Raw genomic sequence first — 114,556 nt, 5'->3', positions numbered from 1 at the left:
GGGCTCCACCCTCATGACCTAATCACCTGCCAAAGGCCCCACTTCCAAACAACATCGCTTTGGGATTGCGGCTTCAACATACGAGTTTGAGGGGACACGGCCCATTGCACCGTGGTTTCGAACAGCGAGCGCTGAGGGGACGCGGACAGGGCGAGGCGGGGTTTTGCTACACCGACCAGCACTGCCTGCGCGTCCGCTGCAGGTGAGGTGTGGTGCCAGACCTGGGGGTAGAAGAAACACAAACCGTCTAGTGGGGGCAGTGGCTGTATGAGCAGATGAGGTGGACACTAACGCAGAGGCCTGGCTCAGACGCCACGGGAGGCAGACCACACTGAGGGCAGCGAGGAGCTTCGCAGGGCCGGGGACGTGAGCCACCTCTTGACAGCCGCATGAAGTTCAGGGTCATGTGCGCGTGGTCAGCCGCTCACAGCGTCTCTGCCTCACGTGGCGGCTGCCTTCTGTGAGGCTGGACGGCTGGGATACTTGCTCCCCCAGGCATTCAGCAAAGGGGGCTGGACTCAGGCAGCCCCACATCCCAGGGTAACACCTTTGGTGCCAGGTGGGGAGGGACAGCAGCCCAGTGGCCCTGGTGACCAGTCAGAGGGTCCTGGCATTGGAAGTGGTCGGAGAGGCCCCTGGCCCTGCCTCCTTACCCAAGTCGTGTCTGGCTAGCTCCTTGCTTTTAAGACCACGCGAGTGGGGAGTGTGCCCACGCTTTGTCACCTGTGCCAGTGATTAAGGAGCAGACCATCCCTTCCTTGTGCCCACTTCTTCATGCCTGGCCTCAGGGAATATCCTTATGACCTGCTCTGTTTACACAGTAGCTTACAGATTAAGAAGCAAAGTGACATACACGCTCATGATCGGTTCTTACAGCCACTCCGTAAGGCAGCTAAGAAGTTATTAGCTTTGGGAAACCAAGGTTTCCCAAATGCCAACGGATGGGCCCGAGGTGACGTAGCCAGGACGTGGTAGGTCCAGGAGGCACACCCGGGTCCTTGTCCCATGTGTCTCCCTCGTTTTAGAGCCCCCCAGAGGCCCAAGGGCCGTCACGAGGGTGGGAGGGGCTAAACAGGCCATTCTCTCCCTCTGGTCTCTGGTCCGGCCTCAGCATTTCCCAGATGGCTTGAGACCATATTGTGTGCTGCCCATGTGCTGCTCTAAATAACACGAGCACGCAGTGAAAAAGGCCTCTTTTCTCTCCGTATTGAGAAGAAAACCGCTGTAGGCTGTACCTTTTGGCCCTTCTTTTGCTCGAATACCCTCTTTAACCAAGAGAAAGCAGGCCTCAGATTTGGCCTTCGGAAAGCAAGGGAACTGAGTTAGAATGAATAGTACTGTTTTGTTTTTCTTGTATTTATTATACGGCTGCCTTCTGTTTACAGCAAGTCATAGCTGTTTTTCAAGGTGGTAGTGAGATACAGTTTGCTTTTGAAATAAATTTCTTTAAATAAGAAGAGTGAACCTGTTGAAAGAAAAACATCGTGTAAATAATTGTCTAAGTGGGGACCTCCCTGGTGGCATAGTGGTTAAGAGTCCGCCTGCCAATGCAGGGGACACGGGTTCGAGCCCTGGCCCGGGAAGATCCCACATGCTGCGGAGCAACTAAGCCTGCGCACCGCAATGAAGAGTAGCCCCCGCTCGCTGCAACTAGACAAAGCCCGTGCACAGCGCCAAAGACCCAACGCAGCCAAAGATAAATAAGTACAATAAATAAATTTATTTTAAAAAAATTGTCTAATGGCCCTCACATATGGTAAAGACCTGGTGGTGGCACAGGAGTGACTGAAGTTTAGGAAATACTCGTATCCAATAGAGATTAAACGTCTTCATTATTCATAACAATAAAACAGCTACTACTGGGTATCGGTTATATGCCAGGGACTTTAAATTTGTTATTTCTAATCTTTATAAAAACCCTATGAAGTAGTTATTTTTTAAAATAATCTTTTACTTTTCATTTTTTAATTTATTTTATTTTTTGGCTGCATTGGGTCTTTGTTGCTGAGCGTGGGCTTTTTCTAGTTGCAGCAAGTGGGAGCTACTCTTCGTTGCAGTGCGCAGGCTTCTCATTGTGGTGGCTTCTCTTGTTGCAGAGCATGGGCTCTAGGCACGCGGGCTTCAGTAGTTGTGGCGTGTGGGCTCAGCAGTTGTGGAGCGTGGGCTCTAGAGTGCGTGCAGGCTCAGTAGTTGTGGCACACAGGCTTCATTGCTCCGCAGCATGTGGGATCTTCCCAGACCAGGGATTGAACCCATGTTCCTTGCATTGGCAGGTGGATTCTTAACCACTGGACCACCAGGGAAGTCCTAGACTTTGTTTTCTTTTTTTAACTTTCACTATCCCATTCATTTAGTGACAGTACTGACTTAAAGACATGTTATATGACATTTCAGCAACACTGCTTTTTTGACACCCTTATCTTCCGTGGAACATTTTTGTACAGATCCATTAACAGGTTATCTCTGTCTTTGATGAACGGTATCTAACATTTTTGTGCACTCATCTTCCTCAGCTGTGATCTTAGAACTCTTCACAGCAGACAGTCCAAGACCCTGGCTTGGAAGGACGTTTCACTGGGGCTCAGCTCAGCCCTCGGAGGCAGTTTGCGGGCACAGCCCTGACGCCCACCTGCTCCTGAGCCTCCTCCCCTGGAGGATGAGGGTCGCTCAAGGAAAGCCTGCCCGGCTGGAGCCACAGAATCCCGCCACTTTATAAACAGCCTCGTTCCTAATCTACCTCCCTGCTCCTTTCTGAGCCAGCGACCCAGTCCACTGGCTGGAAGATTCTGTCCAGAACTGTGCAGACGGGTCTCCATGCCGATGCACCAGGAAAAGTGAGGACAGAATCACAAGCTGCCTCAAAAGGGGAGAAGAGAAGAACTCTCACGCAGTTGCTTCAATTCAAACCAGCTGTGAGTGACTAAAATGCCCAGTTTATCCCGAGGTATACGTGGGTCCACTCACATTTGGCTCTAGGCCCTAACTGCAGTCCACTTCTCCCACCACTAGATGGCAATCCCGTTTTTTAAAATTAATTAATTAATTTATGTATTTATTTTTGGCTGCGTTGGGTCTTCGCTGCTGCGCTGCTGCGTGCGGGCCTTCTTTAATTGCGTCCAGCGGGGGCTGCTCTTCGTTGCGGTGTGCGGGCTTCTCATTGCAGTGGCTTCTCGTTGCAGAGCACAGGCTCCAGGTGTGCAGGCTTCAGTAGTTGTGGCACGCAGGCTCAGTAGTTGTGGTACACGGGCTTAGTTGCTCCGCGGTATGTGGGATCTTCCCGGACCAGGGCTCGAACCCGTGTCCCCTGCATTGGCAGGCGGGTTCTTAACCACTGTGCCACCAGGGAAGCCCAGCAATCGTCTTGTTTTTTTTTTTTGGTTTTGTTTTTGTTTTTGCGGTACGCGGGCCTCTCACTGTTGTGGCCTCTCCCGTTGCGGAGCACAGGCTCTGGACACGCAGGCTCAGCAGTCATGGCTCACGGGCCTAGCCGCTCCATGGCATGTGGGATCTTCCCGGATTGGGGCACGAACCTGTGTCCCCTGCATCGGCAGGCGGACTCCCAACCACTGCGCCACCAGGGAAGCCCGTCGGCAATCGTGTTTTAAAGCAGATTTTATTCAAGCAATAACACTGTTGAAGTTAAAAAGTAAAAAATAACTGTTTTCACCCCATTATGTTGGAATAAGTCTTAAACCCTTTTGTGAGTGAAGATGAGGGAAAGCAGGACGTTTCAGCAGCCACTGGTGGGCGCGTGAGCTGACATCGCAGTTGTTGGGGGACTGGGCAGTGATGCTCACGCCCTGCACATCCCGGGACCCGGCAGACATGGCAGGTCTCACCCTTGATAAGGACGAGGATGGCCAACATGTACTGTGTTCCTGCTGTGTGCCAGGCACGAAGCCTCATTTAATCCTCACAACTCTAAGAAGTACTATTATTTCCTCTCAGTTTACAAATGAGGAAGTCAGCCGCAGAAAGGTCAGGTAACTCGCCCAAGGTCACAGAGCTCGCAAGTGGCAGAGCCACAATCCACTACTGCTTCCCCTGCGCTGCACACGGCTCGTGTTCCAGGAAACAGGTACACCTGGGGGTGCTCACTGAAGCACTGTCTGCAGCAGAGAAACACTGTCGGTCTAACAGCCCACGGGCGAGACCGTAAAGCACAAGGGGACGAGGCAGGGCGCTCGGGAGCTGTGCGCTAGATTTAGTGGTGGTCAACCTGGATGATCTCAGAGACTGATGTTGAGACACAGCAGTAAAAACCAAACACAGAAATTAGAACTGTGTTATTCATGACGACCAGCACAGGTATAAGTAGTAAGACTATAAAAGGATACGCTCGAAATAGCGCACCCCGTTTATGATGGTGTTTGTCTCAGGGGAGAGGCAAGTGGGATTAGGGAAAACGGCTTTTATCTGTAGTGTCTATTATCTTTTTTCTCTCTTCCTCCCTCCCTCTTGAGCAAAAAGGAAAAAACTCAAACCCTACTCTAACTCAGAAAAGCATTTTATGATTGATCTTCACAAGCACGTTTCTTTTTTAAAATATTTATTTGGCTGCGCCGCGTCTTAACTGCGCCATGCAGGATCTTAGTTGCGGCATGCAGGATCTTAGTTGTGGCATGCAGGATCTTAGTTAAGGCATGTGGGATCTAGTTCCTCGACCAGGGATTTAACCCGGGCCCCCTGCACTGGGAGCGTGGAGTCTTACTCACTGGACCGCAGGGAAGTCCCCACGAACGCAATTCTTACACCTGACAGCTGTGACTGTCAAGGCAACAGGTGAGCCTTTGCTCAGGCAGGGTATCTCCCCAGAGATTCCCCCAGGCTCCCTCCTGGGGTGTAAATAGCTCGAGTTCAGCAGGTTAGACCTCCAGCCACAGCACATCTTTGTTAACCTGGAAAAGAAGGATGGAGGGAAAGGAAGGGAGCCCGGGAGAGTCAGTTCTGCCTTTTACTTAGTAATTGGTTTGCTTTAAGACAGTGCTTCTCTTTAGGACACCAGCTCCAAACAACTGAGGTGTTTCTTTAAACATAAAAGTTCCAACTGTTCCCTTGCTTCGCTTTTTGTGTGTAGGAGGAGGGTAGGGTAGGTTACAATCAAATGTTTAATTGCTCAGGTGGAAAGGTCAGTGATTAAAACAAATTTCCCCCCTCCAAGTTCTTCTAAAGCTGTAGGCAAATTGGTTACCTAGAAACACAATGACTTATGACTAACCGGCCTCCGGTATTGACCAGGGTCAACACATATGAAACCATAGGTCATTCGTTGACAGGTTTCCCTAGAACTCTGAAAGGTTTATAGAGGTTAATGTTCCAAGATTAACGGGGGCTAATGGCTCTGAGCAAGAAGCCAGGTCTGAGGGGAAAAAAATCGAAAACTGGTTTTTAGTGCCAGCATGGAGCTTTTGCCAGCTGCCAAATGCATTAATAAGAATGTGTAGGGAATTCCCTGGTGGTCCAGTGGTTAGGACTTTGCACTTTCACTGCCGGGGCCTGGGTTCAATCCCTAGTTGGGGAACTAAGATCCCACAAGCCACACAGCCGGGGCGTGGAGGGGGCGGGGAAGAAGTGTAGAATTGCAGAGGAAAGGTGGAATAGCTTGGCGTGCAGATTAGCTTTGACTCTAACGGATTGGGATTGCCTCAAAGCTCAGGACGGTACGGCTCTGTTCTGCACTTCTGTGAGGAGGCCTCCTCAGAAGAGCAATCTCTACTTCCTTTCACAAATACTTTAATTATCCTGTTGCAAATCCTGTTTCCCTTCCCTGGAGTTTAACATGCCACATCGCTTAAGGGAACAAGTGGTTCCAAACATTAGGAACACCCACGGTAGTTCTGGAAGAGCTGTGACTCCGTGAGAAACTTCCTCTTCTGCCGTAGTAGTGAGACAAGCTGTTTTCAGTTGACCTTCCCGGCTCAGGGGACTGAGAGCCTCCTTCACTGGTGAGCCTGAGGCGTGTGGCGGATGCAGGGAGGAACCAGTGCAGTTCCGGGGCCCTTAACTGTTTTCACTCTCACCACGCCTTCCCGGTTGGACTGAGGGTCTTTCATAGAACAATTCGCACCACCTCAGCTTGGGAGACTTGGGACAGAGTAACAGGTCCAAGGTGTGTTTATCTTAAGCCGAGAGAACCTGCTGGGTCTGGGCTCCCCAACTCTATGGTGAGGCTTGGTGGAGCAGTGGCCACACCTGCTGGGACAACTCCGAATGCTCTCACTTGGTTTCTGACTTTGGAAATTACAGGCTATAGGAATATACGCTGCTTGTAAAATATGTGACGTGTGTGGAGTCAACACCAGGTCTCCCTCAATCCTCCCCCCTCCTACCCGAAGCTTACTTTCCGTGTGAGGTGACCATGGTCAAGGGCACCTCCTTCGTGTGTGCATGTACATACAACACGCCCGAGAGGTACTGGGTCAATGGTAAAATTCTGAATTTAGAAACAAAATCTAAACAATTCCAGGTTTGTGAAATCACTCTATAAATGCACAAATTTAAATAAAAAGCAAAACCAAAAGCCTCATTCCTTAATCACATCTTGTATTTTATTTCTTATAATTAATGGCTAATGAAGGAAAAAAGTGTTTGTAGCACCCTACTATTTTAAGACAGCAACTGTAACTTAAATGCTAATCTACTCCATAGAACAGGGAGCCTTCCCCCAGGGCTGTAGTGGGCGTTTATTAAGTCTCCCGAACCCAGGGGCAACTAGTCAGTTTTATTACTTATCAAACATAGGAAAAAATTACATGTTATTATTGTTTCCCATAGCTGGAAAATTCCACAAACAATACATTTTCTCCACGTACACAATCCCTTGACTCAAACCAGAAGCTAGCTACCAAAATACCTACAATTACGATTCTCAGACTAGAGCCTGGCTGCTTCTGAGGGTTATTTGGTGGGATGCCAAGGGGCATTGCCCACGATAAGGTGAGTGTGCTCCATCTGTCCAGAGAGCAATGTCTACTTGAGGCTAAGGAATCATGTTTATTTTTCAAAAATGTCAAATGGAAGCTTTTTCCCCCAAATGAAATACAGGGAACCACATACATAAAACAAGTTTTAGGAGCCGGCACTGGCAGCAGTACTTGGCTGATAGGAATTCTCACTGCACACATACCCTAGGGGTGCGCACAGCCCTCCCCCCCGGCGTACCCAGGGGAAATGCTCGGCACACCAAGCCTCACCGCCCTGAATCTCTCAGTTCAAAGACTGGGCGCCCTGCCTGGGACACAGAAAGGTCTATGGGGGTCCAAGAGCCACCAACACTGTGCCAGTGTTGCTTGCCTTTTTTTCGGGTAAATGCTAGTCAGAGGTAGCAGAGCTGGTCTTTTATGTGCTTAAGTCCAGCTCTTTAAATTTAACTTTTCTGGCTTTGCCTTTTTGGTTGCAATAAATTTCAACAAATTACTAGTTCTGCTTGTGTTACTGCAGCTCTCAGACCCTGTGGCACCTCGTTCCAGATCACAGGAAACAGAGATACATGTTCCCAAACTTTGAGAAAGCTCTGAACGTTCCCACACAGCTTCCTGCCCTTTAATCTAGTTTCTGAATATTCTGGTTCTTTTCCTTCTTTGTATATTCTTCTAGTCGAAGAAGCCACTTTGCCCAGTACTGGGAGCAGAGCTCTGCGTCCATGAAATGTGGGTGGGCAGGGGACCCGTCTTTGTAGGCAACCACGATCAAGCCGCACTGAACCTAGGAAGGAACACAGGGCAATTCCAGCATCTCCACAGTAGCAACAGAGTTGAGGTCCATTTCCTTCTTACTCCAGGGCACACTCAGAACAGAACAATCTACAGTAACAGCTCCTAACTCAATTTCTAAGGCGGGTTGATGAAAGACTGGCCCAGGATACACAAGAACACAAAGATGACAGTTAAGATGCTAAAGAATGGACTGTGATCGTTAAAGATTAACAACAACAAAAAGCCCAGGAAGAGGGGGAAAGTACTTTCTGAAGTGGTAGAAGGACAGCAACAGAGTAAGAAGTGGGTTACAAACAGAATAAAACCCTAAGGAGGGAAGGAGCTATAACCCAGCATCGAGCAAAGCTTTAAGTAAGCGGAGGCTCCGCGTCCTGACCTGAAAGCTGTAGTTGATGTCATGGTTTATGGCACCAACATACGCCACGACTTGCAGCGGGTTGTCAAATGTATTTTGGATGAAAGGCTTTCGCTTCTCTGATGTCTTCCAATCAATCACACACAGCTTGCCCCTAAAGAGAAACCAAAGGAAGCCCTTGAAGGTAATAGTGCACACTAAAACGCTATTAGGCTAAGCCTCTTCTTACACATAGTTTGGTACTTGTCACCCAATGACTGTTGCTTCTATTCCCCACATTCCAAGAAGTCGGCTCTCCTGAGCTTTACTTAGGGTTGAAGAGGTGTGACGTTCTCTTTCCTCTGAGCCCCTCATTCAGGTCAGCCACGAGGTATGATGGAAGATGCTTCCTAAGTGCACCCATGGGAGCTGCAGGTGTGGGCCCAGGTGCGAGTGCTGGGAAACAACTCCTCCACCACAAGCTTCTAAACTTTCTAGATGTTCCTTTGGACCTCCATGGTTTAACAGTTGACAAGGGAATTGAAACTATTATTATCTTAGTTGATTTGGCTTCAAACGTCTATCAGAATGAACCACAACAGACAAGTAGCAAAGTCCCCATCGTAAAGGACTAAGCATCGTGGTACCTCAGAAACCAAAGCTGGAGTTCAAATCCATCAACACTTAACTGGCACCAACTATATGCAGAAATATAAATAAGAAGACCTGGTCCCTGTCCTAAAAGTTTACACACAGGGTAGGGATATTACTATTAGGGATATTGGGAAAATAGAAAAATTCCTGCCACTTTTTTTAAGTTAAATAACCAGTACATCCCCCACCCCCACCCCATCCCGGTGGACTTTTACACTTGCCAAGCACAGATGTCAAAAGGGCCGCAGGGTGGGTGCACTGAGAATTCTCAAAGGGCTCTATCTGCTCACTTCAGCTTCAAAACCAGCAGTGTAGAGGGAGATCTGCACAGAGCTACCTTCCTGTCACCGTAGCACTAGATTACAACTTATGCAAAGTATTTATAAAATCTATAAAGTCTAGAATAGCACCGTCTAAAGAAATAAAATGCGAGCTACACACATTATTTAAAATTTTCTAGTAGCTACATCCAAAAAGAAAAAAAAAAGATGAAATTTTAATATTTTATTTACCCCAACGTATCCAAAATATCATTTCAATATATAGTTAATATTAAAAAGTTATTAATGAGATATTTTACATTCTCTTTTGTACAAAGTCATTGAAATCTAGTTTGTATATTTACAGCATACCTCTGTTTGGACTGGCCACAGTCACGTGCTTAATGATGGCCTTTTATGGCTAAAGGCTACTCTACTGGACGGTGCAGGTATAGAGGTAACATGTCATCTTTATAACTGTTTTCTATTGCTGTAGAGCTTGACAATCTATGCAAATGAAGAGAGGGCCCCAGCATCCCCAGGGCACTACCATTCCCAGTTCTCTCTCTTGAAAAAAATCAAAACACCCTACAGTAAAGACTTCTGCCACGTACCACTGTTTCTAGCAATGTACTATAACTTGTAGAACTTAATAACATGGAAAAAAACTTAGTAGTATAAACCCAAATTAAAATTGTAATGAGACAGTCCACAAATAGCTCTTTAACAAATAAAAAGAGCTAATTTATTTTGCTCAGCCTAATTTATCTTGAAATGCAGGCTGAAATGACAAAACAGTGTTAAAACGCATGTTCCCTGTGGCCCCACAATTTCCCTTTTAGGTCTGTACCATAGAGCAACGGTTTGCTATCCTGGGTGCAAGTGACACATGCCTGGAAAATTTAAGAAGTATTCACGCCCAGGCCTACTTCAGATCAACGGAATTTATCCAAACCTCACATATCATTCACCAAAACAAACAAACCAACGAACCCGTGCGCCTGCCAAGAGAAACTCACGACAGAATAGGAGGAGACACGGTCATTGCTGTAGTTTGTAACTGAAAAACTAGAATAACCTGAGTGCTCCCAACAGGGAACTGGATATGGTTCATTCATACCCAACAGCAGTTAAAAAGAGAATAGGATCAAGAGAGAATAGGATCAAAATAATGTTGCTAACATTTACTGAGTAGATAGTGTGCATTTTAAGTACCGTACAGGGAATGTCTCATTTAACGTCTATAACAAACCTATGAGGTAGGTACTATTATTTGCCCTATTTTACAGATAAACAAATTGAGGTACAGAGAAGCCAAAGCCAAGTAAGTAGCCCAGGGTTAAGAAGAAAAGCCAGAAACCAAACTCAGGCAGCCTGTCTCCAGAGCCCAGTAACTTTTTTTTTTTTTTTTTGCGGTACGCGAGCCTCTCACTGCTGTGGCCTCTCCTGTCGCGGAGCACAGGCTCCGGACGCGCAGGCCCAGCGACCACGGCTCACGGGCCCAGCCGCTCCGCGGCATGTGGGATCTTCCCGGACCATGTGGGATCTTCCCGGACCGGGGCACGAACCCGTGTCCCCTGCATTGGCAGGCAGACTCCCAACCGCTACGCCACCGGGGAAGCCCGAGCCCAGTAACTTTTAACTAGAGTTCCAAGGGTTTCACTCACAGATTTTCCCCTTATCCTGTTGTATCGCTCATACGCTTTTTTCTTTCCTTTTTTTTTTTTTGGGAATAGGGGTATCTGCAGGTTATATCTACCCTTGAAATCAGGAGTAAGTGGTGAAAACAGGAACAAAGCAGCAATTTAAAAGCCACGGGAAGCTTTATTAAGCTCAGAGTTCCTATCCATGTCAAACACGGCCTGGAAGCCAGGCAAAGAGTTGACTTTCAGGGCCAACAGATCAAGGTGCTATTTTTAGGGAAACAGGAAAGAAAATGCAGGAATCAAATTGGATCTCACGGCTGGTACTTTGCTAGGGGTGGGTGGGGGGAGGGGAGGGGAACATGCTGGAAAAAAGGCCATCCTAGGGATACTGGAAAGTTGTACCTTTTCTCCACGAAACACTTTGACTTCGGAATGTAGATTTACAAGGATGAGATGGCTCTTACCTGATGTGACTTTACAGAGGCCACACCTTGAAGCAGGAATTAAAAGGAAAAACTAGCATTGGAAGGGAACCATGTGTCCCACCCAGAATGAATTCACCTCCACACTTGATGTAAAAAATTGAATACTTACTGATAATCAGCTACACAGTCCAGCAGACCTACATACTTCAGGGTCTCATGTCTAACAGCGCTTTCCAGAGCCTGCACTCCACTGACATCTCTCAGAACATGCTGGATACTTTGGATGTAGCCGGATTTGAGAAGATTTTCATCAGGCTCTTTTAAGTTCCCCTGGGGTGACAGTATGCTTTCCAAGGCTTCATGAAACTGTTTCCCTTGTAAAAACATGTCTGAAAAGAAAATCAGGGGAAAAGGAAAACAACAGCAATAACAAAAAAACCCCCAAACAAAGCTAATACTAACGAACAGATACTCTATAAAACTCTCAACAATCAAATTAAAAATTACATGAGTTACCTTTAAGTGACAACCCCTAAGACACCATATTTCAGCCTCTTGTGAAATACACTAAGAATGCACTTTGAAAAAAAAGGGACTAGTAGAGCTTAGAATAATAAAATAGATTAAAACGAAGTATTTCTAGTAGCATTAGGTCAAAGCTAGAATTGAAGATCTGGGCTTACAGGACCACACCTAGTGAATTCACACAGAATTTAAGTGTGAATTTAAGTGTCCGTTTAATTTAGGTAACCAGTAAGTTAACTAGCTGTGATAAATATTAGGGAACTGTGCTTGTTTACAGTTCTTTTTACAACCAAATCTTAATTATGAACATAGGTGAAGGCATCCTTTTACCAACAGGCTTAGTGACTGGCAAAGAGTGAAAATCAAGGTACACACAAATTAATGTTGTGGGATTTGGGGCAGAGAGGAGGAAAATATATGACATTTTTCTCCTGCACTTTCTTTTAGGGCAAGAACAGCCTACGACAGTGGCTCTGTCCTGAATTTTTTTTCCTCGTACACTTTTTTTTTTTTGGCCTCCATGTAGCATGTGGGTTCTTGGTTCCCTGACCAGCGATCAAACCCGTGCCCCTTGCAATGGAAGTGTGGAGTCTTAACCACTGGACCACCAGGGAAGTCCCTTCTCATACACTTTTAAGAAAAGAGGACACAAACATATTCAACAAATGCAAGAAACACTACATATTCACTTGACTTTTGATAAGGGAAGGAGAGAAAGAAAGAAAAAGAGAGTATTGCTGTGCTAAGCAGTGGCCTTGGCGCTTTCAAACTGTTAACTTTCAAACACAACAACCTGGCAAGATAAGATCATCACCCCCCATTTTAATGAAGAAGGCCTAGGCAGTGCTGTTAATTTGCCTCAAAGCAAAATGCTGGCCTGGGGCCTGGCACCAGAGCCTAAGGTCATTCTGGTCCCTGACACAGCAGAGTGAGAGATGAAAAATCAGGAAGATACACACAGAAACAGAGCAGGAAATATACATGCTTGGAGACAGACCCACAGAAAATGAGGAAAACCATCTCATCTAATGAGGTAATGTCAAACCATATTACCTTTGTCAAGTATTTTTTACAAAGATTTTGAAAGGTCAGTTCTACCATTGGCAAAAAGTGGAATTGCTTCAGGGAAATTACTTGGAAAGTGAAGTGAAATTCAACTGAGGAAATAAGTTATTCTACTCCAAATTTACTTGGCTTAATTGGACTTATTAGCACATAAAAGGCCTACAAATTTAAGCCTTATGGAATTAAAACCTAGGGAAAAGAAGAGCAGTATTTATCTACAGACTAGTTTTACTGAAGCAGAACACAAACATATTAAAAACATGAAGGAAAAAAATTTGTTTATCAACAGCCAAGCAAATAGACAACTCATTCCCCACTGCAGTCTTAATCCCAGGGAGGTCTTCATATTTAAGGGGCAACAAACATGGGATCTGGGTTACAGAATCCCTTAGGATTGTAAAGCTGAGAACGTTAAACGTGATTAAACTTGTGAAAATAAATCTTAAAAGATTCAAGAGTTATCACAGATAGCATCAAGTCAGAGTAATTCACTCAATTAAAGGAATAAAAGTGAAATGTTTTCAGGTCCCAGTAAATAAAACGTATTAAAAAAAAAAACACATGAGTTTCCTATATTCTGACTGACAGCGTGGATATTTTAGAATTTAAAGTCAGTGTAGGACTTCCCTGGTGGCGCAGTGGTTAAGAATTCGCCTGCCAACGCAGGGAACATAGGTTCGAGCCCTGGCCGGGGAAGATCCCACATGCTGTGGAGCAACGAAGCCCGTGCGCCACAACTACTGAGCCTTTGCTCTAGAGCCCTCAAGCCACAACTACTGAGCCCACGTGCTACAACTACTGAAGCCTGTGTGCCTAGAGCCCGTGATTCACAACAAGAGAAGCCACTGCAATGAGAAGCCCGCGCACCGCAATGAAGAGTAGCCCCCGCACACCGCAACTAGAGAAAGCCCGCGCGCAGCAATGAAGACCCAACGCAGCCAAAAGTAAATAAAATAAATTTATATAAAAATAAAAGGCAATTAGCTCCTGCATATAGTCCTTGCCCCAGGGAGCCAAGGAATTTACATGGGGCTCCGGCCTTGACCATTTTTGCCATGTCCAAGTGCCACCTAAATACTTAATATTTTTTCTTTAAAACACGTGACCACAGGTTTAATGTGTTATGCATACACACAGGTTTTTTCTAAGATGCCTCAAAATAAGTGCATTGCTCTTAAATTAAAAATTAAAGTTCTTGTGTACCACGAGGGGTACATGTACTGCTCTCTGGGAAGCATGGCCTAAGGAATGCTCAGTGTAAAACTTAGCTTCAACAACTATAATCCTGATGGGGGACCAGCTAATTCTCCTGTACCATTGGTCTTTTCTTTCATCTTGCTTTTGAATGGAATCTATTTTAAGAAAGCTATTCTCTTCACTTGTCTAAGAAGTTAGTGAGTTAGGAGTTGAAGGCTGAAGTTTATCAATTCAGTTCCTAATGAAGAACATCCGATAATCTCAATTTACTAAGACCTAAATACAGATCACATGTTCTGGCTTTTTGCCCATCTTTAAATTTATGAGTCAGTCTCTGCTGATAAGCAGAGCAAGGGGGTATTTACTAGATTCTGAACAGAATGCCTAGTAAACAACTAGAATTCCATTATGAAGCGATTGTCCCATAATCAAACGAAACAGGCAATTCTAATACTTAAGTTTGTAGCTTATAAAATAAATGAATTTCATACATCTTTAGTCAAAGTACTTGATCTCTGTGCTTCAATTTTATCTGTGAAATGGGGATAATAGTATCTGTGCTTCATAGAGTTGTCATGAGGATTAAATGAGTTAATATATAAAAAATGCTGTTAATACTAATTATCATTTGAAAGTAGTTCCTCACTAGTTAACGTTAGAAAAAGAACAACTCATCCTTTTGACACTGGTGCTCTGTATTCTGGAAAACATGATAACCATACAGAATCAGGATTAAGAAAATTACTTGAAGTATATTCTGCAAAGCCATCCTCTCCCAGTTCCAGAATCATCCGACGTTTCCACCTCTCCAAACAGGAAATCTGTTCTGAGGTCATGGTCTGCTGAAGGATTCGGGTCACACTTGGTATCGTATTCCTTTGCAAAGGGATTTTCAAAGGAATTGTAGGATCATTTGTTGCATTTGGTTTTCCGCTTTTCTCTGGATTGAAGAGAGGACACCAGTTTCGTGGAACTCCTGCTTCTTCTTGCTTTGGGGCCTTACACTTCCTCACAGGTCCGTAGAGTAAAGCATCTTCCTCAAACAAAGACTGTGGCGCCTGAGCATGGCCTCTGAATGACAAGACAGACCTTACTAAATCAGAGTACTTTTCTTGGTCCACTTCTTCGTAAGGGTTCACTTTTTTCTTCCGGCCACACAAATAAGAGGAAGTGGAGAAGACCACACGGGGGGCTGGTTCTACAGAAAACCCCTTTGAACTTTTAAGCTGCCTGCAGATGGTCTGAAATACCTTCATCTTCATATTTTTTTCACTTCCCTCTAGTCTACTTGTAATGTCGAGGACCTTTTTAATTTTCGCTTTCCTATCAAAGAGAAAAGTGGTGTTAGATATCAAATGTGTTAAATATTTGAACCATCAAAGCGAAAGCTGCAACAGTATGATATTGCACATTAAAATTGTATTCGGTACGCTTTTTCGACATGTTTAACAGAGGAAAACAAACCTAACTCCATACTGAATCTATTACTTTAGCTCTAACCTTTGTGCCCTGTTGCAGGGGGCTTAGTCTTTTCGGCTCTGCACCTTTTGGAAAAGTACGTTGCCTATAGCCTGAAATACACAGGAGAACCCATTCTCAAGGCTCTGACCTTTAAAGGTATTAACACTTTTCCAATCATATAGAGATTAAAAAGTTGCAGAACAGAAAATAACGATCTTGTTGCAGGTATATAGGAACACTGTGACCAGACCTGCGTGGACAGCTGTAAGAACAAAGGATTCTGGCACCAAGAAGTGGGCAACAAGCAGCCACACCCCCTCCCCTTTTAGTATAAAAGAAGCCTTAACTCTAACTGGGGAAGATAGTTCTTTGGGACATAAGTCCACCATCTTCTCTGGCTGCTGGCTTTCTGAATAAGGTCTCTATACTTTACCCTAACAGCTCATCTGTTAATTTATTGGCTTGTCCTGCAGCCGAGCTTGGACTCAGTAATACTCGGACAAAACTATTTCTAAAGGACCGGCACCTGTTAAACGTGAACTAGACAGCTTGGGGCCACATGTCCCCAGCTATGGAGCCATGTGCCGGCCACGAAGGTAGGCGTGTGTGAGACAAAGAAACACAGGACGCTCGAGGAGCGGCGACAGTTAACAGTGCCTCCACTCATCCCTAAACACCAGATTCTCTGCTACGTATCCTGCGTGGAGAGTTCTCATCTAACCCCTCACACCCTCCAAGGTGGGCACCACTGCGACCCGGCCCGCTCAAGACGCGGCACCCGCGCTCCTGAAGGGTCCCCATTGACCTGCCGGCTAGAGGCCATCGGCAAGGCCCACCGCCCAATCTCCGCTCCGGCGGAGGCGCAGCCCCAGCGGGGACAGGACGGCGGCGGCCCCTCGGGCGGGCGTCAGAGTTAGGGAGGGCCGGCAGGGGAGGTACCTCGGAAGCCGGCGCGCTCTGCTAGCTCCAGGGCGCGACAATCCCGCGAGCAGGTACTTTCGTCAGTCCCGCGCTTTGCTCCAGACTTAGGCCCCGCCCCAGGCACGGCGGCCCCAGCATACACTGCGGTGCTCACGCCCCACCCCTAGCCCCTCGTGCATCTCAGTGGACACTCGAGCGATCCGTGTGGAGACCCTCCCCGCACGCAGAAGCGCGGGCGCCTCCAAATCTCACCTTCTCTCTCTCTCACGAGATTTCGTTTACGTCAGAGCTCGTCGCCATCTTGGACTCTGACTGAATAATAAATTCCGTCCCTCCAAGAGCGCGCAGCCTTTCTTGAGAAGCGCCTCGTTGGGAGAGTGTCAGGGGCACCGCGTCCCCGTGGCGGCCGGTGGTCGGCGGCTTCTGCGTGGCTCGGAGCGAGGGTAGGCCCCGCGTAGCTTCTTTGCCCGGCTCCAAGATGGACGGCAGCGGGGACGGGGGAGGCCGCCCTGGGGGAGCACGTGGGGCGCCGCTCGCCTTTCCTGGGGCTGCTGGGACGGTGGAGGAGTCGCGAGGCCTCCCGCCGCCGTCGGGCAGAGAGGCTGGCGGAGGCGGGGCCGCGGCCGCCCTCGAGACGAGCCCTGGCGGCGGCGGCGGCCCAGCCTCTTCTCTCCTCGCACAGCCAGGCGGCCACGCTCGAGGCCCGCGTCGCCATGGCCGCGGTTCCCGAGTTGCTGCAGCAGCAGGAGGAGGACCGCAGCAAGGTGAGGCCCTGGCCGCCCTCGGCCCCCGGGCCGGGAGGCCCCGGCGGTCACCCAGACTCCCACGCTCTTTGCCCTGGTTCCCGGGAGGGGCTCGCGGGGCAGGGGCCGGAGACGCGGGAGCGCGCGCTCGGCGTGGAAAGTTGCTAAAACTTCTCGGGGGAGACCGCGCGGTGCACGCGTGACCCGCTTTGCAGCAAACGACGGAGCTCGAAACCGCACCCCAGCCGCTCCAAAATACTGGGGAGATTCAGTCCAGTCAGGTATCGAGAGTGTCTCTTGCAACTTCATAAGCGCTCAGTGCGCCGCTCCGGGAGGGAGTGCTGTCATTTTTAGGAGGTGCTCAAATAGTTGAACTTAAGTTTCGCTCTTAAGATTTGCGTGTTGATGTAAGGTACCCCCATGCCGCTTGGATCTTGAGGTCTAAAAGGTGACTAATGCAATTTATGTCACCATAACCAATTGAAAATTGAGGTAAGCCTCCACGTTGATTCGTCCTTTACTTATAAGTTAGTTTGAAATATACAGGGGTTGGTATGAGCCGCAACGTTTTGTGCAGAATCGTCAACAGAAACGTTTTTCTAACAGAAAATCAAAATAACTAATCTAGAAATTCGAGGCGCTCTGACATTTAAGTAACGTGGAAGGCATCTCTTAAGAAATCAAAGGCATTTTTGATCCACAGCTCTTTGGAGAGAGCTTTTCATCTAGTGGTGCCAAAGGTCGCACACGGCTGCGGGATTGTTCAGCAAGGGGGTCACTGCTGTATTAGTTACTGAAATGAAGCGTGAGGATAGGGTCTTGGTTGGGGTATTTTTATTTCAAAGTGGAAAGAAGTAATTTTTTTTCCTTCCCTAAAGCCGGAAGTGGGAACTTGAGAACCATTCTTTCTAGAACATTCCAAAGGTAGTTTTCTCTCTAGACGTTTAGATGGCTGAATAGAAATTTGGGTAGATGGATTCCCCCCCCCCCCCCATCCCCTACCTTCCATCTTCTTTCTTGGTCCAGAATTTATTTTAGACAGCTGTTTAAAACTTCAACCGACCTTCCTATTTGTTAGTATAGTATACCTGTGGTTGGTTTTTAAAATAACTTCCCCACCATTCTGATCCTTGAGCAAAAGAGGATTCTGAAGGCTGTTTCCTGCCTCCTGGTTTTAGTGACTACAGGAAAGGATTATATAGAATTTTCTTCCTGGTTTTCTTTTAATTGCAGAAATAAGGAAATAGTAAACTTAATAAAATATTACTGTAACACGTGGCTTCATTTTACTTCCTGGTATCCGATACTAGTCCTGGCATGTGGATCAAGTCTAGATGATTTTTACTGTTCACCAAAGGGGAGTTTGGGACAAGAGTGGAATAACAGGAGGGCAAATCTTGGGCAAACTGTTCTCTTGCTGTAATTCAACTTTGTTAGTTAACAAATATTTTACGTTTTTGCTGAAAATGTAAGTTTAAACTTTATGATTGCTTTGGAATTTCCATGAGGATAGGGGTTCTTGAGGTTTAGACCTGCTAATAAGGCAGGGAACATAATTAATTCTTGAGGATTTTGAGTGCTCCTGCAGAACTTTTGGCTAGTTCAGCAAAACAGGAGTACTGGCCTATATCCGGTAGCCTGGCACTTCCATTTAGTCATATCCTTTTGAGCTGAAGGTGTTGATTTGTCTCCTTTCCCAGAAAGCAGTTGCATGATTAATTTGTTCTTTTGTTTGTTTGTTTGTTTGTTTTTTTTGCGGTACGCGGGCCTCTCACCGTTGCGGCCTCTCCCGTTGCGGAGCACAGGCTCCGGACGCGCAGGCTCAGCGGCCATGGCTCACGGGCCCAGCCGCTCCGCGGCACGTGGGATCTTCCCGGACCGGGGCACGAACCCGTGTCCCCTGCATTGGCAGGCGGACTCCCAACCACTGCGCCACCAGGGAAACCCGATTAATTTGTTCTTTAACTAGTCCTCTACTGATGGGAAAGATGGTGTTCTGGTCTTTAAAATTTAGAAAAGTAAGGTTTTGCTAAGTCGAGCCCCTGAGAAATTTAACTGAACCTTTAACACCATTAGGCCGCATCTTCACGATAAAGAAACTGGTGTAGTGCAGTCCCCGCCCTGCCTCGCGCACTGGCTGCATCAACATTCTAAGGTGTCTGGAGTTTTTAAAGGTTGGGGGGAGAAATGGAGATTATGCAGAACCTTGTTCCCATAAGATATTTACCCAGGCTTCCTGTTTGCCAAAAGGTCCTTTAAACAGTGGGCAGCGCGTTTAGGCTCCCACTCACAGACTCAGTGTATGTCTATTGTGATGAGTCTTGGTCCTGTTAGTCTTGCCAACCTACGGCAAATGGAGTGCGAGTCCTGATTGTCTCCTGGGATTTTTATTATTCTTAACTTGTTAGTGGACTGAAGCAAATGATCACACAGGAGAATCTGTAAGGGCCCTCCCCAGCCTAGTGCTGTTACTTTCACCTTAACTTTCACTAGTTGGTTACATGGGCTTTGGGTAGACAGTGTTTCCTTCCCAGAGCCAGTCATTAATGTTTTACATTTATGCTGCTGCTCTGGTTTGCAGATTGTTAACTGGTGTGGAAGTTGTCTCTAGGGACACCACTCTCCACCAGCTTAGATGAAGAGTGTTAAAATTTATGTTAGTATAGGAACAGTCCTGAATTTTCACCAATACTGCAGCAAGTCCAGAGTAACTGATTCTTGTGGACTGAAGTTTTGTACTATGTTTATGGCTTGACTTCTTAAATTCGGGAAGTGTGGCTTCTCAAAGCTGCCCAAGCCTTAGTTCTGGATCAGTAACTTGCAGACAGTGTCTTAAGATCCCCATTTGTGAATACTACTATAGCAGGTCATGATCTGCCCACTTTTTTTTTTTTTTTTTTTTTTTTTTTGGGCTGTAGGAAGAAATGGCTTAGGGCAACTATGAGAGAATTTTCTGGATTCTGAGATCCAAATTCTCATTTGCTATGAGACGTAGTAAGTGACTAACATCTAATGTAGAGCTTCAGTTTAAACCAGGGTTTCTTAACCTGAGCATTACCGATTGACATTCTGGGCTTGATAATTTTTTGTTGTGGGGAATTGTCCTTCCTGCATATTGTAGCAGTATTCCTGGCCTTTATTGGGTGCCTGTAGCTCTCTTCCCTTCATCAGTGACAGTCAAAAATAAATGCAGACACTGTCAAATGTCCCTTGGTTGAGAATCACCAATTTAAACTTTCTAAAATGGTGTGATATGGGTGGGTCAGATCGTTGACTATCTTTGGTAGAATTAGCCTTCCCCCCAGTATTGAGGAGCCTTACCAAAAAATGGTAAAGGGTTCTGGGCAGTTGAGAGTTACAAACTCTGCTGTGTTTACCATGTTGGAGTTCACTGCCCCCTTTGGACAGTGGAAACCTGAGGCTGGGATGCCACAGTACTCACAAAGCATTGTGGTGCAGAATTGAAGATCACTGAGAAATGTGCTACAGGGTGGAACTTGGTTTAAAAATCCTGCTTTTTTGCTCTGTTGTCCTGATTGCTTGAGGATATTAGGATGTACTTCTGTAGGTCAGTAGTACCACTGGCCAGTGGTGAAAGGCACATATAGTGAAGTTAGGTTGTATTTAGGGAAACAACCTTTTAATGAACCCAGTTATTCAGAGAAAAGTATTTTTGTGCTTTATAAGTTCTGCCTTTTATTTTTGAAATAGCGAAGGGATAGTGGGAAATCTTGTCTTGCATGAATAGCAAATTTGTTTTTTACAGGTTCAAATTGAGAAGGTTCTCTACATCTTTACATGAGAAACTAGCTCCCCCCCCAAAAGAAAAAAAAAGATACTTCACCTCCAACACCTGTATATTTTCTGATTGGCCATTGAGTTAACTCTTAAGAAGAGAGATTTCCCCCTAAAAGGGGGATATGGAATTTCTCAACTGTTTCATACCCCAAAGGCAAACCGTAAATACACAGGGAGGAGTGAAGTTGTAGTTTGAGGTTCAGGAGAGACTGAACTTTAGTTTAGAGATTGGGTTCTTGGCTTGACTCCCCCGCTTCCTTTTAGAAATTTGGTGTAACTTTTTCAGGCACTGCTATATGGTCTGGATAGAAAAGTGTAGTTTTCTCAAAATAGTTGCTTATGTTAATCTGTGGTATGCGTTTTCTGCCAGAAGAGTTTATGGTTTACTTGTTTTTGAGGGGCAGGTCCCTAAGCCTTTGGGTCTAGTTAGTGTAAATGGTGAGGAGCACAAATGCAAATGTCACCAGCCTTAAGGCTTTCACCTGATCTTTAATGAAGAGCAGTACAAAGCTTACATGTTGTGCTAGTGGGGACCAGGTATCTGGTGAGGGATGAAGGGCTGAAATATTTATATCTGAAAGATCTGCGAAATGTGTGGTGCCTCTGACTAGCGTACAAGGAGTCCCACCAGGAAGCAGGCAAGCTTTTCTTCTCTCCACGCTGCCATTTGTATCTTTAACTCATGACACAAGCTCAAGCTCAGCTCCATCCACGTTGCTGAATCATCCTTGTTGGTGAAGGTAAATTTTATTCTCAAATCTTTTTCTATTTCATCTTGGGTTGATCATAAAGTAAGACTGTTTTGTAGTAAGGAGCCATGGACTTGATAGACCAGGAACTTTTGGAAGGGAGACTTGATGAAATCTAGTAGTAGGTGAAGGGCTTTAGCTTTGAATGGAGGAAATTAGTTTTTTGTCTGTGGCAGCTTCTTCCTCTGTAGCAGTGGTATGTTGATTCCCAATAGAATTTCTGTGCTAGATCATTATAGATCATGTGGTTAAGCGTTTCACTTTGTGAACTCCTGAAAATAATCCAGGTATCTTGCAATTAGATGGATTGTAATTAGATGAATTTCACAATGAATTTTATTTTAGCCAATAATTCAACTTAATTTCTTTCTGGTTCCACGTTGGGATTCCACTGGCTCGTGGGCTTGCAGCCTTGTGAAATGATGATTCAGTTTATCCATTCGCTGAGTGCGCTGCACTGACCTTCTTCGAAGCCTGGATTTCTGTTCTAGGAGCTCTGGGCTGCGTAGCCTCCAAATGCCCTGCAGTCTGCAGTGTTCTACTGTGGACAGCTTGTGTGTTGGTGGACTACCGGTAAGAATGGTTGGTGTCAGCAGGGATGGGTCCCTGTGGGTCTCATCTCACCAAGATGAGTGGTGGAAATCTGATCACTTGCTGCAGCTCTTTATCTAGTTGTTAAGCTTGTGGCTAGTTTCCATAACTATTATCTATGTTAGTAGACTGAGATCTAGAAGTCTTTGGTTCTGTTGTCCTTGAGGACTATGATATGATACTGGCAGGCCTGAATTATAGGAAGGGGGGAGCCAGTGGTGGGGGGGGAGATGAACACATACCTGTAAAAGCAGCTCATGTATTGCACAGTCAGTTCAATTGTTTTTCATGCACCAGTGCCTCAGGGATAAGTGGGATAGAACACAGACAAGTTTTGGTTACCTTCAGGGTGGGAGAAAATAGTGAGAAATAATTCAGTATCATTACAGTATTTGAGCCATAAGGAGGGGTTCGGAGAAAGATACAGTATGAGAATTTCTTACAGAGCACTTCCTTCCTGTGAGCTGAAACAGTAACAAAGTAATATATGTTTCGTAAGTATGTATCATGTGAGTCAGTTTTCAGAAATTACTGCAAATCCAGTGTGTCTGCCGCAGAGCATTTTTGGTTTTATTTCCTCACTAGTGAGTATTGGATTAGGCAAGGTATCCGTACCTGTCTAGCTGAAATATGGCCTGGTTGTTTCTTGCCTGTTCTGACTCCATGCTGTTTACAGACCATTCAAAGATTATTTGTCATATTGGCCCTCTCCCTGGTAGGGGTCTTTTACCTTAGCCATTGGGTGAAGGGAAAGCAAAGCAGAATCCTTAGGAGAGAAACAGTTTGAAGGAGAGGCACACTGATGTAGCATGTGCTGGTTAAGTACATTTCTGCTTCGGTACTGGAGAATGGAAAGTCATTTCAGTGTATACATGCAGGCTTTTCTTCTATCTGCAGTAGTTTCCTTGCAACATTCAAATTAAGATGGAAATATAGGGGCTGGCATATTCAATTTCTTGCATGTATACAAAACTGGTTAGACTTAAGTGGCTATTCAACTAGACGCCATTCTAGCAGATCAGAGTGACTGCGGAGATGATTTCTTCCCATTGTGTTTGTCATTTGGCTATATGGCAGTAATGTAAACTGGAGTCTGCAGCTGCCATAACATTTTTTATACTTTACGTATCTTCTTCTGTGGCTTCTGAATTTCTGAATCTGGCTTTCTGTGTCGTCCAGCCACAGAGGTGCTCTTTGCCATCTGTGTGCCACTTAACCTTTTGAAGAGGAGGCTTTGCAATGGCGTTAAATTAAAGTTGTGTACCAAAGTGAGTCATAAGTGAGATCTGGACCAAAAGTGGTCCTTAGCAGCTCAGAGCTTTGCAGATCTGTCCTGTGGCCAGTGTCAGGTGCCCCAGCTGGGAGGCTGATGAACAAGTGAGGGAATGCACAGGGATTGATTTAGTTTTTCTCCTTTTCAGCTCTCTTACCAAGCCTTCAGATTTCTTAAAACAGTTAAAATTTTGTTTTCTAAATGAAGCGATGCTTGTTTACCCCCTTTTCTTCTCACAAAGATCACTGTAATCCTTACTGTAAGGATTAGTCTGATAAGGAAGTATATTGGGGACTGAAACTCCATCTAAAAGTTGGAGTATGTGATGTAGTGGTTTCTGTGGAAATCTACAAAAGAAAGTCTGTTTTAAAACAACATTGTGCATTGGAGAATAAATGTGTTTTAAATTTGATTCTCACCAGTGACCTAAGGGAATGGGAAAGGGAAAGTTAACGTGCCTAAGGTTAGACTCTGTTCTGAAGCCTGCCTCTCCTGCCTGCCTCTCCCCGCTGCTTTAAACAGCTGTCCCAGTCGTTTTGACACCTGTGGCCCAGGTCAGACAGTGTTGGCCAACAGGGCTAAGGCAGCACTCTGGGCACTTACTTAGGCTAGGGGGCAGAGATGGTGAGTGGGCGAAAGTGTATGGAGGCGTGTCACTCACTCGCTGTACCCTCCACCCTGTTGATTATTTAGCAAGTACTGTGCCGTGGGGCTATGGAGTGTTGGTTCTGTTGACCAAGCAGAAAAAGGAATGCTGAGCTTTTAATCACAGTTGATGCTTCCGGAGTGAGGAGACAGTGCTGACTTAGAAGGTATAAACGTTTCACAACTTTTTACTCCTTGGTGATTTATGGGCTTCATTATCTGGAGGGTTATCTTGCTACAATACAAGAAAGTTCCTTTGACTTGTGAATAGGGATCATTTGAGTTGGTGATGGTCTGCATACTCAGAATTTTGCCACCATCCTTTTTCAGACAATTCTTTGAGGCCCAAATGCAGACTTTTTCGTGTTATCTGTTGTGGATTTCTTTTTTTTTTTTTTAATTGTTTTGTTTTCGTGGTGGGGTGGGAGTGTTTATCATGTCAGGTGGTGGGATTGTTGAGTCCCTTCCTAGGGTGGTATATTTAGGCAAAAGTGATTACTGCTGGAGAAGCTGGGTGCTTGGCATCTTGTTATAGTGCACAGTCTTTCCAAACCTCTAGTGGTTTTTGTTATTTTGTGTTCTCATCACACTCTTAGACTAAAAAACAAAATATCTTTGCTGACAAGAAGATAGTAACACAGTGAATAACCTGGGCTGTTACTTCTGTATGGTTGGAGGTGTGGGAAAGAGGTGACATCTGATGTTCGCTGGTGAAGTCCATTGCTGCTTTGACTGGTGCTTCAATGAGCCCCGTTTACTAGATTACATTCCCCTTGGGTCTTCTAACCCTAATTCCCAAGGCAGTCCTTGTGGTGCTCGCAGGCTCACTGGGCTGGGAGTGAGCTAAAATGGAATTGACGGTATGTTCAGAAATTGAGAGACTGCTGGAAACCAGGATTTGTGACCTCGTTGGGAAATGGAATCTCAGGAAACATGGCTGTTGTTGCTGAACTCAGGGAAATGCACCTTAGACACGGTCCCTGGGCCGGCCCCATCTTTCCACCAGTAACCTGACCTACTTTATTCGTGTACTGACTCTTGACGCGTACAAACATGAGATCAGTGGGCGCGTACAAACATGAGATCAGTGGGGTGGCCAGTATTCTCTGCAGTCAAATTTAGTGTATATTTTGAGGTCTTTTTGAATGCTGCATTTGCCCAGTGGTAAATTATCAGAAGGAAGGAAGCTTTTATCAGAAATATGTCAGAGAGTCACAGCTGTGATAAAATGAAGTATCCCTGACCTTGAAGCTTTATCTTTCTTTGCAGAGATTTCATAAATGGACATGTGAAAATTAAGCCAAACAAGCAAATATTTCATAGGAGTCATCACGAGTTCACTTGGAAGATGTATTTAGGTTGATATGTAAGGAACTGTTAAGTATATTGTGATCTTAAAATACTTGATGTTAAAAATCAAGTTCTGGTGGCAAGAACGTGAGCCTTAGTTCTTAGAGGAAAGCCATTGTTCTAAGGGCTCACTCTGGTTTTTGCAATTAAAATTTTTTTCTTGGTCACAGTGCTGAAGGAAAAAGGGAAGTACTGACAGTTTCTGAGATACTACAAAGGAGAGAGAAGTAATCCATGTGTTCTTGGAGAATATGTTTAATCTTTTCATACCTAATAGAACCAGTTTTTCTATTTTCAGAAGTTCATCAGTCTTTGGTCTTTTTATTTTGAAGTAAGGAATTCTTACTTCAAAGGGAAATTTAAAGGGAAATACTCAGGATTCCCTGTTCTCTCATCCTCTTAACTCCAGTCTTCACTTGGCATTTTCCTTAATAGTCTAGAGGGTTCTGGCAACTTTAGCACTAGTTTACAGTTGGGGGCTGGGGGAAGGATGAGATGTTTAATCCCTGCAATCTCTTATTTGTGTCAGGCCTTCAGATCCACTGTCAGCTTGTCTGTCTTAAGAATGAAAGAAATTATCATATTTTAGACTCAGTTGGAAAGCTTTTTTTTTAAGCAAGACCATTTTAACCACTTTTTCCTAACAGTCCACTTCTTCCAAGAATTCTTTTTAAACACTCAAAACTGGAGTTGGATATTATTTTCCTCTGAGTTTCCAACTAACAAAAATCATTTACTTTTGTTTCCTGGGCAGTGCTCACACTTCTTCCTTATGTGTAATCGCAGTAGAATTCTGATAATTAAGGCCTTTGTTGGTTTTTACAATTCACTTCTTGTGTCTAGATTTCGCATCTCCTTGCAGTCCCTGAATATCAATAGGTCCACTCTTGAGTGGGTTTTTATCTCTCCACGCAAGATCCCATACCACCTGACTGTTCTCTGTACTTCCAAGTTTTCCCAGCCTCTAACTTTCAGATATACGTACAGTCTGTTAACGCCTCTTGAATATTCTTGTAATTTGGGCATTTATGTAAGAAGTTCAAGATTTCGTTTTATCCAGTTGAAGCCTTCTTATTCTTAGTACAGTTCTTCAATTATTTGGTTAAATGTATTTTTCACGTACACATAAAGTATGTAATGTACATGATATTAGAATTATATAGTTGCTTTGTTTAGATTACAGGAATTCACTGGACCCACCCATGCATTTAAGAGCAGGTTTCCCCACAGTTTCAAATACTATCTCAACTTTGTTCTAAAATAGAACAATAGAAGTCTTGTATAGACTGCTTTTTAATTACTAGCTCCCCATTTTTGGAAGGATACTTTTTAGGACTAAAATGAACTTGAGACTAATAGCCAAAAAATGTATTTCAGCTGAGATCTGTGTCAGTGGACCTGAATGTTGATCCCTCGCTTCAGATTGACATACCTGATGCACTCAGTGAGAGGGATAAAGTCAAATTTACGGTGCACACCAAGGTAAGTGACAGAATGACTTCAGTAATAAAAACAGTGCCAGGTTGCAGCCTTGTTATTCACAGTGGGTGTGAGAAGAGACCTAGTGACCTGAGTGCAGTGTGGCACTCCTGCTAAGTGAGGCCCCTCCCTCCACTTGCTCCTAGTAAGCATCAGATGAGTGCTCTTCTTACAGCATTTTCTACTGTGGTGGAGCCCTGGGGCTGTGGGGTTTGCTGGTGTTTAGTGTGGCTTGTGCTCTGCTCCGTGGGGAAGCAAACCAGGCAGAGCGACAGAGCTGGAGCCACCTGCCACAGAACTCCACCTTTGTAATTTGCGTGCGTGGGAAGTGCTTGCTTTTCCCATATTTACTAAGTTCTTGGCCGTCACCCCACCTATTATGATTCAGAAGAGGTTTTTTTCTTCCAGATTTTTAAAAAAATTTACTTTGAAGTATAACTGATTTATAATGTTGTTAATTTTTCTCCAGATTTTTCATTTGACAAAAGCAATATGCCAATCTGTGAAAAATATAGAAAGTTTAATTCCTTGGGATCTTTTCAGGAACATTTTTAGCCTCCTTTCTCCTTCCATACTAGTTAAAATATATTGAGTGCTTGTCTTATGCCAGGCACTTTTGTAAAGGGTTTACATGGGCTTAATTTTCTCTTTCTAACAATCTTATGGTATTCTGTTATCCCCATCTTACAGGTGAGGAACTGAGGTACAGGTTTAAATGAAGTAAATGGCTGAGGCACAATTTGAGTCAGGAAGTTTGAAGCTAGAGCTCTTGGTTTATGCCATCTCCAGCATAATATTGGTAATATGTTGTCTATGAGGTCCTCTCCCATGAGGTTTTCTCTGTGTACCTTAGTGGCTTGGTGGTATTAACATACCTGTCACTCAGGCAGCGTGAGGCCTACGTGATTATATCTGTTTGAGTTGACCTGAAAGGTGGAGTTTTGTGACTAGAATTCCGTAAAGAATGTGTTGAATCTTAGCTTTGTTCTTTATTGGATCTCATTAAAAAACTGGATGTTCTATTATGCAGAATTTTCCCATAGTGCACTGCATGAAACCCAAGCCACTTTATCTGAAAATAGTAGTTAACAGTCACTTCTTTTTTCTTTACAGACCACGCTGCCCACGTTTCAGAGCCCAGAGTTTTCTGTTACAAGGCAACATGAAGACTTTGTGTGGCTACATGACACTCTTATTGAAACTACAGACTACGCTGGGCTTATTGTAAGTACATTTTGGGTAATCAGATAATTACTGAAGCCAATTTCTTCTACCTTGCTGTTCATTTTGTTTTGAGAGACTTTTACCCACTTTTATTTATAATAGATTGTGAAAATAGTCTGATTTCATTTGTCAACTAGAGTATGTGTTAGCTATTACTGGTAAAATCTAAAGTATGTGAAAATAGCGTTTTAGCTGTAAGATGAAGCATAGTCTTATATTCTGTACAATAAAAGAGAGTAAGCAGTTTCATGGTGTAAAGTCTTGTCTACCTTTGGGTTTAGCATTTCTCTGGCATTTCCTTTCAGCCATCAAGTGGAATTGATCTCTGCTGGTGGTAGTGTGTGCTGGGTTTCTCAGGTGTGTTCTGCTGAAGGCGTAAAGGGGGCAGTTGTCTTTGTGCTTGGCCCTTGAGAGTTAATGCGTGGCTCTGGGAAGAGACTTAGCTGATTTTATTTATTTTTATTTTTTGGCTGCACTGTGCAGCTCGCAGGATCTTAGTTCCCCAACCAGGGATTGAACCCGCGCCCTCGGCAGTGAAAGCGCAGAGTCCTAACCGCTGGACTGCCAGGGAAGTCCCTTAGCCGATTTTAAAGGAGAGAGAAACATGGCTTTTCCTGCCAGGCCAGCTGAAGAATCTGGCCAAATAGTTAAACAAAATCAGTACTGAAGCTTATGTTTAAGAATGTCCACACAAAATTAGAATCTTTTATCCTCTGGAATAAATTCCTTTATAAATTCAGAGATTATTATCTTCATCGTACTTCATTGGCTTCATTTTAGCATTGATTATAATATATAAATTAAACTGACAATTGAAGCAGGATAAACTGTCATACCTACCAACTGTCCAATGATTAACCGAACAAATGATTGCAGTCAAAGTGAGTGCCCATTGTAGGGGACACTTCTTTTAAATGGCCGAAAGGAATAAGGTTAAGAGAAAAGTGCAAGTTGATTTTCAGGCAGCCCCACTGGGCTCCCTGCCTCCTGTGCACAGGCACTGAGTTGCACATATCGGGGGCAAGAACCCTCACGAGTTACTGCCTTGACTGCAGATTCCGCCCGCGCCTGCAAAGCCTGACTTCGACGGCCCTCGAGAGAAGATGCAGAAACTGGGAGAGGGTGAAGGGTCTATGACCAAAGAAGAATTTGCCAAGATGAAGCAAGAGCTGGAAGCGTAAGTGCATTTTCTTGATGGGGGCTCTACCCTTTGAGAATAAAAGTGGTGATGTGTGCAGAAGCGAGAATCTGACAGCTAATTTCAGTTAATTAGTTACCTGGCTATTGTCTTCTCAAACCACATTTTGCAGAGTGTGGGTGAAGGGGCCTGGTCTTTGTACTTTAGACATTGATTCCCTGGGGACTGCTGACGCTGAGTAGATGGTGGTTCTATCTGTAGACCATGCTTGTCATGGAGTGTTGGTCTGGCATAAAGTGAAGAACTAAACGTTTGTCTTTATATATAAACAAGTCTTCAGGCTGTGATAATGTACAAAACTTTCTTCCCTGAAGTTTGTTTACTGGAAGTATGGTTGAAACTAGATGGCAGTGAGTGCTGCTACAAAGAAGCATTCTAAGAATAGCCACAGCTATGGCTCTTTTAATCTGGTTGTAATTCTTTCAAAGAAAAATGGATTCTTTATTCTGTATCATAGTTGGAGGTTTGCATACAGTTTCTTATGACGCCCTCCTTGCACTTCTTTCTATTGGCTCCCTCCCTTCTTCGGGGTCCATCTCAGCGAGTCTCTTCAGCATGCTGCCACAGGCCCATTAGCCTGGTACCCCGTGGACAGCTCTGAGGATAGAGCGCTGAACACAACAGACAAGTGCCTACTGTTGGGAAGTTTAGAGTCATCTCTAGTGTGTAGATTAAGATGAAGCCACTTAGTAGTTTCTGATGGTTCCAGGCTTTGTTAGACTCACTGCTGTGTACATGGCTGCAAAATTAAAGGGTTTTCATGGTTATAAAGAAGCCAGTGTTTTGTGCTTAAGTACATGTGGGTTTGGGCTTCACAGATGTACCCTATCAACTCTGGTTATATCGCTTCCCCTTTCGGTGGCTGTTCCACAGATTCCAAAACGAGAACTGCCTTATTACCTAGTTGGATGCTACATTATACCAAGCTGCTTTGGGTCCAGTTGAGGTGTTCTGCATGGCTGCAGGAGCAGCACAGTGAGGTCCCAGGGAGCAGTGTTGGGTGGTCAGCTGAGCTGAGGCCTTGTGCGCTTCTCTTCCAGTGAGTATCTCGCGGTCTTCAAGAAGACTGTGTCTTCCCATGAAGTCTTTCTTCAGCGGCTCTCCTCTCACCCTGTTCTCAGTAAAGATCGCAACTTTCACATTTTCCTGGAATATGATCAAGATGTAAGGCATTTTTATTCCATTTCCATGATCCAGTTAAAATGTACAAAGAATATACTTGATATATTTTCTGAAAAATTGACTTTCAAGGTTGAGTTTCTTATCAACACAACAGAAACCTTTCTTAGATGCTCCTTCCCTTGCCTACCTCCCCCAGGGCAATAGATCCAATGTGTAAGGCATTTTTATAAAATGTTGCATGTAAATATTTTGACCTTTTTCCCCTCAGTTAAGCTTGGGATTATTCAAAATAATTTAAGTTGATCCACATTTGTTTTATTCATTGAAAGAGAGACATATGCTTGCTTTTTTACAAAAATACGTTACATTTCTTGCTGTTTAATATGTATGAGGCAAGCCCTGACCTAGACATTTCCTCAGGTCTTCTAACCAGTGAATAATCAGCATAACAGCACAGTAATTCTATCAAGAATTTAAAGGCACTAAGACTTGATATTGATACCTAGATAGTTTTTCACAATATCTCCTAAGTCACACTTTTAGAATTACAACGTGTGCTTAGATTTAGCTGTTTATTTGATATTTTAGATCTGTTGTTAACGATAGAATTAGAGGTATCTTAAGTGTATACTTATACTAGTAAACAGTTACTTGGAATGTGTTCAGGACTTGATGGGAAATATATGTACCGTTAACTGTTTTGGATTTCTCCTTAGCTAAGTGTTAGGCGGAAAAATACCAAAGAGATGTTTGGTGGCTTTTTCAAAAGTGTGGTGAAAAGTGCTGATGAAGTTCTTTTTTCAGGAGTTAAGGTAAGTGGCCTTTAGCTATTTGAGAAAATTCTTCTCTTTGTGTGAATAGGTGACCTTTTGTTTCTTCAGAATAGATATTTGTGAAACAAATGGTATTAGCTTCTCAAAAATGTAAATAATTTTTTTCAAATTTGGTTATTTTTATCTACTCATTGAATTTTCACTTATTTTCCAAAAATACTCTGTTCTTTCCCAGGAGAAGGGATAAGAACCTTTCCACACTTAAATCTTCATTTTCTCCTTTTCTGTAAGGAGAGGTTACTCAGTTATTTTTTTAAAAAAATAAGCTACAAGACCAGTATTTCATGCTATTCTCCAGAATTGCACTGCCCCCTGGTAGCCCCAGCCTCAGGTGGCAGTAGAGCACTTGACAGATGCAGTTGGCTGGTGTAATGAAGGAACTGAATTTTATGTTTTGTTTACATGCTGGATTTCAAGGACTTGATAGGGAGAAGGAACCATAAAATATGGGTTTTACCTGTTTCTTTTTATAATGTGGTTACTACAAAAGTTTTAAGCGGCACGTGTAGCTCACATGTTTCTATTGGACAGTGCTGTTCTAGAACATCAAATAAATGTACAAGTTTCTCACTAGCCTTGTAGGTGTGGTTTATTTCTTCACTCCTCAGCGCCCCTCCCTTCTACCATAACAGTTACTGTCTGGTGTCTGACTTTGCCACTTCAGGGCTTGAGTAGGGAGCCCAGGGTGTAGGTGCTGAGAAAGACAGGGCGTTGTCAGAAATGTGGAAGCTCTGGGGCTGTCTCTGGCACAGCTGAAGGTGTGCTGTCCCCACGCATTGCGGGGGCGTTTGGCATCCCTGGTCAGTGCCCACCAGATGCCAGCATTGCCTCCCAGTCTGGAACCGAACACATTTGGCAGGTGCAGGTATCCGAGGCGAGGGAGCCACCCACTGGGCGGAACCACTGCTCTAGCGGAATTGCTGGAGGTTAGAGAAGATGCTGAGTTTTACTGGGCTGTGCTAAATGGCTCTTCAAAGTGGTTCTCTCTGTTCACATTTCCTGCTAGCATTTCGCTTTTCCTAATCCCAGGTATAAAAAGTGCATTTCAAAAAAAAATTATTTTTATTTCCCTAGTCTTTAGAGGTTAAACTTCTTATGCATAAGCTTATTTCTTTAGTGTTTTTTTCTAATATAAAATACATATTTGTAAGAAGTTTTGCTTCTTAGACCTCTTTTTTCCTTCCCTTTAGGAAGTAGATGACTTCTTTGAGCAAGAGAAGCATTTCCTCAGTAACTATTACGATAGGATCAAGGGTTCCTGTGCAAAGGCTGACAGAATGACCAGCGCTCACAAAAGTAAATACTTTCGCCCATTAGCCCCTTAGTCTGCTAATGTGCCAGCTCTGCTCACATAAAACGGCTATCCTTGTTCCTGCAGATGTAGCAGACGATTACATCCACACCGCAGCCTGCTTGCATAGCCTGGCTTTAGAAGAGCCCACGGTCATCAAAAAGTAAGTTTTTGTTGGAAAACATTTTCTCTAATCCCCTAATTGAAAGCTGTTGGGTGGTAAAATGGGTAATGACTACACAGGTTCAGTTCCGCTCTTGAGCCAAGCCCATCTCGGGTGGACCATAGTCTCCAGCACTCACTTTATACTATACACCCTCTGAACATAAAAACTTGTAAGACGTTTGTAGGGGACTCAGGGCACTTCTGTACCAAACGTGATAGTTGTTGTCAAAGCCTTTATTTCTGTCAAACTTACATGTGTCTGTTGTTGATTCTTTTGATTTTGGAATTGTCTTTGAGAGAAGTTTGCTTTGTGTTTTCTGGCAAATGGTGCTTGCGCTTTACTAGGTAATGCCCTGGGCTGACTTGAAGAGATTTGGTTAAGGTAGCCATAAGGGTGAAGTAATGACCCCAGTCTGATTTTGAGCATTTTTTTATATTAATTTTTCACAGTTTCTTCATTCTAGTTATTTCTGGTGTGAGATGGTATAGTTGGCCCCTTCCATGTCTGTGGGTTCTGCATCTACAGCTTCAAACAATTGCAGATCGAAAATACTTGTTTTTAAATTCCAGAAAGTTCCGAAAAGCAAAACTTGAATTTGCTGTGCATCAGCGACTATTTGCATAGCATTTATGGTGTACTTACAACTATTTACATAGTATTTACATTTTATGCGTGATAAGGAATCTAGAGATGATTTAACATATACAGGAGTGTGTATGTGCATTATATGCAAATACACCATATAGATAAGGGACTTGATCAACTGTGGATTTTAAGCTCTGTGCAGGGTGGGCACTGTATCCTGGAACCATCCCTCACTGTTACTGTCAAATGACTGTGTTCTACTTACACCTAGGCTTGGTCTAGGGGGCGTTAGTATTTCAGACTTGAAAATGGGAGTCAGGCTGATGACAGAACCAAGACAAACTAGTAGCGTATTTATGGCTTAGAACCTGACCTTGACTAACACAAGTTTAACAGCGGATAAAAACTTGGGGACACAGGTTCTGCACAGCAAGGTGGCTGAGTGGCAGCAAGAGAGACCAATGCCGGTGAGTGCAGCACTGGAAATGTGCTCGATTTCGTAACCATCTTCTCTGCTAGTTTGGGCCACTTGTGATGAAAGCATTGCTTTGATAAGTTAATTCTAAAGCGCCACAGACTAGGACTCCTGAATTTGCCCATTCATGTCTTAGAGCATTGATAAGCATATTTCATACATGATTTAAGACCGTAAGCCAAAATCGTGTATATTTGCAGGTACCTATTGAAGGCGGCTGAGCTATTTGAAAAACTTAGGGTAAGGATTTTTATGTTGGTCTTCAAGGTATGTGTTTTATAATCTGTAGATTTCTGCTTAGATGATGGTGGCCTTTGATTTCTTAACAGAAAGTAGAGAGTCGAGTCTCCTCAGATGAAGACTTAAAGCTGACAGAGCTCCTCCGATACTACATGCTCAACATAGAGGCTGCTAAGGTGAGGGAGTTCTCCCAGAAGAGGTCTGATGATACCGATGTATTCTCTTTGTTAAAAATGAAAGAAGATGGGAATTTGTCAGGATTGTTCATGTAAGTGATGTCAGCCTAAATAAAGAAGTAAACTGAGGCAAGCTCGAGTTTCTTCAGGAGTAGGAGAGGAGTTGCATGCAGTGTGGGAAACACTGTAGCAAGCCACAGGAGAGTCCATTGAGGGTGTGGGGTGGGATGTATTTTGGGGCAAGGAGTGCAAAGAGGAAGAGTCTTTGGCAGTAAGATGGTTGGCGTGAGGGAGCTGGTCCCCAGCAGTAAGCTCATTGGCTGGTGTTCACTGGTCAGGAGGTAAGTCTGGGTCTCCTGTGTATCAGGTGTTTGTGGGAAATCAGTCTCTCAGTTCTTAAGTTGTATAGTTATATTCTGAGGGTGCGGGTGTGTATCCTCCAGTTCCGTTTTAGATTGAAATCATCTCACAGTGACGTGCCTTTTTTGTGACATTGTGTCCTTAGTTTGCATTGCTTAGGAACTTAGGGGCAGTAGGGCTGGTGCCGAGTAGACAGGTAATGGCTTGGGAGATAATATGCTGTTGGATGCAGAGATAACTGGACACATGCCAAAGGGGCTATTTCTGAGGCAGAAAAGGCTTTGGGGTTGTGATCTTTTATTGAATTGCAGTTGTCACTGCAGCCTTTGAGTCATAGAGCATTACTTAACCAAAAGCAAGGTGAAGTGGTCAGCAGAATGACCTTTGGGAATGGAACGTGCATTCTTCACTGTCTACACTGTCCTGAAGAAAAATGTTTAAATTATTTTTATATGAAATATACTAAACCTGGCAGCATAAAATTAGGTAGGGAAAATACCTAATGGGAAAATGTCATCAGGAAGTAGAAGTTCATTCTTTCCCCCATAGTTTAGTTTTATTTTAGGTGACTTGTCTTGTGACATGTTTTCTTAGAGAAAAAAAATCCTGTAGTCGTCACTGTTTGGTTCCTTTTCTTGATCCGTATAAAGAATGCCGGAAAGGCCGTCAGCAATGCATTAAGCACTGCTATTACCAGCCTAATGTTGAGATTTAAAGCGGGGGCGGTGCAGGAGGTGGTTGATGTCTGACATTTTAGGCAGTGCCCCAAGGTACTTGTCTGTTTTTTAGAGTACTTCAGATAGTCTTCCTGTTCTGTTCTAGAGGTTTTTCGGTATTGGTTTAACTACCATGCATCATATCTGTTAATTTTCTTCTCAGGATCTCTTATACAGACGCACTAAAGCCCTCATTGACTATGAGAATTCAAACAAGGCGTTGGATAAGGCCCGGTTAAAAAGCAAAGATGTCAAGCTGGCTGAGGCACACCAGCAGGAATGCTGCCAGAAATTTGAACAGCTTTCTGAATCTGCAAAAGAAGGTTGAGTGGGGCCACTTTTTATTTACTTTTTGCTTTTTATTAGGAAATAATCTCAAGCTTACAGAGAGAAGTTGCACAAATGGTACAGAGAACACCCATACATCCTCTGCCTTGTCACTTGCACACGTACATGTGCTCCTACTTGTGTGATTTTATAAACATATCTGGGTGGTTTTTTTTTTAACCATTTGAGATTAAGTTGTATCTTTCTTAGTAGTTTTATCCCTGAAAACTTCGCTGTGTTTCTCTTACATCCCTACAGTACAGTTACCAACTTTGGTAACCTTTGATACAATACAGAGTTGTCCTCTCCCCCACTCCTCCAGGTCAGCACTTGGTGCTGTCTATCCTTTATTAACACAAGCCTTCCCTTCTCTCCCATATTTTTATTTTTATCATCTTCATTAGACCCATGGATTCCTGTTTTCAAACAGTTTTAAAATTCATGACTATATGAAATTATTTTGGTGTTCCTACTGTCCAGACTGAGCCAGTGAGAGCGCCCTTAAAGCTGGCGTGGCCTTATGACACGCCCGTATTTTTGAGGATTAGATGTTTTGTGCTAATCTTAGACCTTTTCTACTCCAGCCATGAAAATCGCCATTTCTTCCAGGAGCCCAGATTGAGTGCTACGTGTGCTCATTTCTTCTGGGGTGCCTCTGCTTCTAGACCTTTCAGCCAACAGTGGGGAAATATCAGGATGTGTGCATACACGTATATACTCTTCAGGGATCATGAGTCTGTGATAATGACTCAGTTGTATTCCATCTCCACAGGGTTGGTTCTTGCCTTCTACCATTCCAGAGTAAGGGGCTTTTAAAATATAATTTAGGAATTCCCTGGTGGTCCAGTGATTAAGACCCTGTGCTTCCAATGCAGGGGGCACAGGTTCAATCCCTGGTCAGGGAACTAAGATCCCGCATGCCACGCAGCATGGCCAAAAAAATAAAATAAAATTGGGAGATGGTGTACCATATCCATTGAACATGAGTGTACTCTAGGTAGTCTTTTCCTTAGTGGGGATCTCCCTGCGCTGAAGTTCTTAGGGGCCATGGAACATGCCAGAGCAAAAAGTAAAGACTGTGTCCTCCAGAATGTGAATGTAAATTAGAGTGGACACTTGATTCACCCTCAAAACACCCTCCCCCTTCAAAACTCAGGTTTCCATGTGGAATCCGTATCTCATTATAAGACTGTTTCCTCAGAACTTCCCCCTCCTCTTTGGCGCTGCAGTCCCGGTGTATCTGGAAGAGCTCTGCTCCTTTGTCTTGGCTTCTCTCTGTTCAGGACTCCGGTGCCCTCACTGACGGACAGGGCTTCTCTGTACAGTCTTTGCAAATGGCCTGCAGACATGCTCCCATGGCTGCCCTTTGTATTCTTTCAGAGGAACCTCTTTCTCGCTGCACTGTAGTTTAAATAAAAATTCTAGCTTTTTTAAAAAAAAACAGCTAATTTAAATTTATAAGGAAAAAGAACACTTCAAAACTACTGAGTTGAAATCTTAGGTTATTATATAGGCCAGAGTTTAGTGGCTTTGAGAATTTTTTTAAAGAGAAGCCACAAAGCTTTACAATGGTGCCAGATTAGGCTTGTCTCTATTGCCCAAGGTTTGTCCCTTTGTTGTTTGATCTTATCCTCCTTACTCAAAATGTAAGCCTGGGTGTACACTATTTAAAAGTGCAGTACTCTGTAGAATAATGAGATAAATGGCTCCTAGCCTGTTTGTCTTAGGTTGAGGTTGTAAGGTTGTGGCTGAATTGATGGGAACTCTTGCAGAAGCACAGGGCAGTGGGCAGGTGTCCTGGGAGACAGATGGGTCAGTCTGGAGTTCTGGTCCTGGAGGGAAGGAGAAGAGCTTATTTTGACATCTGACAAAACCAGCCTGATGTATCCGAGTTACTATCGTTAACATCACTATGCATTTTTTGAGTTTTTATTTTTTAATGTGGCTGCTTGTATTACATTTCTGTTGGATGGTGCTGTGTAGACAAGATACAGGACTCTGAGCACCACCTTAAGCTAAGGGAGGATTTTGATTACAGGAATGATGGTGAGAGCTGCAGGGTAGAGCCTGAGTTCACAAGTGTGTGGAAGGAATCAGAGGGAGTCTGATAGGACAGTGATCCTGAATTTTCATGATGGATATAGACACAAAGGTGGCATGTTCTGTAGAAATAGCCACAAAAAAGCAGTTTTCAAAGTTTAAAAATGATCCGTAAAAAAGGTCATTGGTGCAAGTATGTGTGGCCCACTACCTCCCTAGCCCACCCTCCACAAGCACTGGTTCCCAGAGGGAAAGGGCAAGGCAGCTCAACTCAGAAACCTCCAGGTGTTCAGGGGCCATTCTTGGTGACTGGGGGTGTGTTCCAATGGCAGAGATAACAAAATATGAGAAAATGTGGTTGTAGGGTACCAAAGCTTTGGAGATCATTTTATTTGTAAAAATGGTATTTGGAAGTTAAAGATGAAGATTGTTCTGTTTTTCTTGGTAAACTTTGCTTTGTAGAGCTAATCAATTTCAAACGAAAGAGAGTGGCAGCATTTAGGAAGAATCTGATTGAAATGTCTGAACTGGAAATAAAGCATGCCAGGGTAAGTGTTATCTTCAAACTAAGTCAACTTTGGGGGGTCTTTTTCAAGTTATTTACCAATTCACTATTCCAGTGTCATCAAGCAGATGGCATTTGCTTTGTGGTTTTAATCCCCTGAGGTGTGGGTGGGAGCCACTTGTCAGAGTATTTTTTCCACTGCAAACCAAAACTCCGTATGTCTTGATGAAATACTGCTTTTTGAGAAGAGCATTCTTGGTGGCGTTTACCCAGCTTCTCTCTTGACGTCCTTGCGGGCCACACCCTGAAGGAGTTTTTCCAGTAATTTGTGAGCATCCATCATAGCATTTATAAGCTCTTCGTTATCTGGAGTTTTCATGGAAGATTTTTTTTTTAAATAGTTTTCTAATTTGCTAAGTGTCTTCTGATATTAATTCCCTTTTGGTTTAAAAGGGAGGAAAACTTCCTCATAATGTCTGTAGCATAATTTAGCCCAGAAAAGATGGAGAACAGTGGTTCTCAGTGCTAGAGCATATTAGAATCCTACTGGGGAGCTCTTAGGGAATTTTTGTTTTTGTTTTTTTTTGTGCCCAGGCTCATTCACTCAGGGTTTCTGGGCTCTTTGGGTGGTTCCTGGGTACAGCAGATACTGAGCCTCAGGGTGCTGTCTGAGCCAGGGCAGTCAGGTCACTGTCACTGGCCATCTGTGCTGGTTAAAGCAGGAAGACTGAACGTTTGTATGTATTTTGAATTTCTTTATTTTGACCACAACAGAGATGCTTACTCACTTGCCTCTTTTAAGTCCTGCTGTATATATGACCTTTTAAATTGGAGTTTTAAAGTATCATTTATGGGTCATTTATGATAGTGTTCTGAGTATTCTAGGTTTTTTGAATTCCTTTAAAGTGAGTACTTTGTACAGTATTTCCTGCCAAGTCCTATGTGAATATTTATCATTTGTAATCTCATTTATAATCTCACCCACAACTACTTTTTAACAACTTTTTATCCAGTATTTCCAAGGCTTTCAAATACCACATTTAGGTTAAGTCACATGAGTGGGATTGGCATGATTGCAGTGGGAGCAAACCTGGGGTGTGGGGTGGAGGTGCTGAAGTGCTGACCAGCCCTTCTGAGGGTGAGGAAATCCCCAACGTGAAATTGGGATGAGGGGAATTGTGGTTCAGGGGTCATTGAATGAAAAACAAGTACCCGGCCAGATGTCTTGTGACAAGTGAAGTCGGTAGGTCTGAGGCCCATGCCTCACCAGTGCCCCGACGTCTGTCTTCTAGAACAACGTCTCCCTCCTGCAGAGCTGCATCGACTTGTTCAAGAACAACTGAACGAAGGACGTGAATGTGAATGTGAAGAAAGCCCGCATCACTTGCACTCAGATCATTACCACGGAAGATTTATTACCTTTGGCTTTAGTTTAAAATTATGTGAATAAATATTTTGATTTCTAAAGATCTTAACACTTAACCATGTTGGTTCAAAAATATTTCTATTGCATGCTACTTCGACATAACTAATCTTTATGCATTTAATACCTCAGAGCGGGTAGAATCTAAGTACTGGGTTCTCCTCTAATTGGTCTTTCGTAATTAAGAAAGGGTGCAGGAATCTTGCGCCTTCTGGAGTCTGTGTAAGCAGTGGTCTGGCATACACTGCCTCACTGTTCCCTGTGCCCATGCCCCTACAAACCGGTTACTTTAGGGTAGGTGCCAATTATAACAGATGAGTCAGCCGCTTGTTACAGATGAGGGACATTCCATCTCTTCATTAGGTAATTTCCCCCTTTCTTACTCTCCTGGTTCTTTAATCACCTTGAGTTGTTTGTACTATAACAAGAGCAAGAAAAATCTCATATCTTTATATACACCCTTTGCAACTCCATTTTTGTAGTTGGGAGATAAATATTTGAGGGAAGAGAAGCATCTTAAGGGTATAAGAACAAGTAATAAGGCCTAATTTAGAAGGTGGCCAGATCTACATTAAGAAAGATGTGAACCCCCTACCTAATGGGGGGGGGCGGTATGTGTGTTTGGACTTTTTATAAAGTGTACAATAAAATAATCCATGCTCTACTATGGAGTGTTTTTGTGGGAAACAAGGCCAGGTGTGCCCTGAGACTGCACTTGCAGCTAAGCCTTGGGGGTGGTGAGGGCTTTGGTATCTGCCAGGCGTTGTCCCAGCCTCTGTTCTAATCTTAACAGTTTAGAAGACTACAGACCTGTTTTTAAGGGTATATCTGTCCCATCATTGGTGTGACTGAGCCTTAAGGTGGTGCCTGCCAGGTTTATGTCTATCTTTTGTAATTATTCGAAAGATACTTTGAGACTGTGTAAAAAGTTTACCCACTTCTTTTAGCCTGTGTTTTAATCAGCTGTAACTGGTGTGAGGGTTGTAAAACTCTGGTTTTGGACACCATAGGTGACTTTTTCTGATGTTAAACTGATGCTGAAGTCTTGCCCTCCCAGCCAGTTACAGTGACTGAAATTTACTAAACGAGCCTAGACAGGGTAATTCCTGCTCCCTTCACGTAAAGCGTTTGGGAGGGAGGCGTGGTGCAGGAAGCGAGTGCATTTAAACAAGCTGTGCTCCAGTCTGGGTTCCTAACCACATCTCGGTTCCCGCACACCTGTCACCCCCGGATCCCCCACAGTAACACAGGCGTCATGTGGCGTTGGGGTGTGCGACTCTGCCTAGTGTGCCTGGGTCACAGCTGGTCCCAGGAGTTCTGGCTATGGCTCACCTTGCCTCAGCCCTTGACTGGGGGCCACTTTGGACTAGGTCTGTTGCTGGATGTGAAACAGGTGGTTGGGACGCTGGGGTCCAAGTCCCGGCCCTGCTTGGTGGCTAAGGGGGCACCCTTCTGAACCAGACAGATCTGTAAGGTGCAGCAGTGCTTTAAACTAGGTGCCCCTCAAGTTAATTTTATACGAGTGATCTCAGAGTGTTTGTGTTTACCTTCTGCACTAAAGTCTTCATGGGCCTGCTGGTCATTCGTGAAACTGCACGGGGTTCTGGGTGGGTGAGGGTGTTTTAGTCCTCCCCTTCCCTGCCCACGTCGGCCAGTGGAGCCATTGCTGCCTCTGCAAACCTGGGCTCTTCCTGAGGAGCCAGGCAACCTGGCTACGAGGGAGCCAACGCCCTGATGCAGGAAGGCAAGGCTCGGTGTGGGACTGGGTGCTGACATCTATGTGCCGCCTGGGGGGCGGCGGAGGGTGCAGACCCAAGGGAGGGACTACCTTGTGCAGCCTCAGCAGGAGGAGAGCCAAGTGGGAAACTTACAGCTGCCCAGGCACCTTCCAGGGGCACAGGTGGGCACAGAGCACTCTAAAACGCTTTTCCTCAAGCCCATGGGTGAATTGGGGCCATTTCTGAGTGATGTGTGGGAGACTTTTGTTGAGGTGTTCTAAAAGCTTCAGTGAGTGTGCTGTAGGCTTGAGGATTGCTCTGAGAGACCTGGTAGCTAGTGACCCTTCTGTACCACATACAGCGCATGTCAGGTGCTGCCTTCGAGGTTCATCTGAGGTGATGCCTAGACCCATTTGGAAGTCACCTTGCTCTGTCAGCTTCCACCTGTAGGGGCAGAGTCACCCAGATCCCACACGTGCCCTCAGCTTGTGGGACAGAGGGGCAGCCCGGTGTCTGCAGAGTTGTTTCCGATGGTCTCTTCCCAGAGCAGCAGCCCTCTCTGGGTGACCCAAGACACCCTGTTGCTGAGGCTGCTCCTTGCGTTCTGGGACTGGTGTCAGACAGATGGGAGGTAATGGGTTCAGAGCTGGGCCGTGTGACAAGTCTGGAAGGAAGGCCGGGAGCACCACAGCTGGGCAGGGGCCGGTTATGAACTTGAGAGACAGCTGGGAACTGAGCGGTCCAGGAGGAGCCTCCCCCAGCCCTGTTCCCCATGCCCCTCAAAACAGATGCACGGCTCCCCTTGCTTGGGTGGGCAGAGCAGAGTGACTCCTTATTGCAGGTTTAGTTAGTTGCCATTCAAAAGGCATTTAATTTCTGTTTTTAATCTTTACTTCTGACTACCAAAAATGAATTCAGACAATACAAACTAAACTAGGAAGTAAAAATCCTATTTTACCACATCCCATAAAAGTCAGTTAATATGCTTCTGATTTTCCCCCTACCTATGTAGGCAGTGTATTTTACAGTTCAGGATGCCAGAGTAGGGCTTGGTTTCTGGAGGTTCCTAACCGCTGAGTACCTTCTCTCTCCCTTTGGAATGGTCTCCATGGTCCAGAGGCCTGAACACCTTTTGTTTCTTTGTCTTTCCACTGCCAGTCCCACCAGAAAGAGGGCAGGACCCCCGGAAGTCAAGTGTGGAGGAAGTGAGGGTTTCTTGGCCTTCCCACCCTCGGGCGTCTCTTCAGCAATCTTTTTTCCCCTCCCGCAAAGTCGTCACTTGTTAAACCAAAGACTTACATAGCCATTTTAGGAAGATTTTAATTTTAATTGGGTTTTACTTTCATGCTTTACAAAACCTCTTTTCAAAGCTTGTTAAATTGTGAGACCTGTAATCTTCAAAACACTCAGGAAAAAGGAGAGCCCATAATCCCAGCCCACAGCCATTTTATTTCTGATGGCTGCCTTCCAGCTCTTGCATTAATTCATCTGGTGCACCCTCAGCTGAAGGAGGATTTTTTAGCATCAGTCAAAGGGGAGAGGCTTGCGGGGTCGGGATAGGATTTCCGCTGAAGCTTGCTGCACAGATCATGTAGTGGAAGGCTGGCCAGATGCTTAACGTTTCAGGAACTGTTTACTGGCCTCATTTTTTAACTGCCACGCTGCAGACTCTTGTCATTTTGGTGGAGTTTGGAGATGGAATGGAGATTGTGTGTCTGTACTTGGCCATGTTCCCTCACACTGCAGAATCACAGGAGGGGACTCTGCCTGCTCTGGAGGATCAACCTAAGACAGGACAAGATTCCGGGACAGCAAACTAAAACGCTGCTGCTGGGCTTAGGCTAGTACCAATTTCCCCAGATTCAGGCCTGGTACACGTGCTAATTCCTGGCCTAGTGGTGGGAGTCCCAACGCCACAGTGGCCTGTCCTGTCTGGGGAAGGGAGGTTCCTGCAAAGCAGCTGAGCAGGTCACTCGAGGGTGAGTCAGCCTTTGGCTCCAACAGAGGCTCTTGGGGCCTCCCTGTCCTCGGGGTTGATCGTATCACGAGCCCATTTGGTCTTGTTGGGAGGCATGCGGCATGGATTTGGGGGCAGAAAAAGTGGCCAGAGGAGGAGGGGGAGGAAAAGGGAAGCAGCCGGTGAGCGCCCACAAACAGGTGATGGATAAAGCCCATGTCGAGAGGGAAACTCTGGAAACGCCTACTCAGAAGCCTGTGGGGCTTGCACAAGTGTTTTTTCTGGAGTCTGGTTTTTGCCTTTGGGCCCGTTCACACCGCCTGCAAAGCGCTTGTCCCACTGAGGGGGGCGGGGACAGGCCAGCGTGGGGTGCTGTCGCGAGGGTCCTTGTTGGGTAAGCAGAGAGGAGGTGGGCAGGGGCCGGGATTGTCAGGGAGCCTCCGCATCACCAGCACTGGCAGCCACTTGCTGGACGAGCTCACGGTCCCCCACTTCGCTCCTAACGTTTCAGTTTAAAACCTGAATCTGATCATTACCCTCATCCACAAAACGCCCTTTCAGGATGCCCCCATCTGATGCAACATAAAGTCACAAGTCCTTCCAACGACTGCAAGACCCCACCTGATTTGTAGACCCCACCCTGAGGTTGTATTTTCCAAAGGTGTCCACGTCCCCTGTGTGCTTCTGTAATGTGACTGCCCGGCACAGGAATTTACTTCCCCTCCCCTTGAACCTGGGCTGGCTTTAGTGACACGTTTGTAATCCATAGAATGGGACAGAGTGACACTGCGGGTGGGGTGGGGGTGGAACTTCCCGGTAGGGACCAGAGGAAGCCTTGCTCTCTCTCTTTGCCTCTGGTCTCTGTCTCTCTCTGTCTCCAGCTGCTGTGCTGGGAGAAGCCAAGCCACATGCAGGAGGTCGCGGGTCCCAGCTAAGCCCAAGCCTTCAAGCCATCCCAGCCCAGGAAGCAGACAATAGAACTTTCCGTGTGATGGGAAGGTTCTGTCTGTGTGGTCTAGCGAGGTGCCTGTCGGCCACATGGTAGTTCTGGTGTAGAGAAAACACAGAACACCCTGTCAAATTGTTTCTGAATTCAACACTACTTATTTAGTGTTAAGTATGTCTCATGCAATATTTGGAATATATTTATACCAAAACAATTATGTGTTGTTTTTCAGATATCCAAATTTACTGGGCATCCTGCATTTTTATTTGCAAAGTCTGGCACCCGGAATGCAGCTAGTACAGCTGAGGAAGTGAGTTTTTTTTTTTTTCTTTCCCACAGCTTGTGGGATCTTGGTTCCCCAGCCAGGGATCGAACCTGGGCCACAACGGTGAAAGTACCGAGTCCTAACCACTGGACTGTCAGGGAATTAGCAAGAAGTGACTTTTCAATTTATAAAAATTTGAATAAACAGCCACATGTTTCTGGTGGCTACTGTATTGGCCAGTGTCCTCTAGAGAAAGCCAGGTCCAGTCATTCACCCCAGGACAGTTGCGGCTCCCCAGCTGAGGCCCCAGACGATGTGTTACAGAGACAAGCTGTCCCCCTAGGCCCTGAGTCCTTGACCCACAGAATCCCTGAGCGTGGTAAGATGGTGCTTGTTTCATGCGCTAAATTTGTGGTCATTTGTAGCTGGAACTCCCTCAGTCCCCCAGGAACCCAGCTCACTTCCACCCCGGGCCCTGAGCTGGAATGTTCTCCCACACGCCCTTGGCTCCTTTCCTCACATGCTTCCAGTCTTTGCTCAGATCTTGCCTTTCATTGAGGCCTCCCTCACCATCCTACTTAATTCCTGATCTACTTTACCTACTTGAAAAAATGTTCACAAACCTCTCCATCTTTACTCTTGGTATGTTCAGCTCATTTTCTGTGTCTCTTTGCTGGACTGTGAGCTCAAGGAGGCTGGGCAGGGCTCCACACCTCTTTTGTTCCCTCATGTGCCTGGACGCCTGGAACAGTGCCTGCCATGCAGTGGGTCCTTGGCAGACGTCTGTGGAAGGAGTGACCACTGCTTAGTGGAGAGGCAGGGCTGTCTTTCCAAACGCCCTCGAGTATTCAGCACGGCTGATTGCTGACCCTAGATTCCCTGTAGATGTAAGGTTTCGTTCTGTTACCAGCATTCATTCAACAAACACTGTATGCCATGTACCGTCCCAGGCCCTGGGGCTGCAAAGGTGGCTGTGACAGATGAGGGCCCTGACCTCAAGTAGCCTCTGTTCTAGGAGGGTGGGGATCTGGGAGGGCGACTCCAAATCGGCCATTTAACTTGGTGTTGGTGACACAAACCAAGGAGTTGTAGCCACTTTCAACAGGCCTGGTCTAGTCTCAACCTGCTGTTGGTATGGGAGAATTTTAAATGCTGATGCCTGGGCCCACCCCCAAGGTTCTGATTTCAGTGCTGGGGGGTACAGCCCCAGTGCTGGCAGTTCACAGCACTCACCATGGTTCTGATGGAGAGGCAGGATCAGAACCACTTGTTTAGGTGGATCCCTGGTCATTGCCTGTGAGCCAGGTTCTCATAAGCCCCATTTCACAGATGAGGAAAATGAGGCTCGGCCGGGCACACAGGTCAGGCACACAGGTCAAAGGGTCCCTCCGGCGGCCCCTTGGCTCCTCCCCTACAGTGAGGGGACAGGGTCTGCCCAGAGGTGGAAGCCGAGGCTGGGGTGCCCTGGGCTTCAGAGGGGCCCTCAACCCCCCAGGAGGTAGGTAACCCCTCCGCAGGGCCTGGGCTCGCACTGCACAGCTCACCAGCCTAATGAGAGGCTCTCTGAACCGCCCACTCCCACTCTGATTTGCTCACTGCCCTTCCCTCTAATTTTGTTGTCTCCCCAGCAGTGTCCCAAGGCCTGGGGACTCCATTTGCAGTAGGAGGCCCATCCCTGCCTTAGTGAAGGGGCTGCTTTCCTGCTGGCTGATCCCTCTGGGGGAGGGCGGAGGGGGACAGCGGCTGTTTGCAGAGCCCTGCAAGGGGTGGGAAGATCTGTTGCGAACAGTTTAGAGTAGGAGGCAGCGGCCCCTCCATCCACCCAGTGCTGTTCTAAGTGCCTTTTCAGACACTTGTTAGAAACCACAGGGTTGGTAAAGAGCAGGGGCAGGACAGCTGGTGCCCAGCGTCTGGCTCTGGGTGGCACCCTCTCCTGTGTCACTGCGTTGTGTTGGGGTTTAACTTCTCTTGCTCCTTTGCCTCCGGGGCTTGTTTCTCTGCCTGGACTGTGTCTCCTGTGGGTAAGGACTCTGTGACGCTTCCACGTCATCCAGGCCGAGTTATCTACCTCCCTCCCATCAGCGGTGACAGGGGTTCCGCTCCCGAAGCTCAGGCCTCTGCACATGTGCGCAGGGACGGGGGACAGGGTGGGGCTTGCTCTGAGCACAGTAGAGGGTCCAGCTGGGGAGGTATGGGCCCCCGCGCATACCTGAGATGCTGGAATATCAGTGTCATCTCAGATGAGTGTCATAGCTCCGACTAGCTGGAGGGGCTGTGAGGACCGAGGGAGATGGTCCACGCAAAGCCTTGAGCGGCGCAGTCAGTGCTTCACAAAAGTGAGGTCGTCCTGTTATCCATCCTGCCATCTCCTGGCTGAGGGCCGTGCACACAGGAGACTCCCAATCACTGCTGTTTGTTCCACTGGTTTGGAACCACTCTCCTTGGGGCTAATTCTAGGAGTTCCAGCTCCGCCAGAGTTCATAGGCGCCTGCAGGGCAGCCAGAGGCAACAGGCTGTACTCTGGCCAGGTGGGCAGCTCCCGAAGTGGCCTAGACCTGCTCCCCAGACTGGAGCTGCCCTCCGAGAATACTGTGTACACACAGGGGCCTTTGCGGGCAAAGGCCCTTAGCCAGGTGGGCTCGGAAAACCCTGCGTTCGGTCTGGAGATGGAGAGTCAGCCACGTGAGCCCTCCTCCTGGCCCTGCTCTCCTCTGACACAGCCACTGGGGAGCCACTCTTTGGTCTCTGTCCCGCACGGCACTGCAGGTACCCTGGGTTCAACCCTGGCCACCAAGGCCACCTGTTGCTGTTCCTGCACATACAGCTGGCCCTCTGCCCCCGGGCCTGGCTGCTCCCCTGGGAGGGACCCCACCCGGAGAGGGGCAGGAGCTGGGGGGGTCCTTGGCCCTCGGTGGGATGAGTTAGAGGTGGGTCCACAGTCCCAGACCCCACTCACCTCCACACCCTCTTCCAGGGCTTCCCGGGCCACATCCCAAATACAATGTGCCCAAGTCCTTCCCGTACGCTTGGGAAGAGCCCGAACCACGGCAAACAGGACGGAGCGCCCACCCGGGAACTCCAGAGACTTGCCCTCGGTGCATTTCCTCCCAAATTACTAGGACAACCCCGAGGTGCCCATGGGGGTGGGAGGGAGGTTGAGGTGCAGGTGGCAGCAGCCCCGAGGCTGCAGGGGACCCCCTCCTTGCCCCTCTTCCTTAGTCTCTGAAGCTCTCGGTGTAGAGGGACCCCAGGCCAAAGTCGAAGACCCCTGTGGTGTGCTTCACATTAAGCAATGCTGAGGTCAGCGTCGTGAGGCACTGGGATTGTTGGAACTTCTTCTGCGGGGAGGGCAGGTCAGGCCCCAGTGCAGCCTGGAGCAGAAGAAAAGGCTCCAGCGCGGTCTCACGACCAGGGTTCCAGTGGGTCCCTGGGCTAGGAGGCAGGAGGTACCTCTGTCCAGTGGTCTGAGGGAGCTCTGGGCAAGATGTGCCTTGAAATACCCCCATCTCCTTTGGCAAGTCACTCAGACCCCAGTTTCCCCTCTGAAAAATAGAGGTGGGAGTGTCCCCAGTGGTGGATGGAGAGAAAGGGGACCAATAGATGGTGTGGAGTCCCTTTTACACTCTAAAGGGACCGTTCGAATGCAAAGACCAGGGCAGTGAGAATCCAGAGCAAGGCGGGCCAATGGGGGGCTGCCGGCATGAAGCCACCAAGGGTGATGCAGAGCCAGCCGGGCAGGAGTCACTGTCCTTGCCCTTGTGGAGCTTTAATCTACTGTGAGTGTTGGGGTGAGAGAGACAGTAAGCAAACAAGTAGGCACTTAAAGAAGCAAGGTGATGGCGCTCTGGTGAGGTACCCATCTGGGAGGGTGAGTGGGGGTGGACCTGCTGAGGTGGCCTCACCGAGCAGAGACCTGAGGACAATGAGAGAGAAAGGCATGTGGGTATCTGGAGAAGAGGGTCCAGGCCGAGGAAAGAGCAAGGGCAAAGGTTGCAAGGTCGGGGCATTTTTGGTGAGTATATCTGTTAGCTAGTGCTGTGTAACAGCCACCCCAGCACCTAGTAGCTTAAAATAGCAGCTGTTTATTTTTACTGGCTGGACCCAGCAGTGCAATTTTTCTGGTAGCTGGGCTTACTCAACTGCCTGAGGTCAGCGGCCAGGCCGGCTGGGGTGGGGGGCTTCAGATAGCCTCCACTGGGGTGAGTGTTCTCGGCTCCCGGCCCCCAGCAGGCCTTACCCAGCTTGTGCTCGTGGCCGCTGGACAAGCTTCCAGGAGAGCAAGTCTGGGCTTGGAACAGGCACGGTCACTTCGGACATGTTTTGTCAACATATAAGATTCAAGGGGAGGGCAAATCGATCCAATTTTTGATAGCAGGTGCTGCAAAGATTGCGGCCACGTTTGCAATTTACTATAATCCCGCACATTGTAGGTGAGAAGCCAGGGCTCAGAGAGAAAAAGGCACAAGTGACTCTCCCAAGGCCATGTGACCATGGAGATTCCAACCCAGCCTGTGTAATGTCGTGGTTGGTGCCTTTTCTCATGCAAACTGCCTCTTGCCTCCCAAGTTCCTTAAACTGATTTTTAATGTCCCCCAAATTACATGTTAAGTCACTGAGTGGCAGGACGGAGAGGTGAGACACCCACACAGCCTTCCAGCCTTTCCTTCTGCACAAGTGTGGGTCCCCCACCCCACCCCAAACACACTCTCTCCCTTCCTCTCTCGCAAGTACTTTTTCAGGGGGTGGCTTTATTTAAGACTTTATTTTTTAGAGCAGTTTTAGGCTCAGAGGAAAAGTGAGGGAAGGTAATGAGGTGGCTGGTATCTTCTCCATCCCACGTGGGAATAAAGAAGAAAAGAGTGGCCACAAGCAGGTCCAATCTCTATGAGGGTCGGAGAATCTGGAGATACTTACCTTTTTTATTATAAGTAATCAGAACAGGCTTATGGAATAATGACACTGCCAGTGACACCTTGGAGGCCAGATTTAGGTGGAACTTAAACCCCAGAGTGAGGATTCAGACGGCAGGTAATAGGGAGCTGTTGAGGGTTTGAGCAGGGAAGTGGCCATGTGCGAGGAAGGGCAGGTGTCCATGGCTGGGCAGGGGAGGGGTCTGCAATTCTAGGCAAAGGAAGTGGGAGTGCTGGGCCAGGGATACACCCGTGTGAGGGGAGTGGAGCCTGGGGTGGCTGGCGGGGGGACACGGGAGCTGCCAGCAAGCCTGTTAGGGGCCATCTGGTGAGCGAAAGGGATGGGCAGGAGATGCAGCCCTCACAGAAGGTGAGACCCGGGTCAGGAGGGGGTGGGCGGGGTGACAGGTGCTGGCTTTTGCTTCCCCAGCTGCTCCCTCCTCTGGGAGGAACCCCCCCATCCCAGGAGCCTCTCCCCCACTCCCAGCCCTGCCCTCCTGCTAGGGCTGCCCCCATGCCTGGTGAGGCTGAAGCCCTGAGGTCCGGCCTGGGTGAGCTTCTCCCCTGACCTGGGCAGGCCGATGGGGGACGGCCCTGGGACTTGGAGGACCAGCTCCTCGTCTGTTAGAGCTGCCAGGTGGAGGTGGGCAGTGTGGCGCTGCAGAGCTATCCCTGAGGCTGTGGCTCCAGCACCCGTGTCCGTGCTGCTGTGGGGCCTCCGGGGGTCATGGTCAGTCACACTCGCCGTGGCCAGTGCCGGGAGAGAGGGCCAGGGGCTGGGGGCCGAGGACAGGCAGGGACTCCTTCCTGGGCTGGAGGCAGAGGTTGAGACCCCCGTGGCCCAGAGGAGTCATCTGTACAATCTGGGTGGGGGGAGGGAAAGACGTTCCCAGTCAAAGGGTGGAAGCGGCTGGCTGTTCCCGGGGGCTAGGAGAGGTGAAGCCAGGGCTCCCCTCCCTCCCTCACTGCCCCTCACCCGCCTTGCAGCCAAAGGAAGCCGTGCCCACCTTTCCCGCTCTGGGCCTCGACTTACTCTTCTGCGAAATGGGTCTAACCGGCCTCATGCCTGAACCGGCATCAGAATCACCAGGGAAGGTGCTAAAAATGCACAGTCCCAGGCTTCACCTCTGAGTGTATGGAGGGGCCCGGGGGCCCAGGAATGTGCATGTTTACCCAGCTCCCCAGGGGCCTCTGATGAGAGCCCTGTACCCACACATTGAGAAGCTCCCCTGACCCTGAGAATGCTGGTAGGCCTTTTGGACCCGGGACCCATGAAGCACCCGCTGAAGCAGGACTGTGTTTACCCAGGACCTTCTAGGCCTGGCACTCATCCCAGACCAGGGACAGCCCCATGGGCTACGCCTTTGCCCCTGGTGTGGCTCCCATCCTGGCCACTGACCCCAAGTCCCCCAGGAGCATCAGCTGAAAGACATCGAGGACGTGTGTGAGGGCCCCTCTCCAACGCCCTGGGGAGAGGACCTCAGTGGCCTGGGGATCCTGAGAGCTCTCTCCAGGGGACCCTTTCTAAGCCAGGCTCCCTCTGCAGCCTCAGCCTCCTGGCCTTGTGCTGCTCTTCGCCTTGGTCAATATTTATTCCTCAAACAGGCTGGTATTTACTTAAAGGGCGGCAGCAGACATGGCAGCCCTCGCCTCCTAGCCCTCTGCTTCCCTGTCCTTCCTTGGGGGCTCCCCCTTCTCTGCGAGCAGGCTCCCTGGGCCCAGCATGGCTTTCCCAGGTCACTCGACTCCACCTCGAACCTGTCCTCTGGCTCCACACATGTCGGGTCTGGTCCACGGGCCTAGAACTGAGGTCCCGAGAATATTCTAAATGTCCCAAACTGCTCCTGGCTGCAACACGGGCTCCTGATCCCAGTTCGAACAAGCCACGTAGAGGTTGTGGTGAAAAGACGTGTTGTCTGAAACAGTTTTGCACGTTATTTTCCAGGAAATCAGCTCCTGGCCTTGGCGGATGCCGTGCACAGGCCTGGGAGACCCCAGTGGGGAGCCCAGAGCTGCGAACACTGTTGATGAATGTGTGACCGGCCCTCGGACAGGCCACCAAACATTTTTTCTGCCAAGTTTATTCAGATGCGATCCTGCAATTTTTGCCTCCTCTGAACCTGGGGGGCGCATTGCAGAGAGAAAAGGCCTTGGCTCTTACCTCCCCACTCACACGCGGCAGAATATTTTGAGGTCTGTCGTCCCAGTTTTGAGCATTGCTCAGATCAGCACAGGTGTGGCGATTGTTCCTTTTCTAAGAAGGACATTGCTGGCAAACTGGACATTGGCTGCTGTTTTCTAAACTTTTCATTTTGAACTACATTTCAAAAAGTAGGAGTAAAACGTAGTAAGTATAGTATTAAAGTTGCAAAAACAGTACAGAAAGTTTCCTGTCCTCCTCTCCCAACTTGCCCAAACTTACAAACCCGCAGCCTAGCGATCAAAGCCAGGAGGTTAGCTCTCGTCCTAACACCCTTAATCCAACCCAAGACCCTGCGTGAACCTCACCAGCTTTTCCACGAACGTCCTTCTTGGCTCCAGAAGAATGCATCCAGGATCCTGCCCGTGCATTTAGTTGTTCTGCATCTCTGCTGCTTTGCTATCAGCAACAGTCCCTAAGTTGTTCCTTGTCTGCCCAGACCCGGATACCGCGAGGAGTGTTGACTGACACCCCTGAGCCCAGGCTTTGTGGGGTCCTCATGTCTGGGTGGAGGGCGTACATCTGGCAAGGGCACCGCTGCCGTGGAGCTCCGGACCTGGGGCCACGGGGTCACGACGCCGGTTTGTGCAGCGATGCCTGGCTCTCTGGTCAAGTGGTCCTGAGGGGCTTTTCCTCTGTAAGGTTATATTCACCTCCCATCCCCACCCCCAGCCCCATTGACAGACATCTCAGGAGAAACTCCTTGAGGCCGTGCAGATGCCTTTTCTCCTTAAACCTTTCAAGATTCTAGCCTCCATCAGATCTTGTCTGCAGCATCACTTCTTTGGCTTCCCCTCCCTTACTCCCTCCCTCCTTCCTTCCACATGTATTGATTGGATTTCCACTGCAAGAAAGAGCTGTCCCAGGACCTACTGTATAGCATAGGGAACTCTACTCAATACTCTGTAATGGCCTATGTGGGAAAAGAATCTACAAAAGAGTGGATATATGTATATATATATATATAACTGATTCACTTTGCTGTATACCTGAAACTAATGCAACATTGTAAATCAACTATACCCCAATAAAAATTAAAAAATTAAAAAAGAAAGAGCTGTCCCTTCTGCTCCGACTTATTTAATCAAATATTTATATCTGTGTGGGCTTAGGGATATTTTATTCTGTGGGTGATAATCTGATACTATCATTTTTTATTTTATTGTTCACATTTCTCAGCCCTGGCTTCTGGGAGCTCCTTCAGGGCCCCTGTACCCTTTGGACCAGCCCCGTGTTTTCTGGTTCCCCTCGGTTTTCTAGGATTTGCTGCCGCCCTCACTCGGCTAATTATTAGATATTCTCCTTGGGTTCTGTGGGCTATTGAGGCCACAGGTCACATCTTCTGTTTGAATCGATTATGGGCCAGATTATACCTAAAACATATATCTTAGTTGTTTGGTGTGTTGGCACAGCTGCGTCTTTGCAGAAATCCCCACCATTTGGAGGTTGGAAGTTGTGATTGTTGTGTCGGGAGCCATTCAAACCAGGTAGGACCTAGGTTGGCTCCAAATGATTGTCTTTGATGGTTTCTGTTCCTTCTACCTTAGAGTTCCCCCAGGGAGCCCCTAGGGTTCAAAAGCTGGAGAACACCCAAGTCATGCTGACCAGGAGCTCCCTTTGCGTGGCAGACAGGAAGTGCCAAGATATCATGATGATAACCTTGACCTTTGTCTACGAGCTTTGACTGAGCTTACCAACAACTGAGAATGTTGTTGGAAGGGAGGTCCTTCATTTGGGCCCCTCAGAAGCTGACCTTGTTATAACGATTCAAGGGCAAGGCCTTTCTGTGGGAAGTGATCTCTGGGGTGTGGAGAGGTGAGACAGGGAGAGAAGGGCAGCCATTGCTGTATTATTATTGTATTATTATTGTATAATCAAGCAAATCATCACCATGAGCAACTGGACTTCAGTCCTGCTGGAGAGCCTGGGAGACAGTGTGGAATTCATACCTGAGTTCTCCGGCCCCTCAGGAGCAGGGGTGCTTATATACCGATTCCCATTAGTTTGGGTTGATGGCTGCTCCTGGGCGTGTTCATTCTCTAGTTCTTCTAAGGATGCAGGCAGAGCAGGCTATGGTGGCTGGAGAAAGTCCTCAGGCAAAGCTGTGCCTGGGAATGGTGAGGGTCTACAGGTTACGGGCAGGACACCCACAGCATCCACTCCAGGCATGGCCCCATTTTACAGGTGAAGAAACTGAGGTACAGAGAAGCTAAGTGACTTATCTGGGGTCTAGAAACAGTACTGAGAGCTGGCACTTGAAGATATGAATTTGGGTGAGGACAGTTCTAAGTCTCCACCGAACACCCTGGAGCCTTCTCCCTTTGCCCCTGCTTCTCACGGCAGTTTCCTCCTCTGCAGCCCTCTTGCTAGCCTGGAAACTGCCTCCCAGGCTGGGCAGGGTGTGTGTTTGTGATGGTTCCGCCTAGTGTCTTGGTAGTTGCAGGTTCGATGTTTGAGTTGGTTGGGGAAAAGCCCCTGCATTATTTCAGGAGGCTTGAGTTATGTCAACCCCTCCAATAAACAGTGTTAAAAGATTAGGTGAATAGACAGAAGAAACGCCTGGCTTCTTATTGACTTAGACTGTCGGGCTGATGGATAGTCCGCTGTCTCTCTGGCCCCAGGCAGCCCCTCTGATGGCTCCAGAAGAGGGAACCGAGTCACGCTTTGTGTGTCCCAGCTCTGCACTGTTCCCCCGGCCCTCCTGACCTCCTGCATCTAGTTCCTGTTTCATGTTCTCACTACTCCTCCGGCCCCTCCTGTATTCCCAGCCTGTTCTCCTGGTGAACTCTTGGGCCTGGGCTTTCTTTCTGAGTCCGGAGGGAGGGGACCTGGGCTTTGCCAATAAATATCTGTGGATGTGGGGCCCGGGTGCAGCCCCCGCCTCCATTACCCACAGGAGGAAATTTAAAGAGGAAATTACCCTCGCCTGGTCCCCCTCCTAGGACTGCCTAGGGCTTCAAAGCAGATGAGATGACAAAAGGGTTGTCACAACCCAGGGCCTGGCTGACTTCCTGGCCTCCAAGGAACAGAAAGAGACAATAACCATATAAAAAGAAGCTCTGGGACTTCTCTGGTGGTCCAGTAGTTAAGAGTCTGCCTTCCAATGCAGGGCATGTGGGTTCGATCCCTGGTCAGGGAGCTAAGATCCCACATGCCCTTGGGGCAATTAAGCCCACGGGCCACAAGTAGAGAGAAGCCCATGCGCTGCAACAAGGAGCCTACCCGCTGCAGTGGAGGATCCCAACGAAGAACCCGTGGTGGCAACTAAGACCCGACACAGCCAAAAATAAAATAATTAAATATTAAAAAAAAAAAAACCATCTAAAAAGAAGCTCCACCTCACCGGTTTTCAGGAACATATGAATTAAAAATACTAGTGAAGGGGCTTCCCTGGTGGCACAGTGGTTAAGAATCCGCCTGCCAATGCAGGGGACACAGGTTCGATCCCTGGTCCGGGAAGATCCCACATGCTGCAGAGCAACTAAGCCCATGAGCCACAACTGCTGAAGCCTGCGTTCTACAACTACTGAAGCCCGCGCACCTACAGCCCGGGCTCCGCAACAACAGAAGCCACCGCAATGAGAAGCCTGCGTACCGTAATGAACAGTAGCCCCTACTCGCCGCAACTAGAGAAAGCCCGTGCACAGCAGTGAAGACCCAGCGCAGAAAAAATAAATAAATAAATAAATTCTTTAAAAAAAATACTAGTGAATTAAAGAGGCAAGTTGAGACTACCTATTGCAATAAAAAAATTTCCACATCCTATAACCCAGAGAATCACGTCTTTGAATCTGTGGGACAGAGACCCTTGAGCAGGAGGGTAAGGTCTTGGGTGTGCGTGAGGTTGTTCACAAAAGCAGGGCTTCTCAGCGGTCCTGGGCTAGCTCTAGCCTTTATTTCCAATCTGTCACAAACTCATACATTTTTACTTTTACAGTAAAAATGAATCACTAGAGAAAGTTTTAAAAATGAAAGGCTTACAAAATACAAGCCCATGATTTTTATTGTGAGATTTGACATAACATCACTGCCAAATTGCTCTAAAAGTTTCTCAGTATTTACCACTCCCTCCCAACCCCTGCCTCACAACTCGGGGCCAGCCCTGGTTGCTGGACCACAGACTCTGAGTCATGATGCTCAGCTGTGCTGCTTGCAAAACAAACTGGAAAGAGCTTAAATACTTATCAATAGAAGAATGAGTATATAAACATGTTATGTCCATAGCATAAAACCCGTGTAGTAGTAAGAAATAAAGATGGCAGATTTATAAGACCTGACGTGCAAAGGTGGCTGAGACATGTTATTGAGTAGGAAAAGGATATACAGTTTTCTCAAGTGTTAAATGTAAAAAAGAAAATCTGCAATAAAACAATGCTCTATGTTTTCTATGGGCTTGTGAATATGTATGAAAACGTATAGAAAAGGGACTGGAAACGCATCCCTCTGGTACAGGCACACCTCGTTTTGTCGCACTTCACGTGATTGCACTTTGCAGATATTGCATGTTTTACAATATTCACAAAAATTCAAGGTTTGTGCCAACCCCATGTTGAGCAAGTCTATCGGTGCCACTTTTCCAGCAGCATTTGCTCACCTCGTGTCTCTGCGTCACATTTTGGTAATTCTGGCAATATTTCAAACTTTTTCATTATTATCATATTTGTGATGGTGATCTGTGATCAGTGACCTTTGATGTTACTATTGCAAAAAGATTATGACTCCTTGAAGTCTCAGATGAGAGTTATTTTTTAGCAAGAAAGTACTTTTTAATTAAGGTGTGTACATTGTTTTTTGGACTTAATGCCATCACACACTTAATAGACTCCAGTAGAGTGTAAACATAGCTTTATGAGCACTGGGAAACCAAAAAGTTCATCTGACTTGCTTTCTTTTATTTATTTATTTATTTGCGGTACGCGGGCCTCTCACTGCTGTGGCCTCTCCCGTTGCAGAGCACAGGCTCCGGACGCGCAGGCTCAGCGGCCATGGCCCATGGGCCCAGCCGCTCCGCAGCATGTGGGATCCTCCCAGACCGGGGCACGAACCCGTGTCCTCTGCATCGGCAGGCGGACTCTCAACCACTGCGCCACCAGGGAAGCCCCTGACTTGCTTTATTGCCGTAGCCTGGAACCGAACCTGCAAGGTCTGCCTGTATTGGGAATGCTGGGTAAAGGCAGAATCTTTTGTAAGGGCTTAATTTTTATGAAAAGAATGCATCCAAATATTACTCGTATAATTAAAAAACATGACATCTAGGCATGTTGATCTAAGACAGGCAAGTTACACTGGAAAGTGAATTTTCCAGACTCCGCCCCACCTCCCAACCGAGGGATAAAGCACTCACTCTGCCATGCAGGTGAAATGTGGACTAGACAACAGTAAGAGTCAGGTGTGAACTCCCGTGAAGAAGGCACAGTTGCAGACTGAGAGGCTGGGAGGGGACTGGCTTGTTGGTTGTACATGAGCCTTTTGTGAGGTGGCAGAGGAGAGAATTTAGATTTTAGGTTCAAACAGAGTAAAATTCTAGCACCTGACGTCTGAGTTGAGGGTAGACCGAGCACAGGTATTAGTGTCGGCTCCTTCCTGAATCCAAGTGACAGTAAAGGGAGAGAAACCCTACAGAGACAAGAAGCTGGAGGGGCTGAGCAGCCAGGACACAGGGATCCATAGTGGCCGGCAGTGGGGAAGTGGAAAGTGCTGACACCAAAGGACCCCAGAGACACTTCTGTTTTCTCCTTCTCTGGGTTCTTCCACCCTAGAGTCCTGACATTCGTGATGATTTACATTTATATGAATCTTTCAATAGGAAAATCACTTCCTTTCATTCTGGTCATTTTGTTGTATAATTTCCTTGATAATCTCCTGCCCCACTGTTTTTCTCTGTTCTTTTGTCTGGAACTCATCTTAGCTGGATGTCAGACCACCTGGATGAATGCTGTATTTTTCTTACGTTTTCTTTCCTAGTTTCCAGGTTATCATGTTTTGTTGCCATTCTACTTTTGGAAAATGTCATTGACTTTATCTCCTAATAATTCAACTGGAATTTTTTCAATTAAACTTTATTTTGAGATAATTGTGGACGCACATGTAGTTGGAAGAAGTAATACAGAGTGATCCTGTGTACATGGGGAGGGCTCTCATGTTGAGCTGTTATAGCCACACCCACTTGCCTCCTGCAGCCATTTCCTCCTTTTATATATATATATATATATATATATATATATATATATATATATATTTATTTTTGGCTGCGTTGGGTCTTTGTTCTGCGCGCAGGCTTTCTCTAGTTGTGGCGAGCGGGGGGCTACTCTTTGTTGCGGTGCGCGGACTTCTCATTGTGGTGGCTTCTGTTGTTGCAGAGCACGGGCTGTAGGTGCACGGGCTCAGTAGCTGTGCACGCGGGCTTAGCTGCTCCGTGGCATGTGGGATCTTCCCGGACCAGGGATCGAACCCATGTCCCCTGCATTGGCAGGCAGGTTCTTAACCATTGAGCCACCAGGGAAGCCCAGCCATTCCCTCCTTAATCCATTTCTATAATTTTGCCATTTCAACAATGGAATCATAAATGGAATCACACAATGTGTAATCTTTTGCAATTGGCTTTTGAAAAAATTTTTGTTTTTTTTTTAATATTTTATTTTTATTGGAGTATAGTTGATTTACAATTTGTTATATAGGTGTATAGCAAAGTGATTCAGTTATACATATATTCATTCTTCTTTAGATTTCCTTTCGCAATTGGCTTTTTTTTTTCACTCAGCATAATTTTCTGGAGATTCATCCTGGTTACGGCCCGTATCAATAGTTTGTTCCTGTTTATTGCTGAGCAGTAGTCCATGGTATGGATGTACTACTGTTGCTTTAACTATTTGCCCCTTAAAGGAATTTGGGTTGTTTCCAGTTTTTGGCTATTACAAATAAGGCTGCTATAAACATTCATGTACTAGTTTATGTCTGAACATAAGTTTCCATTTCTCTGAGATAATTTACCCACAGTGCAATTTCTGGCTCATATGGGAGTTGCATGTTTAGATTTTCCAAGACCCAGTTGGGCTGTTCCATTTCACATTCCCTCCAACAATGTAGGAGGGATTCATTTACTCCACATCCTTGCCAGCATTTGGTGTTGTCACTATTATTATTTTAGATTTCTGATAAATGTGTACTGATATCTCATAGCGGTTTCAAACCGTGTTTCCCTGATGGCTGATAACATTGAGCATCTTTTCAACTGCTTACGTGCTATCCATATGTCCTCTTCAGAAATCTCTCTTCATGTCTTTTGCCCATTTTCTAATTGTATTGTTTGTGTTTCCTATTGTTGAGTTTTGAGAGTTCTTTATATACACAAAATAATAGTTCTTTGTTGGATACATGGTTTGCAAATATTTTTTCCCCACTCCCTAGGTCCTAGAGATTTTCTCCTATGCATATTTCTAAAAGTTTTATAGTTTCACATTTTACATTTAAGTCAGCAATCCATTTGGAGTTAATTTTTGTATTAAATGTGGGGTTTAGGTTGATGATAATTTTTTTTTGCCTGTGGATGTCTAATTGCTCCTGTAGGAAAGGCTCTCTTTCCTTCATTGAACTGCTTTGGCACCTTCGTAAAAAATCAGTTGGGCAAGTCTGTGTGCATTTATTTTTGAATGTTCTACTCTGTTCCATTGGTCTATATGTATATTCCTCTGCCAATACCATACATCCTTGATAATTGCAGGCTTAACAGCAAGTCTTGAAATCTGATAGGCTGATTCCTCTCTTTTTATTTATCTTTCTCATGACTCTTTTAGCTATGCTAGTTTCTTTGCCTTTCAGTATAAATTTTAAAATAATATTGTCTGTATCTAAAAAAAAAAAAGCCCTTTTCTGGGAATTTGATAGGGTTTGCTTTAAACCTGTATATCAATTTGTCAAGAACTGACGTCTTAGCTATGCTGGGTATTCTAATCCACCATCATACTATGTCCCTCCATTTATTTAGATCTGCTTTCATTTCTTTCACTTGCATGTTGTCACTTTAGCATACAGGTCTCGAACAAGTTTTGTTAGATGTGTACTCTTGAGTATTTCCTTTTCTTTTTGTGCAATTGTAAATGGTATTGTATTTTTAATTTTGGTGTCCACTGTTCATTACTAGAACATGGAAATACAGTGGATTTTTATATGTTTAACTTGTGTCCTGAGATCTTGTTGAGCTCACTTATTAGTTCTAGAATTGTTTTCTCAGTTTCCTTGGGATTTTCTACATAGACAGTCATGTTCTCTGCAAACAGGAACAATTTTTTTCTTCCAGTCATATGCATTTTACTCCTTCCTACTTTTTTTGTTTCTTTTGTTTTCGTATTTGCCTTATTGCACTGACTAGAACTTACAGCACGATGCTGAATACAAGTTGTGAGAGCCTTTACTTGCCCTTTTTCCTGCTCTTACGGGGCAAACATTCAGTCTTTTGCCGTTAAGTATATCATCAGTGGTAGATTTTTTGGGTAGATTCCTTTTTCAAGTTAAGTTCCTCTCTATTTCTATTTTTCTAAGAGCTTTTTTTTTTTTTAAATCATAAATGGATGTTGAATTTTGTCAAATGCTTTTTTCCTCATTGATTGATATGATTATGTGATTTTTCTTCTTAAGACTGTCAGTATGGTGGATTGCATTGATAGATTTTTAAAATATTGAACCAACCTTGCATTCAAATATTTTATTGTTTGAAATAAATCTTACTTGGTCAATATGTATGATTCATTTTATATATGACTGACTTTTCTTGCTAATACTTTGTTAAGGGTTTTTGCATCTATGTTCATTAGGGATATTGGTCTCTAGTTTTCTTTTCTGTACTATCTTTGTCTGGTTTTGGTGTCAGGATAATACTAGCTTCATAAAATGAGTTGGGAAGTACTCCCTACTTTTCTATTTTCTGGAAGACATTGTATAAAATTGGTGTTAAGCCTTCCTTAAATATTTTATAAAATTATCCAGTGAAAACATCTAGGCCTGGGAATTTCTTCTTTTTCTTCTTCTTTTTTTTTTTCTGGCCATGCCGCACGGCATGCAGAATCTTAGCTCCCCGACCCGGGATTGAACCCATGCCCCCTGCAGTGGAAGCACAGAGTCCTAACCACTGGACCACCAGGGAATTCCTGTCTACTTAATTTTTTGAGGGACTGCCATACTGTTTTCCACAGCGGCTGTGCCTTTTTACATTCCCACCAGCCACATCATTTCAGTGAGGAGGTAGAAGCTATCAGATCCAAACAGACTCACCCTCCCTGCCTCAGATTATGTTCATTCATTCACACCACCTTCTGCTTCTCCTTGTTTGCTACAACCAAGGAGACGTACCTGCTGCCAGTCAGGTATGTCTATCCCTTCATCTGTTTCCACCCTCCCCATCCCCCGGCCCCGCACCCCACCTCCGGCCAATTTAAGGATGTTATGACCTCCTTCACTGAGCCAATTTCCCTCCCCGTCATCATCCTGATCTACTGCATCATTTACATCTGCATTCAAGTCGATGGAGTATTTTCCATCTTTCAAAAACTCTCCCTTGAGAAGCTCACATCATCTATGTGGTATTCCTGCCAAAAATGTTTAACCTGAATCCAGTCATGAGGAAACAATCAGATAAATCCAGTATGGGGACAGGCAATGTGACAACTGGCCTGAACTCTTCAAGCATGTCAGTGCCCTGAAAGACAAGAAAAAGGCCAGGGACTGTTTCCGATTAAAGTATGGAAACCTGACAACAAAAGGGAAGGAGTGAACCTCAATTGGATCCAGGACCAGGAAATAGAAAGCAGCTATAAAGGCCGTGTCTGGACTTCTGGGGAAACGTAAATATGGTCTGTCTGCTAGATGATGTTACCGATTCAATGTTAAATTTCTTTGGGTGGGATGTGGCATTGAGGTCATGTAGGAGAATGGCCTTGTTCCTAGGAAAGGCATGCTGTGGTATTTAGGAGTATCTGCAACTTTATTTCCAGTGATTCACCCCAAAATGAATATGTGTGTGTGTGTGGAAAGTAAATGCAGCAGAATGTTAACAAATGATGACTTTAGGTGAAGGGTGAAGAGCTGTGCGTTGTACTCTTCCTTCAACTTTCTGCAGGTTTGAAGTTTTTCACAATAATATGTTGAGCAGAAGAGAATCAATCCTTTATCCATATCTGCCTGTAGCTGCACCCAGTTGATCCAACCTTCTGGATAGAGTCTTGACACTCAGCTTGCACACCCTCCCGCCCATTCTTCCATCGGTCCTTTGTCCATATCTGCCTGTAGCTGCACCCAGTTGATCCAACCTTCTGGATAGAGTCACTGACACTCAAGCTTCCACTCCCCACCCCGCTCTGTCCATTCATCCCTTGGTCCATCCCAGTGGGCTTCTGCCCATCATCACACTGGAGTTGCCTCGTCCAGGTCCTGACCGCCTCCGTGCTGCCCACCCTATGGGCCGCGTCCCACCCGGGAGGCCACTTCCTTCTCCAAATCCTCTTGTCTCTCAGCCTCGGCGACACCTGCCTCTTCTGGTTTCCCTTCTGCCTCGCTGGAGTCTTCTTGTGCTTCCTTACTTGCTCCCTTTGCTCTACCCAATCTCTAAAGTCTGGGTTCCTAGGAGCTCAGGCTCTTTCTTCTTTAAATCTCTCTTCAGGTGATTCATTGATTCCTATGGACTTAAAAACTGAATTTGTTCTAATGATGCCCAAATATACCTCCAGTCTGGATCTTTCCTACCACTTGACAGCTCTTTTTTTTTTTTTTAACTCATTCTCTTGGTTTTTTAAAATTAATTAATATTTTATTGAGGTATAGTTGATCTACAATGTTGTGTTAATTTCTGTTGCACAGTCAAAGTGCTTCATTTATACATACATATATATATATATACATTCTTTTTTTAAAATATTCTTTTCCATTATGCTTTATCGTAGGATATTGAATATAGTTCTCTGTGCTATACAGCAGGACTTTTTTTTTCTTTTTTTTGCAGTACGCAGGCCTCTCACTGTTGTGGCCTCTCCCGTTGCGGAGCACAGGCTCCGGACGCGCAGGCTCAGCGGCCATGGCTCACGGGCCCAGCCGCTCTGCGGCACGTGGGATCCTCCCGGACCGGGGCACGAACCCGTGTCCCCTGCATCGGCAGGCGGACTCCCAACCACTGTGCCACCAGGGAAGCCCCCTTTGTCTAACCTTTCCTTGCAGGCCAGCCCTGCGTGTCTAGTTTGCTCAGGGCCCCGTAAGTTTCCACTAAAGTCCAGCAGGGCCGTCTCCGAGGCTCTGAGCAGGCCTGGCTCCGGGGGTGCAGGGCTGCGCCGGCAGCACTCAACCCCAGGTGCTTGGGAGCTGTTGGAGGACAACTCCAGGGAGTGAGTCCATTGAGAGCTCTGGGAGGGGCTGCAGCCCGCTTGGCTGGAAAGGGACACATCCCTTTTGGTGCTAGGTGAGCAGTAAGGATGGAAACTGTTGCCAAGGGCCTGGGGACTGTGACTGTGTTTGAGACGCTGTTCTGTTAAACCCCCAGGGGATGTGGTCATGGTATTTCATGTAAGCTTTTGATGTTCAGCCATGTTTCTGTCAAGTGTGGTCACCAAGACCTTTGATTGCTTTTACCCTTTTATTGAGGCATAATCTACACATGGTAAAATGCACAAATCTTAGGTGGACAGTTTGATGAATTTTTACCTGTGTCTACACCCATGTGACCACCACCCAGATCAGCACAGAGGACATTCCATCATCCAGTGAGTCACCTCAAGCCCTCTTCCCAGTCGCCACCTCCCACCGCCCCAGCAGGCAGCCGCTGTCTGACCCCAGCGCCATGGATGAGGACTTTTTTTTTTAATTTGGTTGTGCTGGGTCTTAGTTGCAGCTCGCGGGCTCCTTAGTTGTGGCATGTGAACTCTTAGTTGCGGCATGCATATGGGATCTAGTTCCTTGACCAGGGATCGAACCCAGGTCCCCTGCATTGGGAGCGCAGAGTCTTAACTACTGCGCCTCCAGGGAAGTCCCCCCGGTGAGTTTTGCCTGTCGAACTCCATATGAACTTAGTGACACGGGATGTGCTCGTTTGTGTCTGGTTTCTTTCCCTGAACATTGTTTTTGAGATTCATCCATATTATCGCATGTAAGAGCAGTTCGGTCATTTCCCTTCGGTGCCGTAAGTGATATTTCTCCATTCTTCCACTGATGGGCACTTGGGTTATGTTTAGGATCTGGGTATTCGCAGTTCAGCTGTGATGTGCATTTCTGGACATGGCCTTTGTGGTGCACGAACACCCTCCTTTCCTTTGGGTTTATCCCCAGGAGTGGAACTGCTTGGTTGTATGTTAAGTGTATGTTTAACTTTAATTATTATTATTTTGTTAAAAAAATTTATTTAGTTGCTCTGGGTCTTAGTTGCAGCAGGCAGTCTCCTCAGTTACAGCATGCGAACTCTTAGTTGTGGTATGGGGGATTTAGTTCCCTGATCAGGGATTGAACCCGGGCCCCCTGCATTGGGAGCACGGAGTCTTATCCACTGCGCCACCAAGGAAGTCCCTGTTTAACTTGAACAGAAATTGCCCGACAGTTCTCTGCAGTGCTTGGACCAATCCACACTCCCACTGACAGTGTGTGCTACTCCCCAACCTCACCCACCCTGGACATTTCCAGAGGTTTGGCTTTAGCCATTCTGGTGAGGGTGCAGTCACAGCACTCGTAGTTTTAATTTGTATTTCCCTGTAACCATTGTTGTTGGGCATCTTTTCATGTTTCCCAGCCATTCGGATAGTCCCCTGTCCAAGTCGTTTGCACATTGGGTATGGGTATCTGAGACCTTTTAATTAAGGTAAAAGTGTCGTGAAATAGTGCCTTACTTATGCCAGGAATTGAGAGGGGGCTCAAGTGGGCTTGTGAAGAGGAGGATGAGATAGAAGGGCCCTTTGTAATGAGTCTGCCCCTGGCCCCGGAAGCTCACCGATCTGTCTCCCCAGCACCTAGAACAGGACCACGCACAAGGCTGGAACCCAGTGAAACTCATCAAATAGGGGGACCATCCTTTGTTTTTTGACGGAGGGCGGGCTGTTTTGGATCTTGCAATAAATGATATTCTCCATTCTCCACTCTTCCATCCCCGTGAAGCTAGGCCAGACCCCGTGTCCCCTCCAGTTCTGGACAGCGACCTATAAGCAGCCTTAGGCCACCAGATCGTTAATACAGCCCTGACTCAGACCTGTTGATCGGCTTGCTTGGATCCCATGAAAAGCCTCCCCAATAACTGGGGGTCCTCTGCAGGGCCCTGGGATTGCATCACTATCTATACTCCAATTTCTTCACGGTCAAGATTTGCATCCAATAGCTCAGGGCTCCCAGCACCTGGAACCCCAGAAGAGACGTCAGAGACCACAGGCTGCCCTCCCCAGCCCAGGTCTTTGTGGAGCATTTGCTCGGCCCAGGGTGCTTTCCAGATTGGGGATGAGCTTTGGATGCGTTGTGTTCTTTTGTGCGCAGGGCTCAGATAAGCAGCCGCCAGCTCATTTCCTTTGCCACCTGGCTCCCATGCGGCCGAGTCTGTATTTGTGAACTGAATGGATAAATGAATGGTTTGGGATTTGATTCATCTCCCGATCAGGCAGGCGATCTTTCATTCCTGCCACCTTGGGCCAAAGGAAAAACCAGGAATGTCTTTTCATGTTTTACCAGAGACTCAAAAATTTTGACATCTTGTTCTTGATGATTTCATAAAGTCCTAACCACCCTTGATTATTGAACACTCTCGTGTCAGCTAAGTGTCTGAAATAGTAAATCCTGTTTCTCCATTGGCTTCTTAATATAAAGGATGGGGGCTTCCCTGGTGGCGCAGTGGTTAAGAATCTGCCTGCCAATGCAGGGGACAAGTGTTTGAGCCCTGGTCCAGGAAGATCCCACATGCCGCGGAGCAACTGAGCCCATGCGCCACAACTACTGAGCCTGTACTCTAGAGCCCGTGAGCCACAACTACTGAAGCCCTCGTGCCTAGAGCCTGTGCTCCACAACAAGAGAAACCACCGCAATGAGAAGCCCACGCACTGCAACGAAGAGTAGCCCCCGCTCACCGCAACTAGAGAAAGCCTGCGCGCAGCAACGAAGACCCAATGCAGCCAAAAATAGATAAATAAATAAATAAAATTAAAAACAAAAAAGAAGGATGTGTCCAATTGGGGAAAAAATGATAAAAGGATTAAATAATCAGTGGTGCAGTTCTGGAATCCTCAGAATCAATCAATCAATTATTTAAGTGACTAATTTTTTTTTAATATCAAGACCAAGCTTTATTAGGAAGTTACATAATCATCACATCAGAATATCAAAGGCAGAAACCTATATGCCCATTTTGATAAATGACTGGAAAATTCGTGCCATTTACTGGTTTTAGATTTTTAGAAATTAAGTAACATTTATTATGTATCTTCTTGGTGTCAGGCATTGTGTTAGGCATGAGATATATGATACTGGAGATTTCAGTCTGGCGATGGATGGATTCTCTGACTGAGGGTCTGCTCCTGGAGTCTCATCCCTGATCCTATCCAGATATGGAATTTCTCCCACACTTGTGTATTCCCTGATACCTCAGTGATGGCTGTTCCACCCCAGCCTCTGGCCTGTTTCCAGTGTCTGATTGTGCTAGGTTGTAATCCCATGTGTTGCCAGTAGGGGCCTCCCTTCTAACACCTGATGTTTCATGGCTGAAACCGTTGGCTTCTATTTGACAAATGAGAACAAGGTAAAAGCACGCTTTGTGGGTTTGAAGTTTCATTTCTTTACTTTTTTAAAGTTAACTTGGAATGAAGAGTGACCGTGGGTAGTGAAGGGCATGTAAAATTTTTCGGACTAGGGCTGTTCAACAGAACTTTTGGAAATTTGCTCCACAATCTGTCCTATGCGATTTCAGTAGCCACCAGCCACGTGAAACTGTTGAGTGCTTGACACGTGGCTAGTGTGACTGAGAAACTGAATTTTAAATGTTATTTAATTTTAATTTATACGTAAATAGCCACACATGCCCAAGGGTCACAGCTTTAGAATAATTTTTGTTTCTGTCATTTCAGCAAAGGAGAAACCAGAGAGGAAACACAGGAAGAGCACAGTGGCCAGTTAAGGCTCCTGCTCTCCGGGTGAGGGTTCTGCTTCAGGTTAGTTTATTGTCAAGACGGTGGTGCCAGAGAGATTTGGGAGTCAGTTCTGCCCTTGCCACTTAACAGCTGCTGTGGTTTGGGGCAAGCAAGTTCATCTCTCGTAGCCACAGTTCCTTCATCTGTAAATTGGGGCTAATAATAAATACCGACCTCAGGACTCTTGTGAAGAGCCTGTGAAGTGCAGCCTCAGGGCAGCGCCCGCAGACAGTTAAGTGCAGCCCCTGCAGGCAACGATGACGGTGTGGCGGCGACAGACACCTAGCTCTGAGCTGGGCTCCCTGCTCAGGGTCCCTAAAGGGGCTGCATCAGGGTGAGGACACAGTCCGAGGTCAAGAACGTCAAGTGACTGGGCTAGCCAGGAGTCTCCTAGGAGTCAGGCAGCTGTGTCAACTTCATTCTCTGGTGGTCAAATCAAAGGGCAGACCAGGGGGCTCCTGGGGTGTTCACCCCCACCTGTGCTTTCTGGACGGTTAACCCCTACAGGGCCTCTGCCCACCCCCTTCCTCTCATCGTGGTCCAGCAGACTGGTGGCCTCTGCCTGTCTGGGTTATGTTAACCATCTTTTACGAGAGGGCTTTTTGGGTCATACTGATGGGGGTCCTCCCCAGATGCAGCCACTCCATCCTGAGTCCTGAGTGCTCGGGGCCCTAACACACGTGTATGTGTGTGAGATGGTGGGGATTTCCTTTAGAGCAGCGCGGCTTGGAAATCAAGAAAGCTGGTTTAATATGCAGATTCTGAATCAGGAGCTCTGGGGGGCCTGGGAGTCTGCAGTTCTAACAGGCTCTCAGGTGGTGCCGCCTCGCTGATCCCAGCGCCACACACAATAGGGAGATTCTCATCAGTGGTTCCCAAAGTCTTGTCCTGAGGGGCAGCAGGCGCGTCCCCTGACAAGTGACTTGTTAGGAATGCAGGTTCTCGGGCCCCATCCAGACCGACTGAATCAGAAACCCTGGCGTGGAACCCAGCAATCTGCGCTTTATCAGGCCTCACTGGAGACTCAGATGCAGCTCAAGTTTGGGAACCGCCGTCCTCAGTCACTGGTTCTCAAACGTGGCTGCTCTTTGGAATCACCTGTTTCCAGCTGATTGTTTTTCTTTATTTTTTGATTTGTTTTCAATTGTTTCTTTTATTTTTATATTTAGAAATCAGCGTGATGGCGGTCTAATTTCCTGGGGAGTTTAAACAAGTCAGTTGCTTGGGCCCCAACCCCGGAGATTCTGGTCTGATTGTTCTGGAATGCAGTCGGGGTGGGGGTGGGGTCTTAATTGTTGTCTTTCTGGGTGGGATGTAGGGTCGATTTTTTAAAGTCTTGGCTACTCAATAGAATTACCTAGAGAGCTTTCCAAGCACAGGTGCTTGGGTTCCCCCACCAGAGATTCTAATCTAGGGTGTTTCCTCAGCGTGGAGTTTTTAGGGCTTCCGAGGGTGAGAACCACTGCTGTGATGGAGAGAATCCAGGATCCGCCGTGGAGGGGAATTCCTGCTCTGCAGCAGGGTAGGGAAAGGCCTTTTTGTCTTCATTAGCGAAAGGGATCCTGAGACAGTCCCAAATGGAAATTCTGACGGTCAGCGGGGAATTGTGGGTGAGAGAGGGATGAGCCCCCAGACAGGAGGAAGAGGTTCTCGTCAGAGAACTAAAGGCACAGACACGGAAAGGACAGCCCCAGGGGCCGACGGGCCTGCGGTGCCTGAGGTTTGTGGGATTTTTTTCCCTTTTAATTTCAACATAATTTCAGGCTTATAGAAAAATCACAAGAATAGAACAAAGAACTTGTTTTTTACTCTTCGCCCACATTCTGTGTGTGTGTGTGTGTGTGTGTGTGTGTGTGTGTGTGTGTGTGTTGGTTTTGTTTTTTCTGAGTCATATGAGAATAAGTTGCAGATAGGATACCCTTTACCTCCCAAAGCTTCAGCTGTATAATTCCCAAAAATACAAAAACCATTCTCTTCTAGAACTACAGTGCGTTTACCCCACTCAGGAAACTTCTATCAAGCCAGTGACGTAATATCAGGCCTTATTCAGATTCAGATTTCACCAATTGTCCCAATACCTTCCTTTTAAACAAAAGGATATCCGGGATCACGGGATGACAAGTTGCCTGTGGTTGTGTCTCCTCCAGTCTGGAGCTGTTCCTCAGGCTTTCTTTGTCTTTCACAACACTGACAGTTTTTTTTTTTAAGATATATATATATTTTTAATGCTTTTCTTTTTCTTTTTTTTTTTTTTTTTTCGGTACGCGGGCCTCTCACTCTTGTGGCTTCTCCCGTTGCGGAGCACAGGCTCCAGACGCGCAGGCTCAGCGGCCATGGCTCACGGGCCCAGCTGCTCCGCGGCATGTGAGATCCTCACAGCCCGGGGCACGAACTCGTGTCCCCTGCATCGGCAGGCGGACTCTCAACCACTGCGCCACCAGGGAAGCCCTAATGCTTTTCTTTTTTAAAAAATTTATTTATTTTATGTATTTATTTTTGGCTGCATTGGGTCTTCGTTGCTGTGCGTGGGCTTTCTCTAGTTGCGGCGAGCAGGGACTACTCTTCGTTGTGATGCACGGTCTTCTCCTTGCAGTGGCTTCTCTCGTTGCAGAGCACAGGCTCTAGGCGTGCGGGCTTCAGTAGTTGTGGCACGTGGGCTCAGTAGTTGTGGCTCATGGGCTCTAGAGCGCAGGCTCAGTAGTTGTGGCGCACGGGCTTAGTTGCTCCGTGACATGTGGGAATCTTCCCGGACCAGGGCCCAAACCCGTGTCCCCTGCATTGGCAGGCAGATTCTTAGCCACTTCACCACCAGGGAAGTCCTGTTTTTTTTACTAAATCAACAACTCTTGTTAGATTTGTGAAAGAAGTGAGGCCACAGGGCAAACTGCTGCCCCCGCATCGGAGGCACCAACAGATAAGTGCAGAGAATCATGGCTCCAGGAGCAGAAAGCTACACAGGAACCAGGGCTGGGGAAGGGAACCAGAACGGAAATTGACGAATTGCTCGGGGCTCAGTGTAGACCAGGCTGAGTTGAAACTCCAGAGGGGGCCCAGTGGGAGAGGGGTCCTCACCTGTTTGTGAATTACCTCCAGAAGCCCAATCTGCTCTAAGAAGTGAATATTGGGCGAAAACTTCCCTTGTGCTTCCAGCTGGGGAGGAGGAAAGGAGCCATTGTCATCACTGACAGTTTTGAAGAGTGAGAGCCAGTTATGCTATAGACTGTCCCTCAGTTTGGGTCTGTCTGATGTTTCCTCCTATATTAGGGACGGGGTGGCACGTTCTTAGTGCATCGTATCAGAACGTGAGGGTAATTTCTTGGTTTGGGAGATTGTAAAGCAAATTTGGGTTATAAATATTCCCAGTGAGAAGGAAAATCAAGACACGTAGAGGGAGGCTGGTGTGGTTTACACAAGCATCTGTGATTAGCTCAAATGTTCAAAGGACGGAGCAAAGGTCCAAAGGCAGAGGACTCAAACCAGAGAGGCAGGAAATAGTATCATGGCTGAAAAACTGACGCTCAGAATGAGCTGAGGCTACGAAAAATGCGGAGGCAACCAGGGCTTTTAGGTGGCTTGCTTAAAAAACACAATTGGTTTTTCTGTCAATAAAAAATAGAATGTGTTTATTGTGGAAAATCCAGGAAGCATAGAGAAGAAAGAGCGACTCCCTCAGTCCTACGACCAGCTGGATCACTGCTGGTATTTTAGCACATTTTCTCCCAGCCTCCAGAAAGGGTGTCTAAAGCCGTGCTTGGAGCCTGAAACGAGCGAGATAAAGAAGGGCGAAGTCTGTCTGCCGAGGGAGGTGATGTCACGCTGGTGGAGGTTGGTGAGAGAGGCTGCCTGTGTGTCCACCTCTCTCAGCGGGAACATCTGTGAGCTGGGGGGGGGGGGGGCGGAGTCCAGGAGGAGGTGGAGTGTGCATTTGGGACCCAGAGCTACTGCCTCGGTCTTTGCAAACCTCAGAGGCTGGTTCCAAAAGTTTGGGTCTGGGCAAATATTTCACTGATTTGTAAAAATAAAAGCAGGGAGGCAGGGTGTGTGATGGTGGGGGTGGTCCTAACTCGGGACTGAGCTGTGTGCACTTAAATTCAGACTGGGGAGGCCCCGGGGGTGGGGGGAGCAGGCAGGGAGCTTTTGTCACCCAAAATAGCCTTCACAACCTCCGTCCAGGTGGGTGTTGCTTATTCCTGTTTTACAGACAAGGAAACTGAGACTCAAAGGTAGGTGATGTGTCAGACCCCATAAGTGCCCCACCCAGGTCCTTGCTCACCCAGAGGTCACCCCTGAGAGTCCCATCTGTGCTGATGGCTTCCTGCATCTCTGTACAGGGTGTTCTCTGGCCCTTAGCATGGGGGGTGGAGTTAACACCCCAAGAGTGACCCTCAACAAGGGAGTTGATGGTGAATACCCCAACTTGTTTGCTCCTTGCTGAGACAATTTTTTTTAATTGTGGTAAAAAAACATTATGTAAGGTTTACCATCTTAACCATTTTTAAGTTTCCAGTGTTACCTGCGTGCACCTTGCTGTGCAACAACAGGTTTCTAGAACTTTTCATCCTGCAAAACTGAAACCCTATACCCATTGAACAGCTCCTGTTCCCCTCCCCCAGCCCCTGGTAACCACCATTCTACTTTCTGTTTCTATGAATTTGACTCCTTTAAATATTGCACATAAGTAGAATCATGCAGTGTTGGTTCTTCTGTGACTCGCTTATTTCATTTAGCATGAAGTCCTCAAGGTGCATCCGTGTTGCTGCATATGACAGAATTTCCTTATTTTTTAGGCTGGAAAATATTCCACTGTAGGTATATACGACATCTGGTTTATCCATTCATCCACTGATGGACACTTGGGTTGCTTCCACCTCTTGGTTATTGTGAATAATGCTGCTATGAACATGGGTGTGCAAATATCTCTTTGAGATCCTGTTTTCAATTATTCTGGATATATACTGAGGAGTGGGATTTCTGGGTCACACAGTAATTTTAAGTTTTTGAGGAAACTTCATAGTGTTGTCCACAATGGCTGCACCATTTTATTGATGAGACAGTAGTTGTAGGTCCCTGGAGGGACGGGTCACTGTGGTAACCCGCTCATAAACGCTACCCTTTTATTGGCTGCCTTCTCTTCCCTGTCTCACCTCCCCACTCTCCTACCTGGCTTTCCTGGAATGCAGATGAACTACATGCACCAGGTCTTTGTTGCAGGGTCTGCTTCTGGCTGGACCCTCAGCTAAGGCCTGTCACTTGCTTCAGGTTACACAGTTAATAAGTGGCTCATTTAAGTATCTATTGGTATATAATAAGCACCCCAGGACTCAATGGCTTAAGACAACAATTTATTGTCACTCGTGGTTCTGTGCGTTGACTGGGCTCGCTGGGTGGTCTTCACTTGGGGTCCACTGTGGTTGCAGTCAGACGTTGGTGGGGCATGAGGCCTCTGAAGGCTTGACTGGGCTGGACGTCCATGGTGGCTTCTCACTTTGGCCGTCTGGAAGCTCAGCGGGGGCTGTCGGCCAAGTGGTCTCTCTGTGTGGTGGGCTTCCTCGCAGCCGGGTGGCTGGCTTCAGAAAGGAGCATCCCAAGAAAGAACATTCCAAGAGGCAGGAATGGGAAACTGCCTGCCCAGTTTAGGGCTTTGCCCGGAGATGGCACAGTGTCTTTTCCACCACATTCTATGGGAGAACGCACAATAGACTCGTCCAGATCGAAGGGGTGGAGAAACGGACGCCACCTCTTGCTGGGAGCGGGGGTCGAGTCCACACTGCAGAAGAGCATTGGGAGGGGAGAGATTTCTGTGGTCATCTTTGGAAAGTTGGTCACAGTGATGAGTCAAACCCGGACCGTCCAAACAGAGATTGTGATCTCAACCTCTAAGCTGCCTCCACTTAAGAGATACGTTCTAGGGATTCCCAATGTTTCTAGGGGGCTGGAGAACCAGCAGTAATGGCAAACTTGAGAAATGCTGTTTTTGTTTATTATGACCCCATTTTTATGTCCGGACTGATGCGGCCTGGGGAAGCAGAGTTCTTAAGTGGATTGATAAAAGTAGAGACAGTAACCTTGATGTTAACTTTTGGAAAATGATAGAGCAGAACATGATATAGTTTATTTGTAAACATTAGGAAAGAATGCAGTGATCAGGAGGTGGGAAATCTTGGTGTGGGTGAACTGAATAATGCCTCCCCCCACCACCGCCCCCCAGAGATATCAGGTCCTAATCCCTGAAACCTGTTGATGTTATAAGGAAGAAGGGTCTTGGCAGATGTGACAAAGGATCTTAAAAAAGATTATCCTGGACTATCCGGCTGGACCCTGAATGCCATTATGGGTGTCCTTATAAGAGACAGGCAGAGGGAGACCTGCACGTGGAGAGGAGAAAGTGAAGTGAAGACAGAGCAGAGAAAGATTTGAAGATACTGGACTTGAAAGTTGGGGTGATGCAGCCACGAGCCAAGGAATGCCAGCGGCCACCAGAGCTAGAAGATACAAGGAACCAATTCCTCCCTAGAGCCCCCCAGAGGGAGCACAGCCCTGCCCACTCCTTGATTTCCATCCAGTGATACAGATTTCAGACTTCCGACCTCCAGACCTGTGAGAGAATATATTTCTATTGTTTTAAGCCAACAGGTTTGTGGCAATTTATTACAGCAGCTGCGGGAAAGTAGTACACAAGCTAAGATAACTTTCTTTGTAGACAGTGCTGGTGAATAGAGTGAATGGATAAACTGTATCCAGCCAGCATTTGAATAATGGGTTGGAAAACTCATTGATAATGAGAGCATTTCCAGGGCATTTATGGCAGGTTGTACAACTTTCTGCAAAGTGTTTGTCGTCAAGGGGTCTCTGGCCCCAGGCAGTCGTGGAGTCTGTAGTGGAGGGCTCTGCGGTTAGCTCTGCCCAGGTCACTACTTCAGTCAACTTTCCAGATGCAGATGGGGAGAAATTATGGCATCAGATATGAAGGTGATGCAATGTTGGGGGCGCAAGAGTGAAAGCGATCACTGAGCTGAGATGAGTTATTTCGATAGCTTGGAAATTCAGAATGAAGCTAAGATAAAGCTGACGAGAGAGGAGGTTAGATTTTAAAGAGAAATCCATTGGCCGAGTGCAGAACTGGTTGAGGGGGTCTGGCCAGGCTGTAGTTTCTGTGAAAAGGAGCTCGGGGCTCTAGTCAAGAAAGCTGTGTAATTTTTATAAGAAGAACATGATTTGGGGTGCTTTGTGGGAGGGCAATATCCAGTTCATGGTTGGAGGGGGTGTCCTACGTACTGACTGGTGGTTGGAGCATATTGGATAACTTGCATTTTTAACACCTCCTTCCTTTTTTCACAACGAGGGGCAGGACAGTAAGGAATCCGGAAACCACATGTGCTGGATCACTGACCATGTCCATTCTCTGCCCTTCACCACTCTGCTCTTTGCCCCTGCAGACTTCAGACTTTATCACCCAGAATATCAGGCTCCCTAATGCCATGTTATGTGTAACAATACTTAGTGGCCTAAAGCAACAACAGTCATTTACTGTCTCACAGTTTCTGTGGGTCTGGAATCTGGGAGTGGCTTAGCAGGGCGGTCCTGGCTCAGGGTCTCCCATGAGGTTGCCGTCAAGATGCAAGATCTACACTCACCCGAAGGGTTGACAGGGGCTGGCAGACTGGCTTCCAAGACGGCCACTCACGTGGATGCAATGCTCATGCTGGCCGTTAGCAGGAGGCCTCAGTTCTTGATCCCACGGACCTCTCCACGGGGATGCTTGACTGCCCTCACCCCATGGCAGAGGCGTGATCCTGGGGAGAGCAAGGTGGAAGCCACGATGTCTGTTATGACCTAGTCACATCCTGCCCTTCCACAACAGATTGCTCGGGTCAGCCCTCTGAAATGTGGGAAGGGACTGATTGCCAGGAGGTGGGGGTCCATCTGAAAGGCTGGTTACCATGGGAACAGGGACGGGAACAGGGATGTGGCTGGAAGGTGATCGGGAGAGGCTGGAGCTGGAGGGTGTGATGAAATCATCCCCCACTCAGGCTGGCCGAGTTCCCGTCAAGCTCCGGGATGGAGGTCTCCGCTCTGCATCCTGCAAGTGGCACTTCTGCACGTGCTGGGAGGGAGTGGAGGCCTCCTTTGAGCCCTGCCAGAACCATGTTACACTGTCCACAGAGCAGGGCTCCGGTGGAGGGTGACGCATCGTGAAGACAAGGGCTGTGGAGCTGCTGGCAGGAGACAAAGGCCTCCGTTGAGGGAATATGACATCGGGGACCAGCCTGTCCACGGCCACCACTATTGTCAGGAAACAGTAGGAATTTGAAAAGGGCGCAGGAGGTGTTGCTGAGTGGTCATCGACATGCCACCGTGGCTGCACACCCTCCCCAGTCTGCCGTCTCAGGGGCGGTGCCAAGGTTGCTGGGATTTGTCTGAAAAGGTCAGCTGTTCAAAACGGCTCTTTAAATACACAGTGTTTTCTGAGCTTCCTGTAGTTTGTCCCACCCAGCTCGGGATGGCGCTTTCTGTATCCACCTTCCAAGTTTGTTAAGCAGGATTACCTGTTAGCACGAGGTGAGAAGAGATGAAGAACCAGGAGAGGATTTGCACGTGGCCGTTTGGGATGGCTGGATGGCACGTGGAGGTTCTGTCTGTGTCCGTGACTTCCAGCTGAGGTCAGGTATCCAGCAGAGTGCTGGCAGATGTGCTGTCCTGGGTGCAGCAGCGAGGACAGTGGACTCAGCCGCATGTCTGCTGGCTGGGGCTCTGTGGGCGCCTTGGGCCTTGGCATTGAGCAGAGCCCCCAGCTGCATGCGGGTCTATCCTTATTGCTGTCATGTGTTACACTGTTACCAGTGAAGTACAGCTTTGCAGTGATGTCTCGTACCTGGGGAGCTACGAGCACAGGAAAAAATCCCATCATAAGGACTTTCCTTGGGAAATGTTCACTGGCTCCTGGATCTCCCAAGGCAAGGGGCTCCTGTGGTAGGCCTGAGTAGTTCCTGATGGGAGCATCAAGAAAGAACATCTCTGGGAAAGATTGTGCTGGTCGGACGCTTAGGTCAAGGTGGAAGGCAGCCTGAAATATTCACGAGAGCTGTCGGGGAGGACAGGCTGGTATTTTGATCAGGACTCAGCCACTAAATGAACAGGGTGAGCTTTGCAAGTTAATTTGCGCCTCATGGAATGGCTAGCTGGCTTCCTGGCCTTCCAGCATCTGCCCCCTCTTTTCTCGGCCTCTAATTTCCTTCTGGGAAACTATCTGCCCTTTCCCCACTCCGATGCCGTCAGGGAGGTCGCTGGATGGGACGTTGTCGGGAATTATGCGTAACTCCAAGCCAGCCCTTGGTGCGCCCTGGTTTGATTTACCTGAACGTCTGGGGTCCTGCACAACTCTGAATCAGCTGAATTGTCCATAAATGGAACCATATTTTAACTGCAGGGGGAAGTTGGTTAGTTTAAAGGTAACGAGTTGAAAATGTTTGTAAAATCAAAAACATCATTTAGTTGTGCAAATGACTACTCCTTGTTCAATAAATTCATAATTTCTAATTGGACTGCACACTTTCAAAGGCTTTGTGAGAGTATATCTTTCAGTGCTCTCCTCCCTGCTCCCCGCCCGGGCACCCCTGGTCCTTCTCCACTCTGACCTGGGTCCCGGGATTCTGGACACTTAAGCCATGATGTCTTGTTTCCAGCTGGGTCCATCCAGTGGGATGATGTCTGGGGGGCAGGAGGAAAGTGAGGTCTGGGTATTTACCCCCCAGCTCCTTCCTTTCTGGGTCTGCACAGGTCGGGTGCCTCCCTCTCCTAAAGGCCCCAGCTCCTGTCTAGGGCCCTCTCCATGCGGTCATTCTCTCTGGGTTCTGGTGATCCCTCCTCAGCTCTGGGAAGGGCCCCTCGATGTTGAGCCCAGGATTCTGCACAACCCCACACTCATTTCCTAAATCCTACTGCTCCTTTGTGAATAATCTACCAAACTCCCTTCAAATCACCCAGTTTGAGTGCCCTCTGTGCCCCCAGGGACTGTGCCTCACCCGATATTCAAAACTTTATTTTGTACAATATTTTCAAAAGCTCTGTGGTGTCCTCTTCCTCTTTCGAAGGCCTCAGGAGGGATGTGGATGTGTGTGTTCAATCGAATTGCTATTGTTTGAACTTGAAAACAGGCCTTTGGGGCAGGAGACAAGAGTAGCTTTGTGCTTTTCTTCAGCGCAAGAGTCAACTGTGTTTTAAAAGTCACGGTTGCCAGGGAACGGGGCCCAAACTGGAGATGGTTTCGTCCCCAAGGGGGCTGTCCTCAGAAAGCTCACAGTAAGTCAGAGCAGGACTGGAGGGGAGGATGCCGTGCCTGCACCACGCTGTGTGTAGGGAGCTCCAGGTGGAAGCCAGGTCGAGGGCTGGGGTGGAGGAAGGAAATCAGGATGGGAAGGAAGTCAGTCCCTGCTTCAGAAGGGATCCTGGGAGAATTCCCTGGCGGTCCAGTGGCTAGGACTCCGCGCTCTCACTGCTGAGAGCCTGGGTTCAATCCCTGGTCCGGGAACTAAAATCCCACAAGCCATGCGGTGTGGCCAAAAAAAAAAAAAAAAAAAAAGGGTCCTGGGAGAGGGCTCTGGAAGGGATGTGTGCTTCAAACACTGGTGACAGTCACTACAAAACATCCTAGGATAAGGGACAAGTCAAAGGAATAAATCTTAGTAGAACCTCCAGAGTACACGGGGCAGTGCGGCTGCAGAGCAGAAGACTATCCAGTGATACCGGGGGAGGCTCCTGGCGATCAGTGAGTAAAAGCGGGTTGCAGCCCATTGTGCAGTGTGGGCCCATTTCTGTGGAATAAAGTCTGTATTTATTCAGAGTGTAAAGACTGGTGAACTGGAGGGGAACCACAGTTGGCCAAGTGTGAGGTAAGGAGAGAAGCAGACAGAGACACAAACGGAACCTGGATGAGAACATGGCTCGGGTTCCTCTGTCAAGTCAGGAGCCCCAGGGCCCTTAGAGAATTCCCTCTTCTCTGTTATTTGCCGCTTTGAGATTACCGAGACATTAGCATAGCTATTAGCATACCCATTTTACAGATGTGGAAGCAAAGGCTGAGAGACACCTAGCAGCTTGGAAGTAAAAGGTAGCGTTGGGGTTTGCGTCAAGGTCATCCGAGTTGAATACCAAACACTTTGCTGGGGCCGGGTGCTGTCCACGGTCCCCAGCTCTGTCAAGGCGACAACAGACCAGCAGCAACTCAGCTGAGATCACTAAGGATGTTTTCCTAATGGAGTGGCTGCTCACAGCCAGGTGGGCAGGGTGGAGGGAACCACAGGGGCTGATGAGCCATCCACTAGTAGCATCAGCCAGCAGGGCCCAGGGAGAGGGTGTTCCAGCGCAGCTACCGACCAGGAGCCCCACCAGACCCCGATGACTGAGGGAGGGAGGAGTGAGGGGTGTAATCAAGGCTCTGAGCCCTCCCCCAGTCTCCTGCCAGGGTCTCCCCCCCAGGGCTGGATCCAACAGGAAGAGGGGACTAGAGCCCCAGGCAATGCAAGACCCAGGGTTCAGCTTTCCAGGGTGCGGGGCAGGGTGGGTCCTGAGCCTGCAGGACCGTGGGGCCACCCGTGGATGGAGGGGTTTTCTGGAGAAGCCAGAGAGGGTGCCCAGACCCCGGACTGACCCGAGGGAGGAACCCTCCCAGTTCTCGCCCGGGACGTGGTGCCCAGGTGCCCACCGCAAGGGGGGCAGGCAAGGGCTACAGAACTTTCTCCTCACCCCGTCACCACTGCCTGATGCCAGCAGACACGGGACAAAAGTTTGTCGCGTGTGAAGGAAGCGGGAGGTGAGACCGAGGTCTGAATGAAGTTCCACACCAGAGCAGACCCTGCGCAAGCCCAGGTGCAGGTAGTGCACAGGCAGGGACGAGAGAGGAGACAGGAAGGGGGAGGTGATGGTGCGATAGTGGGTGGTTACCTGCGACGGCACCTGGGACTCCATCCTCCCGGGACCATTTGAAGAACCGGGTAGGAGGCACCCCAGAACTGTCCCACCGGGAAGGGGAAGCTGAGGGATGTACCGGCCAGCTCCTAACCCTCGTGGGTGGAGGTGGCTCTGGGCGGCATAAGATACCCCGCGCCCCGCGCCCGGCTGTCTGAGTGCCTTCAGCTGGAGGAGCGAAGCCCTGCTGGCGCTCGAGGCGGGAGCCGGGCCTCGGGAGCTGCCCGCGAAGCGCAGGTGAGTTCGGAGGAGGGCGGGGCGCGGCCGCCACAGCCGCTCCGGGTCCACGGAGGAGACGCGGTCCTTCCGGTGGAGACCAGTCTACCGAGCGTCTGCTGTGTGCCCCGGGGCGGCCGGGGAGGCCCATCTACCGAGCACCTGCTGTGTGCACCAGGGCGGGCGGGCAAGGCACCCGCTGAGCGCCGCGCCCGGCCTGGAGGTGCTGCCGTGGACGCGCGCCCAATAAAGCCTTGGGGTCCTGCGGTGGGGGGAGTCGAGGGGACAGTGGAGGAGACGGGTTTTAAGGATTGAGATAGCCTCTGCGGGGGCCTGGGAGGGTTTCTGGTTTAGCAGAAGCACAGGCTTCCGAGCTTGGAGGGAGTGGAGCGGGGCGGGGATGGGGTCAGCCGGGAGGACGGCGGGTGCCCGCCCGACGGGTCGGCTGTGTCCACAGACCGCGGGGCCTCCGCAGGTCTTCGTTCTCATCGCCGGGGTCCCATTCAGCTGGGCTAGAGGGTGTGGGACGGCTGGTGGCTGGGACGCGATTAGGGGAGGACTCGGTGGAGCCCTTCGGCTGGACCTCAGCCCGAAGACCGTGTGGGAGCCCTGCCCGTGCCCCGGGCACTCGGCCAGCGTGTCCCCGGTGCTCGCCGCGCCCGGTGCCTGGCGGAGGAGGGGTGGCGGGTCCTCCCCGCACAGAGCGGCCTTTGTGCCACCGGCCCCACACAGGCTCTCTTTGTGGCCGGTGCCGGCGCAGGTTTTCCGTGAGCGGGGGATGCGGTGGTCGCAGGGCCCTGCGGGGAGCGCTGGGGGGATGGCAGGCCGGGCTGGGGGCTCCCAGGGTGTGTGTGGGGTCCCTGGAGGAGGTTCCCTCGGGTAGCCAGGGATGCCGAAGAGTGGGTGGCTGCCACCTCCAAGGGGCCCACACAGTCCCAGGGCAGGAGGCCCTCCTGACCGCCCCTTACTAATTAAAGCAGCTCCACGCACCTGCCCCCCACTCCCGCTGTGTGCCTTCCACACCCACACCCGGAATGTTTCTCACGCTGGCCCTGGGGAGACTCCTGGTTAGCTGATGGTCCGTGTGGGTCTCCCTCTCAGCCTCCCAAGGCCATGCTCAGCTCCTCCTGGACGGTTTTTCCTGGCCGCCTCTCTGGCTGTTTCTCAGATGGTCTCGCCAGGCAGGGCCTCACAGGCGTGCAGTGCGTGCGATCACACAGGCCCTGTACTCACGAGGGCCTCACGCTTGGCTGAAGGCTCTGCTGTCACCATCTTGAAATTCTTAATGATTTTTGAACAAGGGCTCTACCTTTTGCTTTTGCGCTGAGCCCCACAAATGCTGTCACTGTTCCTGTCTTGGGGCTCAGGAGGGGTAGGAGTGCACTGAGTCATGGGCGGGGAGGGTGCTCAGCTCACCTCCCCTCTCAGAAGTTCTTCCTGCTCTGGGACTCAGGGTGGGACTAGAGGACACGGCTGTGAACAGTCGGGGCTACACGGCAGCCTCATAAGCACTTTGCAAGTGGCCATTTACTCTAAGAATTAGCTTTAAAAATAATTGCTTCATTAATTATACATGCTTATCGTGAAAACGTTAAACAATACAGAAAAAGACGAAGAAGAAAGCAGAGGGAAAATTTTAATTCCGTCATGGAGAAGTGACCATTATTAGCATTTTGGTGAACATTTTTACAGTGCTCTGTGTGTGTGTACATTTATATACTGTCTTAGCTCAAACTGCTGTAATAAAAATAGCACAGACTGTGGCTTAAACAATAAATGTCTATTTCTCACAGTTGGGGAGGCTAGAAAGTCCAAGATCAGAGTGCTGGCAGATTTGGTGTCTGGTGAGGACCCACTTCCTGGCTGTATATCCCACCTTCTCACTGTTTCTCTTCACGTGGCAGAGAGTGAGCTCCATATAAGGGCTCTAACCCCATGCTGCGTGCCCCACCCTCATGACCTCATCTAAACCCAATTACCTCCCAAAGGCCCCACCTCCTCATACTACCACATTGGGGGCTATGGCTTCAAAATATGAATTTGGGGGGACACAAACATGCAGGACATAATATAAAGAGTTATATATATTTATATTCATATCCATTTATATGTATATCCATAGACATTTACCTACATATAATTTTATATAAATAAGATCATTTATATATATATTTATTATTATTTTTTTACATTAAGATTTCAGCTGTTAAAGTCTAGGACATATAGATCTACCTCATTCATTTTTAACAGCTGCATAGAATTTCACTGCATTTCTAAACCACTGTGAATAACTTAACCAGCACTCTACCTGGACAACACACATGTCAGCTGTTGCCAAACTTTCACTCTTAAAATGGGCAATGATGAACTTCCCTGAGGATACATCCTGCAGGGGGTGGGTCTGGGTTTCCTAGTCTATTGTATAGACAGAGGGACCTGGAGCATTATTCAAAAACCCTACCAGTGGGCAAATTAGAAGGGGCATATTTCAACCTCTGGAGTTTAAGCAGTTGTTCGCAAACCTGACTGTCTTTACCATGTGTTGAATAACCCAATCCAAATGGCCAGGGGCCAGGCCACCTGGCTGTCCACCCACCCCACTGGCTCCAGCGACTTGTTTCTTTAAATCAGTTCCTGGCAGGCCTGTGTGTGCTTTTCTTGACCTCTGGTGTCCCCTGTGAGAAGCAACAGTGACAGTTTTCTGCTCTAAGGAGAACCCACTTGGAGGGCGCCTCACGCCATGGCGCTGGGATCGCCATCAGCACCACTCCTGTCTCGCAGCACCTCATGTACAGCTAGCGCTCAAAAAGCATCTTGGGACTGGGTGAAAAGTGTTCTCACATCCTCTTTATCCGCTCCCACAACATTTTATTACAGAAATTTCATACATACAGAAAAGTGGAGTGAATCGTGAAAAAAGTTGAGTGAACACTCAAATACCTACCACCTGGATGACATTTTGCTCTATTTGCTTCATTATATGTCCATCCAACTCTCTACCCATCAATCCAGCTTATTTTTTCATACCTTTTAAGGAGAGTTGCAAACTATGGCACACGTCACCCCTAAACAGTTCAGCACATATATCATTAAGTACAGTTGAATAATTACTTTATAGTTCATTTTTCTCAGGTGAAATTTACATGCAATGAAATGTTCAAATCTTAAGTGTACCATTTGCTGAGTTTTGACAAATGCATTGTCCTGTGTGAATCAGAGCCCTGTCCAGGTTCAGACCATTGCCATCACCCAGATGGTTCCCTCAAGCCCCTTCCCCGTCCAGTCCATCCATCCCCGCTCTACCCCAGAGGCAGCCATGGTTTTCATCTTTATTTCATCATCGATTAGTTTTGCCTGTTCTAGACCTTCTTAGAAATGGACTCCTACCTCACATGCTCTTTGGAGGCTGGCTTCTTTCACATTCCGTAACGGTTCTGAAATCCATCCATGTCGTTGTGTGTGTTCATCCCTCCCACTCTTTTACGTCACTTAACACACTTTCGAAGGCCCTTGTTTTCAGTTCCCATTTGACTTGATTTGTCCAGGGACCCACTGCCAGCTGGAGGATGGTCAAGATTTGTCTCCATGCCTCCAGGCAGGAACGTGCCCCAAAGGTTATGGATGGAAAACTGCCCAGACCCCACTGCCCTCTGGTTCCCTCTGCCTCCAGCCCCGCCCGCACGGCAGGATTTCGTTCTTATTTTATTTTATTTTATAAATTTATTTATTTATTTTTGGCTGCGTTGGGTCTTTGTCGTTGGGTCTTCGTTGCTGCGTGTGGGCTTTCTCTAGTTGCGGCCAGCGGGGGCTACTCTTCATCGCGGTGCGCAGGCCTCTTATTGTGGTGGCTTCTCTTGTTGCAGAGCGTGGGCTCTAGGTGCATGGGCTTCAGTAGCTGCAGCACGCGGGCTTCAGTAGCTGTGGCTCCCGGGCTCTAGAGCGCACGCTCAGTAGCTGTGGTGCACGGTCTTAGTTGCTCCGCGGCATGTGGGATTTTTCCGGACCAGGGCTCGAACCCATGTCTCCTGCATTGGCAGGCGGATCCTTTTTTTTTTTTTTGTGGTACGCTCGCCTCTCACCGCTGCGGCCTCTCCCGTTGCGGAGCACAGGCTCCGGACGCCCAGTCCCAGCAGCCATGGCTCACGGGCCCAGCTGCTTCGCAGCACGCGGGATCCCCCCAGACTGGGGCACAAACCCGCGTCCCCTGCATCGGCAGGCGGACTCTCAACCACTGCGCCACCAGGGAAGCCCCTGCAGGCGGATTCTTAACCACTGCACCACCAGGGAAGTCCACGACAGGATTTCTTCATGGATGTGGTGCCTCTGCACCCTCCCCTCTAATTCTGCCTCCAGTCCACCGCAGGCCGGCCCTCGCTTCCACTCCCCAGACCTCCCTGCAGCATCCACCACGGTCAGCCCCGGCCTTCTGGAGACTTGCTCCTCTGTTGCCCTGTTGCCCACCCACTGTGGACTTTCCTCCTGCCTCCCTGGCTGCTCTGACTCCGTTTCCTTGGACGCCCCTCCTTCTCTGGATGACCTGCAAATATGGAGAGTCTTCAAGGCCAAGTTCTGGACCATTGTCCCTGCTCTCAGAACTCTCCCCAGGTGGCTGCATCCAGAACCATGGCTGTAAATACCATCCACATGCTGGTAGGTCCCCAGCAGGGCTGTCCTTAAGCCCCAGACTTGCACAACCTCCACTTGGGGCTCAAACAGGCAGCCTCAATTTAACACACCAGAAGCAGATCCCACGGTTCCCCTCGCTGATCTGATATCGCTCCATCCCCCTTGCTGGCTCAGTGGCTCCACTAACTACACAGTTGCTGCAGCCTGGAGCCTGGGGGGGGGGGGCGTCCCTGATTTCTCCCATGTCTTCAACTCCTACATCCAGCTCACGGCCAATCCCCGCAGAGCCTCTCTCCAAATTAAAGCTTAAATCTGCCCCCGTCTCTTCATCCCCATTCCAACAGCCCTAGTCCACGGAACACCTTATAGTACACCTTATTTCTAGTTCACCTGAAATTCAAATGTAACTGGGTGTCCTGCGATTTTATTTGGTACGTCTGGCCGCCCTGCCTGCAAGGGGCCAAAGCTGGCCAGGGCCTCCTGCTTGGTCTCACCTCACCCTGCCAAGGAGGTCCCTGTGCCTGCTGCCTGGCCCGTGTGGGCTCCAAGTGAACAGGGAGAGCCCCCTGCCTCCACTGAGGAGGGTGGGTCAAATCCCAACCACCCCACCCGAGATGTCTGCATGGCTCCATCAGAGCCAGATTTTGGTCCTCTCATCCCAGGCTGCTTGCTGTCCATGATGCTTGCCCCGGGGTTCTGATTTGAAGGATGGAGGGAATTGATATTTGTGAGGTCCCAGCAGAGGGCCTGGCTCACCCAGTGCCCAATAAATGAAAGCACCCCCTCGTCCTGCTCGTGCCTGTGTGGACACAACAAAGGCCCAGGCAGGTGAGGAAACAATTCTTGGTGGGAATGGCCCCTGCTCCCCTTTAAATCATGCGTCGTGGTAAGGAGCCCTGTTTCAGGGCAGTTCTGGGAGTCGCGAGCACGAAGTTTGGCCTTGGGGCTGGCCGAGCAACGTGGGGGTGTGGATACTTCTGTGCAGACTCACCGCACCCACACAGGACAAAGTCCAGACCTGGTGCCAGGCCCGTGGCCGGCCAGCCTGGCTTATCTGCGCAGGCTCTCTCCTCCCCCTCGTCTCTGGTCTGCCGGCGAACTCCTGGCAAGTGTGGAAGCAGAAAGAGCTGGCCACTTAGGATCGGACAGAACATCCTTTTACTAGAGGTCTGCTCTTGGGGAAGATGTCACTTACTCTCCGGGCCTTTACTTTTCCATCAGCTGAATGGGGCTAAGGAATTCTTCCCGCTTCCCTGGCAGAGCAAACGGGACCTACTACGCATCTGAGAGCTCAGGAAGAGGGTGCCCTCTGTCCATGGGGGTCGTCCTCCTTGGAGACCCAGCTCCCTGACACCCCAGGAAGGTTTCTAGCTGCTCCCTTGGCCTTGGGGCTGGTTCCTGGTCTCCTGTTTCTGTAGCACCTTCTATACTCTTCAGCATTGTGCTGCTTGGTGCCTCTGGATTCTGAGAGCTCCTCGATCTGCAGGTGCTGTGGTTTCCCCGCTCAGGGCCTGGCACACAGATGGTGCTCGATAAGTGCTTGGTAAGCAAACAGAGACCATGGAATTCGACTGCCTTTGTGATATCAAGAATACAGAGGGGGCCCCTCCACCTCCTACCTCGTGCCTATTCTAAAGCAAAACCTTAATTCCTGTCCTGGAAGCAGGGCCCTCCTTTGGCCAACCCTAAGTCTCCTTGGGAAGACAAGGCTCTGTATTCTAATTAGCCTTTGTCATGCTATGGGAGAACAGCACTGATTTAAAGCCAGGCCCTTTATTTGTGTTATTTAAGCTCCACAATAACCCTATGGAGTGAGTACTTGTCACTATCATCCCCATTTTACAAATGGAGAAACTGGGGCCCAGAGAGATTAAGTAACTTGCCCAAAGTCACAGAGCCAGCAAGCAGGGATTTGAACCCAGCCAATGTGTTGGTGGACCACAGGCCCTTGAACCTCTGGGGGTTCTGAGGGCTCTAACTGGATAAGGAAGAAAGCCTAGAGGGACCTGGTGCCGGGTGTTGTGTGAGTGTGAGCGTGCAGGCAGAGGCCACTGCAGGGGGACTGGGCGCCGCAGAGGGAGGACCTGGGGATGTGAAGACAGGAGCCCGGGAGAGGCCAGCCCCCCTGGGGGGCGGGGCTGGGGTGGGAGCCGACGCTGGGGAGGCGGGGCCTGGTGAGCAGGCCTCCCCCCCAGCCCCGCCCTCCTCGAGCCCCGCCCTTCCCCGAGCCCTGACAGAGTCCGCGTCCCCTCGAGAGGCTGATGGGCAGCGGCTTGCGGGGTGGGCTGGGCCGGCTCGGGCGTGGACCGGAAGGCTGGCTCCTCTACGTGGCGGCCCTGGGGCAGGCTCCGCGCTCGCGGCCACCAAGCCCGGGGCGGCAGGGCCTCCGTCGCAGCCCGACCGCGTCTCCCTCCGGGTTTACTCCAGCTCGGACTGTACTTTTTAAAAAGCTGGACTGAAGCGTTGCCAGCTTCAGTGAGCGCTGCAGCTGGCGCCCTCAGGGACGCCCGCCACCCCCGAGAGGGTGTTCCCCCGGCGATGGGTTTCCCCTCCCTTCCCGACACGTGAACGGCCCAGCCCGCAAGCCTGAGTCGTCTGAGGGCGATGGGCATCCCTGCGGCTGCTGGGGCTGCTAGGGACGGGGGAGTAGGGGTGGGCAGCCAGGTCAGCCTCCAGCGAGGGCGTGGGGCTGGGTGTGTTCTGGTGACAGCCGTATCCCCAGCACCTTGCACTGTGTACCTCTTAGGTGCACACTGAGTATTTAAGCTACATGACATAACCTGCAAACAGGTTCTGGAATCGGTTTGAACCCCAGCCCCACTACTTACCAGCTCAGGAAAGGGCTCTAAGCATCAGTTTACCATCTCTGAAATGGGGGTAATACGTGTATTTACCTTCTGAAGGGCGTTTTGAAGATTAGATCTAATATTTGTTGAGCATTTACTTTGTGTCAGGCATCATTTTTAGGGCTTTGCCTGTTTTCACTCACCAAAATCCCCACAACTTACGGAGGCACGAAAGTTATTGTTCCCATTCTGTGAGTGAGGAAATGGACACTCAGAAAGGTTGGTTAAGTAACTTTCCCAAGGTCACACAGCTGGTAAGAGGCAGAGCGGGGCATCAGGCTGAGACTCAGGCAGTTGGCTCAGAGCTGCCTCTGAAATGTGCAGGGGTCAGCACAGTGCCCGGCATACGGTGGGTGTCCAGTGAAAGGGAGCCATGGGCGTTTAATTAATACATGAGGGATGGAGTGGAATGTCCTCCTGGGCCTTTCTGAAAGAAGTGAAATGATGGGATTTCGTACCATTCACTATTCATTCATTTGTGCAATCCGTATTCAACAGTTCTCCTGCAAACCTTGCCCAGGTGCAGGGAGAGTGGGTGCTAGGGAAGAAATGTGTCAGGGCTCATCAGGCTCCCTGAAGCCTGTTTGGGGGCAAGGAGTGGAGAGCTATTCATGTGAATTCAAGGGACAAAGTGTTCCCTGGAGGGACCTGGACTGCGGCCTCGTGGACCAGAGGTTGCCAGGCACCCGGGCCTGTGGTCACTTCTCTGCCAGCCTGCTCCCATTTCCCTGCAGACTGACTATGTCCTAGAGGCTCTGCCCGTCTGCTCCTCCAGATACAGTGGGCAACAGACTCTAGATTGCCATAGTAGTAACCTAGGCCCCAATTTTCCACATTCTCACCACTCCAGAATCAGCATCCCCTGACTATGGTTGGGTCTGAGTGTAAACCCTACCCCTCCCCACTCCCGCCAAGGGCTGGGGTCATCTGGTTTCAAACCTGGTTGCCTGCTGCTTCGTCCTCAGCAAGGAGGCGGGACACTTCCAAAAGAGAGTCCCTAGGAAAGCACCCCAGCCTTGCCTACTGTGAGCAGACTAAATCAAGCAGCCCTTTCAGGTGACTCTTTCTACACTATTTTTATTTGGCCATCTTACCTCCCTTTCCCCTCTCCCTTTAATAAGCTCTGAGAGTTGCAATAAGAAGCCACAAGGATGCTCCAATTTACATTTCCAATCTTGTCATTGCCAGTTGCCGTCACAAGCCAGCCTTTCTGGGCAGATGCGTCCAACCTGCCAGTGGATCCTGCCAGCCTCCTTACTGCCCCCAAGCTTCTGCTCACACTTTCCAGAAAACCCTCCTCTTCAGCTCTGACTTAGGCCTTAAAACCCAGCTCAAGTTGCCCCGAGGACTTTCCACATGATTCCGTCTTGGACTGGTTACACTGAGTGTAGCCTGTTCAAGATGAGTGTAATCTTGAGTTCAAGATGAGTGTACAATCTTCTGAGTGTTGCCTGTGTTGTCTCTTCCGTCCATTTGATCATCTCCTATATTACCGTCAGGAAAAATTAGTGACAGACTTGCAAATGGACAAGAAAAATAAAAAGATCCCTGATGTCCTGTCTAGGGCATCCTTCCAGGCCATCTCTGCCTCTCACACTCTTTGAGCTGTTTTACAACTCTGTAAGTCACGGAAAACCCCACAATAATGCTAGTGATTTATGTTCATAGAAATGCAAATTAATTTGGTCCTGTGGAATTCAATCGATTATCACCCTGTGGGACAGACTTCCTCTGCACCCATTTGTTTTTTTTTTTTTTTTGCAGCACGCAGGCCTCTCACTGTTGTGGCCTCTCCTGTTGCGGAGCACAGGCTCCAGACGCGCAGGTTCAGTGGCCGTGGCTCACGGCCCAGCCGCTCCGCGGCATGTGGGATCTTCCCGGACCGGGGCACAAACCCGTGTCCCCTGCATCGGCAGGCGGACTCTCAACCACTGCGCCACCAGGGAAGCCCCTCTGCACCCATTTGTAAGGTGATTTTGGCATTCTGACTACCTCTATGTGTGTGGTCCTTGGAAATTCTCCTCTGAACCACTTGGAACACCTTAATTGGTTCCCTCATTAATGAATGAGTTAAACAGAACCTTTATATTTTGATGAGAGTCATAATTTTACCTTTTTACTCCTCAAATTATTCTTTGACATTATTTAACTCTTGAAGTAAGAAAGAATGGTTTGAGGACTTTCCTGGTGGCACAGTGGTTAAGAATCCGCCTGCTAATGCAGGGGACACGGGTTCAATCCCTGGTCCGGGAAGATCCCACATGCCACGGAGCAACTAAGCCTGAGCGCCACAACTGCTGAGCCTGTGCTCTAGAGCCCATGAGTCACAACTACTGAGCCTGTGCACCATAACTACTGAAGCCCGCAAGCCTAGAGCCTGTGCTCCGCAACAAGAGAAGCCACCACCACGAGAAGCCTGCGCAAAGGCCGCATGCAGCAGGGAAGACACGATACAGCCAAAAAAAAAAAAAAAGTAAGAATGGTTTGGCTTACTATCAGTCAGTGTTTCGGGGGAACAAGCCACAAAAATCAACTGTAGCTAAACTTGAAGCAAGAAACAAATCTATTGAGATTCTTGGGCAGCCTGCAGGATCTACAAAGAGCACGAAGTTGTGGGCTTGGCAAGTGGACTGGAGCCATGGGTGGTTTGGTGGCAGGGCTGCAGCCAAAGGCATGGGATGGGCTGGTTTGGCAACCACGGCTGGACACTGGCACTGCTGGATGTCGCTGCTGATAGCTTCTGGCTTCTGCCTGGGCCACCAGCTGCTGCTGCTGCCCCGAAACGAACGCTAACTGGTTCCTGCATGTTTTCACCTCTTGCTCCACATTTGGAGTCCTGGGCAGGGTTGTCCCATTGTCTGGGCCAAGGCCTATGTCCTTCCCCAGCCTCTGGACTAGGAGGTGGGGCCTCCCATCCACCAAGGTCCACACAGTGGGTGCACCCCCCCCATAAGAAAAGGGCTGCCCAAAATGACAGCTGTCTTCCAGTCTCTTCTTGAGACTAAATTGTGAGGTCTGTAAGTGCTCTCACCACAAAGTACACACGTTCCTTTTTTAAACAGTTGGGGGACCACGCAGGGGCCCAGTGGAGCCATTAGAAGGCGGCTGGGAGACTATGGAATTGGAGCATGTCCCAGCTAGACGGGTCACAGAAGCCACCTCGCACAGGCCCCTCTGGCCCCTCCTGAGGTCACTGGGCTGCCTGAGACAGAGGTTCCGTGTGACCGTGGAGATCTCAGCCTCAAGCTTTGGGATTGTCTGTCAAATGTTCATGAACTGGGGCACACCTGCTCCCCCCCACCCCAAACCTGGTCATTGTCACCGGTGGGAGGGGACAGCCGTTGGCTAATTTAAAACAGCATCCTGAGTCGCCTTTGGCCCCATGGCCGCAGACTTCTCTTCCGCGGTGTGTTTTGCTGACGTGGCTGCTGCGGGCAGCCGGGAGGCACGATTTTCTGAGGATCCACTTGTGAACCTGAACCCTGCCCTTGAGAACTCTCTGCACATCGCGGCTGTGAGGAGATGTGAGAGCAAGGCCGAGGGAGGCCTTCCGGCGGGCTCGCCAGCATCCCCGGGGGGCCCCAGCTTTGTCCAGGAACCAGCGGCTGTGGCTGCACCGTGTCCCCCTTTGGGGGAAAGCGGGTCCCTGTCTTCTCTTCGCTGGGGCTCCATTCTGCCGCTCCCGTTTCTTCCTCTTCTGTTTTTTCATCCTGATTTCTAGAAGGGAAGAAACACACCTGGGACTCAGGGGTGCACGTGCGGCCACTGGGCTTCCTCGACCCCCCTGCTTGGGGAGATGGTGCCCACACACGGCCGTCGGCTCCAGGCCTAGACTGGGGTAGTCTCCAGCGGGCTCGGGGGGTCCTGGGAGACAAGGAGCCCTTGGGGTTCAGCGGAGGTGCCCCTGATGGGCGAGGGAAAGTGTCTGGGTCCATTAGTGTCAAGGCAGCTTTCTCCTCTCCATCCAGGCACCCTCCCAACTCCAGAGGGACCCAGCCCCCCGGCAGCCCTCCCCCACTCCTGTCTTCAGTCAGACCTGGTTCAAATCACCCCTCTGCCACTTCCTATGTGACCTCGGGCAACTCCCTCCCGTCTCCGAGCCTTAGTTACTCCATCTGTAGAATGGGGACGATCCCAGAACCCACCTCATCGTGCATGGTTGTGAGGATTAGATGAGTTTATGCCTAGAACCACCAAAACTCTACTCTATTTGGATACACTGTGAATTTCTCCTCTCCCCAAGTGATTCTCGGAACAAGAGGCTGTTTATTTTCAAGGAAGACTGCACACATTCTTTCTTGTAGTGGAAGGCTCTCAGTTATTATTTTTTGAACCACCATGTGCTGTTTGGGTGAGATTCATTGCCTGAAACATTTATGCCCATTTACTGAGGTCATCTGAGGAGCTGCTTAAAAGGAGGCGAGGAAGTTTAATCCAGATTTGGAACCGATTCTGTGGCGTCATAGTTTGCAGTGTGAGTGTGAACAGATCTTTTGAGGACACTTAAGAACTCATAGTCAGTGGTTACAGGATGAGGATCCGGCACAGACACCTCTGGATGAATGGGACCACCAGCTGCCCTAATGTTATGTAAATAGGTGCTGGAGGCTTGGGATAAAAATGCCAGTGAAAGCGTCCTACAGATTCCAAAAATGCTGCATCGCTGAGAACCAAGAGGGGAGGGAAGATGTGCTTAGCAAACTCAGATGACTCAAAAGGTGCCTTTGATGATGGCAGAGACCCTGAGCCCACAGATGCGTTGGAAGGGGTGGCAAGAAACTGAGTCACGGACTGAGGGTGAGAGGAATCTTCTAAAGTAACATCATTACATGTAACCTGTGATCGTGGGCATGGATGGCAAGTAAGTTACTTGTTATAAATAGATGATTAAATATTTCATCTATTTAAAAAGAAAGATTATATATTCAATTATGTCACACATCCTTTGGATCTTTTGAGTGGGGAAATAGGGACTCATCATATTTTGGGGTTTGTTATTTGGGTGCTATTGGTGCCCCTTCACCCCACACATTCCCTTTCCAGAAAGCTCCCCTCTGTCTCTTGTGACTTTTTGCCCAGGGCTTCCTCTGGCTGCCTGCACTGGGGGAGGCTGCAAGTGCCAGGGAATTTATACCCCAGCCGTGACTGATGGACTGGGGTATAAATTCCCCAGCTCCCTCGTCCCATGATTCCCGGGGAGAGTAAGTGCCCGGCGCCCCAGTGATAACGTGCTTGATAACACACCCTTTATTGGCTGACTTCCAATCTCTGACTCACTTTCCCTATCCTCTCCTGGTGCCTCCAGGATTCCCTCCAAATAAAGCAGGTTGACTAGATACTTGTCTCAGGGTCTGTTTCTGGGGAAATTCAACATACGGCAAGCACATATGATGAAGGAGAGCAGTTGTTATTTATCACACATCATTATTTAGATAAATATCAAGAAAACGCAGTTCCTGCTTTGTGCCCTCCTTCCCCAGAGCTGGGGGAGACAGGAGAGCTGTCTGTTTTAGGTCTGATCAGGAAGGGGGAGGTCTGACTATATACTTATCTCAAAGTAATCTCAAAGTGATTCATTCTCTCTCTTTCTCTCTGTCTCTCCCTCAATTATACGCTTGAGCAGCTAAGCCAGAAATCGGTCCATCCAGAGCAATTAAAAGCTTCCTTTGCCAAACCTTGGGGATTTCTCTCTGACCAATGAGAAGAACACCGCAGCTGGAAAACAGCCAAAACCAAGAACAGGGCGATTGTGTCCTGTTCAGATGAGCTAGACCACCATTAAAATTTGTTTTTAAAAGATCCTTTTATTTTCCAATATGGGGTGGGGGGAGGGATGTCATACAAATGACCAGAAATTTCTCATTAGTTTTCCAGCCCGTCTGTCCCCAAATGGAATTTATTTGTGAAAACCTATATTGGGCCCATGAGCCATGGTATTATTATACTTATTATAATATATATGAAATTTATATAATTATATTTATAAACATTATATTCATACTTATATTTATAATGAATCATACAGTAATAGCAGCAGGAATCATTTCACTCGTAGTTACAATGTGCTGGTCACCATGCTAAGAATGTCACGTGTTTTATCTCAGCTGACTCTAATGATACTATGAAGCCAACACTGTTATTGCCATTTATTGACGCAGCAACTCAGGCTCAGAGAGGTTGAGTAACTTGCCTGAGACCACACAGCCAGGAAGTAGCAGAGTGGAGTTACAAACCCAGGCAGTCCAGCTTCAAAGCCTGGGTTCTTCACCATGAAAAAAGCAACCTGGTTTTCACACCGGAAGGAGAGAAGGGACCAGCTGGCTTGGCTGACTTCATTGCCAAGGCCAGGCTCACTCTGACTTGCCTTCCCCAGGGAGCTGAAACAAGGTGAGGTTTGATTCTCATGCCATTCCTCCCTGCTGCTCTCTATCAATGAAAAGTCAGAGAGTTTTGTAAACCAGCTTTCCCCAGGTCCCAGCTGCCTGTGGCTGCAGAATGAGTCCCTAGGAGACAACTCTGTGTCCACAAACAAGCCGGTTCACGCTGGAGCCCATGCTGTGCCAGGAACAGCAGAGCGATTGCTCATCTAGAAAGACAGGGTGACTGCGGAAAACACACGCACTAGCCATGCACTATCTTAGGTGGTCCACTTTCAAGAGGGCATCCCAGGAGACTCTGGGGTGCCCGTGGAACAGGGAGTGGATGAGGGACAAGGAAAGCCTCCGAGGGACGTCTCGGGATGCTACAGGGAATAGAGTGGTCCCAGTGTCACTGGTCATCATACACTGTGTGACTTTGGCCACATCACCTCTCTGCTCTGTTTCCTCCTCGGTGAAATGGGTGAATGGTTCAGAGGAGCCCCGAGACCCCTCTTACTCTCTGTGAGCATCAGTTCCCACGGGCAGCTGGGACCCCACTCTTTGCTCCATGCGCTTCTGCTCTCTCCACGTCCTTGTGCCAGTTTGCGTGGTTATGCGTCCACCTGAGGGTCCAGCTGGACCACTGCAGATTTGTGAGGTCAGTGGAAATTCTTTGTGTTTGGATTTGCAGAGGTTTGGCACAGTGGTTCCCAACCAGAGGTGATTTTGCCCCTTGCCACCCTCCCCCAGGACATTTGGGAATATATTTGGTTGTCACAGTGAAAGGGAGGATGCTCCTGGCATCAGGTGGGCAGAAGCCAGGGATGTCGCTAAACATCCTACAGTGCACAGGATGGCCTCCCACAGGAAAGAATGATCTGGTCCATAGTGTCAGTGGGGCGAGGTTGAGGAGTCCTGGACCAGAGGAGGCTGGATGGCCCATGGGCTGCGGGCACCATGGACTGTGAACGCGTTGGTTTTCCCTCTTTTTCAAATTCCTTTCTGCCAACAACCAGCAGGAGGCCACCAAATAAGTCTGGCTACGACAAGTCATAGTTATTCCTTTTAGAAAATAAGTAATACACGCAGGTGGTAAGAAATCCTACAAAATGGTTCAAAACAGCACAGGATGAAGAATAATCATCTCACACGTCTGTGTATCCTGGTCTCCCAGTTCCCCTGCCCCACAGGTAACAACTGCTCACCTGTTTCTTGTGTTATGCTCATCCTTCCAGGCCAGAGTTTCTCAATCTCAGCCCTAGTGGCATTTCAGACCAAACGATTCTATGTTGTGGGTACAGTCCTGTGCATTGTAGGACACGTAGCAGCATCCCTGGCCTCTACCCCCTAGATGCCAAAAATATTTCCAGACATTAACAAATGTTCCCAGGGACCCTAATTGAGGACCGCTGTTCTGGAAATAGCCTTTGCAAATTCTCACATATATTGATAAGTATTCCTGAAAACACGCCTTTTTCTTTTGGTGCTGGGCGCATACTAGATGCTCCCTGGATATTTACCAAAAGACTGGATGACTGAGAATAAAGCAACTTAAATAATAAATCCTATCTTAAATGGCAGGTTACATGTATCCTATCACAAGTACAGGATATGAAACAATTTTTTCCTGATTTTCACTTATCGGTTTTGCTCTAAGGAGGACCATCTCGTGAGGCTCCCTAAACTCTATTTATCTCACTGCTAAAGGCTGGGATTTGGGGGATGAGCCCCGGATGCCTTAGCAGCCCGTTCTCAGAAGCAGCTGGGCTGCCCTCAATAACGAGGATGACTTACTACCTGCACGTGAGGGCCGCCTTCCGCTCCTCCGACTGACAGGCTGGGGAGGCCCCGGGGAGGTGCCTCGTCTACCCCAGGGGCCCCTCCCACCCATCTGTCCTGCTTTGCCAACATTTGGCTTTCGTGACAAGGTGTGGCCTTGGTTCCGAAAAGAGTGCCCTTTCTAAGCAGGTGGGGGCATCAGTCCAGCTTGGGCACTCAGCCCAAAGTCCATTTTGTGTAATTCTGGGCAGCCTGCCCAGTCTCTTCGTGGAGTGCAGCTGGGCCCGGGATGGTCTCTGGATTTTCCATGTTTCCTGGAGTGGAGTAGGTGGGGGTCTGGGAGCTGGCAGGTGACCTGTGCCCACGACCACTGGGACCTGCTCAGGGGGGGTACCCTGCCAAGGGCCTGCTTATCACTTACTCTGGGCCCCAGATGGGGGAATAAAGCCAGCCTTCCCAGGGAATGCTCGGTGGGGAAGGGGAACGGGCAGGACATTGTGCTCCACCCCAGGAACAAGGGAGATGACAGTCAAGAGCCTTGGCGAGAGGCGCGGCATGGCTGTGTTGGCTGGGAGTTCAGCTGAGGCTGGGCCGAGGGTCTCTCTCTGTGGTGGTTTTGGGTTAATCAGACTTATTATATGGTGATCCAGAGACAGAAACCTTCGGAAGCTGCATGGCCCTGTCCAACCGTGAGGTCCAACCCCGAGGATGAGGTCACCTGCCGTGGTTGATGCCAGGCTCCACTAGTTGAGTCACGAAGGCCACCAGGTTCAGGGTGGAGGGACACAGGCCTCACCTCTCAATGGCAGTATGTCAAGGTCCCATCGTGGAAGAGCACATGGGATGGGAGATGATGTGTGGCCATTTTTAGAAAATGCCGTCTGCCACAGGGCTGTAACGGGTTCCAACCCCAGAGGAAAGGGTGAGAGCAGGACGCTCCACGTGTAACCAGGCACCCGCAGCTCCTGAGCTCCCGCGAGGATTCCATTTTAAGCTTCTCTCAACAGCTAGTTCAAGGCCAAGGACCTGCGTGTGTTCTCCACCCAAGTCCCTGCTTTCCTCACCTTCTCCTGTGCCTGCCCACGTTCTGCCGAGGGCAGGGTTGGGACAGGCAGGGCGGGGAATGTTCCGGTGAGTTCGCTGGGTCTGTGCTTTTAGGCCATCCCAGAATCTCCTCCGCCCACTCTGGGACCCGCCCTCTTTTCCCCCTCCTCCCTTCCTCGCCATCATGTCTGTTCTCAGCATCGCCCCAGGTTCCTCCTTGAAGGGTGGTTGGTACCCACATGCAGACTCTCAGTGACTTGGAATCCGCAACGACTCTGAGATTGCGCTCACGTGGTCACCAGCGGCCCCCTCATCGCCACAGACTTTCGGTCCTTGTCTTGTTTGCTTGGCCTGCCTTCCTTCCAGAACTCTTTCTCTGGCACCCCTTCCCCTCTCTTCTCTTACCTCTCAGAGGGGCTCCTTCTTTCCAGGTGCATCCTTGGTTCTCGTCCGTCATTTACCCTCATGACTTCGTCTGCCCTCTATTAGCACTGACTGCAGAGTCTATTCCCTTGTTCTCTATTCATCTCACGAGCTCTGAATCTCACAATTCCAACTGCCCACTAGATATCCCGACCTAGCTGATCGTAACCATCTCAGATCCACTCGATCAAAGCTAACCTCAGTGACTACTTCCCATCTTGACCTACCCCTTCCCAAGGAGATGCTGAGCATCACCACGAAATCTATCAAGACCAACCTCAGCATATCAGCAATGCAGCCTTCTTCTGCTGCTACATATATATATATATATATATATATATATTTTTTTTTTTTTTTTTTTGCGGTACGCGGGCCTCTCACTGTTGTGGCCTCTCCCATTGAGGAGCACAGGCTCTGGACGCACAGGCTCAGCGGCCATGGCTCATGGGCTCAGCCGCTCCGCGGCATGTGGGATCTTCCCAGACCGGGGCACGAACCCACATCCCCTGCATCGGCAGGCAGACTCTCAACCACCGCGCCACTAGGGAAGCCCCTGCTGCTACATTTTAATTGTATGGAGTTCAAACAAGTCTATTGCCAGAATTTCTTAAACCCATTCATTCATCCATTCATTCTTGTAGTTAGCAAATATTTATTGAGCATGTACTATACTCCAGGCACTGTTTTAGTGGCTGGAGATACAGCAGTAAGCCAAACAAAGTCCTTACATTCTGTGAGGGAGAGAAAGACAATTATGTTTGCCAATAAACAGGCAAACACAGAGCATGACCAATGGTGGTCAGGGCTGTGAGACAATAAGGCTGGGTGCAGAGTTGGGAGAAGAGACAGGTGGTCATTTTATGTCAGGTGGACAGGGAGAGGCTTACTGATCAGGTGACACTTGAGTAGACAGCCAGGTGGCTATCGGGTCTTTCTTCTCCATCCGCATGGCCACAGCCCCTCATCCTCTCCCCTGGAACCATGGCAACCACCTTCCCAAAGGGCAATGACCTGTGCCTCTGCTCTCGTTCTTTCCTCCCATCCCCTTTCAGTGGCGTTCTGTCTCCCACAGAACCAAGGGCCTTCTCAACTGGGCTGTAACCCTGTTTTCTAGCTAAGTCTTACCGTGGTCGGCAGAATTCTACGATGGCCCCATGATTTCCACTCCCTATTTTTAATCCACGCCCACCCCCCCCCCCCCGGCCCCATATAATCCCCTCCCCCAGTGTGGACAAACTGAGGGATGTTGCCCCTGATTAGGTTACCTCATACAAGATTAGATTCTCTCTTGGCCAATTTATGGAGTGAGAAGGCCATGGGGAGGGGGCCGGGGGCAGCCTCTGGGAACTGCGGAGGCCTCTAGGAGCCCACGGCAGCCTCCAGCCCACAGGCAGTAGGAGTTGCAAGGCAGGGAATTCTGCCAATCCCCTGGATGACCTGGGAGGAAGATTTCCTGCCTTGAAGCCTCAGGGCTGGGGTCGGGGGGTGTCACAGCCCCAGCTGAGAACCCAGTTCGTGAGAGGAAAACCCCGCAGAGCTGTGCTCGCTCCCGACTCACGGAAACTGTGAGATAATTAGCGTGTGTTGCTTGTTACACAGCAATGGAAAACCAGCACACTCGCCATTCATACGTTGTACAATTCTTTTGGCCACCCCTGCTCCCAAACAAGGCTGCTTTTTCACGCCCTGCTAGGAACACAAGTTCTCTGAGCCTGCATTTTCTCTCTGGTTAAATCCTGTCTGTCCTTCAAAACCCCATTCTAACGCACCCTCTTCCCCTCCACACCCGCAGTCCCATAGCCCTTGGTGCTCACCCCACCGCCCCGCACTCGCGCCATTGGCTGGTATTCGTCTGCGCGCCACTCCGCCATCTTCCATGTCAGCGTGTAGCTCAGGGCCCGGCTTCCAGCCCATGGAGGGCTCCTCACTTGGGGGTGTTTGTGGGGAGTCCTGGCTGGGGTTCAGGCCTCGAATTGCTTGGTGAATGTTGACCTGGAGCTGGAGCTCTCATCAGATTCTCACAGAGGCTTGAGGTCCTGAGAAGATGCAGATGGACTGAGGCAAGTTGTCTTGAATTTAAGCCACTGGGTTATCACCCACTAAGGGAATTTCCATTTGAAGCCTGGGTGCTAACTGCGGCTTTGCTAGAGGAATGTGAGGCTTCCAGGGCGTTCTGCAGGAGAGCTGCTGTTCTGACACGTGTCAGAGCACAGTCGTGTAGGCAACTCCAGGCTCCGGCCAGACGGGGATGGAGGTGGTCCAGCCTGGGGAAGGAGAAAGGAAGCAGGGGCACAGCAGGGGTGCAGGGAGGCTTCCCTTGCAGACCAAGTGGGCAGGGGGTGGGGCGCCCAGGAGGCTGGCTTATTCTGAGCTGAAGGAGTGACTGGTTTCTCCTTTTAATTGTGCCAGGTGCCGGATCACCGCTCCCACTGCCGGCTCCCCTGGGCTCTCAAGGGCTGCCTTGGCAGTGCCAGGGTATTTTTAGCCTCCAGGAAGTGGAACAAAGCACCCAGAGAGGCAGTGCTGCGCTCTTGGCTGGGGCCACGCTCAGTAGCTTTCTGAGAAAGCGCAGGACGCCCTCTCCAGCCGCAGGGGACGCAGGGGGCGTGGGTGCAGCTCCCTCGCCTCCCTCCGAGGCCGTCTCCCTCAGGGGTTTGCAGAGGGAATCCTCGCCAGCTGGAGGGGCCGGGGGTGGGTGGGTGGGTGGGGTGGCTGGGAAGATGGGTGGGCCCCTGCCCCCAGCTAGAAATACCTATCCCTGTACCGGGGGGAGGTGTGGGGGAGAGCAGCCTGATACCACTTCCGAGGACGCAGTGATGGACTGTCAAGGTCAGCCTTGAGCACTGATATGTCAAATATTTGCTTGGATCGCTGACCTGGCTGACCTGGCGCCCTCATGTGCTGCCCGCTTGTTCCTGGGCCCCGCCCCAACCAGACACCCCGCCCCTTGTCCCTGGAGGGGTTGGCGCTGTTTCCTGAAGAGGTCTCTCCAGGCAGGTGTGGCTGGCACAGTCCCCTCATGGGGGGCCTGGGCTGCGGGCAAAGACGGACAGGCTGGGGGCTGGGGCCAGGCGTCCCCACGGACCCTTTGTCTGAAGTGGCTACATCAGCGAAGCTGGATTGAAGTGGCCAAGGTTCAGTGCAGCTGCCCACCTAGAACCAACCAACACACGGCCAGGCCACCCAGGCCTTCGCCCCACCCATCCAAGCCTGGGAAGGAGAGCGGCCTCCCCTCCCAGAGCAGATGGAGGAGGCCAAGAGGGGGTTGGCCAGGGCCTAGAAAGAAGGAAAAAACTAATCTGTCTGTCTGTCTGTCTGTCTGTCTCTCTCTCTCTCTCTCACACTCACACACACACACACACACACACACACACACACACACACACTCCCCACCCCGAGTGTCCACACCTGGGGGTCAGCCACTGTGCTACACAGGCACCACCCCCCGAATCCTGGTGACCCTGCAGTTACTTTCGCTCCGTTTTACTGACATGGAAACCAGGACTCAGAAAGATGAAGCAACTTGTCTGAGTGCACACAGCCAGGTGTCAGATCCGGGGTGGTGGAGAGACCACCTGCTGCTGCTGCCGAGAAGGGGAGGGAGAGGGAGAAGGTCTTGCAGCTGTTCTCCGAGATTCTAGAACAGGGTGGGGGAAGGGCAGGTAGGGGGCAGGGCCATGTGCCTGCCTGGACCACTTACTTCCCAAGATGGAGATGGGGATAATTAAACTTCTAACCTCACTGGAAGCCAAACTCAGACTAAACACTACGGCGTGATCTCAGCCCCGCTCTCTGCCTTTGCCTGTGCTGCCCCCTCAGGCTGCAGACTCGCTTCTGCTTACTTATTCTTCCAGGCCCAGCTAAAAGGCCACCTCCTCTGCGATGACTTAGCTAATCCCCGCCTCTCGGGAACTGAGTTCCTTTCTCTCTGAGTCTCTGGTCTCTCCATTTCTTTCCCGTACTGCACTCATCATGTTCTGATTAGTGTGTTATCCTCTTTCGCTGTGTATCTGTCCATCTTACTCATTAGATTGGAAGAGAAAGTGTTTGTTTTGGCCTAAGGGCAGTGGTGCCCTGCTAAGCCAGCTCTCTGATTTGTAGTGCTTGCCAATTCTCAGGGTGTAAATACTCCCACCGTGGCCAATTTCAAGCAATGGTGGTTTAACAAGGGGCTCACAAAATTCTGGAGTATTTAACAGTTGGCTGTCTTGCACCAGCATTCACGGGCTCTAGCTCACCACTGCTAAGGCTTAAGGTTTGCACTTAGCAGGGGCACATCAGGCTGGTGCCACAGAGCCCTTGCTTGGATGGACTGTTCTATTCCACATGTTTGTTTCCGTCTGGAGCCCCTACTTTGTTCCTAGAAGAATTTAGAAAGGACATCCGGGAACATGGTGACAGTCCTTCTCTCCTCCCTGTATCCGTGCCCCTTTGTGATGTGACCTTGCAGCTTCTCCCATGAACAGCTAGGGCCAGTTTCTCCATCCTCAATTCAGGCCTGGCCTTGGGACTTGACTTAGCCATTGGAATCTGGTCAAAGTGACTTTATGACCTTGAGTACTCCTGCTCTTGTCTTGGGATCCTGCCAGCTACCAGGTATAAAGCCCAGGCTTCCCTGCTGAGGATGAGGCCACACAGAGCAGGGGCACACCACCTTGGCCAAGCCCTCCTAGATCAGCCAGGCCCGGCAAACCCTGCCACTGGCCAAAGATGTAGGAGTGAGCCCAGCTGGGGCCAAAGTTGAGCCCACCCCATATTGCTAACCTGCAGAATCATGAGCTAAATAAATGGTTGTTGTTTTAAACCACCGAGTTTGGGGGTGGTTTGTTATGCAGCAAAAGCTCACTGATATAATACCATCCTTGATATCTTACCATCCTTCAGAAGTAGCTTAGCTTCCAACTGGACTGTCCATCTCTGAGTGAGGTAGAAATGGCCTCCTGCTCTCTGCAGCTCGTTAGCCATGAACGCAGGTATCAGCACTGCTGACCCCACAGCTCATGAGTTCTGGCAGACTATTGATCCTCCTAGAGGGACCTGGAAGATGTGGACCCCTGGGTCCCAGGTGGAACGATTGGACGAGAGGCCTGGATTCTGTGGCCTTGGACCTGAGCTTTCTTCCCGTTTGCCTTTGTCTCAGGCAGCCACGGGGCCGGGAGCTGCCCTCTTCCTATTGAGCAGTGAAGGTTTAATTGTCTTTTTTTGGGGAAACGTCCCACTAGGAATGGGAGAACTCACAAATTCCTCTTTTCTGCCCTGTAGAATAATTTTGGGGGTGGGGTGGGTGGGGAAAAAAGATCCTAATGTGTTTGGAGTGGAGAGGAGGGAGAGAGCTGTGCCTTAAACCATACTTCATAAATTCCTACTTTCTGTTCAAGAGTGAAATCTTGTCTGTAACCTGTGAAGGAGTTTGTGAAAAACCCAACCCACCCAACCCATTCTGCCCTCTAGGTTTGAACCACTGAAACTCTAGCAGCAAAGGGGCATTCCAAAGGAGAGAGGAAGCAGACCATGAAGCGGGTTTGCAGCTGCATGTGTGGTCCACGGTTCTCCTCCAGCCAGCTGTGTGACCTTGGGCAAGTCAACCAACGCCTCTGGGCCTGCCTAGGGTAAGGGAGACTGGAACGCTCCACAGCCCCTTCTTATCGGCTTAAAGGGAAAAGCCAGGGAGGGCCAGAGAGGCTTCCGAGAGTTGACTGTCCATTCTACCAGCGGGACAGCGTACTGACCACGTTCTGTTTGCACACAATGTTCTCACTGTGATGACATGGAGGCGGTGGTGGCATCACACTCTGGTGCCTCCCCCAGTTTGTATTTGGCCTTGGGATGCTGTCACAATGTACACCCCTTCCCTGCCCACCTCGGCTCAGTGCCAGGAGCCTTGAACCTGACTTGACAGGTGGGGAAATGTCAGTAGTGGGGGGTTAACTAGCAGCTACTCCATCACGGAGTCTCTCATTGATAAGCTGTGTGACCCTGGGCAGGTTATTCCACCTCTCTGATCCTTCATTTTTTCCTCTAAAGTATGATGTCACGTGAAACATTTACAATGTTGAATCACAATAAATACTGAATGAAAACAGAGGTGGTGCTGATGCAGGCTTTGTTACACAGAACATATGCAGAAGTGAACATTTTTCTATCTACTTAACAGAAAACTATGTTGACCCCAAGGTCTAGTTTGGGGGTCACACCAAGCAGTCACACCACATGTGCTCAGATCTTCTGGGAGGTTCCCCTTTTTCAGTTTCAGGACTTTGACTTTGCTCAGTTATTTGTGAACATGTGGGACTCACTTTTAAATTTTTTTTTTTTGATTATAATAATTTTTTCCCTGGGTTTTATGGGGACACACTTGGTGTGTATTAGAGGTTGTTAAAAGAATGAAATGATACAGCCCACCTAGAGCATGAAGCTTAGCGCCTAGACTCCTAATTGCTTCACCAACAGCAACTGCTGCTCTTATCCGCCCCCCCACCCCCGCACCGTCCCGCCCCCAATGCTGCCGGCGCTCCGCTAAGGAGGAGTTAGATGCCCAGCTCTGGCCGGCAGGGCCGCTCAGGAGCCACCGTGCAGGAAGGTCAAGGGTTGGGATCCAGCGCGCTGGCTCCCCAGACCCTGGGTCAAGGGACCTGAAGTGCCCACAAGGTCATTCTCCCACTCTCCCTCCGGATGGTGCAGGGTGACAGCGGCTTCTCCCGCAAAACTCACCCTCCACCGCAGGGTGGGTCAGAGGAGCCCCGAAGGTGTCAGCAGAGGCCACCTCCTGCCTTCAGGCAGGCACAGCAACCCTTCTCCGCCCCACCGTACAGCTGAGGTATCAGCTACAGCCATCCGGACCCCCCTCACCCTTCCCTGCTCCGCGGCGCTGCGGGGCTCGACCCCATGGACCACATTTCCCAGGGTCCCTTGCACGCCGGCTTCCTGTAGGTGCAGCCAATGGGAAGCGGGGAGGGAGGGGGTGCCGGGGGGGAGTGGAGAAGCGGGTGGGGCTCCTTCCCATTCCACTGGTCTGAGTGGTGTCTCTAGAGCGGGCTGTGTTTCCTTCGTGGTTCCAGCTCCTGAGAGCACCCTCTCTTCTTCTGTCCCTCCAGCCCTAGGGAAGCAGCAATTTCTTGCCGCTTCTAATTTAGGTTGCTTCGCTGCCCCTATTAGGGTTTCAGTTACCCCTTCCTTACATTAATTCACGATTAATCACTTGGCCTGGGCTCTATTTTCCGGTTGGGACCCTGGCCGCTGCAGCTACCCGGGTAGACATCTTGCAGATAGCGGCTCCGGCCCACCCCTGGAGTCTGGGGATGCTACCCTAGAAGAAGGGGTTGTGTGGGATCGTCTAGCTGGGCATGTCCCCTTGGCCTTACCAACTCCTAACCCTGTAGGGAGGAACGTGGCCCAGAAGAGCCAGGGTTGGGGCTCTCACCAGGGTCAGAGGACAGCACTGCTCTGGGCACCCTGAGTTACCCCCTTCCCTCTGGGCCCAGTCCCTACTCCTTGGACCGTCGGGGGCTCATCCCCTTTTCCAAGGGATGCCAAGTTCAGGTCACTTCAAGCTAATGTCCAGTCTTCACCCATCTTACAATGTAATGGGCAAGGCCTTTCTCTAAAGAAGAAAAAGCTCTGAATTCCGTCCCTGCGGGGCACCCTCTTTGGAAGGTTACCTCGCTGCAGAGGGGAATCTTTGCCCGCCCTGAGCAGGTCCCCTGCCTTGGTGCTCAAAAGGCACAGGCTTGCCCATAAGCCCCTGTCCCCACACCTGCAGGTACAGTGCCTGCCACCCCCTTCCTGTTCTAGACCTCTTGGAGGCCCTCAGCTCCCAGCGGGCCCCTCCCATCCCTGGCCCTTTGCTGCGCCACTGTCATCCAGGATACATGCCGGCAGATGTTTCTGGCAAGCCGCGGGGCTGCGGTTAACCTGAAGGGGCCAGGAGTGGGTGAATGCACCGCTTGGCTTGGGGAGGTCCGTCCCCCAGCCTCCCCTGGGCCACCTGGGCTCTCTGGTGAGTGAGCTACATGTATATTTATAGTGGCAGTGACTGTGGTGGGTGCACTTCAGCCTCTGAATTAAATTTCTCTCCAGCTGCTCGTAAGATCAGGAGCTCAATCTGCAGCACGAGCTACAAGGCCCTGATGCAGCAGGTGAGGGACGCACTGAGCTGGGTGTAGAGCTGAGAGGCCCCTTCGTTACAGATGAGGAAACAGAGGCCCACAGACAGGCAGGGGCTTGGCTCAAGCCTTCTGATGGCAAGGGCCTTTCTTTTTCATATTCTTTTCCATTATATTTTATTACAGGATATTGAATATAGCTCCCTGTGCTGTACAGTAGGACGTTGTTGTTTATCTATTCTGTATATAATAGTTTGCATCTACTAACCCCAAACTCCCACTCCATCCCTCTCCCACCCCCGGCAACCACTAGTCTGTTCTCTATTGTCTGTGAGTCTGTTTCTGTTTCTAAGTTCATTTGTGTCATATTTTAGATTCCACATATAAGTGATATCATATGGCACTTGTCTTTCTCTTTCTGACTTGCTTCATTTAGTATGAGAGTCTCTAGGTCCATCCATGTAGCTGCAAATGGCATTATTTCATTCTTTTTTTGTGGCTGAGTAATATTCCTTGTATATTTGTACCACATCTTTATCCATTCATCTGTCGATGGTCATTTAGATTGTTTCCTTGTCTTGGCTGTTGTAAATGGTGCTGCTATGAACATAAGGGTGCAGGTATCTTTTCGAATTAGAGTTTTCTCTGGATATATGCCCAGGAGTGGGATTGCTGGATCATACGGCAACTCTATTTTTAGGTTTTTGAGGAATCTTCGTACTGTTCTCCATACTGTTTTCTGCACTAATTTACATTCCTGCCAACAGTGAAGGAGGATTCCCTTTTCTCCACACCCTCTCCAGCATTTGTTATTTTATTTTTTGTATGATCAACATATTTACTGAGGAAGATATCGCAAAAGGTTTCTGAGAATATGAAGTACTTAAAATGTTAATAACCATAAAAATACAAATTAAAACAAAAATGATAAATCACTATATGTCTTAGAATGGTAAATCTTAATAAGCTGAAAAAATATTTTTTATTGAGGAGAAGAGGGAATACTGACACTAGCATGGATTGCAGGTGGGAGTATAGGCTGGTCATCTGGAGAGCCATCTAGTACCATTTTCTAAGATAGCCTGTGACTCAGCATTTTGGATTTTAAGTATACAGCATTTGTTATTTGTACACATTTTAATGATGGCCATTTTGACCGTAAGGTGATATCTCATTGCAGTTTTGATTTGCATTTCTCTAATAATTAGTGATGTTGAGCATTTTTTCATGTGCCTGTTGGCCATCTGTATGTCTTCTTTGGAGAAATGTCTATTTAGGTCTTCTGCCCATTTTTTGAATGGGTTGTTTGTTTGTTGTTGTTGAGTTGTATGAGCTGTTTGTATATTTTGGAAATTAAGCCCTTGTCAGTCGCATCATTTGCAAATAATTTCTCCCAGTCCATAGGTTGTCTTTTTGTTTTGTTTACGGTTTCCTTTTCAAAAGCTTATAAGTTTGATTAGGTCCCATTTGTTTATTTTTGCTTCTATTTCTATTGCCTTGGGAAGACTGACCTAAGAAGACATTGGTATGATTTATGTCAGAGAATGTTGTACCTGTGTTCTCTTCTAGGCGTTTTATGGTGTCTTGTCTTACATTTAAGCTGTGTTCTCTTCTAGGCGTTTTATGGTGTCTTGTCTTACATTTGTCTTTAAGCCATTTTGAGTTTCTTTTTGTGCATGGTGTGAGAGTGTGTTCTAACTTCATTGACTCGCACGCGGCTGTCCAGCTTTCCCAGCACCACTCGCGGAAGAGACTCCACGGGCCTTTCTGTGAGCCCAGCAGGTCTGGCCTCGTGGCTTCCCCTGGGCACATGTGGACTCTGCCAGCTGCACCCACTCCTGAGAGTGGTGGCTGGCTCATCGGGGTGTGGGTCCGCAGGGAGCTCATGGGCCGCCCTTCTGGGTGCTCAAGGGGACGTGCTGGGCCTCCAGCTGCTGTCACAGGGGAGTTGCTCTCTGGAGCTCACACCTGAGACGGCACCTGTGGCTGGTGCTCTGGGGCTGAAAGGCGAAGGCCTCCCTGCTCCTGGGAGGTGTCACTGGGAGCTTCTCTGAGGAGGCCAGATACTACCTTGGGAGATGCTATGACAGGAAAATTTTGCCAAGTCCCATTTTAAAAGTGAAGCAGAATGAGCCTGTGTGTGTGTGTGATGTGTGTGTGTGTGCCTGCCCGTGTACATGGGTGTGATGTGTGCATGTGTACAAGAGACTTCTGTTTGGCATGTGTAAATATACACTTGTGTGTTAGTATATACGCATGTGTGGATATGTGTATGGGAATGTGTGTTTATATGTATTTCATGTGTACATGTTAGCAAATATGTGTGCATATGTGTTGTGGCTGGGCCTGCTTATAAGAGCACACATGTGGACTTCCCTGGTGGCGCAGTGGTTAAGAATCCGCCTGCCAATGCAGGGGACATGGGTTCGAGACCTGGTCTGGGAAGATCCCACATGCTGCGGAGCAACGAAGCCCGTGTGCTACATACAGCTACTGAGCCTGCGCTCTACAGCCCGCAGGCCACAACTATTGAGCCCGCGAGCCACAACTACTGAAGCCCGCGCGCCTAAAGCCTGTGCTCCTCAACAAGAGAAGACACCGCGATGGGAAGCCCACGCACCACAACGAAGAGTAGCCCCCGCTCGCCACAACTAGAGAAAGCTTGCGCACAGCAACGAAGACCCAACGCAGCTAAAAAAAAATGAAAAAAAAAAGCACACGTGTGTTTGTACATCTGTGTGTGTCGTGTGTGTGTTTGTGCATATGAGGGGTGTGTGTGTGTGTGTGTGTGTGTGTGTGTGTGTGTGTGTGTGTATGTGTGAAGAGCAACCGGTGGCATGGCATGCTTTTGCCTCCTGGTTGTGTCCCCTCCCAGGGGAGGAGGCCAGTGACGAGCCATCTGTGTTGGCCAGTCTTCCTTCCTGTCACCGTCTTTGGCCCCAACTTTTTTTCTGCTAAAGGCTTCGTCTGGAGACTTCTACCTTTTTAGTGATGCCTGGAGATGATTTGTCCTTCCCATTAATGATGGTGTGCATGTTCCTCCGGGAAAATTTGGAAAGTACAGAGGAGCACAAAGGTAAAAATGTCCCTGGAGCCCCAACACCCAGAATCCTGGCTGTGGCTTCATGTAACTTTCCTCTCTGGGCTACAGCTGGGACTTGGTGGGATAGAAGAGGAGAGAAACGTGGGCACCATTGTCACCCCTTGATCCCTGACCCCATACTAGTCAAGTGTTTGGAAACTGAAGCCTCCTAGATTGTCTTCTTTTGTTGTTGTTAAGGTCTTCATGGATCACACAGTTCCTGAGGTGACTGGTTTGGCCAGAGCATGAAGACAGACACTCTGACCTGGGTTTAGATCAGGGCTTCACTGACCTCTGTCTTGGTTGGGTCGGTCACTTAAGTCTCAGTTTCCTCATTTCTAAAATGGGGTAAAAATAACTACCTTGGAGGGTAAGTTGCTAGGGTTAGAAATCTTCCCACCCCACCCCGTGCTTCTGGTGTCTTCTGTGGCAGTGGCTACATCTCTGCTGTGGTTCCAGCTCCTGCCAGGTGGCCTGAACTGTGGGCTCTGGTAACCCCAGCTTCTCCCCTCCTGTCCTGACCCTAGTGGTGGCAGCAGTGACTTCCCGCTGTTGCTAAGCTCTCTGGTCACCCTGCCATCCCGTTTGGCTCTTCAGAAAGTCCAAGCTGCAAAACAAACCTCCTGTATTAAATTCTCTTGGTTGAAAGACCTTGTGTGGTTTTTGTGGGTTTTGTGCTGGGACCCAACAGATAGAGACACGACATGCAGGGCAGTGTCTGGAGCATAGAGGACACTCACCATGTGGCACTCAGGTCTGTGGCTCTGCCCCTGTTGGCTGGTGACAACCTTACCAGCTAACCCACTCTCCACTTGAAGAGGTCAGGAGCCCCGCCTTCTCCCTGCTCGTGATCAAAGCCCTAACTAGGCATGTTCAGCTTTTTCAATAGATGGTCCGGTGGTAAGGGGATGGACTCTGCAGTAAGGCAGCCCTGGGTTTGAATCTCAGATCTACCATTACTAGCTGGGTGGCTTTGAGATCTCGTCAACTCAGTTGCATATCTGAAGCCAGGGGAATAAGGCTAGTAAGTCACACAGATGGTGTCGGCACAGTGCTTGATGGAGAGGAAGCTACCATGTTTGTTAGGTATTATGATCAGTATCACCACCACAGTCCCTTCTTTCAAGAGCTTGGGATCTTTTCACTTGGATTTGGGTCAATGGCCATAAAAATGGCTCATCCCTGCTCCTCCTCCACGTCTCTTGGTATGAAGAGCTCAAAGGTTGCTGGGAAAGGGTGGGCAGATTTGCCTAGGGGCCGAGAATCATTGTGGGAAGAAAAAGATAAAGACCCGGAACCTTTCCTTTTGATGTCGGCCTCAAAGTGTCTTGAGTGGTTTGGGGTGGTCACTAAAAGGATGGGGACCTCACCGTGATGGAGGCTGTGCCTGGTGGGGTCTGGAGCACAGAGCCAAGGCCTAGACGGTCACAGAGGGAGGGCCGGCTTGGCACACGTGCAGCTGAGGGCAGATGCACATAAGGGAAGAGCTGCAACCCTGGACACTAATCTGCTTCTCCTGGAGACAGTTGGCAGCCGTTCTTGGAATTCACCCTGCCCCTTCTCTCCTCCTCCCTGGCTCGCATGTTTGCTTCTACCTGCAATGCCTTTCCATTTCTTGTCCATCCAGCAAACTTCACACCCTTCAAGATCCAGCTGAGCCATCACCTGCGGGGGCCTTGGTGACATCCCGGGGCGGAATGAAAGACACCATTCTCTATGTTCAGGGCTTGCACATTCTCCTGTTCTTTGCTTAGCACACTCTCTTCTGTGTCCTCCTAGTAGCTTCTGTGCCCTTTACCATGGTACTTAGCCCATCGCTCTCTGGGCCTGCATCCTAGTTTGTCCATGCTTCTGTTACGACACCGATCACATGCCTACAGTAATAGTAACAGCAATAATGACAGTTGGTAACTGTTGGGCGCCTTATGTAGTGCCAGGCACCGTGCCAAGCCCCTTGCTGGCAGAACCTCACTGAACCCTCCCCCACTTCCCTCTGAGGTCCGCATCTCACAGATGGGGAGATAGACCCCTGTTCAAGCCCACCTAGCTACCTGGTTCTGGAGTCTGTGCTCTTAACAGCCATGGTTTTGCTTGTGACCACCCCCCCCCCCCCCAGGGGAAAGAGCCAGGCTTATCCCCACCTTCGTGTACCCACGAGCTGGCAGGATGCCTGGAACCAAGTGGGCAGCTAACGAACGCCAGAAGATATAAAATCACATTCCATTGTGCTGATGTACCAAGATGTATTAAACCGTTTCCCTTTTGCCGCGGTGACTGCTTCCGGACATCTCTCCTCGGTCTGCCTTATTTTCTTTGGGTCGGATCCTGGGAGCGGGAAGTCTGGGCCCGAGGATGTGGCGCTTCCTCGCGCCGCCACGTCATCCTCCCCGTCCTGCCGCCGCCAGCGCGGGGCCGGCTAGGTTCTGGGAGGCCCGCAGGCCCTTCTCACCTGGACTGGGCTCTAGCGCCGTGCCCGCCGCGGGCCTCCGACCCCGACCTCGGCCCGCGAGGCCGCTTCTAGCTGCGGCCCCTCCCTCCCGGCCGCGCGGGCAGCGGGATCCCGTCTCGGGGAGGGGACCAGACCCCCGGCATCCCCGTCCGACCGCTCCTCAGCTCCGGCTTCCTTATTTGGAGGGACGCGAGGTGGGAAGAGAGGAGGGTGGAGGGAGGCAGCTCCGGGAGAAAAATGTAGGGCTCAGGGGGGCGGGGAGACGGGGCAGGGGTGGCCCTGAGGGTGGGGGGGTGTGGATAAGCCTTCAGTCCCCCTTCCCATCTCTGCGGGGCTGGGGCGCAGCAGCTCCCGGGTGCGGACCTTCCCGCCGCATCCTCGGCTTACAGAGGGAGAGGCAAACTCTGCCCTAGCCTGGGGATGCAGCTCTTCCGGCCTGAGCAGCGAGGGCTGGGTGGGGTGGGGGTGAGGAGGGCTGGCAGGGGGAGGCTGGACCCCTCACCCTCCCAGCTGGACCCCTTCCTGCCTTCTCCCCTCCCCTTTCATCTCCTTCCACATCTTCTTCTGGCATTTCCGCTCCACCTGCAAATCGAAGGCCAGAGGCACCTCCTGGGCCACAGCCGCCCAGGTGAGACCAGAGACATTTAGGTAAGCGCAAGAGACACCCAGTTTAACTCACACGCCTAGTTAAGCGTGTCCTAACCAGCTGAGACCAATCTCATTGCCTGTGTGTTTTCGGGTTGCCAGATAAAATCCAGGATGCCCAGTTAAGTCTGAATTTCAGATGGGCAATGCATAATATTTTTAGTACAGACTTACCCCATGCAATATTTAATGTAAGTGTGCCCCCAATATTGCATGGGACACACTTATACACTAAAAAATTATTCATTGTTCACCTGAAATTCAAATTGAACTAGGCGTCTAGTTTTTGACTGAACTAGGTTTTTATCTGCTGAATCTGGCAACCCTCGTGTTTTTTCCTTTTCCTGAATTTTAACCCTCAGAATTCTGCCCACTTCCCCCACCCCAAACAGCCTCTTTTTTCACCTTCTCTGGAGGTTCGGCTTCTCCTAGACCCAGGCGCTTTCTAGTTTCCCTCCTCCCCTGGTTTTTATTTACTTTAGCAAAGTCACACTGGGTCTCAATTTCAAAGACTTTGATGTTATTACCAGAGACTCGGGTTGAGGCAGCCTAAGCTTTAGGAGGGTTTCTTCAGGACACTGGGAGGAAATTAAACCTCGGAAAATATGCTTGACATTTTTTTTTCCTTCTATAAAGAACGTCTGAGGGTCGGGCTCCTTTATGGTCACGGGAGCATGAACAGTGGAGTTGAGGCCAAAACCCTTATTTCTCAAGCCTCCACCAGCTGCAGCCCCAGCCAATGAGTGATTTATCTCCAGCTGCACTGGCGGCTTTCTCAGGGTTTCCATCCTCAGCTGAAGTCGTTCAGGGAGGCCCCAAACTTGCAGGCTCACAGGGATCTGAGAAATCAGCTAGACCGGGGCTTCCCAAACAGTTCTGTGCACATGAATTTCCTAGGGGGCCTTTCACCAGACCCAGCACCCAGGCTCGTTAACTCAGGATCTCTGGAGGTGGACCCACACATCATGATTTAGAAAAAACTCCCAGAGAATTCTATTTTGGGACCCAGTGAACCGGAGCAGTGCTTCTCTGGCTGGCGGGAGCTGATGTGTAAATACCCCAGCTCCTTTTCCCTCAGTTGGGGTAAGTCTGAGGCACCTGCCCCTCTGCTGTTGGTCACCTCCTTCCTGAGTGGCCCAGTTGCCCACAGCAGTAGCTGGCTCTGTAAAACGCCCTTTACTGGCTTCTTCACTTCCAGGTGCTTTTGGTCGCCACCAACAGAAACGAGGCTCTGCCTTCCGTTTCTCTTCAGTTCTCTGATCTGCCCTCTTTTGTAGGTCAACTGCATTCTCGGCTGGCTTCCCTCGTTTTCCGAGTCTGCACCCTCTAGATTGCCTCTGCATTCCCGGATTTCCATCTTCAAGATATGGGGAGGGGGAAGGGTAAGCTGTGACAAAGCAAGAGAGAGGCATGGACATATATACACTACCAAACGTAAGGTAGATAGCTAGTGGGAAGCAGCCGCATAGCACAGGGAGATCAGCTCGGTGCTTTGTGACCGCCTGGAGGGGTGGGATAGGGAGGGTGGGAGGGAGGGAGACGCAAGAGGGAAGTGATATGGGAACATATGTATAACTGATTCACTTTGTTATAAAGCAGAAATTAACACACCATTGTAAAGCAATTATACTCCAATAAAGATGTAAAAAAAGCAAACAAACAGATAACTAGATCACCTCTGCACTGCTCTGCACAGCATTCCCTGGGAATTCTTTTGCTAAATGACTTCAGTGTGGGTTATTTGTACCAGCCGCTACGCAACGGGGCTGGGACTTACTGAAATTGGCTTTTACCCCAGGGTGGGGTCAGACACACTATCTGCGTGGCTGCCATGCGGTTGGGGGGCGGGGGCTGGGGGAAGGGGATGTTTGGGAGCAATCACAAGGCTGAAAGGAGGGTGACATGCACAGGAAGGGGTGGGGTGTGATGGCCGGGCAGAGGGTGTGTAGGAGCCCCAAGCCTCCTAAGTTGATGGTCAGACAAGGTTTACAGCTCTGAGGCTCTCAAACTGTTGTATCAGCTCCTGGAAAAGTTATTCTTTCCACCGTGGGAGGAGTTGTCTGTTGGCTTGGCTGTGTCTACGGGAGGGTCCTTCAGAACAGATCCTGGGACAAGGACTCGTGTGCCTGTGATTTATTAAGGAAATTCTCCCAGGAGGAACTTCGAAGGGAGTGAAGAAAGCAGGTCAGGATAGGGGGAAGGCCAAGCCAGGGGTGAGCTCAGGCAAAGTCCCAAGGGAGGGCGGTGTCAGCCTGGTCCTTGGGAGCTCTGGAGTGTGAGGGCTACTCAGGGTGATCTTGATTCAAAGCAAGAGGGCAGGACTTCCATACTCCTCTTCCCATTACTCCTTCACCAAGAATGACAGGCGTGGGGCGAGTGTGGCAGCAGAAGGCAAAGTTCTAGGTGTTTCAGGCTCGCTGTCTCCAGGCAAGGAAGCTCCAGTTGCCTGAGCGTAGCCCTCCAAAGGCGAGCCCCAGGTGCCCTCTTGGGAAAGCAAAAGCACTTTCGAGCTGGAAGGGGTCAGGGACACACAGTGCTAAGAGGAGACCTGAGGGGATGGGTGGAGCCCTGGCATTGCCCACTCCAGGCCGAGGTGGCCCAGTCAGCCGGGTCCACACGTCAGCTCTCACCCATAAACCGGGGTCTCAAGCTCTGACCCGCAGGCCCAGCTCTCAGGTGCATTTTGTTTAGCCCACACTGCGCTGACCTGCCAGTGCCTTAAAGCTCCCGGATTAGGTGCCACCATTTAAATCTCAGGCGATTTTTACACAAAAATCCAGATCTCTAGGTCAGATTTGTTAACGGAGGCCCACACTCCACGTGCCACAATTGGTGGATGGCACAGAGTCTGCCCATCCTGAGCAATTTTACCTGGTGGCCCTGATGCCACAGACCCCACTGCTCTCTATTGTGCCCCAAACACACGCACTATAATTTTTCTTAATAGGAGAGTGAAGAGGAAAGATATTGTACTCACATCTCTAAAGTGGAGGAAAATACACGGCCAAAGGATGGTTAATGTGGACACAAGATGTGTCTGCGTCTGAAGACTACAGCCCAAGATGCCATTAGGAAGCCCCCATCATGGTGTCTGCTGGGCCCACGGGGCACGTGAGTTTGCCCCTCCTGCCATGAGCTTTGTGCTCCCACCAGACTCTTCCTTTTCCACCAAGATCCAGCTGCTCGGCTGCCCCTCCCCCGGAGCTCACTGTGTTAAAAGCAGCTGTTTTTCCCCTTCCAGTGCTCCAAGTGCTGATTTCATTTCTTTCCCGACAGAAGTTTGGAGCCAGGAGGGAAATGGTTTGGCAGGAAATCAACAAGCAATGGGAGGAAGAAGACAGCATGGGGAAAGCAGATGCCGGGCAGAGGTCTGGGCTGAGGGGTCTGAGCGGGGAGACTGGACCAGGCTCGGAAGACCCCCAGTGGCAGGAAGCCCCCGGAGTCCCGGTGGGACGGTGGTCTCTGTGGAATCTGCTTGGTGTCCTCAGAGTTGCTCTCAACAACTTCAGCTGGGGTGGATCCCCGAGAGTTCTTTTTCCCCATAACTTTTTCTCTCCAGTGTAGCTGGACAGAGGGTAAGACAAGCCGCGGGGAGAAGCAGGGGGACCCCGGGGGGCCCACGGCAGACGGGGGACGTTTGAGCATGTGTGTTGTACGTCAGCAGTGCTGGGTGGGCGAGGAGACTTGAGGGGTGATGAGATGCACAGGATGACCAGAGGCTAGAAAGCTGTAGTCTCTGTAGGCAGTCGAGGCTCAGGACCAGTGGCCCCTGGGAAGGGTGGCCCAGGCCTGGAGGAGCCCAGTCCCACTCCCCAGGGCCTCACATTGTCCCCTCACCGCCACCCCAGCCCCAGCCGACCCCTAGTTCTTCTTCCCGAAGTCGCCCTCCCCTCCCAACCCAGCTAAGCCAAAGTCTTTGACTGAGTTCTGGAAACATTCCTTTCCCCTTAACTATGCCATAAAAGGGCTGAAAATTTCCAAAAGGAACACTTAGCTGAGATGTAGAGGGGAAACCTGGGCACAGAGAAGCGGGTGAGGTTACAGAGTGCAGACCTCTGAGTCCAACTTGACCACATCTGGTGGGAGGGCGGCATGGTGAGCCTGGTGCAGGCAGGAGCTGCCTGTTCCTTGGAATTCCTTGACTCAGCCCAGCCGGTGTGGAGGCCAGTGGACACAGGCCAACGGCTGGACGGAGATGTGGCTGGTGGGGGAGGCGGGGCGCTGCTTCCAGCCTGGTGGGCCTCAGTGTTTCTCAGAGGCTGCTGGGCCCAGGTCCTCGGCTGGGAAGGGGCTCTCCACACCCCACTTCACCCTGGGCTGAGCCAGGCCCCTCTCAGCAGCACCTCCACCTCCTTGAGTCTTGTCCCGGCCCTGTCTCCTTTCAT

At 48.9% G+C, this 114,556-nt stretch overlaps 2 protein-coding genes and 1 non-coding gene across 17 annotated transcripts; 2 read left to right on the top strand and 1 right to left on the bottom strand.

Annotated features, from left to right (window-relative positions):
• Window positions 1-7,402: 7,402 nt before the first annotated feature.
• On the bottom strand, window positions 7,403-16,587 carry MGME1 (mitochondrial genome maintenance exonuclease 1). 3 transcript variants are annotated; one of them, XM_019927521.3, is made up of 5 exons: window positions 16,456-16,587; window positions 14,567-15,144; window positions 11,204-11,423; window positions 8,092-8,224; window positions 7,403-7,704 (listed from the first exon to the last, which is right to left on the bottom strand). In XM_019927521.3, the coding sequence occupies exons 2-5, from the start codon at window positions 15,081-15,083 to the stop codon at window positions 7,543-7,545; spliced, it is 1,032 nt and encodes a 343-aa protein (XP_019783080.2). In that variant the 5' UTR covers window positions 15,084-15,144; window positions 16,456-16,587; the 3' UTR covers window positions 7,403-7,542. The 3 variants fall into 3 exon arrangements, with proteins under 3 accessions (XP_019783080.2, XP_004311817.2, XP_019783081.2); XM_004311769.4 differs by lacking the exon at window positions 16,456-16,587 and adding an exon at window positions 16,222-16,398; XM_019927522.3 differs by lacking the exon at window positions 16,456-16,587 and adding an exon at window positions 16,088-16,107.
• SNX5 (sorting nexin 5) lies at window positions 16,506-101,365 on the top strand. 13 transcript variants are annotated; one of them, XM_073792590.1, is made up of 16 exons: window positions 16,761-16,967; window positions 26,730-26,834; window positions 27,945-28,055; window positions 29,111-29,232; window positions 30,294-30,417; window positions 31,092-31,187; window positions 32,399-32,504; window positions 32,587-32,662; window positions 33,670-33,717; window positions 33,926-33,965; window positions 34,055-34,141; window positions 35,381-35,540; window positions 38,047-38,132; window positions 44,366-44,443; window positions 66,574-66,657; window positions 101,345-101,365. In XM_073792590.1, the coding sequence occupies exons 1-16, from the start codon at window positions 16,917-16,919 to the stop codon at window positions 101,348-101,350; spliced, it is 1,380 nt and encodes a 459-aa protein (XP_073648691.1). In that variant the 5' UTR covers window positions 16,761-16,916; the 3' UTR covers window positions 101,351-101,365. The 13 variants fall into 13 exon arrangements, 12 of the variants coding, with proteins under 12 accessions (XP_073648686.1, XP_073648691.1, XP_073648690.1 ...); XM_073792585.1 differs by lacking the exons at window positions 66,574-66,657; window positions 101,345-101,365 and adding an exon at window positions 16,506-16,646 and having other exon boundaries at window positions 16,886-16,967; window positions 44,366-45,416; XM_073792589.1 differs by lacking the exon at window positions 101,345-101,365 and having other exon boundaries at window positions 66,574-66,738.
• Window positions 21,908-22,144, top strand: LOC117308370 (small nucleolar RNA SNORD17). Its single transcript, XR_004522353.1, has one exon. It is a non-coding gene; the product is annotated as a small nucleolar RNA SNORD17 (small nucleolar RNA).
• Window positions 101,366-114,556: the final 13,191 nt, after the last annotated feature.

The sequence above is a fragment of the Tursiops truncatus genome, chromosome 15 (genome assembly GCF_011762595.2).
Source record: "Tursiops truncatus isolate mTurTru1 chromosome 15, mTurTru1.mat.Y, whole genome shotgun sequence".
Lineage (NCBI taxonomy): Eukaryota > Metazoa > Chordata > Mammalia > Artiodactyla > Delphinidae > Tursiops > Tursiops truncatus.
Note: the sequence above shows the minus strand (reverse complement) of the source record. Positions and strands in the feature narration are given on the sequence as shown.

Excerpts from the sequence above, each read along its gene's own strand:
- MGME1 (XM_019927521.3), bottom strand. The coding sequence starts at position 15,083 with ATGAAGATGAAGGTATTTCAGACCATCTGCAGGCAGCTTAAAAGTTCA. Across the intron at positions 11,424-14,566 it reads CTTTGCAGAATATACTTCAA|ACATGTTTTTACAAGGGAAA; the intron begins GTAATTTTCTTA and ends TTTTCTTTTCAG. Across the intron at positions 8,225-11,203 it reads GACTGTGTAGCTGATTATCA|GGGCAAGCTGTGTGTGATTG; the intron begins GTAAGTATTCAA and ends GTTTCTCTTTAG.
- SNX5 (XM_073792585.1), top strand. The coding sequence starts at position 16,917 with ATGGCCGCGGTTCCCGAGTTGCTGCAGCAGCAGGAGGAGGACCGCAGC. Across the intron at positions 31,188-32,398 it reads TTCTTTTTTCAGGAGTTAAG|GAAGTAGATGACTTCTTTGA; the intron begins GTAAGTGGCCTT and ends CCTTCCCTTTAG. Across the intron at positions 32,505-32,586 it reads AATGACCAGCGCTCACAAAA|ATGTAGCAGACGATTACATC; the intron begins GTAAATACTTTC and ends TTGTTCCTGCAG.